The 139,941-nt window shown below is 49.2% G+C and overlaps 6 protein-coding genes, 1 non-coding gene and 1 pseudogene across 14 annotated transcripts in view; 5 read left to right on the plus strand and 3 right to left on the minus strand.

The window, feature by feature from the left end:
* The first annotated feature begins 4,441 nt into the window (after positions 1-4,441).
* On the plus strand, positions 4,442-4,901 carry LOC142831780 (large ribosomal subunit protein eL30 pseudogene; annotated as a pseudogene).
* An 18,666-nt stretch (positions 4,902-23,567) lies between these two features.
* Nags (N-acetylglutamate synthase) lies at positions 23,568-27,528 on the plus strand. The gene is made up of 7 exons (XM_075942172.1): positions 23,568-24,076; positions 24,568-24,842; positions 24,921-25,134; positions 25,407-25,587; positions 25,887-26,058; positions 26,157-26,339; positions 26,988-27,528. Exons 1-7 carry the CDS (start codon positions 23,672-23,674, stop codon positions 27,139-27,141), a joined length of 1,584 nt encoding a protein of 527 aa, XP_075798287.1. The 5' UTR covers positions 23,568-23,671; the 3' UTR covers positions 27,142-27,528.
* Positions 27,529-30,438: 2,910 nt separating this feature from the next.
* On the minus strand, positions 30,439-34,281 carry Tmem101 (transmembrane protein 101). Of its 2 annotated transcripts, none has more exons than XM_075990505.1 (4): positions 34,087-34,281; positions 33,586-33,766; positions 32,222-32,368; positions 30,439-31,469 (listed from the first exon to the last, which is right to left on the minus strand). In XM_075990505.1, exons 1-4 carry the CDS (start codon positions 34,221-34,223, stop codon positions 31,161-31,163), a joined length of 774 nt encoding a protein of 257 aa, XP_075846620.1. In that variant the 5' UTR covers positions 34,224-34,281; the 3' UTR covers positions 30,439-31,160. The 2 variants fall into 2 exon arrangements, with proteins under 2 accessions (XP_075846620.1, XP_075846621.1); XM_075990506.1 differs by having other exon boundaries at positions 34,023-34,270.
* Positions 34,282-43,757: 9,476 nt separating this feature from the next.
* Lsm12 (LSM12 homolog) lies at positions 43,758-68,160 on the minus strand. Its single transcript, XM_075990507.1, has 5 exons — positions 67,959-68,160; positions 65,687-65,820; positions 47,409-47,518; positions 45,673-45,799; positions 43,758-45,402 (listed from the first exon to the last, which is right to left on the minus strand). Exons 1-5 carry the CDS (start codon positions 68,080-68,082, stop codon positions 45,310-45,312), a joined length of 588 nt encoding a protein of 195 aa, XP_075846622.1. The 5' UTR covers positions 68,083-68,160; the 3' UTR covers positions 43,758-45,309.
* Positions 68,161-73,125: 4,965 nt separating this feature from the next.
* On the plus strand, positions 73,126-77,745 carry G6pc3 (glucose-6-phosphatase catalytic subunit 3). Its single transcript, XM_075990515.1, has 6 exons — positions 73,126-73,626; positions 75,590-75,696; positions 76,236-76,326; positions 76,523-76,641; positions 76,839-76,980; positions 77,170-77,745. The coding sequence occupies exons 1-6, from the start codon at positions 73,409-73,411 to the stop codon at positions 77,531-77,533; spliced, it is 1,041 nt and encodes a 346-aa protein (XP_075846630.1). The 5' UTR covers positions 73,126-73,408; the 3' UTR covers positions 77,534-77,745.
* Positions 77,746-79,440: 1,695 nt separating this feature from the next.
* On the minus strand, positions 79,441-115,594 carry Hdac5 (histone deacetylase 5). 7 transcript variants are annotated; one of them, XM_075990513.1, is made up of 28 exons: positions 115,440-115,594; positions 109,577-109,787; positions 102,922-102,996; positions 98,515-98,631; positions 91,808-92,067; positions 91,574-91,718; positions 91,375-91,489; positions 90,738-90,868; positions 90,429-90,575; positions 90,228-90,340; positions 89,767-89,898; positions 89,363-89,585; positions 86,983-87,200; positions 86,475-86,753; positions 85,631-85,796; positions 84,948-85,081; positions 84,511-84,631; positions 84,150-84,199; positions 83,888-83,995; positions 83,471-83,526; positions 83,265-83,352; positions 81,464-81,583; positions 81,106-81,203; positions 80,826-80,944; positions 80,302-80,435; positions 79,954-80,038; positions 79,653-79,818; positions 79,441-79,565 (listed from the first exon to the last, which is right to left on the minus strand). In XM_075990513.1, exons 5-28 carry the CDS (start codon positions 92,036-92,038, stop codon positions 79,526-79,528), a joined length of 3,219 nt encoding a protein of 1,072 aa, XP_075846628.1. In that variant the 5' UTR covers positions 92,039-92,067; positions 98,515-98,631; positions 102,922-102,996; positions 109,577-109,787; positions 115,440-115,594; the 3' UTR covers positions 79,441-79,525. The 7 variants fall into 7 exon arrangements, with proteins under 7 accessions (XP_075846628.1, XP_075846627.1, XP_075846629.1 ...); XM_075990512.1 differs by having other exon boundaries at positions 102,922-102,993; positions 115,440-115,577; XM_075990514.1 differs by having other exon boundaries at positions 102,922-103,210; positions 115,440-115,577.
* An 863-nt stretch (positions 115,595-116,457) lies between these two features.
* On the plus strand, positions 116,458-116,589 carry LOC142832061 (small nucleolar RNA SNORA33). The gene has a single exon (XR_012907152.1). It is a non-coding gene; the product is annotated as a small nucleolar RNA SNORA33 (small nucleolar RNA).
* A 17,442-nt stretch (positions 116,590-134,031) lies between these two features.
* Positions 134,032-139,941, plus strand: part of Hrob (homologous recombination factor with OB-fold) — a 16,698-nt gene continuing 10,788 nt past the window's right edge. Inside the window, exons 1-2 of the mRNA XM_075990561.1 lie at positions 134,032-134,231; positions 135,627-135,677. Of these exons, the coding sequence (XP_075846676.1) occupies positions 134,229-134,231; positions 135,627-135,677 (54 nt within the window). The 5' untranslated portion in view covers positions 134,032-134,228. The remainder of the gene's footprint in view (positions 134,232-135,626; positions 135,678-139,941) is intronic.

A 139,941-nucleotide genomic window follows, 5' to 3' on the forward strand; every position in this document is an offset into this window, starting at 1 on the left:
CAAATGCACCTGGGTATGGCCCAGAAATCATGCCCCAGGGCTATTTATCTTCAGGAAGTGAATGCACAATGTCCACACAAAAACCCAGGCCGGGCATAAGTGTCTCTGGTGGATCTGCTATAATTGCCGAAGCCCTTCGACAAGGGCTGAGAGAAGTACAATATAAAGCGGCCTAGTTAACTTTCTTCCTAATAAGAAATGAAGTATTGATACTCAGAATAAATTGGGTTGCTCTCAAAGGCTAATTAGGCCGCACGGACAGAGCCTGTCTCTGAAGGGTACATCCTGATATAATTCCCCTTAAATGACATTTGCCAAAAGATAAAACTGCGGTGACGAAGAACAGATCTGCGGTGGGAAGATGAGGCTATGTTTTGCCTCATGATGATCACGAGAATCCCTTCTCAGGGCTGAAGAGACGGCTCATCTGTTAAGAACTCCAGCTGCTCTTCCAAAGGATGCTGATTCGATTCCCAGCACCCACACGGTGGCTCACAACCATCCATAACTCCAGTTCCACGGCGTTTGATGTCCTCTTCTGACCTTCACAGGCACTGCACACACGTGAGGCACAGATAACAAGCACAATACCACCACACACATGATATTTAAAATGAAAATAATAAAATTATCTGGAAAGCCCTCAACACAGTATCTGAAAACGCATCATCTTTCCCAAGGCGCCTTTTAGATGGAGATCCAGCCTTAGTTTCCCGGCTGACACCCTCTACCAGTAAAAGAAACTCTCAAGGGGCACCTTGGGCGCTACTTAAAGATTTCGGTCTTCGCTGGGGTCTGAGTCTTCCCCAGAGTCACAACCTAGCTGGTGCTTCTGTGCAAACACAAGGGAAGCAGGGTGAGATCGCGGCCCCGATGCAGAGGTAGGAGGGACAGACAGCCGGACAAGACTGAACTGACTACAGGGTCCGCTGCGAATAAGGCTGGAGGGAGGGTGCGCCGAGCAGGTGAACTTGGAAAAACTTATCAAATGTTTAGGACCCACCCCAGCTTGGAGTTGAGCTTCAGAGGTGGGAAAAACCTGCTGTGCGGGGGTGAGGGGGGTGGGGGGGTGATGGGACTTAGCAGATAAAGAGCTTGTTCTCAAACCTGATAACCTGAGTTTGATCCTGGAATTCCATAAGGTGGAAGGAGAGAACCGACGCTACAGAGCTGTTCTCGGACCCCCGCGTGGATCCTGTGGCGTGTGCCCACCTGCATACACACATCAGACACACACAGTAAAAGCAGTTGTAGTAATAAAGAACCACCTCCGTCCCTGCCTCCAGCCCTCGCCAGCGCTCTGTGCCCTGAGGTCGTTGCTGTCCTCAGCCTCCATTTCGCTGTCTGTAATAGATGGCCGCAGTGCCCACATAGTTACGAGTTACTATTTAATCATGTGTAATGCCTGTCCGTGTGTCCCACTGTTCCAGACCATCCAAAGTGCTCTTAGCGTTACACGTTATTGTTCATGGTGAAGAGACCGGCAGGCTATGTCTAAACGTGAACTGTAAGTTTCTTTTGTTTTCTGTAAAGGCACCTGGGAATGGAAGTCAGGTCTGAGATGCTCAACCAGGAAGCAAGAGCCCTGCTATAGGCAGCCCTTTTGTTGGCTGATTTTTCAGTTTTATTATAAACAGTGCCTTTTACCAGAGCGTTTAATAGACGGTGTGACAGTTGCCAAGATGTGGGTGAGTCACTTTTTCCTTCTTTCATCTGCTAGGTTTTGATTTTGTTTCTTTGTTTTGTTTTTCAGGGTTTCTCTCTGTAACAGCTTTGACTGTTCTGAAACTCACTTTATAGACCAGGCTGGCCTCGAACTCATAGAGATCCACCTGCCTCTGCTTCTCAAGTGCTGGGATTAAAACCGCCCAACTAGTCTTTCTTTTTTCTACAGCATACACGTATTACTTTAATAATTAAAAATAAATGGAAACCAGGCATGATGGGACATACTTTTAATCCCAGCACTCAGGAGGCAGGGGCAAGTGGATCTCTATGAGTTCAAGGCCAGCCTGGTTTACACAAGGAGGTCCCCAGACCAGGCAAGGCTACATTAAAAAACTTTGTCTCATAAATAAATAAATAACATAAAATAAATGGGGCCTGGATATGTAGTTTAGTTAATGACTTGTTTGCCTAGCATGCTTGAAGTCCTGGGTTCCATCCCCAGTGCCACACAAACCAGTCACAGTGACACGTGTTTGTCGTCTCAGCTCTCAGGAAGAAGGATCGAAAGTTCAAAAATATCATCAGCTATGTATTGAGTTTGAGGATAGTCTGGGATACATGAGACCCTGAGATAGATAGATAGATAGATAGATAGATAGATAGATAGATAGATAGATAGATAGATAATAAACAGACAGACAGATAGCAGGACCAAGGTCCAAAGACCCTGTGGCATGAGTCCACACCTGGCTCACTTGACTGCCTTTGAACCTGCCCTTCAGTGCTGAGGGACTGGAGAGATGGCTCAGGACACCAGACGCATACATGATGCGCATACATACATGTAGGCAAAACATCTGTACACAAAAGATAAAATAAATAAATCTTGGTGGAGGGGGGCTGATTCGTGTTGAGACATTCCTGCAGCCTCTGAGCCCTCTCACCCCCAGAGCTCCCTGAGTCCACGGGGTGTCAGGAGATATTTTGCTGACCGCCTTGCTGAAGTCCAGACACAGGACTTTCCAGCACCGTGATCGCTGGCCAAATAATCCCATCAGCACAGAAAATGAGATCAAGCCAGAGTGATGTGTCTTTACCATCTCCGGTCATGCCTTCCCTTTTCACCTACCTCCGCGCCTGAGGGCTGTGCAAAGAACGTAGACTCTGCAGTGTCACTGTTCTGGGCCTGAACCCACACGCCTTTGCCCTTGTGAGACTTTGGACAAGTTGCTTGACTTCTCTGACTCTCATCGTTAAAAAGAAAAGAAGAAAAGAAAAAAGAAAGATAAAACTGGTGCCTTGGGTTTCATTTTGCTATTAAAACAGTTGGTTTATCTGTTTATCATCTCTCTTTCCTACCAAGCTGTGGTCTTCTTGGGAACCAGGCTGGAGGCTGGGGAACAGCTCAGTGGAAGGGTGGCCACTTAGCATGCGCAGGGCTCTAGGTTTGATCCTTAGCATCGCAAGAAACAGAGCATGGTGACACACAGAGGCAAGGGGATTGCAAGTCGGGACTACATATCGAGAGACTCCTATTTAAAAGGAAGGAAAGGAAAAGAAAGGCAAAAGTCTGTTTCTTATCTTGCCCCAGTGTTTGCATTTGAAGGGGACCCTCGCCCCCATGCACCCCATCTCCCCGCCTCTCCTCTCCACATTCTCACAGACTCCCTCCTTTGTCCTTCTCTTTCCTCCACACACCCCAGTCTGGGTGACAGGCCAATGCTCATCTCCACCCTGGGGTCACCCGTGTCCCCCATCTGTCATGTGGCGCGTGTGACCTTTGATGGAAGCAGACACAGGTGTGATGAAGTGGCTTGACTCATTTACTAGTCGCTCGTTAGCAGCTTCATTAGTCCTCAGGGCCCCGGAGAAAGCCATTAGTGTGCGTCAGCCTGTGCCATCCGTCAGAGAGGAGGGGGGTAAGTGACAGCCGGGAGAAGGGAAAACAAGAAAATGACCCAACTCCCGCCCTCCTGCCGCCTCCCAGGAAGAACGAGGCTGGGACAGCACCATGGAAACCACCGGCCAGGGGCCTCCCCGGGATACACGGCCTCTGGCAGGAGGCGGGAGCACTGACCCAGCTGGGGGACAGTATGTGTCCTGTTCCGATGCTTCCTCCTGTGACCTGGCACCTCCGACCCTTGGTGCCGCTCATCCAAGGACTCCCTAGGGCTATCCTGTCACCCCCTCAGCTGATTCTGTGGATCCCTGGGTCCTGCAGGCCAGTTCACAACCATCCCTGCCACCACCTCAGGGGTCATCGTCCGTGTCTCTGTGCCGGGCCTGGCTTATTCATGAAAAGCTCTGAAAACTGGAGCATCAGAGCTTAGAGCCCGAGGACATCCAAGCCACACAAGCAGTCAGGCAGTACATCTGTGCCCCAGAGGGGAAAATCCCTTATAGTTCACACTCGTATCCATTTTATATGTCTTAGCATGCGTATGTGTGTCACACATATGATGTGGCATGCATGGAGAAGTCAGAAGACAACTTACAGAAATCCGTTCTCCCCATCCACCATGTGAGGCCTGGGGACCAAACTCTGGTTGTCACTCTTGGCGGCAATCACCTTTACCCATTGAGCCATCTTGCCAGCCCCTCACGTTCATTTAAAAACTGGATCCCGCCGGGCGGAGCTGGGCGGTGGTGCGCACGCCTTTAATCCCAGCACTCGGGAGGCAGAGGCAGGTGGATCTCTGTGAGTTTGAGGCCAGCCTGGTCTACAAAGAGCTAGTTCCAGGACAGGAACCAAAAGCTACAGAGAGCTTTCTCGCTCCCCGGCCATCTTGGCGGCTGGTCTTGGTTGGGGGCCGTCCCGCACCTAAGGCAGGAAGATGGTGGCAGCAAAGAAGACAAAAAAGTCTCTGGAGTCGATCAACTCTCGGCTCCAGCTTGTTATGAAAAGTGGGAAGTACGTGCTGGGATACAAACAGACTCTGAAGATGATCAGACAGGGCAAAGCAAAATTGGTGATCCTCGCCAACAACTGCCCCGCCTTGAGGAAATCTGAAATAGAATACTATGCCATGTTGGCTAAAACTGGTGTCCATCACTACAGTGGCAATAACATTGAATGGGGCACAGCGTGTGGAAAATACTACAGAGTATGCACACTGGCCATCATTGACCCAGGTGATTCTGACATTATTAGAAGCATGCCAGAACAGACTGGTGAAAAGTAAAAAGTTTTCCTTCAATAAAACTTTACCAGAGCTCCTTTAAAAAAAAAAAAAGCTACAGAGAAACCCTGTCTCGAAAAATCAAAAAAGAACTGGATCCCCACAGCAGCACTGGCGGGTATCTGGGAATTACTACTATAGTGTCACCTCCTCCTGAACTCTGCCTGTGCTCCTCACCTTGGAACTCTCAAGACCCCACATAGGCAGAGCCCCAACACGACACTTTGCTTTGGACACTCCTGTATTTCATCCTTCCATGTTCAAGGCTCCAGGTTCCAGGCCAGAGAGGGACTCGCTAAACTGGGATGAGGGAAGATGTGAGCCATCTTCAATTCACAGGAGGGAACATTACAAACAAAAAGAGACAAGGGAACCTCTTTATCTCAGGTGACAGGAGTGTGACTTGCTGGGCCTGGAAGCTGGCAGAGCTGGCTCCGTGACCCTGAGGAGATGGTGTGGGCGGGTGTGCCGTCTGCCTCCTCCTGGCTGCCCTGTGTCTGTTCTTCCCAATTTACTTGGTTAGATAAACCTTGACTAGCTGACTCCTGCCCATCCCGATTCCTGGACAGATCCCATTCCCTGGCCTCCCTCGTGACTGCACACTGAGTTGTGGCCCGCGAATCACAAATGGAATGGTATTTATTTACTTGTTTGTTTATCAGACAGGATCTCATATCTCCATGCTAGCCTCAAACTCACCAAGCAACTAAAAATGACCCTGAACTTCTAATCTTCCTGCCTTAACCTCCCAAATTCTGGTATTACAGGCATGTACCATCACCCCCCAATTAGTTAGTGCCAGGGTTTGAACCCAGGGCCTGGTGCATGCTAGACAAGTATTCTTCCACCTGAGCTACACCCCCAGCCCAGGATCAATCTCTTCTATGAGGTGTTGTTAGAGGCACCACGAAGATACTCTCTGTCCTGTTCTTCTGCTCAGAAGGGTGGAGCTCGAGTCGCCATGTTGGACGGCTTGAGAAGGTGATGGCCATGCCTTTGAGGACCAGAATGAAAAGCATGAAGGACTTAGGTTTCTGAAAACTCGCTCCCATGCTAGCCCTAAGCCACCATCCTTTGGGCTTCTTCCCAGAGAGAAAGAAACATGGAAAGCTGTGTAGCAGTTAATCCTCCAGTGTGGTTCCCAGAGCAGCAGCGGCCTCTGGCACCTGGTTAGAAACACAGCTTCACAGGCCCATTTAGGATCTTCTAAAGCATGGAGAGACATGGACACATACATATACATACATGCATACATACATGTTCACACACACGCATGCACATGCGCACACAATACATATATATGTGCAAGCATCCATATGCATTCACATATACATGCATGCATATATACACGCATCCCACACACAGTACACATATACATACATGCATATATATACATTCATGCACACACATGTGCGCACACACAATTTCTATGTGTTGTATTCTCAGTCCCCCAGGGACTGGAGGTCAGGTGTACCCCTCAATGCCCAGTCACCTAAAAGTGATTCTGATGCATATTCAAATTTAAGAAGGCCGCTTGAGTAACTTTTGGGGTCTTTGGGGGTGAGGGGAGGGTACGTGTACAGTTATATGTGTACGTATGTGAAGACTAGCAGTCAATGTTGGGTATCGTTCCTCAGAAGTCATTCATCCTGTTAGGTTTTTTGTTTGTTTGTTTGGTTTGTTTCTTTGAGACAGAGTCTCTCTATGTAGCCCTGTCTGTCCTGGAACTCACTATGTAGATCAGGCTGGCCTCAAACTTACAGAAATCCTCCTGCCTCTGCTTCCCAAGTGCTAAGATTAAAGGCATGGGACATCATGCCTGGCATGATTTTTTTTTTTTTGATTTTTCGAGACAGGGTTTCTCTGTAGCTTTTGGTTCCTGTCCTGGAACTAGCTCTTATAGACCAGGCTGGCCTCGAACTCACAGAGATCCGCCTGCCTCAGCCTCCCGAGTGCTGGGATTAAAGGCATGCGCCACCACCGCCCGGCTGCCTGGCATGATTTTGTTTTGGTTTGGTTGATTGGTTTTGGTTTTTGGTTTTTGAGATAGGGTTTTTCTGTGTAGCCCTGACTATCCTGGAACTTACTATGTAGACCAGGCTGGCCTAGAACTCAGAGAGATCTACCTGCCTCTGCCTTCTGAGTCCTGGAACTAAAGGCAGCTGTCTCCACACCAGGTGCCCACAGAGACCAGAAGAGGGTGCCAGATCCTCCTTGAACTGGGGTCACTGGTGGCTGAGAGTCTCCTGACTTGCATGATGGGAACCTGCTCTCGGGTCCCCTGGAAGAGCAGCAAGAGCTCTTAACCACAGAGCCACCCTCCAGCCCCTCCTCATTTTTTCTATGACAGGGTCTCATGTAGCCCAAGCTGGCCTTAAGTGTCTTAAGTATCTGAGAATGACCTTGAACTCCTTGGCCTGGAGGCTCGCATGTAATCCCAACACGCATGAAGCTGATACACAGGGATAGCTGAGAACTCCAGATCAGTCTCGGCCGCCTAGGGAGTTCCATGTCAGATGAGCGAGACGGCTCAGCAGTTAAGAACATGTTAACAGCTCTCACAGAGGAGCCGAGTTTGGCTACCAGTCCCCATCCTTGCTGAAGTTGCTTGTCATCCTTTATTCTGTCACAGCAATGAGACAAGAAAGTAATATAGATAGAATCATGAGCATTTCTGTACCCGTAAGCTATCAGAACAGCACTAGCAGGGCCTGGAGAGACTGCCCTGCAGTCAGGATTGCATACTGCTCTTGCAGAAGACCCAAGTTCTGCACCCTGCACCCATGTTAGGTGGCTCACAACTCCCTGTGACTCCAGCTCTAGCGGATTTGATGCCTCTGGCCTCTGGAGGGCACCGGCACTCATATGCACACACCTGCCCCCATAATTAAAAATAGTAAAAGTAAACCTTAAAAACTTGTTTTCACGTGATAACATACACCTTGCACAGCCTGAGTTCCCAGAAGCAGGCCAGCCTGGTGGGGATGGGAATATGGTTGCTGGACAAGACCCAGGAACTCAGGAGGGGACAGAGGACAGACGAAGGAGGGCGTGGTGGAGCCGAGAGTTTAATGTGGCATAAAGTCATCCAAATGCGAACTCTATAAATGTTTAAAAACCATTTTCAGTGTTTTATTGAAGACTAGTGTACACCCATTAAAGCACAGGGACTGTAAATGTTTAGCTTGATGGATTTTCACAAACTGAGCACGGCCACAGAACCGACACCCGGCACAGGAAACAGTTCCCACCGCTGGCCCCTTATACATCCCTCCCTGCTTCTCCCTGCCTGGGAGACCAGTTAGCCCGTTCTCTAGTGTATCAAAAGAGTCACATGGCCAGCGTTTACAGACCCAGATAGCCTGGTGTGTGTGCACGCCATCTTTCCCGTTCCTCCACCTTATTTTTTGAGACAGGGTCTCTTTGGGTGACTGTGCGCATACATCTCTGTGTGCTGGCTTACAGGAAGGCTCATGTCACCCTGTGGAAGAGACAACCAGTTTTCCAAATAACTGTTCTGGTTTCCACTCCCAAGCTTACGGTTTACTGGTGTGTGTTGGGAGGGGGCACCTTTAATCCCAGCACTCAGGAAGTAGAGACAGTCAGATCAATGTAAATTAAAGGACAGCCTGGTCTACATAGTGAGTTCCATGCAAGGTAGGGCTACGTAGTGAGACTCTGTCTAAAAAAAAAAAACAATACTGCCGACGGGCTAGCAAGAAGGCTCAGCAGGTTAAAGGTGTTTGCCGTCAAACTTGGTGGCCCAAACTCAATACGTGGGACCCACATGATGAAAGGAGAGAAACAAGACACACACATGATGAAACGAGAGAAACCACACACACACACACACACACACACACGATGGAAGGAAAGGAATGAGACACATACACGCATACAAATGTAATTTTAAATTTTAATGAAACTGCCACTTCACAGACATTTCCTAAGCTATGAGCTCTTCCACGGGGGAATCCTCTGGAACTCCGTAGATCTAAGCACCTGGACCAACACCCTCAGCCATATCCATCATCCCTAACTGTGAATGGCAGGGAGCAAGCACCCTTTGGAGCAGAAGCCCATCTCTGAGAGTGCCAGGAAGCAAGAGAGCACACCACAGAGGAGCGAAGTGCAGGCTGAGCAGGATGAAACCACTTAGACACGAGTGTCAGGGAGGGCGCTCGAGACAAACCGTGCCAGAGCAGTGACAACCTGAGCTCTTTCAGGAAGGCAGGGGAAAACCGCAGGACAGCCAAGGCTATGGAGGAAGCAGGAGTCCAGGCAAGCAGAGGCAGGTCTGGGCATGTGACCAGATGGTGACTACACCAGGGCACAAGATGGGACAAAGACTTTCAAGTTAATGGAAGGTTAGCAAGGCCGTGTGCAGCACCGGGCCAAGCTGGCTGCGAGAGCCTGACGCCTTCCATCACGCCCTTTCCACGGGCTTCTCTGCTCAGTTCATCCGTATATCAGTCATACTGAGAAAGAGGAGGGTAGCCCCAAAACTGTAGCCTCCAATGGCAGGCATGGTGGGGTTAGTCACTGGAGTAGACAGGCATGAGAAGGAAGCAGAGAGTGTTCCCTCCCAGGGTCTCTCCTGTCCCGACCTCTGCTGGGGGCATGTTAGTGTGCTAGGCAGGTGTGACCCTGACTAAGCCTGAAAGGACTCTGGTCTCTGGGTAACTGGCCCCAGGAAAGCAGGGTTGAGGCCTGTCAGAGAACTGAGAGCAGGTAGACATAGCTAGACTGAAGCCTACAAGGAGAAAGTGTGCTGGCCGTCCCCAGCTACACGCACCTGGAATCATCCCCCACATAAGTCCCCTGTCCCCCTGTCTCCAACTCAGGCTCCACTCTCAGCCAAAGACTCACCACACACACACACACACACACACACACACACACACGCACGCACGCACGCACGCACACACACGCACACACACACATGCACCCACTGGCGTACTTGTGCCCTTGACCCCAGGACTCAGTCCCAAGCCACCCACCCCACCCAATAGCCAGGTCCAGCCACAGCTGCCACTGTCACCTGTCACACTCCCCCCTTCCTGGTCCCCTAGGGTCTGAGAGCCACAGGCAGGACCCGGTAGATCGGTCGTAGGTGTCAGCGCAAGCTGAGGGTCCGTGCGTGCGCAGCTGGTCTGTTTGCGCAACTAAGTGGCTTCTGTGTACCCAGCCGGGAGGCTTGCCCGAGCTTATCTCCTCAAACACCACAGGATCCGCCGGATCCACCAGCGAGGCTTCCATTAGACCAGGACATATATCTATCTGCCCATCGCTGATAAGGGCCTGAGGGGCAGCCACTCCCTCTTCCCTCCCCTCCCTGGATCCAAAAATTAACGGGGTCACTGACGGGGTTCCAGAGGGTGGGGAGGCAGACACGGACAGATGGATGGAGGGACATGATACTTTCCAACACCAGGGTCAGGACCTCTCCTCCTGTGCCCAGAAGCACTTGTCTATCCCCTGCCCCTTGGGTGGATACCTGGGGCTTCTCAGAAATTCCTAAATTCCATCAGCCAGCCACTGTCACTATTTTTTGTTTTGTTTTTGTTTTTTGAAACAGAGTTTCTCTGTGTAACTTTGGTGCCTGTCATCCTCCTGAATATTAACCTTCATCAGGCGATGAAAGGAGACAGAGACAGAGACCCACATTAGAGCACCGGACAGAAATCTCAAGGTCCAAATCAGGAGCAGAAGGAGACGAAGCACGAGCAAGGAACTCAGGACCGCGAGGGGTGCACCCACACACTGAGACAATGGGGGATGTTCTATCAGGAACTTATCAAGGCCAGTTGGCCTGGATCTGAAAAAGCCTGAGATAAAAACCGGACTCGCTGAACATAGCGGACAATGAGGACTACTGAGAACTCAAGAACAATCGCAGTGGGTTTTTGATCCTACTGCACGTACTGGCTTTGGGGGAGCCTAGGCAGTTTGGATGCTCACCTTATGAGACCTGGATAGAGGTGGGCGGTCCTTGGGCTTCCCACAGGTCAGGGAACCCTGATTGCTCTTTGAGCAGATGAGGGAGGGTGACTTGATTGGGGGAGGGGGAGGGAAATGGGAGGCAGTGGCGGGGAGGAGGCAGAAATCCTTTTTTTTTTAATATTTTTATTTATTTATTATGTATACAATATCCTGCCTGCCTGTATGCCTGAAGGCCAGAAGAGGGCACCAGACCCCATTACAGATGACTGTGAGTCCCCATGTGGTTGCTGGGAATTGAACTCAGGACCTTTGGAAGAGCAGGCAATGCTCTTAACCTCTGAGCCATCTCTCCAGCCCAGAAATCCTTAATAAATAAATAAATTTTAAAAAAAACTTTGGTGCCTATCCTGGAAAAAGCTCTTGTAGACCAGGCTGGCCTCAGAGCAGGACACAGGTGTGTCCGCCTGATTTTCCCTGTCCTAACCTGGCGAGGCCTGGGACCCACCACAGGGGCAAGCTGCCGACCCAGGAAGGTGAAAACCGCTCAGTTCACACAGCTGATCAGTGGCAGGTGGGCCATGAGACCCTCCCTCTCTTTACAGATCCTGCCCCTGCCTCGCCCTAAAATGCTGCCGAAGTAGTGCCAGCACCTGCCTTCACAGATGGGGAAACTGAGGCACAGATCCTTGGCTACCCCCACCCTCCCCCGCCAGGCTGCCTCTCAGCATCTTTCTGTGAGCTCCATCTGGGTGTCAGACACACCACCTCTCCTTACGCGCACAGATTACTGAAATCGATTCTAAGTCTAGACCAGGGCCTGCAGGCTGATTAAATCTCAATTTGCTCTTAATTAAATCCCGTCTGGTTGCAAGAGGGGTGGAACCCGCCCGCCAGGGCTTTGTTTGTTTCCTTTCTGAACGTGCAGACCATGGCTTCTGTCATGAGAAAGAGAAGGCCTTTCTCCATACAGAAACCATGAGCAAATGGAACCTGTAAGTGTGACTGCATTAAAGTGTAATCCTATGCCACGGGGCATGGAGGATTTCCCTTGTAAACCTGCCAACTGGGAGTCTGAGACGAGAGGATCCAAGTTCAAGGATCGGCCTGAACCACACAGCAAGCCCTAGGATTAGGCTGGGCTGCATATACTGGGACCCTGACTAAAACCCAGTATCCTCCCAGCCTGCTCCCATCCCAGCCCTGTCCTCTACCTGAGCCCTCTGGTGATATCTCCCGGCCACTTCCAGGAAGGACAAGAGCCCCAGGGACTCTTGTCTAACAGGAAAATGCCAGGCCCTAAGCCTAGGGATGTGGGGAGGCACAGAATGAGGGTTTGCTAGGATTTCATGACAGAGTGAAAGCACCCTATGACCCACAGAGAGAGGTGAGTACCAGGCCCCTCCCCTGAGATGTGTATCCAGGTATATGTTCAGGTGAGATAATGTGGGGGTACCTGAGAGGAATTGGTACCCATTCTTCCAATAGTTCCCCCAGGCCTGAGTTACCTGGAGGCCCCAGGCCTGCTCACCATGGTTCTTGATCTGGCGGTTTATCGGAGCTATTGTGTGTTTGTGTGTGTGATGTGTGTGTGTGTGTGTGTGTGTGTAGTATGTGGTATGTGTGTGGTGTGTGGTATGTATGTGTGTGTAGTATGTGGTATATATGGTGTGATGTATATATGCGTATGTGTGTGATGTGGTATGTGTACTTGTGTGTGTGTGATGTGTGTGTGCGTGTGTGTAGGGTGTGTGGTATGTGTGTGGTGTGTGGTATGTATGTGTGTGTAGGGTGTATGTGATGTGTGTGTGTAGGGTGTGTGGTATGCATGTGTGTGTAGTATGTGGTATATATGGTGTGATGTATATATGCGTATGTGTGTGATGTGGTATGTGTACTTGTGTGTGTGTGATGTGTGTGTGTGTAGGGCGTGTGGTATGTGTGTGGTGTGTGGTATGTATGTGTGTGTAGTATGTGGTATATATGGTGTGATGTGTGTGTGTTGTGGGGGGTTATGTTTGGGAGTATGAATTGTGTGGTATGTGTGTTTTATGTGTGTGTTGTGAGGGAGCTACGTGGGGTGTGTGGATGTATATGGTCTGTGTGTTGTGATGCGTATGTCTGTGTGTGGTATGTGGGTGTCTCACAACCTCTCTGATCCCCAAATCCTGCCTGCAGCACACTGATCTTTAGCAAGCTGTTTGCTCTCTCTCTGGCCCTTGGGTTCAGCGTCTGTAACTAGTGGAAGAACCGGGCTGCCTTGCAAGGGCTCTCAAAGAGTAAGATAAACAGACAAAAACAACAAAAGTCTAGTGAGGCTACATGGAACTGCCCCCTCAGGCACGTCGGTTCCCACCCTCACTCCCAGCCCTGAGGACTGCGCTCCGTCCTTCCTCACGCCTGATGCTCCCCCTTCTTGCTCGCCTCTGTACATTGTACATGCCCTACTGCATCCCATGTACATTCGTTACGTGTGAACATGAGAAGAGACCATAAATGTAATTGCTTTTCCGGTTCTAACTCTCATGAATTTTGCAGTCTGGGTGGTGGATAAATGCATTAGAATATATTCTGAAGTGGACGTGTTCAATCCAGTGTGACTGACATCCCACAGCTCACTCCCAAAGGGTCACTCTGACAGTAGAGAAGTTCATTGGGTTGTATAATCTTTGGGTCTGGTTACTTTTAGTATGTCATTTTTTTTCAACTTTTTTTTTTTTTTTGAGACAGGGTTTCTCTGTGTAACTCTGGCTGTTCTGGAACTCACTCTGTAGACCAGCCTAGCCCTGAACTCGGAGCTCTGCCTGCCTCTGCCTTCCAAGTGCGGGGATTAAAGGCGTGCACCTCCATCTCCCAGCAACCTCTGCCTGTTTTTTGATTGCCAGTTCTTCATGCATTCGCTGCAAACTCAGGATGTTTCAGTGTATCTTGCATTTAATCCCAACAGCAATCCTTCCAGGCCCAAATATTAGCTACATCCTTACTTACTCAAAATGGGGCTCAGAGAGGTGAAGCAACCAGCCCAGGATCCCAGAGCACAGAGAGGGCAATGCTAGCTCAGGCTAGTGTAACCCAGCCTTTTGAAGCCAGGCCACAAAAAGGAAGCCAGGCTGCAGTACATTCCCCAGCCCTTGCTGGTGCCCTTCCTCTGGAGGTCGGCACAGAAATGGGTGATTTGGTCCCAGCGCCAGTTTCCTAATCAGCTCTCCCACCTTCATCTCCCAGTTCCAGCCAGAGCCTTTGGAGGAGGGCTGGCCCACCTCCGCTCCTTTAATTACTCCTGGCTGTAATGAGTGCCTCTGAGCCCCTGAGACATCCTCTGAGCAGCACTTCAGCTCTCTCCAGCCCTCCCTCCCCTCCCCAGACTCCAGCCCCCATCCCTGTCCCTGTCCCCAAACTTGCTGCAGGTTTCTGCCACAGTGAGCAGCTGTGGGGGATGGGGCACTAAGAGGGAGGTGCTGCCGCTGAGACCACACCAGAGGGCTTGCCCAGACTGGGGAATGTATCCAAATCCAGAATGTATCCACCCTGGGGGTTGAGCAGGAAGCTCACAAGGACAGCTGCTCCTGCCTCACACTGACCAGACTTATATGAGACCAGCACAGAGATTCTGGTTTTTTTCCATACACTTAGCAGTCCCAGCAGAGGCTGCTGTGTCCCCATCCCTGCTCCCGATCCCGTTACAAGACAGTGTGTGCACCCAGAGCCCAACAAGCAAACAACTCAGTTGAATTTCTTTTTGTTTTAATTTTTATTCATCTATTCATTTTGCAACTGGGCCTCACTATGTAGCCCAGCTGGCCTATCAACTCATGATCCTCCTGCCTCAGCCTCCTGAGTCCTGAGACTAGTAATGAACAGAACCACCTATAATTTGAAATTCATTTTTATGCAGATGGGTGTTTTGCCTGCACGTATGTCTGTGTACCACGTGTGTGCTTGGTGCCTGCAGAGGTCAAAGGAGGCATCTGAGTCCCTGGAACGGGAGTTACGGATGTTTGTGAGTCCTCGGCAAGAGCAACAAGCCACAAGCACTCTTAAACCTCTGAGCTGCCTCTCCAGCCCCACTCCTACCCCGCCACCCCCACAACATCCCCTCACCCCTCCACTCCCATCCCCCAAAGCCTTCACTCCCCTGCACCACACACACTTGTAGTTTAAATGGAGAAAGTGGATCTGAGATGGTAACATCTTGGGGTGTGGGGAATGAGGGAGAACCTGTCCCAGCCTCCCCTATCCCATGCCACTGAAGTCCTTACCAGTGTGCACCTGGAAGCTTATACTAGCCGTCATGTGTGTTTGTGTGTACATGTGTGTACATGTGTGTGCATGTGTGTGCGTGTGTGTGTATGCATGAGAGAGAGAGTGAGAGAGAACACAACGTGTAGGAGTCAGTTTGCACCTTCCACTCTGGAGGTCCTGGAGGTCAATCTTAGGTCATCAGACTTGGCAGCAGGTGTCTGTACCCCCTGAGCCATCTCAGGACTCCCAGAAGTCAACTCCCAATCCTTCAAGTACTGGATGTACTGGATGCCAGGCGTGATGACCTGAGTTTGACCCCTGGGATCCACAAGGTGGAGTACAGAACAGACAAACAAAAGTTGTCACCTGACCTGTGGCATGCACATACGTGTGCAGAGACACACATGTGTGGGCAGAGATACACACATATGAGATAAATGTAACAAAATCTACTTTAACAGTGAAATGCAAAAATAAATCAAACCCTGGAAAAATAAGAGGAAAGAACTTCCAGCTGTTTTGGGAAGAGACCTTGACAAGCTTGAAAGCCTTGGCGCAACCACAGAGACAGTTAATGACCTGGTCCACGGAAGCATTTAGTGGAGGCAGAGCGGGGGCTCCAGAGCCAACCACTGCAGTCAGCCAGGCAAACTCTCAACGTCTTCTGATACAATTGCTCAATGCCCCTGAAAAAAAATGAAAATAATGTTTGTTTGTTTGTTTGCTTGTTTGGAGATAAGGTCTCATGTAGCCCAGGCTAGCCTCAAATGACTCTTTGCTTCTACTGTGTGAGTGCTGGGCATCATCTGGCAGCAAGCACCTTCACCCAGCAGGCCATCTCACCAGCTTGAGACCCTGTGGATTTTCTTGTGGTTGGTTAGTTGGTTGGCTAGTTGGTTGGTTGGTTGGTTGGCTGGTGGGTTGGTTGTTTGTGCTGATTTTAAAGAACTTCTGTTCTGACGTAAGAGCATTGTCATGAGTCTCATTTCAACCTGGGCTACTGAGCAAGACCTGTTTTGAATTTTAAGAAATTTTCAGAAATAAAAAAAAAAAGTAGAAGGAAATAAATCGAATACAATACACGGGTACATTTGTAGGCTGGGTAAACCAATTTTCAAGTTTTTCAGTGATTTCTTTTCCAAATTACTTTTATAACAACAACAACAACAACCAAAAAAAAGTATTTTATTTTAAAAAGTAAGTAACCCTGTCCTAACCACCAGAGCCCCTCTGTGGTACCCAGTGGCCTGCTTCAGTTCCGACACCATCTGCCCCCAAGCGCCAGCTTCCTAAACTCCTGAGGTGACTCCCCAAGTGCTTTCAAGTCTCCCCTTCCCCACAGTCCCCCAACCAGCCTCTGGCCATGGCAAACCACCCCACCCCACCCCGCGCAAGTCAGCACGCTCAGCTCCTCTCCCAGCTGAGAAATGGCACTCGGTACTCAGACGGAATAAGAAAACCAGGAGGGCTCGACCCTCTGATTGATAATTTAGGCAGGCGGTAATCTCGGACACGAAGGGCAGGGGTCCGGCCATGCCTGCTGCCCAGGCCTGGTCCCCGGTATGGATCGGTTCGCCGGCATAACGCTCTTGAGTACCACGACCTCGAACCGAGCCGCGAGTCGATGTCTCCCTCTGGTGGTCATGATTTATAAGTACATACAAACACTTTCGCGCGTTCCCAAGGGCACCCTTGGAAACTGAATTTTCACTTTAGAGACATGTTCATAAATCCTGGCAGTCCTCAGGCCTTCCCTACACCCGTTTATTTCCTACAGAAACTTCTGAAACATTCATCATTAATTGACCGTTTGTAATACTCAAACACAAAAGATAAACATGAACTCTGTCCACAGTAGATTACAGTGGTGAACAAGAGACATTGCCACAAAAATAAGGTGGACGGTGCCGACCAACATCTAAGGTTATCAGATTCCCTCTTCCATTTCCTCCTCCTTCTCTCTCCCCATCCTTCCCCTCCTTTTTCTCACCTCCTGCCCTTTCTTCTAGTCACCTAAAAGTCTCAAAACGAGAGGTCAGTACCACTTCTGATAAGGTATTTTGCTTTCCACAAATCCCGGGACAGTAGCGAAAGACAAAGCATATGGCGCCCCCTGCTGAAATGCGCTGGTAGAACACTTAGCACTGAAATTTACTAACAATAATTTTTAAGGATATGTGTGTGGTCTTGACTGTTGGGCCCAGATTACGACCCCCAGAGAGACCACCAGAGAGGCCCAGACTGTAATAACCAAGCTTTATTGTTGTTAATTAGTGTAACTCGAATTCGCACTTCGGAGCTCGTCCCAATACCCTCGTAAGCATCGAGAGTGGAGGAGCTGCCCTCCTTCTGAGGGGTTAAACTTTTAAAGTTAAAGCTTCAAGCAAGTCCTTCAGAGCTGTTTTCGGCTCAGGTGCTAACTTTTGACCTGTGCGCCTTAGCAAAAGACTCCCGGGAAAACACTGAACGAACTCCGGGGGACTCTTATCCTGCATGTAGACATTGTGACTGGTATATCTGTCCGAGGGTAAGCGAACTCTCCAATGTGGGTGGGGGGGCTGAAGTGTTTTATTGCGCTGCCTGGGGATGTAAGACCAGCGCCTCTAAATGGGGGACTAGCAGAGGAGACTTAAGTCTCTTTTTCTCGCACCACACCAGGAGAGTCTAAAATCAGCATCACCCTTACCGAGGAGGGAGAGGGGATAACTGGTTAACAGGCAAGACTTGGGACTACTACTGTATGTTCCAGGAGGACAAGACTTAGGGATCCTGTTCTCTCTGCGGGTTGTTACAACACCCCCCCACCCCGTGGCTATAGCATTAGGCCCCAATAAGGTAACTCACCCCAGCTCAGATAAGAAAAAGCCTCCCCCTCTTCCCAAGCCAACTATTAGTACAACTACCCGGGTAATTATCTCTAGCACCTCTGTTTTACTAGTGCTGAAGACACGCTAGGATGCTGGCCCCACACCTAGTAGATCCACAGAACTTTCAAACCTGTTTATAGTTTGGCTGGGGAGGCAAGCTACGAGGACCTGGATCAGTTAGTATGGGTCTCACATTGAGGAAGTTTTATGTGCACCACACGCATGCAGAAGCCTGCAAAGGAAGTGCTGTTAACTGTTGACTGATCTCTCCAGTCCTCAGAACTGAAATTCTTTTTTTAAGATTTATTTCTTGTGTATGCAACATTCTGCTTGCATGTATGCCTGCAGGCCAGGAGAGGGTAACAATATCTCACTATAGATGGTTGTGAGCCACCATGTGTTTGCTGGGAATTGAACTCAGGGCCTCTGGAAGAGCAGCCAGTGCTCTTAACCTCTGAGCCATCACTCCAGCCCCAGAATTGAAATTATTAAGTCCATAAACCCTTAGATTTTTCATTGGAATGTATTAGGCATTTTTGAGTATTTAGTATTTAACAAGACTATTTTACCTTTTATATCAGCCCCTGAGAAGCTTAAAAGGATGAAAACCTCAAAACAGCCTGGGGAGCCCAGCAGTGTTGGCACACACTTTTAATCACAGTACTTGTAAGGCAGAAGCAGGAAGAATTCTGTGAGTTTGAGGGCAGCCTGGTCTAAAAAACAGTCAAGGCTTCACAGAATAATCCTGTCTCAAACAAAACAAACAGGAAAAAGCCTGAGCTACATAGCAAGACCCTGTCTCAAAATTTTTTTAGTTTTTGGCTGAAGAGATGGCTCAGAGATTAAGAGCACTGGCTGTTCTTCCAGAGGTTCTGAGTTCAATTCCCAGCAACTGTAATGAGATCTGATGCCCTTTACTGGCCTGCAGTCAAGAATGCAGACAGAATACTGTATACCTAAATATATAAATAATTTTTTTTTTTGGTTTTTCGAGACAGGGTTTCTCTGTGGTTTTGGAGCCTGTCCTGGAAATAGCTCTTGTAGACCAGGCTGGCCTCGAACTCACAGAGATCCGCCTGCCTCTGCCTCCCGAGTGCTGGGATTAAAGGCGTGCGCCACCACCGCCCGGCATAAATAAATATTTTTAAAAATTAACTTTTTGTTGTTGTTTGGTTGATTGGCTTGGTTTGGTCTGGATTTTCAAGACAGGGTTTCTCTGTGTAGCAGCCCTGGAACTCACTCTGCAGATCAGGCTGGCCTTAAACTCAAGAGATTTTCTTCTGCCTTCTGAGTGCTAGAATCTAAGACAGGCACCACCCTGCCCAGCATTAATTTGTTTGTTTATGTACTTATGGTTTGAAGGAAAACTATACCTGGAAAAGCTAACTTGCATGTATTGGGTGTCTCAACACACAGAAAAGCATTGAATTTTTTCTATTTTGAAAATATCTCAGGGCGAGGTGATGGTGGCGCACACCTTTAATCCCAACATTCGGGAGGCAGAGGCAGGTGGATCTCTGTGAGTTTGAGGCCAGCCTGGTCTACAAGAGCTAGTTCCAGGACAGACTCCAAAGCTATAGAGAAACCTTGTCTCAAAAAAGAAAATAATAAATAAATAAATATTTGGAGAGCAACAGAGAAAGACATCAAGCATTAATGTCTGGCCTCCACAAATAAACACAGGCACACACACAATGTGCACACACACGGGCACACACACACAGACACACATACATATGCAATAAAATAAAACAATAATTTTGTAAAGCTAGAAATTATTTTTTGAGCCAGGTTCCCATGTCGGCTGACCTTGAAGTCATTATGTAGCTGAGGATGACCTTGTGCTTATGACCTTCCTCTCCTGTTTCTACTTCGCGAGTGCCCCAAAGCCACCTTGCTGGGGGGAAGCCTAAATCAGACCACCCAGAGGGAGAGAGATGAGACAGACAGAGATACAGAGGCTCAGGCCTCAGCACCCGTCCTTGCTAACCACAACAAGAAAATGTGAAGCAGAGCAGCCAGAGAGGCCTCACTGACAGAATCCTGTATCCCTCGCTGACTGCACCCTGTATCCCTCGCTGACTGCACCCTGTATCCCTCGCTGACTGCACCCTGTATCCCTCGCTGACTGCACCCTGTATCCCTCGCTGACTGCACCCTGTGTCCCTCGCTGACTGCACCCTGTATCCCTCGCTGACTGCACCCTGTATCCCTCCCTGACTGCACCCTGTATCCCTCACTGACAGAATCCTGTATCCCTCACTGACAGAATCCTGTATCCCTCGCTGACTGCACCCTGTATCCCTCGCTGACTGCACCCTGTATCCCTCGCTGACTACACCCTGTATCCCTCGCTGACTGCACCCTGTATCCCTCGCTGACTGCACCCTGTATCCCTCGCTGACTGAACCCTGTATCCCTCGCTGACTGCATCTATGAGCACAGCTTCCTTTAAGCCACTGGATTGGGTGAGAAACATGATGCAGTGATCTATAAGCGATGAAGGATTATTCAATCCTAAGGAAGGACAAAGCCAGACTTGGGAGGTCGTGCCTTTCATCCCAGCTCTTGGGAGGCAGAAGCAAGAGGATTGCTACCAGTTGGAGCCCACCCTGGGATGTGTTGTGAATTCCAGAACAGCACAGGTTAGAGTGGAGAGTGTCAAAGAGCAAAATGAAAGAAAGGAAAGGAGGGAAGGGATGACACTTGAGACTTCATCTCAAAAACAACCAAAGTAAAAGGAAGGGGGGTGTGGAGAAGAAGAGAAGCCCCCACTCTTAGGGCTGAGGACCTGTTGTGGGAGGCATCAGTATGGCTGGAAAGTCGGGTCACCGTCCCCATACGTTATGTTCATGTAGAGGCTGGCTTTCCTTAAGCCAGAAGCCATCTGACAGGTGGCCCCAGGTCCATCAGCCTGGTGTTAATCATTCACTAGGGGATACCTGGGTCCCATTGGCTGCCTGGGGACACAGCCCTCTGGGTGGAAGCCCAGGCAGTGTCTGTCTGTCCCACAGGCTCAGGGCCAATAGGACTGATGCTGGTGACACTGGACCGAACAAATGGGTGGGCGGACACTCAGGAGGCCCCGGTCCTAGGAGGGAGGCAGCAGCCCTCTCTCCGGGGAGCTCCAGTCTGAATAAGCTCCAGCAGGAATAAACTCAGAAGGAAGAGAAGGAAGAAAGCCTTGGAGGGAGGGAGGGACCAGAGGATGAGCGCTCAGGGGGCTTGGAGGAGAGCCAGTCGGGAGGGGAAACACGTGGAAGGCTGGGGCCTCTGAAGCCAGAGAGGAGTTTTAGGAGGAAAAGGATCACAGCTCAAGGGGTAGGTCCCCTTCCTTTGGGGACAGTGAGACGTTCACGTGGCAAGGGATGCAGGGGCCTGGCAGTACAGAGGGAAGAGGAAAAGGGCTCTGGAGGGTCTCGTGTGAATTGTGCGTGCCTCTGTGTGTGTGTGCTCGCGCGCGCGCTTGCGCAAGCGCCTGCCCACACATGTCCCCCACACAAACCTCCCTTCTCAGCCTTGCAGCACTGCCTGTCTAGCTTTCTAAGTAGGAGAATGGAAACACCAATGAGGAGGACTCAAAGGTCATAGCTCCTCCTACTCCAGACTCCCGGGCCAGGCACTGTGCGTGGGTGTGCTGAAGGGAGAATTTCCAGGAAGGGGTCGGTAACTCTGGAAATTTCTTTCTCATTTGAAGAGAGCCCAGAGCCTCTCCCATATTCTACCACATACTCCACCACAGAATGTCCCTCTCCCCGTCCACTGTACTACGTCTTCCAGGTGGCCTCCTGGGATCCTGGCCTGGGAAACAAAACCACGCTAAGAGCTAGGCGTGGTGACAACACACACCTGCACTCCCCATGCTCAGGATGCTGAGGGGACTTCCAAGCCAGTCTGGTGTACATAAAGCAAGTTGCTCTTTCCAAACAAGCCCAGAGAGAGACAACAAAAGTACCAGGGAAGGTATGATGCCCGGTGTCTGTGCTGTGTGACCTTGGCCAAGTCACCGTCCCTTTACAAGGTCAGAGTCCCATTTCCTCCTCAACAACAACAGGGGACTAGACTGGAGAGAGTGTCTGCCGCAGGACAGGCCTAACTGGGGTCACTCGGGGGTGCTTTCACATAACACGTGAAATCATGTTTCCTGGGACACAGGCACCCCTGCTCCTATCTAGTCTGTGTCCCAAGGTCCTAACGTGCAAATGGGATGGCAGACATACCACCCCTGGAGTCACCATGAAGGTAACAGAGTGGGTTTCACCGAGCCAGGCATTCTGCCTGGGAAGGTGTCACCTGGTACTAAAGTATTGTTAACTGCGTAGCAAGCTAACAGGCCATACTACTTCATCCAGAACGGAATGGGTTTTTGTTCTCACCTTATTCTTAGGCATTTTTTTTTCTGTTCCTGGCAAGGGACACTGGCCTCCAAGTCTCAATCCTCACACTCACAGATCTTAGCTTGAAACAGCCTAATGCGTTAAAATTAACAGAGGACCACATGGAGGCTATAATCGTATTCCTTGGATGGCTCCCAGTGGCCGGAGTTAACAAATCCTGGCCAACCTGATCATGAGTTCAGACAAGATTTTCTTTTTTTTTTTTTTTTTTTGAGACAGGATTTCTCCGTAGCTTTTGGTTCCTGTCCTGGAACTAGCTTTTCTAGACCAGGCTGGCCTCTGCCTCCCGAGTGCTGGGATTAAAGGCATGCGCCACCACCGCCCGGCAAGATTTTCATTTTAAGACAAGGTTTAGGCCGGGTGGTGGTGGCGCAAGCCTTTAATCCCAGCACTCGGGAGGCAGAAGTAGGTAGATCTCTCTGAGTTTCAGGCCAGCCTGGTCTACAGAGTGAGTTTCAGGACGGACAGAACTACACAGAGAAACCTTGTCTCAGAACACAAAAGCAAACAAAAACCAGGATTTCATTAGCACAGCTTGACCTTGATTGAACTGCCTGTGAAGTCAAGGATGACCTTGTCTCTGATCCTCCTCTGATTCCACTTTGGAAATGTTGGGGTTACAGGTATATGGCCATCATGCCAAGTTCTGTTTGTTTCGGTTTTGGGGGGTGGATAGGGGATTGCCTTTTTTTTTTCTTTGAGACAGGGGTTGTCTCTAGGTTATGTAGACCCCTGGCTGTTCTGAAACTCGCTCTGTAGACTTGGGTGACCTTGTGGATACAGGCCTGCCTCTGCCTCACTAGTCTAGTTTTTATATTTTGAGACAAGGCCCTGCTATAGAGCCTAGGTCCACCTGGAACTCGCAGCAATCCTCCTGCCCCAGCCCCCCAGGAACTGAGATTACAAACATGCCTCATCACCTTCCGCTTGACAACAGGACTTTGTTTGCATACCAGAGGCTACAGTGAGAACCACGACCTGTGTTCAATTTTCCCAGACTCCTCCTTCCAACTCATGACACCTGCCTGTACGACCCTGCAAATTCGCAAAGACACACCTGGGACACTTGAGCGCTTCCTGGAACCGGTATTGGCAGCAGATTAAAGAGCTCCGCCACTCTAAATCTGACCCTCGTGACCCTCGCTAATGGTACCAATCTCTTCCCCCCCCCCAGGGGCGGAGAATTCTAGAGGCCCCGCCTGCCGGGCTGTAAATTGCCCCGCCCAAATGCACCCAGAAGCCACTCGGGGCCTCCTATTCCGCCCGCCCCTGGTCTGATCCAGCCCAGTTCAGCCGCAAGTTAAGAAACCCCCAGTGCTGTGCGCTGCAGTCCGACCGCCACCTGTGGGTGGGGGGGCAAGTGGGTTTGGTTGTCGTCATGGCGACGGCGTGGGTGGCCACAGCCCTGAGGTCGACTGCTGCAGCCAGAAGGCTGCGCAGCCCGGGAGGTCCTGGGGGCTCACGGAGACTGAGCGGTAGCGCGCGGCGGCGTGGGGCGAAAAGCGCCAGCCCAGGACGCCGGCTCAGCACTGCCAGGGCTCGCACAGAGGACGCCGAGGGCGCAAAGGGTCGTGCCCAGTCTCCTGCCGTCGAAGAGCCGTCGTGGATACCAATTTCAGTTCCCCTCGAATCCCCTGCGCCTCCCGGCGGCAGATCACTGGTGCAGCGGGACATCCAGGCCTTCCTGAACCAGTGTGGAGCCAGCCCAGGGGAGGCACGCCACTGGCTCACGCAGTTCCAGACCAGCTACCACTCGAGGGACAAGCCCTTTGCCGTCATGGAGGTAAGCCGATCTCGGTGTTCGCCCAGTCACAGCAAGGAGATGAAAGTTGGTCGTCGTCGTCAGTTTCGACATGCCGAGCTGCGAACCCCGAGTGCAAGGGCACAGAGTTAGTGCTGGGTATAGAGGGAAACCGTGAGGCGCGGGAACTGCTCCTGGCGCTATTAGGAGAATGGGGAACCCAGTCCTCCCTCAGAGATGTCTGAGAAAGGCCCCTCACCACGGACGCAGTTAGGGGTTCAGTAGGCAGAGCTGTCGCATCACCCCTCCCCCCAAGATGTCCCAGAGTCCAAGGCCGCTGGGAGGAGCCGAGGGAGGAACACTAGTGCTAGATAAGGGGGTGGCCAAGACCCAGCGGGCAAAGGGCGGAGCAGTTGGCCAAAAGTGGGGCCTGAAGGCACCTGAGTAGAGTACTGTCACTGAGGGTCCCAAGGTCCGAGTAGAAACCAGCAGCTTAGAGCCAGTTTGTGTCCCTGAACGCCGCCCCTGTACAGGTGGATGAGGTGGTGTTCCAGTGCCCGCAGGCGGTGTCTAACCTGGCTTTCGCCCTGGCCTTCCTGCAACGCATGGACATGAAACCTCTGGTGGTCCTGGGGCTGCCAGCCCCCACGGCACCTTCGGGCTGTCTTTCCTTCTGGGAAGCTAAGGCACAGCTTGCTCAGAGCTGCAAGGTGCTGGTGGATGAGCTACGGCATAATGCTGCTACTGCTGTGCCCTTTTTTGGCGGTGGATCAGTGCTGAGCGCTGCGGAGCCAGCCCCCCATGCCAGGTTAGTGTTAACCCAGCCCATCCTGGCATCCTCAGAGTGGGCCACTCTGCTGGCTTGAGCACCACATCTGGCCCACAGCTACGGTGGCATCGTCTCGGTGGAGACAGACCTGTTGCAGTGGTGCCTGGAGTCCAACAGCATCCCAATCCTGTGCCCTATTGGGGAGACAGCTGCGCGCCGGTCAGTGCTGCTTGACTCACTGGAGGTGACGGCGTCCCTGGCCAAAGCCCTGCAGCCCACCAAAATCATCTTCCTCAATAATTCAGGAGGCCTGCGGGATACCAGTCAGAAGGTGTGCCCCTCTCCCGTGCCACCTTACGACACTATGCAAGACGGAGTCCTCAGCGTGACTCCACGGCAGGTCACAGTCACTCTCAAGTCAATAGAGTAGGAAGGGCTAACGGAAGAGGAGGAGAGGAGAGGTTGACCCTTAGTGGCCAGATCTGAGCCTTTCCAAGTAGAGGACTCTGGGAGGAAGTAAAGGTTAAACGGTCAAAGAGAGGTCCATAGGGCAGGGCCTACTATCTGCCGGAGGCTGGGGGCTCATCTTCTCCCCCGACTTAGATCCTGAGCAACGTGAACCTGCCCGCCGACCTTGATCTTGTTACCAACGCAGAGTGGCTGAGCGTCAAAGAACGGCAGCAGATTCGGCTCATCGTGGACGTGCTCAGCCGCCTGCCACACTACTCCTCCGCTGTCATCACTGCCGCCAGCACACTGCTCACAGAGCTCTTTAGTAACAAGGGTGAGGGATGTAAGAAGGTGGGCTGGGCTGAGTCCCAAGGGGTGAGCATCCACCAGGCCTGGTAGCCGGCCAGCAGAAGCGGCGACTTTCCCAAATGGGTTGAAAGCTGTGGGGAAAGGCTGTACCAATGGCTTCTCGATGCTGTGGAAACTTGAGGGGGCGTGTGGAGTGGGTATGGGGGGGGGCGGTGAGAGAACCCAGAGTAAGGACTGGAGGAAGGAACTTGAGAACTGGGAAGATGGGCTGAAAGCGTATCTAGCGGTGGACCTGACTCTGGCCCGACTCTCCAATCTTCCCAGGCTGTGGAACCCTGTTTAAGAACGCTGAGCGCACGCTGCGAGTGCGCAGCCTGGACAGCCTTGACCAGGGCCGTCTCGTGAACCTAGTCAACACCAGCTTCGGCAAGAAGCTCCGGGACGATTATCTGGAGTCGCTGCGCCCACGGCTACACTCGATCTATGTCTCTGAGGGGTGAGACTCTGGGCCCCAGAGGGCAGGGCCCAAAGTCCTAAGCAGGGCAGCTTCAGGCCAAGGGAAAGTCCCAGCCTGCCTCTCTCCCGCTGCGCCAGGTACAACGCAGCAGCCATTCTGACAGTGGAGCCTGTACTGGGGGGTACCCCTTATCTGGACAAATTCGTGGTGAGCTCCAGCCGCCAGGGCCAAGGTTCCGGCCAGATGCTGTGGGAGTGCCTTCGGAGGGACCTGCAGACGTTGTTCTGGCGCTCACGGGTCACCAACCCCATCAATCCCTGGTAGGCCTTGCCCTCCTCCTCCCAGAGCGCCCCCCCTCCCCGCCAGCCACGCCCCTGGCTTTACCAGCAGCGCAGCTGGACATCCATCCATCCATTCTTCATTCATTCATTCATTTCCTCCACTAGCTTCCCTTCTTCAGGGTAGTCTCCTCTGAGGTCAAGGTTACCTAGTGACATTCTTCAATCCCACTTTTCTGCTTTCTTTGAAGCAAGTGGCAATGAACCAGGATTCTGATCAATCCCAAACCCTCCCAGCTCTCTCAGGCTCAGCTGCCACGCTGGTCACTCCAGGCTCTCTCTTAGGAACGCCTTCCTCATTCATTCAGCAACTGCATCCTCAGCCCTCAGGCTCTGCTCTGTGGGCACTAGAAAGTAACAAAGTACCAGCTCCTTCGCTACAGTAGGCAGTGGTGTGAGCTGGGAAGGCTCTCGCTTCCCCCCTCCCGTCGGACTCTCACCTTCCTAGCTGTGAGATCCTAGCAAGTTACCTAACCTGGCAATGTGGGCTTCATCAGATGCTGTGTCACTGTTCTTAGGATAAAAAGAACAGACATCTGGTCCCAGTGGGATGTCACGTAGTAGATAAATATCCTGGAAACATTGAGTAAGCAAACCGTTGTCCTAAGAGGCTTCTGCCTCCACACCCAGGTACTTCAAGCACAGTGATGGCAGCTTCTCCAACAAGCAGTGGATCTTCTTCTGGTTTGGCTTGGCTGACATCCGGGATTCCTATGAACTGGTCAACCATGCCAAGGGGCTGCCGGACTCTTTCTGCAAGCCAGCTTCTGACCCAGGCAGCTGACCCGCCATCATGGGCCCTGTAAATCCTGGGAGAGCCAGGGTGGACCAAAAGACATTCCTGCTGGGGGTGACTCCAGCAGCGTAGGGGAGGAAGCTGCAGAGGCACTGGAACGGGACAAACACAGACTGAAGCGGACAAAGACCCAGCTCCAAAGCCACAACCAGATGACCCTCGATGTTCAGTCTCGGAAATGGGGCTGGGATCACCTTCCAAGGCTCTACTTAAGGTAACCATAAGGGCAGGCCAGTTTCTGTGGCCTCTATGTTGTCTTGAGGCTCCATCTTACACGGCATCTAAGCCTGCCTGATCTGCCACTCGGTTCACTTCCGTTGAGTCTTGCAATTCTTCAGGAGGCCTTGATTAAAATGCAAATGCTTGTCTGAGTCAGTCACCCTTGTCTCAAAAACAAAGCAACAAAACTTACAGTAAGGATTTCGGGGTAGGCGAGATCTTTTCTCGATGTTGAGGATGTCATGTAGGGCCTGGGACATTCTAGGCAAGTGGTCTACTACTAAGCTATACCCCCAGTTGATGTTTTAAGATTTCTTTTTAAAGATAGTGACCCTCTGGAACAGGTGCTTGAAAGCCAGGGACCAAAGGATACCTGGATGGAGCTGGAAGGCACCGAGGGTTAACGCTCCCATTGTCTCCTCACTTAGGGATCAGCAGCCCCTAGAGGGGTTCTCCCACTCCTAGGTCAGGAAACATTCTCCACAAACCAGTTACCTGTCACTGTGGGGGACGCCCCCCGCTCCCCACAGACCCTTTCACATAAAGGCGAAAATTCAAGCTAACAAAAATGACATATTTACCTTTAAGAACCCAGAGAAATCACAAGAAGGCCTTGGCTTAAAAGTCCAGAGTTAGCCATCCACCACAGGTCATCTGTCATCTTTATAAAACCAATACTCCTCGGCTGCGCAAGAAGCCAGAGGGGTTTTCTTTTTTTTTTTTTTTTTTTTTTTGGTTTTTCGAGACAGGGTTTCTCTGTGGCTTTGGAGCCTGTCCTGGAACTAGCTCTGTAGACCAGGCTGGTCTCGAACTCACAGAGATCCGCCTGCCTCTGCCTCCCGAGTGCTGGGATTAAAGGCGTGCGCCACCATCGCCCGAGGGTTTTCACTCAATGCTTTTGAAGATTTCTTTCAAACAATGTGTGTGTGTGTGTGTGTGTGTGTGTGTGTGTGTGTGTGTGTGTGTGTGTGTGTGTGTGTATTTCGTGCAGGTACCCACAGAGGCAAGAAGATATAAGATCTCCTAGAGCTGGAGTTACAGATGGTTGTGAGCCACGTGACATGGATGCTGGAAACCGAACTGATCCTCTGAAGGGGCAGCCAGTGCTGTCACTGAGGCCTAAACATTCTTAAAATTCATTTTTATAATGGGAGCTGGAGAAGTGGCCCAGTGGTTAAGAGCACTGGCTACTCTTCCATAGGACCCAGATTTTATTCCTAGCTTCAACATGGTGGTTCTCAATTATCCATAATTCCAGTCCCCTAGACTGACACCCTTTCCTGGCCCCCATGGACACCAGGCCTAAACACAGTGTAAAATGTACATGCAGGCAAAATACCCTTATATATTTAAAAAGTATTTTATTTATGTCTGTGTGTGTTTACACATGTACCTATGAAGGGCAAAGTATTAGATCTTTTAGAGCTGGAATTCCAGGCATTTATGAGTCATCTGCAGTCAGTGCTGGGATCTGAACTCTAGGCCTCATGTGAACAGCAAGTGTTCTTAACCACTGAGTCATCACTCCAGCCCACCCCTTCAGACACACACACTTCTTGAGGCAGTGTGTAGCCCTAGAGATTCACTTTGTAGCTACAGCTGGTGACCTTGAACTTTTACCTTCCTGCTTCACTTCCTGAAGTGCTGAGACCACAAGGATGTGCTTCTAGCCAGGATTTATTCCCACTGAATGGGAATTGAACCCAGGGACACCAACTGTGCTACCTCTAGCCCTTGTTCAACACTTCAACAATTTTGATAGACCAGGTGACTTTATAAGACCACCATGGTACACCAGGGACAGTGACTGGCCCAAGGCCCAAGAGCAGCCTGTCTTCCCTTAGACATTCTGTGTTCCAAGGACTCGTCTAGGTTTGGAAATTCCGCAGACATGACCAGTCATCTAACTCCAGCTGGATCTGCTGTGATTTGAGGCAAGCTGCCTACTTTCTCTGAATCTCCCATTTCCTCAAATGTAATATGACATTAATATGCTTTCTAGCTGCCCTAGCCAAAGAGTTCTTCAAAAGAGCTCCCCCAACAGGCAAAGAAGGGAAGACAGGCTATAAAAGGGATTGGGGAAATCAAAAGCGTAAAAAATGCTGGACACAGAGACATGCCTGTAACCTCGGCATCCAGGAAGTGGAGGCAGGAGGAACAGGAGCTTGAGACCAGGCTAGGTTACAGAGTGAGATGCTGTCTCAAAACCAAAATTAATGCTGGATGTGGTGACGCATGCCTCTAATCCTGGCACTCGGGAGGCAGAGGGAGGAGGATCTCGGTGAGTTTGAGGCCAGTTTACAGAGCAAGTTCCAGGGCAGCCAGGGCTACACAGAGAAATCCTGTCTCAACAATAACAGAGACAGCCTCTCTATGTAGCTCTGGCTGTCCTGGAACTCACTCTATAGACCAGGTTGGCCTCAAACTCAAGAGATCTGCCTGCCTCTACTTCCCAAGTGCTGGGAGTAAAGGTATACACAACCCCTAGAATGTTTTGTTTTGTTTATTTTTTTTTTAAAAAAAAAGAGCCCGGGTGGCGGCAGCACAAGCCCTTTAATCCCAGCACTCAGGAGGCAGAGGCAGGTGTACCTCTGTGAGTTCAAGGCCAGCCAGGTCTACAGAGCGAGTTCCAGGACAGCCAGGGCCATTACGTGGAGAAACCCTGTTTTTTTTTTTTAATATTTATTTATTTATTATGCATACAATGTTCTGTCTGTGTGTATGCCTGAAGGCCAGAAGAAGGCACCAGACCTCACTACAGATGGCTGTGAGCCACCATGTGGTTGCTGGGAATTGAACTCAGGACCTTTGGAAGAGCAGGCAATGCTCTTAACCACTGAGCCATCTCTCCAGCCCAGAAACCCTGTTTTGAAAAACAAAACAAAACAAAACAAACAAAAAGATAGTTGAAGAAATTTGGGAACTCTCAAAACTGGGGGTAGTGGGGGAATCCTAGGAGGACCAGAATGGGGCTTAACCCAAGATGATCTTTCAAGAAACCCCAAATCAATTCCAGTCAATGGTAAAGTGCCCCATGGGGAAAACAGAAGCCAAGGCAAAACGTTTGTATAAAATGTTTATTTTCGGAGGACCATGTGGTCTGGTGTTTAGGAGGGTGCTCCACCTACCCAACCAAGGAGCTGAGAGCGGATGCAGCAGCAGGCAGCCTGGTAGGCCTGCTCCACCCTGCACATCCCAGAGCACACCAGGGCCAGCTCCACAGTGGGGGTCAGAGAGCTGGGATTGCTTCTGCCCCAGCACACCCCCAAAGGGCCCATGTGACTTCTGTAGCACCAGTCACTCTGCCCCTCTTTGCAGGGCTCCCTCTACATGTGTGAAGACACACACATACACACCTAGTCTGAAAAGCACTGTTTAGTTTAGCTGCATCTGCCAGGTTCCAGAAGGAATTTTCACATTTGCTTACTTCCAGATATTCCTCTGTCCCCCACTGCTAGTACCTGCACCCCAGCTCTGCCTTACTCCTTTCTCAGGGACTCCTCCCTCCCAGGACACATAGGGGAGGGGCAGTTGACCTCAGCTCTTCCCTAAAACAGGTAAGAAGGAAATAACCCTATGAGGCATTAGCATGAGGGGTTCCATCTTCCCAAGGTCTGAGCCACAAACTTGGGGAAGAAACCTTAACTAATAAAAAAAAAAAATAAAAAACAAAAAAAGTTTAAAAAAAAAACAAGAGGCATAAATAAGCAGCAACTGGGCCAGCAAGGAGGAAGGTAAGGTGGCCCTCAGTGGCCCCCTGTGCCCAAATCAGCCTCTCCCTGTGGAAGTCAGCCATCAGTAGCCAAGATGACAGCAGCCCCGAAGATGCCCACACTCTCGCCGAGCAGCTTCATCTGGTTCCAGAACTCGACGCGCCGCGTGTTGTGCCAATAGGAGACGTTGCCATCAATGAGCAGCATGACCGGGGGCAACAACACAGCCAGGATCTGGGCAGCCAGGGTCACATAGTAACCTGACAGGAAAGCCAGGGCCAGGACCCCATAAAGCACGAAGAACATCTGGACCATCAGCTCCCCTCCTGGAAGATGGTTCAGGTATGCCAGCCGGTCTTCCTTGCTGTGCTGCAGCGAGTAGGCCTAGAGACAAGGCACCTTTAGAGACTGTACAGAAGGTGAGGGCCCCCCCGGAGGTGGTACCCACAAGTCGGCTCCTGTAAGTGAGCCTCGAAGTCCCCTCTCAGGATGGGGACCCTCTGAAAGTATGGCCTGTCTCCCCCTCTGACTATAGGGCCCCAGGAGGTAAGGCTGAGCTCTGTGCCCCTGGGAGCTTCTGAAAGAAGGAAGTGTGTCTCCACAGTCAGACGGAGACTCCCACTTTTGAATAGACACACCACGGAAGCCCACACAGAACCCCACACATGGAATATGACTCCTGGTTCCTATGATGAGGTCAAGTGCTTGAAGCCTATCTGTCTCCTATCATCTCCACTGGCCTTCCCAAGCACCAGGAAGGACTACCTGACTACCTATGAGACCCCATCAGCTCTAGGTGGCAGAGTTGCACCACACCTCTCTGTCCCCTCTCTCAGTCCTCTGGAGGCGAAGGCATTGAGAAAATGACACCATTTATCGGATTCTCAGGATTGGGACTGAATGGTCAATTCAACTCCTTATCTAGCTGGTGAAAATAATGTGGGAAGGAGGGACCCACAGCCAGGCATAAGGTTTTTGGAGGCCCTTGAGAACCAGAAGCTGTCAGGGGCAATCTCTAGGAGCCACCGGAAATTACCTGCAAGGCCTTGTTCTACCAAGTGCCAGGATTCTGCCAGGCATAAGCTTACGTTTCACTCCCCACACAGGTGCCTCCAATCGATAGAACCCCAACCTACCACACAAATGAGGTAGATGCCCAGGAACACCTGGCCAGTGGACTGCAGAGAACGGCTTCGGGGTTTCCGACGGTATAGCTCCCCAGCCCCACTGGCCAGCACCAGAAAGCCACCAATGATGGCAACTGTGCGTGAGTACATACGGACCTAAGGTCAGGAAAAAAGGGGCCCAGTCAAGAACTGCAATCATTACATTTCTCTTGGTTGTCAAGAACACAGAACTGCTCCCTTCCAGTCATCCCGTTCTATCTGATAAACCCTCTTACCTATTCCAAGTGTAGTGGACAGGTACTGCAGAGAGAAATTCTCTTTACAAGGCAGAAACTGAGGGCTGAGAGGAGATAAGAAAACTGTCCAGGGTCCTACAGAAAGTAAGTGGCAGAACCCAGATGCCACATGTTGCCACCTCCTCCACCCCTAGTCTCCACCCCAGAGTTCTTGCCTCTATGTAATATAAACTCTATACCAACTAAAACAAGAATTACTAGCCAGGCAGTGGTTGCGCACACCTTTAATACCAGCACTCCGGAGACAGAGGCAGACAGATCTCTGTGTGTGAGTTCAAGGCCAGACTGGTGGTCGACAGAGCAAGTGCCAGAACAGCCAGGGCTACTCAGAGAAACCCTGTCCTAAAAAGAGGCGAACAAACAAAACAGGCCCACTGTCCTATGCAAAGCGGCCCACACATCTGCCTCCTCTACTGGACTAACAATCCAGTCCTTGAAGGCAGTGGCTCCATACCACCTTACCTTCAGGCTCTCAGTGGCCAGTACTGCTTCTGCATTTGCAGACAAAAAAAATCTGCACTAGCCGGGCGGTGGTGGCGCACGCCTTTAATCCCAGCACTCGGGAGGCAGAGGCAGGCGGATCTCTGTGAGTTCGAGACCAGCCTGGTCTACAAGAGCTAGTTCCAGGACAGGCTCCAAAAACCACAGAGAAACCCTGTCTCAAAAAACCAAAAAAAAAAAAAAAAAAAAAAAAAAAAAAATCTGCACTAATATTAATTACATATAATAAAACCTAGTGAATAGGCTAGGTATTCTCTAAAGTCTTTTTTGCTTTATGAGTCTGGGATTAATAAAGTAGTGGCTTAAAGGATTCTGGGAAACAAGTAACTCCGGGTTACAGGTCCCACCGGTACATTGTGGCATGATTTCAGAGAGGTCCATTTCTGATCTCGGGGTGTCCACTGTCACACTCTACAAGGGAGGTCTGTGAGGTCTCTATGTGTCTGCCACTTCTGCACTCTAATAACAGCTACAAACCTAATGCCTCATACTTCAGGTTTAGAAGGACCACACGTGCCCCAGGACTCTGCAGCTCCTCCCCCATAGCTAAATCTCTTCTAGAATTTATGTGCTCACCTTTAGCCAGTCCCCGTAATGGACATAGCCCCCGATGTAAGCGGCATAGGTGCTGATGGCCAGCTGGAGCGCCGCACCCAACGCAAACCAGCGCCGCTTCACTCCAAAGGACATGAAGCTAGCACACAGCACAGCTGCTCCCATGTCGAAATACAGGTAAGGCACTGGGATGTCGGGCTTCCTGTGAACCGAAAGCAGGAGAAAGTAGGGAGCAATGAGGACAGAATGAATGGTAAATGTTTAAGTTCCCGCAAGCTTCGGGGCCCCCCAGAAACTGGAGACCCTCCTCACTGTTGCGGCTATATTACATTGCAGTTGGAAATATAGCCCTGGTTATGTTGTGGGACCAGAACATTTCCCAACCTGTCTGAATACCAATTCCACCCAGTCCAAATGTCCCAATTTCTGGGCCCCAGCTTCCCCCAACATCACCGCACCCCAGTTCCTGGGACAGGCCGTACCGCCCCCCACCGCATTCGACGGCTTCGTGGGCGCGCTCACCGGCGCGCCTCGGCCCTTTCAGCATACAACATGAGCTGGCTGAAGCAACCCCAAAAGGGGCAGCGCGTGAGCAGCACCGAACCCAGCTGCATGATCAGCTGCAGCATCCAGCGTCTCGAGCCAATCTTCGAAGCCATCTTGGGAAAGGGCAGTCCGCTACGGCCTCACCCGGGTCTGGGAGACTAGGACGGAGGCTAATACAAGTAACTTCCGGTCCCTTACTGTTTTTCTCTTCGTCGGGAAACAAAGCTCTCGCTCTTTAGTTCCGGATGGAAAATGTGTTCTAAAAGAAGGCGTTCAACCTTTCCGAACTCTGCCTATGGAGAGACCTCAAAGCTTCTCTTTGCACTTTCAAAATAGGATATTAGCAAAGAACATAGATAGGGTCAGAACACCAAAAGTTCTGGATCGCAGCTTGGAAGCAAACAAGTCTAAACGTAGCCAGACCCAGACACTAACCTGAAACCAATCCTGCCTCATCTAAACTGAGACTCATTTGTGAAACGTGAATAATGACTTTCTACCTCACTGTTGCTGAAGTTAAACTTAACAAAGGTGCTCCTAGCACATAAGAAGGCTATGATAAAAGGGTCCAATATATCAACACAGGACCGAGAGAATTCCTTGGATTTAGCTGAAGTGGTTTTTGTTGTTGTTGTTGTTGTTTGTTTTGTTTTGTTTTTTGGTGTTTTGAGACAGGGTTTCTCAGTGGTTTTGGAGCCTGTCCTGGAACTAGCTCTTGTAGACCAGGCTGGTCTCGAACTCACAGAGATCCGCCTGCCTCTGCCTCCCAAGTGCTGGGATTAAAGGCGTGCGCCACCACCACCCAGCTTTTAGCTGAAGTTTTAAAGAAAGGAGTCTTGATGTCTTTTGTCTCCTGAGAGAAGAGGGAAGCCTACACATTTACAACATCTTAATCAGTCCATTTTTTTCCAACTGCAATATTCCCGCTCTAGCCCCAACAGCCATCAGCTTAACTTCAGCATCCTTCAAGTGACCTCTACATCCCCATTACATAGTCTCCAAACATCCTCTGGAAGGAGGCTGAGAGCTGATTTTATTGTTCACATGATTTCCTATGTAGATCAGGAGATCCTCCTATCTGTCATCCTCCTGCCTGCATCTCAAGGGATAAAGATTGCAAACATGCCTCTTTAACCACTTCAGCAGAGACAATTACGTATTTGCATCTCTCTTATCAATAAACACACACACGATTATGAATTCCAGAGTGCAATGGTTGTAAGCATGTAGTTTCTGTTTATTTATAGTCTCAGGCCCAAACATACACTCAAGAACTATGTACTACACGGAGAGATAAATGAACATATGTCTTGCAGTTCGCAGTCAGTGTTCAGCAAATACCAACGAAAGAAGCAAAAGCTCTGGGCAGTACGTAGTTGCCACCACAAAGCTGCCCCCATCTGTGTTTTGAGGCACACATGCCACACACCCTTTAAGAGACTAATTCACCCTCTACTATTGAACTTAAAACCCTGAAAGCACTCTAGTGCCAATGGTCATTTATTTGGGATCTCATTTCAATTCCCTTGAAGGAACTCATGTCCTAACAGCATTTTTTTAAAGATTTATTTATTATATATACAGTATTCTCAGTATTCTGTCTGCATGTATGCCTGCAGGCCAGAAGAGGGCACCAGATCCCATTATAGATGGTTGTGAGCCACCATGTGGTTACTGGGAACTCAGGACCTTTGGAAAAGCAGCCAGTGCTCTTAACAACTGAGCCATCTCTCCAGCCCCCTCCTAACAGCATTTCTGACCATAAGGATAAAAATCTTTCAATTATTTGGTGAGTGAAAGATGGACAATAAAGGCTTTTCTTTTCTTTTTTTTTTCTTCCTTTAAGTCAGGATTTTACTCCGTAGCCTGGCTGGCCTGGAATTTGCTATGAAGACCAGGCTGGCTTCAAACTCAGAGAGATCTGCCTTTGCCTCCTGGTGCTAGAATTAAAATTACCATGGCTATCTCACACTTCCTCTTCTCCTCTATTTATTTATGGACTTTTTGAGACACAGTTTCTCCATGTAACAGTCCTAGTTGTCCTGGAACTCAGTTATAAAGTTATTGACCAGGCTGACCTCGAACTCACAAAATCTGCCTGCCTCTGCCTCTCGAGTCCTGGGATTAAAGGCGTGCGCCACCAACACCCAGCTACATTACTTTATTTTTCTTTTTTTTTTTAAACAAAGACTAGGTAAAAATCAAAATTTAAGGACATGTTATGTATATGCATGTATATATATATATATATATATGCACACACACACACAAAGGAATGAGGAATGCAAAGTATGGGATTCTGTGGATACAAATCAGGCATGGATAATAAGGGCAATGAAAAAAGGTCCAGGTTAAGGTTACTTTGTGCACCTCTACCCAAGTGGCAGTCACGACTCGCTTTCCTCACCATAACATAAGCCCACGGGACAGAACCACTTCCCAAGTCTCTTCAGCCACTGCTGACTCCATGTGGGTGCTGAGGATTGAACTCAGGACCTCTGGAAGAGCAGCCAGTGCTCTTAACCACTGAGCTCTCTCTCCAGTCCCCTTTTTAGTTTTTCAAGACAGGGTTTTTTTTTTTTTGTAAACCTGGCCATGCTGGAATTTGCTCTTTGGATCAGGCTGGCCTCAAACTTAAGAGATTCACTTGCCTGTTAACCAGTACGCTGGAATTAAAAGTGTGCACCACCACTGCCCAGATATTTTTTTTTTTTGAGACAGGGTCTCACTGTGTAACTTGGCTTATCTGGAACTCAATATGTAAACTAAGCTGACATTAAACTCAATAGAGTTCCACTTGCCTCTCCCTCCCAAATGCTGGAGTTAAAGGCATTCACTTGATCAAACCTGGCAGAAATGGGATTATGTTCACAGAATAATTCTAGAAGCCCACACTGGTCCTGCGTCCACAGGCAGAGGCCCGCGTTCCCATCTTAACCCTAGCAATCAATTTCATCAGAGTTCCTGTGTAGTTTCCATGGAAATGACCACCAGAGTCCTGTTTGAATGCTTGGTCCAGAGTATGGCACTATTCGGTGTGTCTTCCTGGAGGAAGTGACTCTGTCGGGGTGGGTTTCGAGGTCTCCAATGCTCAAGCAAGGCCTAGTATCACTTTCCCTTCTGCAGCCTGCAGATGAAAATGTGGAATTCTCAGCTCCTTCACCACCACGTCTACCTGCATGCCACCAGGACAAAACAGACCAAACCTCTACAGCTGTCCTTTATAAGAGTTGCTATGGTCAGGGTGTCTCTTCACAGCAGTAAAACCCTTACTAGGACAGTCCCCTTCAGCAGAAGTCATCATGTGTAAGGGGGAAGCCTGGTATCCAGGACACCTTCTCCTTCTATAGACTAAGGCCTAGTCTTTAGGGTTGGAGCAGGTGTTAGCATCGTGCCAGGTCAGGCAAGAGGCTAGATGGACAGCAAGTGTCCTGACAAGGAGCTTGGATATCGGCCCACTTCCTTCTAGCCCTGTCCTGACAGGTAAGCCCCACAGACATCTAAAGAATTTTCTTAATCTCCCTTGAACTTCCACAAACCTCACCAGAGGCTCCTTAGCTCTTCCCTGGTTCCACCAAGCCCCTGGAAAAACTTGCATTTGGCCATAACCACACAGAGGTCAGTAAAGTGCCTATGAAGGCCAACAGTGGCTGTTTTATCCAGCAGAGCCATGCCCTCAAGAGCCATACAGGTCCAGTGCACGTCAAGTTGCCTGGGCCAGCCAAGTGCAAGCTTCAAGTGATTTCACCTCAAGTGACTCAGCTTCCCAAAGGCCCACCACAGATAACATAGAAAAGCTGACTAGTAGAAGCCATGTGTCGGCCACATTATATTCAAGGTGCTATAACCCGCTAACCACAATAGAAAAGCTATTGCCTACGAGGCCACAAAGGCCTTCCTTGGTTTCCAGTGTGCTGTTGTTGCTCTCAGCCAGACAGAGGACTTTTCAGTCCTGAAGTGATGGCCAGGGTAGTTCCTGCTGCAGTGAGTTCCAAGAACTGGTATAGGTAGAAGAGGCCTGAGCCTGCTGCTGCCCAATTCAGGCAGCTGGTTGTGGCACAGGCCAAGCTGTCTCAGGATCCCCCAGTGCTATTAGGTGCAAAGGTTCAAGGTGGTGAGCAGGTTGTGGAAAAGGTCTGGAGAGAGAGCCCAGAGCAGCTGAAAAGTCTGAAGGCAGGTGGGCCAGTCGGTTGTGGAAAGGTCCAGCAGCTCCAGGAGGGGCGGGTCCTCCAGAATTTCATTAGCCAGATTCCAGAGGACACTGAAAAAGCAGCAGCACCTACAGTCCCCAGGGGCAGTGGAGATGCCAAGTGGTAAATGGCTGAAGTTACTTTGGCTCAGCTCCAGGAACCAGATTCACAATGAGGGAGGTGGAGCAGGTGGAAGCTCCCATAGTCTGCTAGACTGCTGTCACATTGCACAGAAAGGCTAATCCCGCCAGCATGGTATGGTGGTCACTGTGAGCAAAGAGCAGCTGCACCTGGCCCGTCCTTGTTCACTGAGAGATTCATCTGAAGATGGCACTGGGGAACAGATGATGCTGAGACCCTCACGTTTCAATTCCTCCTGGAAGTGTGGTAATGTCAGGGAAGAAAAACAACCATCTAAGGACCCCTCACCATTTTCTGGGTCTCCAACATGGGCTCAATAATACCCATGTGCCATCCTCAATAGTTTTAACTTACTCAGATTGATGGCAAGATTCATTTTAAGCTTGGCATAGTGACTCATGCCTACAATCCCACCACTTGGGAGCTTGAGGCAGAAGAATCTCCATGAGTTTAAGGTCAGTCTAGGTTATAGAGAGTGGCTCTTTCACAAAACAAGAGCTGGAGATGTAGCTCAGTTGGTAGAGTGACTGTCTCTCAGGCACAAGCCGAGTTCAAACCCAATACTGCATAAATTGGACATGACGGTGTAAGCCTGTAATCCCAACCCTTGAGAGGTAGAAGCAGGAGCTCAGAAGGTCAAGATTATTTTGCTACGCGTTTGGAGTTCAAGGCCAGCTGAGCTACAGGAAACCCTGCCTTTCAAAAATCAATCTCAGAGTCTGGTGGTGCACACCTTTAATCCCAGCACTTGGAAGATAGAGGCAGGTAGATTTCTGTGAGCTCAATGCCAGCCTGGTTACGGAGCATGTTCCAGAACATCCAGGGCTATTACACAGAGAAACACTGTCTCAAAAAAAAAAAAACACACAAAACAAAACAAAGGCCAAAGGTGGACATGGTGATTCACAGTTGTTTCCCACTACTAGGGAGGCTGAAGTAGCAGGGTTATCCTGAGTTTGAGGTCCTAATGAGTTCCAGGCTGGCCAAGGCTATAATGTAAGAGATGATCTTAAAAAACAAAAACAAGAGGCTGGAGAGATGGCTCAGAGGTTAGGAGCAACTGGCTACTCTTCCAGAGGTCCTGAATTCAATTCCCAGCAATTACATGGTGGCTCACAACTATCTGTAATGAGATATGGCGCCCTCTTCTGGCGTGAAAGCATACACTACAGAACACTGGATGCAGAATAAACAACAAAAAACCAAAGGCTAGATGTGGCATTCTTCTAATTCCAGCACTAGTGAGACTGAGACAGAGGCAGGACATCTGTGAGTCTGAGACTAGCCACGGCTACATGAAGATATATATATATACACAAATACACACACATACATACACACACACACAATCTCCAAACTGCTCATAAATGTCGACTGTAAGACTGATAACAGCAAACGCGAAGCACACCACTGACTCAGTAATGGGCTCTGTGGCTAGGGAAGGAGGGCAGCTGGCAAGTTCGACAATCAAGTAGGCTGCATCCTCAGAAATGACTCTGGAAAATGGATCTGTACGACAAAAGATCTAGTAAGTCTTAGTATTTTGAGGCGACAAGTGAAAAAACACTTTCTTTTTTAATGTTGCTGTATAAACCACCATGTAAGGCTTCGTTAAGAGTATAGTTTACAACACACTCAGCAGCCTACATATTCCTTCATCTGTAAGGCACTTCATGTTATTATTGATCATTACACGAAATTCCCAAAGTTTAGGCAGCACTCAGGATTTGATTTCAACTTCCATATTCTCTCTGGTTTTTCTTTGTAGCTCTGGCTGTCCTGAAACTCGTTCTATAGACCAGACAAGTCTCACACTCCTCTAATGTTGGGATTAAAGGCTGTGCCTCCACCACCTGGCTGATTTCAAGTTTCTTTGGGGTGAGGACACACTGATGCCAGTGCCCTTGAGCAGATTAGAGAAGGTGCACCTATCAGGTAACTGTAACCACCCTTCAGGTGACCAATTCCTACACTTGCTCCCGCCTCTGTGCCAGCCCTCACTCCATCCAACTAGCTCTCTGCATTACACACCACCATCCTCGGCACACAGATGAAATGGACAGTGATCCCTATATATTTTTTCTTTAAAAACAAGACCTCACGATGTAGCCCTGGCTGGCCTCAGACTCAGATATCCTCCTGCCTCTACCTCCCTAGTGCTGGAAGTATAGGAGTGTACTGCCACAGTATCCTCAATGCCATTTCTTCCTTACCAAGGAAGTTGTATACCAAGGAAGACAATGGACTAGTTGTGTACAAATGAAATGCCAGCATGTGGCATGGGCATGCATGCCCAGCACTGTGAGTCAGAGGACAGCTTCATGGAGCTGTTTCTCTTTCCACCTTTGCATGGGTTCCAGGGCTCAAACTTTGAGATGTTAGATTTGCATGCAACAAGCACTTTATCTGCAGAGCATTTTGCCAACCCCAAGAACAGATTTTGATACATGCATTCTTAGCTTCAACAGTATTAGGGAGAGGATTGGTCAGATGGCTAAGCAGGTGAAGGCTCTTGCCACTAAGCCCGACAACCTGAATTTGATCCTTGGTACACACTTGTTCCCTAACCTCCACATCTGCACAATGGCAGGTTCACACCTACAACCACAAATATAAATTTTAACAGATTATTTTAAAGTGTTATGGAGCAGTCAGCAATATGGCTCAGAACATAACCCAATGACCTGAGTTCTAGTCCCAAGATCCACGTTATGGAAAGAGAACCAATTCTTTTTTATTGTTAGTTTTTGTTTTTTCCAGACAAGGTTTCTCTGTGTAATTCTGGAGCCTGTCCTAGCATTCACTCTGTAGACCAGGCTGGCCTCAACCTCACAAAGATCCGCCTGCCTCTGTCTCCCAGGTGCTGGGATTAAAGATGTGTGCCAACACCACCTGGCTGAGAACCAATTCTTACAAACTGTCCTCTAATCTCCATATTTGCCAAAACACACAGAGAAGGAAGCAGCGTACACCAGCACACATGCACACAACACATACACAAAATGAAAACAAGATTTCTAAGTGTCAATGAGGGACTGGCAAGATGGCTAAGTGGTTAAGGACACTTGCTCCCTTCTCTTTCAAGGTCTAAGTTGGTTCTCAGAACCCACAGAGTGGCTCACCGTAACACTTATGATTCCCCTCCAGCTCCAGGGGATCTGCCACCATCTTCAGGCCTCTTTGGGAAGAAACTAACGCACTCTCAAAAATCTTAAAAGTTAAAACATCAAGGAGACTTTGTCCTCGATCATAGGTCCCAAGGGTGGTGCCACTGAACTAAGATCAATGTTGTGGAGCAAGTTCCCAAACATTAACCAATCAGACGCCTGGACTCAAACAGCACAGATTTAGTATCAACCCCCATAGTATGGCTGTCCAATACTGGCCACTAAATAGCAGTGATACCAACATGTGTGGAATGGGAGACAATGAGATACTGGTGCCAAGGTCCATGTGGGGAGGAAAGAAATGTCCCAAGGGGGCTGGAGAGATGGCTCAGGTTAAGAGCATTGTCTGCTCTTCCAAAGGTCCTGAGTTCAATTCCCAGCAACCACATGGTGGCTTACAACCATCTGTAATGAGGTCTGGTGCCCTCTTCTGACCTACAGTCATATACACAGACAGAATATTGTATACATAATAAATAAATAAATAGAAAAGTCCCAAGGCCAAGGAGACATGATGAAGCTGCCTGTACACACTTCATCAAAGATCACATTCTTAGATAGGTCAGCATCTTTTCAACCTACAAGGCTTCCATCTCCTCTGGAATCCTTCCCTAACCAGGGTTTTGGGATTGCTCAGGTCTGCCATCACAGGCAGTAGGGGCACTGTACACAAGTCACTGACCTAGACGAAAAACAATCATTTTTCAGCTAATAACCAAATTCTTTGCACAGGGCCTTCATAAAGAACTCCATGAGGGACTGAGGGCAGGCGTCGTCTGCCAACACATCACTTAGTAACCTCAGTTCAAATGCCCTTCACAGAGTAGGAGACGGGTTACCAGTTACAAGTGCTCACTTCAAAAAGGTGGACTCAGGCAGAGGCCATGTAGCTACTGAAGGAGAAAGATGCCAGAAACTTACTGGTAAGCCACAGCCTTGTGGGTGATACACAGATTGAAAGAAATGGGTTAAGAGCTAGCTAGGAATACACATAAACCATTAGCCAAACAGTGTTTTAATCAATATAGGTTTTGTGATTATTCGGGTCTGAGCAGCCAGGAAACGAAAGTACAGTCTCCGTTTACAGGTATCTTTTTCACTACCCTCCCATTTTTTTGTAATAGGGTCTCACCATATATCCCAGGCTGGCCCTGAACTCAAGATCTTGTCTCAGCCTGTCAAGTGTTGGGTTAGGGGCACATCACCATACTGGATTCTGAATGGAAGTCATTTAAACATTCCAGGACTATCTGATGCTTCTTCTATGCGTCTGACACTTAAAATACCCTACTAACTATGCCAATTCTAGATGGGTATTTTCCATGTTCAAAATTGGGGAAATAGTTCTGAGCAGATGATAGGCCTCTCCAATTAAAAAGGAACAAAAGGCTAGGCAGTGGTGAGGCACACCTTTAATCCCAACACTGGAGGCAGAAGCAGGCGGATATCAGGGAGTCTGAGGCCAGTCCGATCTACAGAGTTCCAGGACAGCCAGAACGAAAGAGTGAAACCGTTATGAAAAACTACAACTTAAAAAAAAAAAAGGAACAAGAGAAAAGAGTAAGGAACAAGAAAAAAGAGTTAAGGACTTGAACTCAACAGCAACAAGGTCTCTTCTCTAAGGTCTACAATTCTGTGTGAATTAAATCAAAGGTTGTTCTTTGAATTTGGCGATCAGCAAGTGATGAATGGGTTTTCTTTTCAGCTGCTCTATCAAGCCACTTATAATGAATGACTGCTCTATAACACTCTCTCTCTCTCTCTCTCTCTCTCTCTCTCTCTCTCTCTCTCTCTCTCTCGGTTCCTCCCCTTTTAAAACGTGTGTGTGCTCATGGGTTTGCCCACCACAGAATGCATATGGAGGCCAGAAGACATGGAGTCGGTCTCCTTCCCTTTTTCTGTGGGTTCCGGGAATCCAACCTGGCTCACCAGGCTTGTGCACCAAGTGCCCTTACCTGTTAAGCCACCTCCCCAGTCTGGACCCCTCCTATAGCACACTGTACTTGCACTGTAATTCTGCAGGAGTTCTCAGTGGTAAGAGTGGGTAAAGAGAAAAGCAGCCATCTAAAGAGAGGCTGAACTCAGCAGGCATACTCTTCTACATTTCAGACCCTTCATTTGGGGGCACTAAAGTACGCACAAACATGAGTAATGGTTAAAAAAATTTGGGTTTTATTGTTTTTGCTAAACAATACTAAAAAAAAAAAAAACAAGGTTTTTTTTTTCCATTTTGAAGGCAGGGCTTGAATTATTTAATTTTGATCCATTTATTTAATTAAAAAAAAAAGGGAAAAGAGATCATGGCCAAAAAAAAATTAGCCCCACCCTACCCCCAAAGCTCTAGCCAGTCACATGAGCATCACCCATGTCCCACTCAGTGCCTGATATTCAGGTGGTAGCACTCTGCCCCATGAGACTACCCTGGAGGTGCAGGGACATCAAGTACCAGTTTTGGCTCTCAGCAGGTTAGTCAAACCAGGCAAACTGGTGGGCTAAAGTCCAGAAATTCTTTCAAGGTTTTCTGCTCATTGGCTAAGCACATACAAACTGTCATTAGCTTGTAAGATTTCAGGGGGTAGGAGGGGGCCGAAGAGCAGGAGGATGGTAGAAGAGAAACTAGAGATTATTCAAGCTTTTCCTGGGCTAGAGGCTCTGGACATAGACTTAAGAAAGGTTGGGGTAGATCGAGTCCAGGTTTCACAGAAGAGAAAATCAGCCCGGAGGAGAAGAGCTGAGATGTGCCATGCAAGCCAGTTCTTCCCGCAGAGGCACAGGGGAGGGGCGCTGACTCCCAAGTGGAGACTGCTGAGAGTTCGTCTAGTACCATGAAGACAAAGGCAGAGGGAGTCCTGAGGTTGGGACCAAATGTGAGACAGGTACATACAGTTAAAGACCAGAAAGCCATCAGGACCCTCAAGGCCAATCCCATCTGCACACTGGCTCTGCAGGGCTGCAGGAAGTCCTCGCTGTGAACTAAGTCAAGTTAATCGGCGGGCTCTGAGTGGTAGAAAGGACAACACATTTTTGTTTTCAGAGGGATGAGGTGGGAAGAGTGGCCATGATCTAGTAAAAAGAGACCTGCAAGAAGCAGAAAATACTTAGAGAACATTTTAATATATATTTCCATATATATATTTAAAGTTAAGAAAAATAAAACTAATTCAAGCCATGCCCTGTGCAAAAAAAAAAGGGAAAAAAAAAAAGTCAAGAAAAAAATGAAAAATTTCAAGTGAGACCTCTGTTTTCTGCTCCGGTCTCAACTTCAGAATCACAGTCAGCTTGTTACTTTTATTTTGGAAGAAAAGATGTAAAAGTTTCTTTCAATCATTCAGAAGGCAAGTATATCCACTTATAAAACCAGAATGGCAGAAACAGACTAGGAAAGGAAAGTCACAGGTGAAGGACAGAGTGGAAAGGAATTTGCAAAAATAAAACTAACAAGATGACTGTTCCAGAAGGGGCTGTGAAAAGGACATGGTGGGCCGAAGTCTGTTAGTCAAGTAATGATTCAACTTTTAAATTATTCTCTTGTTCTTTTTTTGTTGGGTGTTTGTTCAAGTCTAGGTTTTCTGAAACACTGACTCTTTAGTAAGAGTCAGCAGGAAATATAGGATCCCTTCCCTCCCCCGGCCTGCCTCCGCTGAAGCCACCACCACCATCTCTGTGGCTGGATGCTGGAAGAGTCCTCCATGTCTGTGGACTCAGGATGACAGGGCAGCCTCCTTCTGTGGTTGTTGGGCTTGTGAACGCTGCAGTATCTTTTGGCTTTCCACATCTCTAAAATGTTTTTCAACCTGCAAGAAATCGAGCACCCAAGTCAGAAATAGAGATAGGGCAAGGTCTCCTTCTTATACGATCTAAGCCAGCTTAATATGCCCAGGCCTGACTCCATGGACCATGCAGTCAGCTTTGGCCTTGCTATTATCTACCAGCCTCCTCACCTACAAGGTAGGCTGGCAGGAGCCTCTAATTTCACCACATTGTGGCAGCTGAGCCCTGCTCTGATGAGGGAGGACAAAGGCCAAGGAAGCTCCTCTCCAAAGTTTCACAGCTCCTTTACTTACTATTTTTCGTACATGGCTCAGTGCACTCCCCTCTTTGCCTTTACAATTTTCCACTTGATATGGGGGTGTAATAACAACTTCTTCCATGACTACGATGTTTTTTTCTTGCCATTTACAGTCTTTAATGCTGGAAGGAGAAGAATATAGGTGAATGTGACATCCTGCGGACATCCCATACCTCCCACCTAGTGAAGAAGTAACTTTAGAGCCAGGCATGGTAGCGCACACCTTTAATCCCAGCACTCAGGAAGTAGAGGCAGGCAGATCTCTGAGTTCGAGGTCAGCCCAGTTTATAGAGCAAGTTCCAGGATAGCCAGGGCTACCCTGTCTTAAAAAAAAAAAAAGCCAAACCAAACCAAAACAAAAAACCTTCTTCCAGTAGGCTGACCCCAAGTCCACAGCTCACTAGTCAGCCAGAAAGAGGAGCTAACAAACATCCTCCAGTCATCACTGGACAGGAAAGCAATGACACTAATGCACTATTTCGTAGGGAGAGTCAAGAACTGTTAGTCTCGGGCTGGAGAGATGGCTCAGTGGTTAAAGAGCACCGCTTGCTCTCCCAAAGGTCCTGAGTTCAAGTCCCAGCAACCACATGGTAGCTCGCAACCATCTGTAATGAGATCTGTGCCCGCTTCTGGCTTGCAGTCAGAGTACTGAGAATACTGTATACATAATAAATAAATAAATATCAAAAAAAAAAAACAAGTTAGTCTCAACCATCAGGGGCCTGGAGAACCATAAAACATTTGGTGGCTGCTTCAGAAGTTCAAGCCAAATTACAAAAGAAAAATCAGACCTGACTTAGTGGCCTGGAACAGAGGCTTGGCAACTGCTTTCTATCCAGGGTCAGATCACGAACAGCTATGGAACTCTGCCAACACATGACACATATACAAGGGGCAGACCTACCCACTCCTGGCCTAGGGAGAAATACTATTTCTAGAAATACAGTGATCTGTACTTTGCCTCCACCCAGCCCCTGCCCTCAACCATGCAAACTGTGTTCCAACTGGCCCCACTCAATTACCAGACAGGCAGACACCTGTCAGACCAGGAAACTCCATCTGAGTTCCCACATGGGGAATCCCAGGGCAGCTGATACTAAGAGAGTTCCTTCTCATACCTGGAAATGTGCAGACACCCGGCCCCAGACAGCTCTGCTGCCAGCTGCCATCTGTGCACCAGACCCTGGGTGGCTAAACAGGGTAACAGAAGGCAGCAGGGGGGTTGAGGTGGGTGTCAAAAGTTCCAGGTTTTCAGCAGTTAGGGAAGCTAGTAGAGAGTCTGACTTCTGCTGTGACAATATGTGTTTCAGGAGGAGGTAAGCAGGTGGCCTTCTGTTCTTCCTAACTCCCCGTGTTTGTCCCAAGGCACAACTAGGCAAAGTAATAAGACTTCCCTTCTTCCCTTAATAAAACCACAAGCTTTTAGAGGAAGGGACTGCAATAACAACAACAAACAAGAAGCTAATCATGAGCTCTAAATTAGGGGCTACTATCACTAGAGACCCTTACAAGACAATCCAATCCCAAACAAACTTTTATAGACCCACTGAAGTGATTCAGTTGTGATCACACTATTCCACGTGCAAAGGAATTCCAAACACCACATCTCCGGATGCCAGTGTACTGCATCCCTGGTACATTTTCAGGAAGATGACCACCCAGAAGCCTTTCATCAGACAAACAGCCAGTATCAGCTCTAGGAAAAGGAACCCCTATGCTCCCACAACTCACGTCTTGTGAATGGTCTGGAAGAGCTGCTGGCCCTCCAGGGAGACGCCAGCGCTGATTGCATAGGCCTGGCTCAGCTTCTCCTCCTTCTCCGTCCGTGCTTTGCTGGCAAGCTAGGGTGAGGGAGAGGAAAAAAGACTCAGAAAAGCATTCACCTTCATTCTTCCCAACTCAGGGAAGCAAGTCAGAAAAGATTGCTCTGGAGTCAGTTCGATTAGGAATCCAATTAAGCAAACAAACAAAAACACCAAATATAGAATTAAATAGTTATTATTTGCAATTCCTGGCAAACAACCTCTTTTCTGTTTTTCCTGAGGGCCTCCAATGTGCCAGACATGCACCGTGCTACCTAAGAGATTCAGCCTGAAGGAAACATGAAAACATATCACAAACCTGCAAACAGAAGATAACAAGTCCAGCGAAATGGTGACATGCAGTATTCAGGGGTAGGGAACAGCTGTGGGAAATGGTGCTTGGAGATAAACCAATGCACACACTTCTACTTAGAGAAAGCATACACTCACCCACTGCTGTGCCTCAGATGTAGAGACGAATGTGCACTTTCACAGACCAAGGCTGAGGCACAGCTCTTGGCAACAAGGTTCAGCCTGGCTAGCATCATAGGTTCACCTAACAGCCAAGCCTAAAGTAAACTTAATCTATCGTCATCTGAGCCGAGGGCAGCTCTGCCCCACTCCACCCTGCAAAAAAGGAGTGGTCTGAATTTTGCCTCTTGCCTGCTCCTTCACTGCTCCCTGGTGGATCAATCACAAACTGATCAAAGAAAATTCTGGTAAAATCTGATAGTCTATTAAAATGTTAGGAATCCTTCTGGCAAGGGTGGGTACCCTGTCAGCCTATGTTGTCCCACCTTACACTATTGCTTGCTAGAAAAATTTTGAGTGTGAGACAAAACAAATGTGTATACAAAGTGGTTAAGAAAAACAGGCAGATAGATAATGCACCTGAAAAGAGAATGGTCTAAAGATCTTCCGGTTCCATAAACACAAACAGTTCGTACATAGAACATAAACATAATGAAGCTGCAGCACACTAAATACACACAGTAATAATACTTAGGGGACACACAGTGGCTAGCCCACACATGCTGTCATTTTAGCCTCTCCAGATAAAAGTAGAAAGCATGACAAGCCTCTCCTCTGATTTGAAGCTAGAGCTCACCTGGTCTTCAGATATGGACATATACAAAGACAACTGCAGTGTATTACTAATCTTGCAGGCCTGGCTGCTATTCTGGCCCCATCAGGCTACAGCTTCACAGAGGAATCAATGCACTCTGAGCAAGGCAATCCCATCTGAAGTGAGAAAGTCTCGGCACTTGGAAACACTGAGTTTCTATGGAAAGAGAACGGCTGGTGTGTATTTTAAGCAACAAGCAACACTTTTTCAGGAACCAAGAAAACCCTGGTAACCAACCATGAGGGGTTTCCTTGAGTCTATTTTTCCAAACAATGTCTCAGAAAATGAAGTCTCCAAGGAAAGAAGAATAAACCAGAGAACAGTGGCACCACTGGGAGTTGCTGGTGGCCAGGCAAGAGCTCCTTCACTGAGCTATGCTTCACCTCCTGGACAATGGACAACTACTCTACCCTATAGTACCTGCAATTAAGCTTTAGATACCAGTCATCAGTTTATATGTTGTATTTTCATGGCAATCTGAAAGAGAATTTGCCTTCACCAGAAAGCAGTAAAATGGACTCAGTTTCTCCCACAATGTCCCAAACAAGGCTGAAGCTGCAGCTTTCTTGGTACAGTGCTTGCCAAGCAAATAAGAAGCAGTGGGTTTGATCCCAGCACTGCAGACACCAGGAAGTGGTGACAAAGGCCTGTAATGATACGAGAATTAGAAGCTCAAGATCATTCTCAGCCATATAGCAAGTTCCAGGGTACCCTGGGGTATGTATGTGAGATCCTCTCTCAAAAAGACCCAACCAACCTAGGCATGGTGGTACACGCCTTCAGTCCCAGCACTAGGGAGGCAGAGGCAGGCAGATCTCTGTGAATTTGAGGCCAGCCTGGTCTATAAAAGTTCCAGGACAACCAGGCTATACAGAGAATCCCTGCCTAGAAAAAATAATAATATCCAAACCAAAATAAATTGCTCGTTTCCTGGGCTAGAGAGATGGCTCAGCAGTTCCAGGACAGCCAGAGCTACAAAGAGAAACCCTGTCTGGGGGGAGGGTGGGAAGGGCAGGAGAATGTTCCCACAAAAACAATCAATATGTGTCTCCTTGCCTCAAAACTGTGAGTCGGAAAAGGAAAGGCCTTGATCTTGCTTTTTATCAGGAATAAACTCTCACAGAACATGGACCAGTCTTCTGTAAAGCAAATAACCATCACTCTCACCTTTACTGTTTACAGCAATCTGCATATGCCTATGCTATTGTCAACTGCCAATATGCTCCAGTTATTCCAAATTAGCAAGCTGAAGGTTCTTTAAAAATATATATATTTTTTAAAACTATTATTTATTTATTATGTGTACAGCATTCCTTCCATGTGTGCCCGCATGCCTGAAGGGGGCACCAGGTCTCATTATAGATGGCTGCGAGCCACCATGTGATTGCTGGGAATTGAACTCAGGACCTCTGGAAGAGCAGCTAGTGCTCTTAACCACTGAGCCATTTCTCCAGCCCCAGTTAATGAATTTTTAAATGTACTAAAACCTTATCAAGCCCAAGAGAGGTACTTGGTGCCTTTGCCACTGGGGATAACTCATTAGTTCTCTCTGGTCTTCAGTCAAGAACCTTCAATTTGGGGCTGGAGAAATGGTTCAGAGGTTGGGAGCACTGGCTTCCAGAGGTCCATTAACTACCATCACCTATCTACCCTAGCTTAGTATCTATGCTAGCTGCTGGCTTTGCTACCAATCAAAACAAGCACTAACCAGTCAGCACCTCAAAAAATAAGCACTCAAGTGTAAGAGCGCACTACATTCAGGCAAATCCACAAGTACAAGTCACTAATAGAAGGGCGCTTAACTGAAATGATGGACCTGACAACCTGCACGAGCTCGCCCCCCTTTTACTGTGTATTATTCCCACTGAAACAAGTTAACTTCTACAAACCAGAGCTTCCTTCTGAGGCCACTTTATAAATACCATCTAGATGTGGGCAAAGAAAGAAAACCACATGAATGTGATAACCAAACAAAGCACATCGAGAGTAAGTGGCTCTGAGCTGGCAAGATAGTTCAGTGGGTAAAAGTGCTTGCTGCCAACCTCAGTGACTTGAGTTCAATCCCTAGAACGCACAAGGTGGAAGGAGAACCAGCTCCTGCAAACTGCCCTCTGACTTTCACTTGCATGCACATGTGCACCCACATACATACAAAACATGTAAAAATTAAAATATTTATATTGGGGGCGGGAGAGATGGCTCAGAGGTTAAGAGCATTGCCTGCTCTTCCAAAGGTCCTGAGTTCAATTCCCGGCAACCACATGGTGGCTCACAACCATCTGGAATGAGGTCTGGTGCCTTCTTCTGGCCTGCAGACATACACACAGACAGAATATTGTATACATAATAAATGAATAAATATTAAAAAAAAAGATAAAATATTTATATTAAGTATCTCCTAGCCAAGTGATTTAATGAATATGAGAACACACAGCCCCTTGTGTACTCAGTGACATGTAGGGAAAAGAAGACGCTAAGAAAACCCAAGCAATATATACTTCATTTTGTTGCCAGCTGAGCCATCTTATTTCCATACACCAAAGAAAGCACAGGTGCTGAGGGTTCTCCAGAGGGATTCCTACTGCACACATTGAACAGACTGCGACAGCTGACAGGACAAGCAGAGTCCAGGGACCTACTGACTTCACCATGCCACTCTCAGCTTGCCTTCCCTCTGTGTTTGGGTCTGTATTTGCAGCTGCCCTTGCAGAGGGGTTAGGAAGCAATGCAGCTGTTGTCTGAAACGGCTGGTGCTGCCTGCAAGCCTGGTGGGGACAAAGTGCAGACCAGAGTAGCTAAAAACGATCATCCTAAGAAATCTTACTTCTGGCTCTTTCAGAGCTGAAGCATGCTCTTAAGACCCCCTTCCCCCTTTAAATTTAACTGGGTTTGTTTTGTTTTCTTCAAGACAGGGTTTCTCTGTGTAACAGAGCCTTGGCTATCCTGGAACTTGTCTTGTAGACCAAGTTGGCCTTGAACTCACAGAAATCTGCCTGCTTCTGCCTTCTGAGTGCTGGGATTAAAGGCATGTGCCACTGCCTGGCTAAATTTAACTGATTTTTTTATGTGTATGGGTGTTTTGCCTGCATGTAGGTGTGTACACAAGAAACATGCCTTGTGCTCAGGGACCAGAAAGGGGTGTCAGATCCCCTGAGATTGGAGTTACAGACAACTTGAACTGTCATATAGGTACTGGGAACTGAACCTAGGTCCTCTAGAAGAGCAGTAATGGTTGACCACTGAGCCATCTCTCCAACCCCTTGGAAGCCTTTATGATGCAGGGTTTCAGTACACGTAACTCAGGCTGGCCAAGAACTTGCAAGCCTCCTTCTTGATTCTGAGTGATAGGATTACAGACTTGTGCTACTAAACTCACTGGAAAATTCTTATTCTTCGCTAGCACCAAGCAAGCTCTCAAAAAGATGCCTTCCAAATGTCAATATTTCCACATCTGTTTCCTAGCTCAAAGTTCCACAGATACTACTCTGGGCCAGGTGCATATACCTGTGTACCCCCAGTTTCATGGGAGGAAGGCTAAAGTGGTATCCCTTGAGCCTAGGAGTTCAAGGCCAGGTTGGCCAACGTGGCAACTATTTAAAGCGTGTGCAAACAATCAAGAGGGAGGGAGGGAATAAAGAAAGGAGAGGAGAAAAAGATCGTCATTCAACCCTGGACAGCTGGAAACAAAAATAAAGTTCCCTAATGTGAAGTTGTGTCCTAGAATACATAATGCTGAATCAAATGGGAATGGTAGAGCCAAAAATGTCTGGCAGTGAAAACTAAAATTCTAAGATCTAATTCTGAATGAAAATTTATGCCAGGCTATGCACCAAGACAAAATTAAACACTTAATACTCAAATAACCCTATGAAATAGGGACTAAAACTAATGCTATTTGATAGACGAAGAAGCTAAGGTACAGGTGACAAGAAAATTGCCCCAAATTACCAAGTCCTAAGTGGTAGGGTCTAGATTTGAACCTGGGCAGGCTTGTTCTAGAACGTTCCATTTTTACCAGTGCTGGAGATGAACTCAGGGCTTCACACATGCTGGTAAAGTGTTTTACCAATGACAAACTCCCAGCCCCCGAGCAAGTGCTCTTGACCACTGTACTCTAGCTCCCGGTGTCACCAGCAAGAGTGAACTCTAGAGCTGGTGAGACAGGGCTCAGTGGGTACAAGCACTTGTTTGTCATCTTTCTGGTCGATCTCTGTAAAAGAGAGCAACTCCCTTAAGTTGTCCTCTAACTTCCATGTAAGCACTGTGTGCCATGGGAGTGCTCCAAATACACACAATCAAATAGACACAAATTTAAAGAGGAAATATGAAATCTAGACTAAATTTTAAAACAGAAAAAGGAAAAAAAAAAGAGTTGTCTAACCATGCTTGCAACCCCAACACTTAGGAACCTAAACCAGCTTGGCTACAGAGTAAGGTCCTTCCTGTCTAAAAAACAAACAAAAGAGAGTGAAATCCAAGGCTGGCTAGAGTTGCAATCTCTAGAATCAACATGGTGGAGCAGAAAACTGACTCCTTTCACCTCCACACATGCACATACAACTCTGAAAATAAACTCTTAAAATGCAAAGTTTTAAGTCTAAATTACTGTTGAAAATAGTTACAAATTTGAATACATAGATATCTAGGTACCAGCAGGATGCTAGGAGAGTTAGAGTGCTTGCTGTGAGAACCTGGTGACCTGAGCTTGATCCCTGGAATCTGAGACGGAGGGAACTACCACAAAGCTGTATTCTGAGCTCCACAATCACATACACAAAACATCACATACGGTCTACAAGAGCTAGTTCCAGGACAGGCTCCAAAGCCACAGAGAAACCCTGTCTCGAAAAACCAAAAAAAAAACAAAAAACAAAAAAACAAAACATCACGTACACATTAATAAAAATACAATATTCCAGCCAGGCGGTGGTGGTGCACACCTTTAATTCCAGCACTTGGGAAGCAAAGGCAGGCAAATCTCTGGGTCTGAGGCCAGCCTGGTCTACAGAGTGAGTTCTAGGACAATCAGGGCTGTTACACAGAGAATCCCTGTCTCAAAAAGACAAACAAACAAACAACAACAACAAAATATAACCCTCTGAGCTGAACTACAGGCAACTAACAGATTCCAAGGAGGGACAGGAAAACTGCCTTCAGTTTATAGCAAACGATAAACTCACCAGGCTCGAGCAACAGTACCAAATCCTTGACTGCCAAGTGTCTTAGTTAAAATCAAAGGGTCATAAAGCCACACGACTGCAGGAAACACACCTATGTGTGCATTAGTGAGTGTGTTCTGGGGGGCTTCGATAACAGAACAAGAAGAAGGTAGAAGATTGGGGTGAGAACAGAATACTGTATACATAAATGAAAATGTCAAAGAACAAATTAATAAAATAAAGAATTTTACAGAGACCAACATCATGATGTCAAGAAAAGCCCTTATAGGGGGCTGGAGAGATGGCTCAGCAGTTAAGAGCATTGCCTGCTCTTCCAAAGATCCTGAGTTCAATTCCCAGCAACCACATGGTGGCTCACAACCATCTGTAATGAGGTCTGATGCCCTCTTCTGGCCTTCAGGCATACATGCAGACAGAATATTGTATACACAATAAATAAATAAATAAATATTAAAAAAAAAAAGAAAGAAAGAGCCGGGCGGTGGTGGCACACGCCTTTAATCCCAGCACTCGGGAGGCAGAGGCAGGCGGATCTCTGTGAGTTTGAGACCAGCCTGGTCTACAAGAGCTAGTTCCAGGACAGGCTCCAAAACCACAGAGAAACCCTGTCTCGAAAAACCAAAAAAAAGAAAAGTCCTATAGCTGGGCAGTAATGGCGCATGGAAAATCCCAGCATTCGGGAGGCAGAGGCAGGCGGATCTCTGGTCTACAAGAGCTAGTTCCAGGACAGGCTCTAAAACAACAGCAAAACCCTTTCTTAAAAAAAAAAAAAAGGCCTATAAACATAGCAATCTACTTACAAAAGGTAATGAATAAAAGGGGGAGATGTTCTTGTGAGATCTAGTTGCCTCCACACCCCTCTTTTCTGCAGCCCAGGAGGACTGCCATGACTCCCAAGCCAGTCAAGACCTTGCTGAAAACCCTGAGTAAGGCTGCTGACAACACTCTTGCCTCTGTTCAACCCGTTCCCTCTGCAATGCACTCAATAACCTTTAAGTAAACAAAATGTATGTGATCTCCTTCAGCATTCAAAGAATACAGATTCTATGATAGAAAGCCATTTATTTTGGCTGATAAGAATAGGTATATCTGCTGGGCAGTGATGGTGCAGGCCTTTAATCCCAGCACTTAGGAAGCAGAGGCAGGCGAATCTCAGTGAGTTCAAGACCAGCCTGGTCCATAGAGTTAGTTGACACAGAGAAACCCTGTCTCAGAAAGAAAAAAAAAAAAAAGATGTCACTCAAACCACCATTTCTTGAAGTTCCAGGACTAGAGCAAGGCAAGTCCAAGGGAAGCCTTGTGAACTTAACACTAAGATACAGTAAATGTTTCACTGTAATGAAAAACACTACAAATCCAAGTTGCTGGGATACTGTAAAATCCACAGACTGCAATCACAGTAAAAGTAACCAGATTTCAGTCATTCAATACATATTACAGGCAGAATTTTATCTTTAACTAGTTTAAAACAAAACATCATGTTGGCAAAGCCAACTGCTTTTATCATATGCAATCATATCATAAAATATTGTTCACAGCAGCTCCTGAGCACTGACAACAATTTCAGAGTCCTAAGATTCTGAAACCATGGTTTGTTGTCAAGAACCTACCATGTCTGTCAGAGAGAAACCCAACTGAATGTAAGCTGAAACTGACCTCAACAATCTCTCCAAGAATGTCTGCTCAAACGCAACCATCGCTCAATGAGGCCATTAAAGTTCGGTGAGGAAGTCAGAGCAGTAGGTGAGCTCTAAAGCGCCAGACAGATAGTAGATATTATTTTAACATCATGAGCAGAGAAGGCAGCTTGAGGGTTGTTTCAAAAAAGCTATAAAAGGGCTGGAGAGGTGGCTCAGTGGTTAAGAGCATTGCCTCGTCTTCCAAAGGTCCTGAGTTCAATTTCTAGCCACCACATGGTGGCTCACAACCATCTGTAATGAGGTCTGGTGCCCTCTTCAGGCATGCACGCAGACAGAATATTGTATGCATAATAAATAAATAAACAAATAAATATTTTTAAAAAAGCTATAAAATCCAATCTTTCCTTTAGCCGATGATCTCACTGCCTCTTCTCCCCCCCCTTATAAATTTTACTGTACACTGAGGTATACAATATGTTATAAACACAGATAGTAAGGGATGACTATAGTGGCTGAGTTCACATATCAGAACAGACTTGGCAGTGCACAGCTATGATCCCGTCCTTTAGACAGTTGAAGTAGGACAATTATAAGTTCCAAGCCAGTGTTTGTGCTCTCTCCCAAAGAAAATAGACACTGGCTTTTAACAGTCTCTTCTCTAATACCTCTAGTTTAGCTCAGTGACAGAAAAGACAGGTAAGCTGAGCAATGTCATTTGCTAAGGTCACGTATGGGAAGCCTCCACTAAGAAGCTCACTATGCCAAGGGTCGATGAACTACAACTAGGAGCCAAATCCAGCCAACTACCCACTTGAGATAAGTTCTACTGGAGAACAATAAGAACCATCTGACTATATACAATCTACAAAGGGAACAAACACTATCTAGTGTTTAATACAGGAAGATCCACAAAGCTTAGAAGAGTGACTGCCCAACCCTTTATAGGAAAACGATTGTTGCCCCCTTTCTTAGGTGTTATTCTCAAGCTCATTCTTGTTACCCTGAATCTCACCAAGTTAATGTACCTAAGAGGGACAGTATGCTTATCATGCACAAAGACCTGGATTCAATTTCCAGAATACCCCTCGAAAATGCTGCAGTCCCTCAATACTCCCAACAAATGTGAGATTCCTCAGAGCAAGGGAAAGGGCTTAATCATCCTGACATTTCCCAGTACCTGGGAAGAAGGGAAAATAAGAGAAAGGTGGACAAAACCAATCAAAAAGCTAACAGGTCCCAGCAGTTAAATGAGTGATCACTCAACTCCTTAAAAGTCCTTCCAGGGCAGGGTACACACATCTAGTTCCACCCAGGAGGCTGAGGCAGCAGGACAGGAAGCTGGAGCTCTAAGAGACTCATGTCCCCACCTAAAAAGAGGAAAGCAAGTCTTCGCAAGTTCCAAATTCTATCACACCATACTTTTGGTATAGTGTGTGGATCCTTTTACTTTCCGTCTCCAGGGAAATTTCTGGCATTTCCCTAAGCTAGTCTAGAAATTCCAGTGCTAGTAGAATGAACTCTATCACTTGTTCTTTGCCATAAACTAAGCCAACTAGAGTATCTTCTCAACACTGGAAGCACAGCACCACTGGACCCACCATAAAATCCATACTCTTGAGCTGGGCAGTGGTGGCACACACCTTGGATACCAGCACTTGGGAGGCAGAGGCAGGCGGATCTCTGTGAGTTTGAGACCAGCGTGGTCTACAAGAGCTAGTTCCAGAACAGGCTCCAAAGCTACAGAGAAACACTGTCTCGAAAAACAAAACAAAAACAAAAAATCCATACTCTTAACAATATTTATGACCTAACTCTCTGTCCATCACAGGGGCAAACAACTGTCCTTTCCTGTGAAAAAGGTGTCTTCATCACACCCTATGATCCTGAGAAAGCCCTTTGGTAATTAATGGCCTAAGGAGGGCCATGGAGTTAGCTGGCTGACAAGTACTGTGGGCCAAGCTGAGTCACAAGCTCTAGTCTGGAGCAATGGCTCCTCTACCACACACCCCCCCCCCTTTTTTTTTTAAAGGATCAGAGTGATCCTAAAGTGTGAATGACATGAAACTGACCTTCAAAATATTAGGGGTTCTTTGTTTTTCAAGACAAGGTTTCTCTGTATAACAGCCCTGGCTGTCCTGGAACTCACTCTGTAGACCAGGCTGCCTCGAACTCACAGAAATCGCCTGCTTTAATCCCATATGTTGGGATTAAAGGCATGTGGCACCATGGCCCAGCTAAACCAGTGGTTCTTAAATGGCAGACGATCACTACCTGTTTGACACTTAACATGTCCCTTGCCTTCAGCAGTACAGAACTCTTCCTCTCCACTTCCCCAACTGCATCTCAAGACATATCCGCGACAAAGACTGTCTGCCCAGAACCAGGCACACATCTTATTGTTAGACTCACAACTAGGACTGCAACCTTGACTAATACTTCCCACATATACCAAACACACATACTGAAAGAGAGAGAGAGAGAAAGAGAGAGTGTGTGTTTGCCTGCATGGTATGTGTAAGGCCCATGGATTTGATCCCAAACAGTGGAATTTCAAAACAAAACAAAAGACCTCATAACTAAAACAGACGGTGACCAGGGATACTTCTGACTCTACTTGGTATTAAAAGCATACCTTAACACATTAGTGTCAAGATATAGTAAAGGGGCAGGGACTGAAAAGATGGCTCAATTAAGAGTACTGGCTGCTCTTCCAAAGGACCCAGGTTCAATCAATTCCCAGCAATCACATGGCAGCTCACTCCTGTCTGTATCTCCAATTCCAGGGCTTCTAACACCCTCATATAGACACACATGCAGGCAAAAACACCTATGCACATGAAATAAAAAAAAAACTAATAAAAAGGGATATAATAAAGGGAATTGCTAATGGGCTAGGTTCACAATAGGTCACAACTATCAACTACCCAGGAATTTACTCAAACTTGGGAGTTTAACCAACAAATCACCAGAAAATTATAGTTATATTGACTCTCAGCTGTAAAGCTGATAAAAATTCAAATAAAAATGAAGTAAATTTGTCCTCCACTGTGACAACATACTTAAAAGTAGTTTCTTTTTAAAAAGAAATCTTTCTTTTCCATATTCTCAGCTGTATCACTACCACCAGACCTAAAGCCAGATTCCATTTTGATTCATTCAGCTGGGTGGTGGTGGCGCACGCCTTTAATCCCAGCACTTGGAGGCAGAGACAGGTGGATCTCTGTGAGTTTGAAGTCAGCCTGGTGCCAAAGCTACAGAGAAACCCTATCTCAAAAAACAATTTTGATTCATTCAACATCATCACCAGGGACTGATAGGCAAACTGAATCTCTTCTCTTCTGTTTCTATTGGGTCACTCACTGATTATTAGTCATGAACATGGCTCAGAAATAGATCTGAAAAGGCTGACAGACCAGTCAGGGGTTTGGGAAGGGAGGTAAATGTTTAACTTCTCTATCACCCATGTGTTTCCATTTCCCATTTGCTTCTTTTTCCTACATCTGTAACATCTGCAGAAAGCATTTTCTAACACACCAAAATATTAAGGGATTTACACTGCATATAATGCACTGGATGCATTAATTTCCCAGACATGTTCAATCATATAGTCTATCAGCTGCCTATGTCCCAGGACAGTTAGGAAATGGACCCTACACACAGGGAGATGATGTCATAATGCAATGGCAAAAGGTTGGCCACCTGACATAAACACACGTGCTGGCCTTTTGGAGCATAGCTGCCTAGGTTCTGTGGCGCTCACTTTGACCTCCAGTACTCAGGTAAATGTATGATGAACTATGTAGAGGGAAAACATTGTCCTAGAAATCCCTGGTAGTTCTAGTCACCTAAGAAAAAAAAAATCTCCATCCTTTATAAGGTATTTGTGGTAGCAAGCACAAACTCTATACTCTTCAAATCTTGAACTGGCAAATTCCAAGTATCTAACTGAATAACAATAACATCATTGCTCTTAGTCGTTTTCCCTTCTACACATTGTTCCTTTTCCTTGGTCCCAAAAATCTAAGGAGCATCAATTTGGGAAAACAAAACCTGGCACTGTGGTGCTTACCTGTAATCTCATCACTCAAGAGGCTGAGCCAGAAAGATTAGGAATTCCAGGCCAGATCATTTTAGGCTACACAGGAACTGTACCAAGACAGTGGTAGATGAGGAGACTAGAAATACAGCATGCACAAAACTCGAGATCTGGTTCTCCAGCACCCCTAAATCAGGCATGGTGGCACATACCTGAAATGCTAGCACTTGGAAGAAAGGGACAGGAGGACCAGAAGTTTGAGAGTCACAGTCACCCTCAACTATATAGACTGTTGGAGGCCAGTCTGGATTACATGAAATCCTGCCTTAAAAAAAAAAACAAAAAAGAAAAAACAGAAACAAGGTGGTGGTGGCATATACCTTTAATCCCAGCACTCAGGCAGTAGAGGCAGGCAGATCTCTGAGTTCGAGGTCAGCCTGGTCTACAGAACAGCCAGTACAAAGAGAAATCCTGCCTCAATTAAAAAAGAGAGGAAAAAAAAGAGAGAGAGAAAGCCGGGCAGTGGTGGCGCACGCCTTTAATCCCAGCACTTGGGAGGCAGGCGGATCTCTGAGTTTGAGGCCAGCCTGGTCTACAAGAGCTAGTTCCAGGACAGGAACCAAAAGCTACGGAGAAACCCTGTCTTGAAAAATCCAAAAAAAAAAAAAAAGAGAGAGAGAGAGAGAGAGAGAGAGAGAAATAATGAATTACAATGGATAATCTGGACCTCACTTACAATTAGCTTTTACTTCAAAGATTCTATCAGGAAAATTCTGAACACTCTAACAGGATACAATGTTACCACAGAAAAGAAAAAAAATTACATTCAAAGAAGTCACTCAGCAGTTCAGCACTTGCCCAGCAAAACCCCATCCAGCCCCTAACTCCCAAGCACAGCCAAGACTACTACAATTCTACTGTCATCTCAAAGCTTCCTCTTCTACCATACTGCTAGGGCTAGACTTAAGACTTGTTAGTCTAAACTGGGCGGTGGTGGCGCACGCCTTTAATCCCAGCACTCGGGAGGCAGAGGCAGGCGGATCTCTGTGAGTTCGAGACCAGCCTGGTCTACAAGAGATAGTTCCAGGACAGGCTCCAAAACCACAGAGAAACCCTGTCTCGAAAAACCAAAAAAAAAAAAAAAAAAAAAAAAAAGACTTGTTAGTCTAGTGACTTGCTAATTTGAAGCAAATTGGCTCATTCCCAGAAGTCACTAATTTATACCTTCTCTAGTTGAGCTTATTATTAAGTATTTCCCTTAAAAGTCATTACATCAGCAAGATGAGCCAGCATACCAGAGGGTCTCCCACTGAAGTCGTTAAGTGCAGAACAGCACTCTGCTTCCCAGACCGTAAGTTCCTGACACCCTGCACTGCATCAGTTTTCTTCCAGGCTTCTCAGAGAACATTAGCTCCCTTAATACGCTGAAACAACCCTCTGACATCAGGAAACTCCCAGCCCGTGTTCCTAGAAATGGGACAAATTTGGGGCCAGAGATATGGCTCAGTAGCTATGGCACTGACTGTTCTTCCAGATGACCTGAGTTTAATTCCCAACACCCACACGGCAGCTCACAATTGTCTGTAACTCCATTTCCTGGGGATCTGACACCTTCACACCAATGTACATAAAATAATTAAAAAAAAAAAAAAAGGAAACGTGACAAATTTGGGGAGGAGGTAGTGGAGATCAAAATCAGTGCATTGCTGAGTGTGACAACGCACACCCAACTTGGGAGACAGATGTAAGAGGAGCTCTATGAATTCAAAGTTTGGTCTACATAGTGAGCTCCAGGCCAGATAGGCAATAGAGTGAGACCCGTCAAAAAATAAAACAAAAAACAGCTGTGCCTTGTGCAAGCTAGGCAAGCATTATACCACTAAGTTACATGCTCAGACCAAGAAATTTTTATGTCCATGTCACTGAAGCAACATGTAACAGCCACTCAGACGGTTTTCAGTACAGTCCAGCAGGCAGTCTGAGTGAGTCTCCAAGGAGGAATGGCAAAGCATCCTGCTAAGTCAATTCGAAAGAAAAGCAGACTGTTAATTCATGAACACCTTTGCAAATGAAGAATGAAATGAGTCCAGAGACAACTAAACCCCTCAACTTCATTTCAGTTCTTGGCTTCTCTTTCCGGCAATCTTTTCTAGATTAGGCAAGTGGGCTGTACAGGTCTAAGAAAAACAGAGTTCTGGTGTTCCCCAAGCTAGTACTTCTTGCTGCTTTTTTATAAAAGTGGGGGTAAACAACCAGTTTATAACAACGCTGGTAAATAAGACCAACCAGCAAAGCTTAGTGGTGGTGCAGGCCTACGATCTCAGCACTCAGGAGGTGGAGGCTCAGAAGTTCAAGGTCATTCTGAGCTAGAGTGAGTTTGAGGACAATCTGGGATTCATAAAATCTCTTATCAAAAGATCAAAATAAATTAAAAAATAAAAAAAAGTCAACAACACTGAATAGCAGAAATCCAAACATTAAAAGCAAAGCTAATCCACACACTAACCTAAGCAAGAGTTGTGATATGAGGTTAAACACCAAAGGACGGAGTAATGGTTGGTGCATGTGTGCTTATGTGCGCAGACTTCTCAGGAGTTCACACACAACGGTAATAACGATACCAAACACATCCTACCCCTCTAACTGGTGATACTTGGTCACAAGGACAGGAATCTTTTATCTTCTTATTCTTTAGTGTCCTCTTCCCAATAATCATTACTATTCCCTAAGGTTTAAGGGAGAGACTTTACATAAATACACAAGGTAACAGCTGCAGTTCTAACACCCTGGGAATAAATCACTTCATTCAAATCTTTTAAATTTTCATGAGCTGTAACAGAAGGCCACCCAAAGAGCTCCAATATTCTAGTAGGAGGTATCAGACTAAGTCAAGGTTTTAAACATCTACAAGCTTCAAAAACTGGGACAGCCAGAATGTAACTACCCTCAAGATGAAACCTAAGACCTTTCCAACCTGCCCTTAGTCAAGAGCTAAGAAAGAAAGAAAAAAAAAAGAAAAAAAGTGTCATTTCCATGGAGTCTAACAAGGGAGCTCCGGATCTCATGTAACTAACACTCACTGCCCTCTCTACTGTGCAGCTGTCTGTGGTTTCCTTGCTTTGCTGAACTGCAGCAAACACCCCATTCCCCAGAGAGGCAGGAGAAGACACATTATTACAAGACTCCTCTACAGGGAAAAACTTCCACAACAAGCAAATCCCAGACAGCCACTACTAAAGTGAAGTCCTAACTCACTGCTGACAAGTTGTTCATGAAGCACCTACTCTGTGCAATGCACTCAATGACTCACTGGTGCACCTAAGGGTGCAGCTCAACAGCAGAGTGTTTGCCTGACTAAAGTGAACCTACCTACCAAGTATGACAAGGAAAGATGAAATGTATAACTACAGTTACAAAAAGGCTATATATAAGCAACTTTGGGGCAGTTTACCCAAGACACATCACTTTGTACCTGTTGTCCAACTGTAAAATAAAAGCACCCCCTTTACTCTCAAAAAAATGCCTGAGGGCTGGAGAGATGGCTCAGCCGTTAAAGGCTGGGCTCACAACCATAAATATAAAAAAATACCTGAGTTGTGCTAAAAGCTATTGGGTGGGAAGCTATTCCCAAGAAGAAATAGTGGAGACAGATTACTTTAGGCCAATTGATCAGACTTCTTGAGAGAGGTGCTGTTTTATTCAGTCCTGATAGCTAAGTCTTCAGCTATTCTGAAAGAGCATTCTATGTAAAGGAGACGGGACAGGGAAGCTTTGGCAAGGCAGGCAGGGTAGGTGGTTGATCAGTTGATTGTTTGATTAACTGAAGAGTAAAAAGATGTGGTTGGGGTTGCCATAAATCAACAGGGACAAGCAAGATTAAAACATCCTAAACATCTGAGGTGTCAGACCTCAAAATTAAATATGAAGACAAAAAAAAAAGATCAATGCAGTCACTGTTTTTCAAAGTTTTTTTTGTTGGTGGTGTGTTTTTTGTTTTTAGTTTTTCAAGACATGGTTTCTCTGTGTAGTCCTGGGTGTCCTGGAACTCGCTCTATAGACTAGGCTGGCCTCAAACTCAGATTCACCTGCCTCTGTCTCCTAAGTGCTGGAATTAAAGGTGTGCACCATTACATCTGGGTTATGGCTTTCAAATTTTTAAGTCATGTATCTCTTAGAAGTATGAAACACTCCTAACTCTTGACCCATTCTGTACAATACTCACACTACATAACTCCAGGTCAATGGGCACCACCCCTGTGAACTCCACGGCCACCAAAAATTAACACACAGACTCTAGGTTTACAAAAGGGGTGAAGAGCCGGGTGGTGGCGGTACACACTTTAAATCCCAGTACTTAAGAGGCAGAGACAGGCGAATCTCTATGAGTTCAAAGGCCAGCCTGGTTTACAGAGAAACCCTGTCCGTCCCCCCCCCAAAAAAAGGAATGGTGGGGGTGAGAGGGAAAAAGGGTTGGGAGATGGGTCAGTTAAAGTGCTTGCCACACAAACAGGAGGCCATGACATGATTTCAATTCCTAGGACCCAAGTAAAAGGCTGACTGTGGTAGCTTTGGACTCTCTGCTATGAGGAGAGACAAAAGGAACTCTGGAGTTCTTTGGCCAGCCAGTATGGCTGAATCAGGTTCAATTAGACCTTGTTTCAAAAAAAACAAAAAGTAAGTGAAAGAGGAAGAAATCCCACGTCAGCCTCTATTCACAAGTCCTCTTTATAAAGGGCAAACACAAGCTCTCAACTCTGAATATAAAGATTAGGCTGGCAGGGGCTGGAGAGATGCTTTAGTAGTTAAGAGCATTTGATGCTCTTTCAGAGGACCTGAGCACCCTATCAGATGGCTCACAGCTGCAGTCACTAGCTCTAGGGAATCCGACGCCCTCTTCTGGCCTCCTCAGGCACTTGAACACATACAAGGGATAGACTGGGCATGATGGCGCACACCTTTAACACAAACACTTGAGAGGTAGAGGCAAGTGGATCTCCATGGGTGCAGGGCCAACCTGGTCTATATTAGCAAGGTCCAAGCCAACCAGCGATACATAATGAGACCCTGTCCCAAAAAATGAACAAATCAATAAATGAATCAATTATTATTATTATTTGTATACGGTTCCAATTTAGAACTTGCTATGTCAATCAGACTGGCCCTAACAATCCTCTTGCTTCTGTCTCCTACATACAAGGACTACAACCATGCCCAAATTTCAAGATATGAGTATTTTTTCCCCTTTGTGACAAGATCTCATGTTGTATTCCAGGCTGGTCACAAACTCATTCAGTAGCTGAGGATGACCTTCAACTTCTGAACCACTTCTGTCTACCTCCCAAGTGCTGAGGTTGCAGGCATGCACCACCAAAGATATTTCTTTAGGTGCAACAAAGATATTAGAAAATAACAAGAGCAATTACATAAACAAACTTTAGAAAAGATATCAAGCCAGGTTTAGTGGTGCTCACTCATAATTTTAGCACTTAAGAGGTGTAGTCAAGCTGGGCGGTAGTGGCACAAGCCTTTAATCCCAGCACTTGGGAGGCGGAGGCAGATGGATCTCAGTGAGTTTGAGGCCAGCCTGGTCTACAGAGCAACTTCCAGGGCAGCCAGGACTGTTACACAGGAGAAACCCTGTCTTGGAAAAAAAAAAAAAAGAGTCTACATAACAAGTTCAAGGTCAGCCTAGGCTAAGTGAGACCCTGTCTCTAAACCAAAGAAAGGCCAGGCAGATGGTGGTGCACGCCTTTAATCCCAGCACTGGGGAGGCAGAAGCAGGCGGATCTTTGCGAGTTCAAGGCCAGTCTGGTCTACAAGAGTGAGTTCCAAGACTGGTTCCATAACTTCTGAGAAATCCTGTCTCAAAAAAAAACAAAGAAAGGTGGGAAAAGAAGCTCAGCTTGTGGAGTGCTTGCCTAGCATCAGGAGGACCTGTGTTTGATCCCTATCATCACAGAAACAATATTTGTGGTAAGGCATGCCTATAATCCCAACATTTAGGAGGCAGTGTCAGGAAAATCTTAAATTCAAAGTCATCCTCAGCTATATATTAATAAGTTCAAGGTTAGCACAGGATGCATGAGAACCTGTCTCAAGAGGGAAAAAAAAAGCAGTCCCTGCCCCACCCAAAGAAAAAAACACAATAAGCAACATATATCATAAGAAATCGATGAGACCCTTTCCCAACAGTTTAGACAGCTAGAATCACCCTTGAATTCTTACCTTACTAACATTGAGCGAAGCTAGGGGAGGAGGGGTTTCTGTTCGATCATTAATTATTTCCACTTCTGAAACATATTGTAAGTTTATAAGCAAGATGTCTGCGTGGTTGGGCTTTCCACTGGAAGAGGGACATTCTGGTGAGAAAATAAAGTTAAGGGAAATAGGACAAAGGCGCATCACACAAGAAGTACAGAAAAAACTACAGGTGGGCTGGAGAGATGGCTCAGTGGTTAAGAGCATTGCCTGCTCTTCCAAAGGTCCTGAGTTCAATTCCCAGCAACCACATGGTGGCTCACAACCATCTGTAAAGAGGTCTGGCGCCCTCTTCTGGCCTTCAGGCATACAGGCAGAATATTGTATACACAATAAATAAATATTTAAAAGAAAAAACTACAGGCTTAGAAAAAAGACAAGCAAGCCCCACAGAAGTCCTTCTTACACTCTTCAAAAAAAAAAAAAAATAGCCGGGCGGTGGTGGCGCACGCCTTTAATCCCAGCACTCGGGAGGCAGAGGCAGGCGGATCTCTGTGAGTTCGAGACCAGCCTGGTCTACAAGAGCTAGTTCCAGGACAGGCTCTAAAAACACAGAGAAACTCTGTCTCGAAAAACCACAAAATAAATAAATAAACAAACAAATAAATAAATAAAAAATAAATCCCACATTACCTTGCTTTTGCCTAAATGCATAACCAAAATATCTAAAGCTTTTCAAAGTCATCTAAACCAGAAAATGAAAGCCTCAAGGATTTCTGCCACTTTCTCTTTTACGGAGAGAAATGTAGTTTTAACGCCACAGGCGCTGTTTGTCTTGAACTCGGGAGCAGCACTGGAGTCAGTGCTTTCAGGTGGGGTCAATGCTTGTGCGGCTCCCTGTCTACAGTGGGCAGCTCACTCGCTTAGATTCACGTTCTTTCTTTTCTCAGTTTCTTCTCCCCACTTGTAATTTCCCATTTGTCGGAGGCAAGAGCTACACCACTGGGAAGGAAACTATCCCAAATGACACCTAGTTCATTCATCCATCCATCCATTCATTTTCCCACCATTTACTGAGATCCTTCGGTGTGCCAGGCAAAAGTAGAGTCTTCCTTCTAAGACCCTCCAACTAAGCCACTAAAGGAAGACAGTTTAGGCCAAGGATAATCTCTTGTTTTTAAAAATAACACAAGATAAAGGGGCTGTTCTTGTAATTAGTTTGTTATAATTAAAAATCTTGCTGAGCTGGAAATCGACAACTCAGGATTAAATTAAAGGCAGCAGACTCTGTACAAAATTTCTTTTTAAAGACAGAGGCTACTTTCCCCTAAAAATAAATAAATGATAACGCAAGTAAGCCCACCTGTAGCTCAAATAAAGAGGGAAGTATGGTACATTTATTCCAACCAGAAAATGTTCTGTTTTTCAACACTGAGTTTGCTGGAGTAACTCAGAAATCATTTCCACCCCAAGGGAACAAAGCCACCTCTTCCATTAGGTTAACACTGATACTTTAAAAAAGAAGGACGTTACTGTGGAAAACTGAGGACGTCCATGAATTGAACTGAACCGAAGCCCACAATGTCATACATAAACCCCTGAAAAACGTGGCAAGTCCTCTCGGGACCAGGCTTCCAGTTCCAACACCCCCTGAACAGCAATTTTCAAACGACTGAGAACCTCAAAATCAGCACACACACACACACACCCCACACACAACGATACCAAGCATACACGACTCTAGCAAAATTAACCACCAATTCGAATACAAAATCTATCCTGCACTTCCTATCCCCAAATTGGAACGGGCCATTTGGTCACCATCCCACCGCCCTTTCTTGAACCCAATCTCATCAGCCCACTCCTCAAGTCCATACCCTTGTCCTACTACCAGTTCCTGACCCTAGACACCCCTCCCCAGAGCATTTTCCACTCCCCAACTCCATCCGGGCTCCAATCCCCAGCCCCCTCCCCACCAGTACCCCATCCCTTATTCACTGAGTCCCCTTAACACACCGTTCCCTCTCGAAAAGCCACCCGCGTGTCAAGCCCCGCTCCACCCACCAACCCTCGGCTGGGGCCCGGCTCTCGCAAGGGGTGGGAGACAAGGGTCCCCCAAGTGGACCGAAAGGCCCGCGGGAGGGGGAGGGGAACGCAGGGCCGTGCGCATGCGCCCAGGGCGACGCGGTAGCCGGTCGCCCCTAGGCCGGGAGGGCCCTAGCTGCCGCCGCCGTCCCCCGCCCCCCACCACCGCACCTACACGCTGGCCCGGCCTTGGGGTCCACGCAGAGAAGGATACTTAGAGCCAGCATTTTGGACTGGTAGTCGAAGGCTACCACCTCGCCCTGCAACCGCTGCTCCTGGCACGTCCGGCACGACACCTGGCTCCCAACGCTGAAATACTCGCCCGGAGGAGCCGCCATCTTGGAAGAGCAGCCGCGGCCCGCGGCGGCGGCGGCAGCAGCGGGCGAAAGCCGGGCCCCCAGCAAGCGCCGCGCCGCGACGCACGGGGCGTGCTGACGTCAGGCGCCGGGGCGTGGTCTGGTGCTGGGTGGGGTGGGAGCCTAGGTGGAAGAGGGAACAGGAAATAAAGGAAAATGTAAGTACCGTGAAAATGGTTTTGTGGCCGCCCGTGTGCTTGCAGGGTTCTTTTGAATGTTAAGAAAATAAATAGACGTAAAGGATAAATAACCTACGTGGAATGAAATTGAAAAAAGGGAGACACCTGGAGTCTTTGCTAAGCCCATACCTTGCACGAAAAACGTTTAATGAATGAACTCTATAAGATACTGTCTTCACTTGCATACAAAGAACTAGTAGCTCACTGGACTTAACAGGAGTCACTCAAAATGATTATAACTAATTACATAGTAATTGTTCAAAAACATTAGCTGTAAAGTTAGGCAAACTAGAATCTGAGGCCATTTACCAAATAATATGACCTTAAACGAATTATCAAACTTGATTATGTTTCTTCAGTGGGATCTAATACTACTTCTGGAGCTTCCATCAGCCCCTCAAGGCAGGAACAATATCCTCATTTTACGGGTGAAGAAAGGAAGTCTTAAACTTGTTAAGAGTCGTACAACTGACAAAGCATGGTTTTGAGTCCAACAAAGATGCTCTTGACTACTGGCCTATATTAGGTAATAGCACTTGCCTCATAAGGCAGCTAGGAGGCTTAAGTGAGATAATGCATACGTGCATGACATATAGGATCTAAAAAATATGTTACCCATTAGCACCTGTCACTTTGGACCCCAGAGCGCTTCTGATTTTTGATTTGTTGGTTGGTTTAGTTTTTTGTTTTTGTTTTTGGAGACAGGGATTCTTTGTAGCTTTGGAGCCTGTCCTGGAACTAGCTCTTTTTTTTTTTTTTTTACAGGGTTTCTCTGTAGCTTTGGAGCCTGTCCTGGAACTAGCTCTTGTAGACCAGGCTGGCCCCGAACTCACAGAGATCCACCTGCCTCTGCCTCCCAAATGCTAGGATTAAAGGCATGTGCCACCACAGCCCAGCCCCCAGAGCATGTCTGTCTCCCTGCTTGCCCTCTATCCCAGAAAGCCAGGAAAAACGGAGGAACAGCTCTGGAAAGTTGCTGTCATAGAGCACAAATCCACTCTTAAGGCCTTGGGTTCAAATCTCAGAATCACTAAAATCCAGGAAAAATAAAAAGAGCGGGAAAGTGGGGAACAAGGAATAGTCATAATGACAAAGGGCTTTGGGAGGGGGCTTCCCCCCAATAATATCTATTTTACATACTTTACTAACCTTATGGAAAGAGCTGTGCAGATGCACTTTTAAATTTCTTACCACCAACTGCCATCCTTCATTTGCCCAACCCATAATATAAAAACATGAGAAACAGGTTGACCTTTCTCTAATTTAGGCGGAGGCAGAGGGCCAGCTTTGGCACGACTAGTGAGCCTGAACAAAGTTCAAAAGTGTTTCCTTGTGTTCCAACAGGCAAAACTTCCTTGTGTTGGAGGCATTGGTACAATCATTACAATAGGAATAAAAATTCTCCTCTGTGCTTATATTTTTTATCAGAGGAGTGCCGTGTCTTTCTGCTCTGGCCATAACAAGTCACATGTAAGTCCACTTGTCCAGGGGAGAAGGAGGGAATGCTGGGGTTGGACCCTTGCTCCACCACTAAACTGCATCCTCAGCCCTGACATTGTAATTATCTGTGCCTTTCCCTCAGTGCATGCCTGAAACTCTAAAACTAGGAACAGCTAAATAGAGTGTTTTCTATTCATACATACAGATGGCAAAGTTTATGTTAGGCCCAGGAAAAGCTTAACAACTTCTAATTAAAATAGAATAATTTTCACACTATATCGTAATAAAAAGTCTCATGGGTGCGGTCTCTATTGCTTTCAGGGCTTACACCATTCGCTTGAAGGAAGCTTTTCTATAGCATCTCTGAATCACACCACTCACTGGGTCATCATTAAATAAAATAAAAGTTACTTGAACATGACTACTTTGATACCAAAAGAGTTGATCTTTTTTTTTTTTTGAGACAGGGTTTTGCTGTAGTTTTGGAGCCTGTCCTGGAACTAGCTCTTGTAGACCAGGCTGGCTTTGAACTCACAGAGATCTGCCTGCCTCTGCCAAATTCTGGGATTAAAGGCGTGCACCACCATGGCCCGGTTGATCTCATTCTCAAGATGTCGACTTGACTCATGGATTTAGACAAAGGGATGATCCAAATCCCAGGCTAGATGGAGCAAGATAGATTCAGATTGCATGACATTACTCAGAACTGCACATGATTTAAATCATTTTTAAAATATTTACTAAGTTTATTTATTGTATTTTACCTTATTTACTTATTTGGGGTTTTCTCTGTTTAACGGCTGTCCTGGAACTAGCTCTGTAGACCAGGCTAGTCTCAAACTCAAAGAGCTCCATCTGTCTCTGCCTCCCGAGTACAGGGATTAAAGGCATGCGCTACCAGCCTGCACTATTTTATTTTTATTTTTTATTTTTTTATTTTTATTTATTTATTTATTTATTTATTTGGTCTTTCGAGACAGGGTTTCTCTGTGGTTTTGGAGCCTGTCCTGGAACTAGCTCTTGTAGACCAGGCTGGTCTCGAACTCACAGAGATCCGCCTGCCTCTGCCTCCCGAGTGCTGGGATTAAAGGCGTGCGCCACCACCGCCCGGCACTATTTTATTTTTATGAGTAAGTAATTTGCCTGCACATATATGTATGTATGCCACATGCCCTGTGGAGGTCAGAGATGGTATCAGATTCCCCTGTGGAGTTACAGATAGCTGTGAACAGATGTGGATGCTGGGAAATGAACCTAGGACCTCAGCAAGAGCAGTTTTAACTACTGAGCCATCTCTCCAGCCCCCACAATTTAAATCTTCCAGAGGACCTAAGTTCAATTCCCAGCACCCTCATGGTGAGTGGAAAGGTTTTAGTGGAAGAAAAGAACCAACTCTTTGTCCTCCACACATATACAAACAATAATAATCAAAAAAATTAATAATTTTTTTAAAAAATTGTAAAGTATGGCTTGAGAATATAGTTCAGTGGTTGAAGACTTGACTCTAGTGTGCCAACCTGTTGGTTGGATCCCTAGCAACTCAGAGTAAACAATTGCAAATCAAGGTGTTGATGTGGATCGTGAAGTCGTTAGAGAATGGAGCCAGAGCAGAATCTCAAAGCCTACTTAAGAAGCAGGTAGTAGATTGGGCGGTGATAGGGCACACCTTTAATCCCAGCACTTGGGAGGCAAAAGTGCACAGATCTCTGTGAGTTCGAGATCAGCTTGGTCTACAGAGCAAGCTCCAGGATTGGCTCCATAGCTCCTGGGAAACCCTATCTTGAAAGAAAAAAAAAGTGGGTAGTGGTGACCCATGCCTATAATTGCAGCAATTTTAAGGAATTGGGAGTTCAAGGCCAGCCTAGGCCTGCTTTGACTCAAAAATAAACTCAAACTTAACTCCAGTAGAGGCAGATTCAGGTCTACATACTCAAGATCTACATAGTGAGTTCTAGGACAGACAAGGCTCTGTATCAGAAATAAACTCAGTATGAAATTTTGGCTTTTTGAAGCAAGAACACTTTCAAGGGCATGAACTGACTGAGATTTACATCCACCTTCCCTCCACAACACTGTCTTAATTTTTTTTTTGGTTTTTCGAGACAGGGTTTCTCTGTAGCTTTGGAGCCTGTCCTGGAACTCCCTTTGTAGACCAGGCTGGCCTCGAACTCACAGAGATCCTCCTGCCTCTGCCTCCCAAGTGCTGGGATTAAAGGCGTGCGCCACCACCGCCCGGCAATTTTTTTTTTCTTTTTGGTTCTCTCGAGCCAGGTGGTGGTGGTGCACACCTTTAATCCCAGTACTCAGGATGCAGAGGCAGGCGCATCTCTGTGAGTTCGAGGCCAGGCTAGTCTACAAGAGCTAGTTCCAGGACAGGCTCCAAAAGCTACGGAGAACCCTTTTTTTTTTTTTTTTTTTTTTTGGTTTTTCAAGACAGAGTTTCTCTGTGTAACAGCCCTAGCTGTCCTGGAACTAGCTCAGTAGACCTACCTGGCTGGCCTTGAGCTGAGAGAGACTCACCTGGGGTGCTAGAATTTAAGGCATGTTCCCCGCCCACCGTCTTAATTTTATATCCTTATTTTCAACCACTCTTCAGAAAACTTCAAGAACAAAGTAGCTTGAGGCACTAAAAACAAAGAGTACCCGGGCGTGGTGGTGCACACCTTTAGTCCCAGCACTCCGGAGGCAGAGGCAGGCAGAACTCTGTGAGTTCGAGGCCAGCCTACAAAGTGAGTCCAGGATAGCCAAGGTTACAAGAGACACCCTGCCTTGAAAAAAAAAAAAGAAAGAAAGAAAAGAAAATCAAGGAGGTGCATCAATAAGCTACCTCTAAGCAAACTTCCCTTAGAAGAGTTGTGATCTGTGTTCCTCAACATTATCTCAAAAACTGTAGGATTGTGCCCTTCCTCTTCCCATTACGATCTCTTGGTTTATCTGCCCTGCGAGGGTTTTGAATGGTAGGAGGGTGGTAGAGGTGAGGACAAGGCAAGTTTCTTGCACATAACATACACATGCTAAGCTTTGGGTTCCTGAAGAAAGACGTCTCAAAATCAAGATGAAGATGAAGTAGGGTGGGAGAATCCTGAACTAGAGACAGAGTAGATAGAGGGTGTGTGAAACCAAGGAGTTCCAATTTGATTCCCTTCTCTCTAAATGATGTAGAATTGAGAGACGTGGGTAATGATGTTGGAGAAGAGACGTCAGATTCCGAAGGTACCCTAACCCTGGAGATTAGACAACCGCCTTCTCAACAGCAGAACAAGGAACCGGGACACACCGCTGGTCCTCAGGTTCATCTGTTCCCTGACCCGGAACAGCAGCGGATTTCTTCGCTACGCCGGCAGCCCACGTGCTAGCAACCGCGACCACGTGGGGCCCCCCCGAGGAAACGCCTTCGCAAAGGTTTGTCCCCTCCGCTGTCCAGTAGAGAGGAAGGCCGGGATAGAGCGCCGTAGGAAACTGTTCGGGCCACCAACCCAACTGGCGTGTGCCCGAGGCTGCGGGGGAACGGGGCGGGACGGGGAGGGGGCGGGGCTTGGTTTAGACCCCTGGTGGGGAGGGCGGTCCCGGGGTCCCGGGGCTAGAAAACCGGGGCGATCTAGAGGGCTAGAAGGTAGCGGCTTGGTTTTGCCTGGGCTCCTCCGTTTGCTCCCTACAACGAACCCAGCCTGACGGGCCCCTGATTCACCATGGAGTCCACGCTGACCGCAGGCATCGCGATGGCTGAAGCGCTGCAGAACCGGCTCCCCGGGCTAGAGAATATGTGGCTCTGGATCACCTTTCTGGGAGATCCCAAGAACCTCTTTACGTTTTTCTTCCCCGCGGCCTACTACGCCTCTCGCCGACTGGGCATCTCCGTGCTCTGGATCACCTTCATTACTGAGTGGCTCAACCTCGTCTTCAAGTGGTAAAACGAGATGCTTAGGGCATCCTGGTCCCCTACCCCTTTGAGGCCCTAATCTCCCTCTAGTAGGTACCTCAAAGCCAATGCCACCCTTATCCCTTAGGGCCTAGTTTTCACCTTGACTTTCGTTAGATCTTGACCGCAGACCTCACCACACTTTACTGTCGGCGATCAGAGAAATGACTTAAGGGGCGTGTTCAACTGCAAATACAGCCTCCGCCTCGGACCTTCGGATTGCGAAACTCCAAATTTAGTTGTAGTTGAAATTTACATTGTAGCAATTATTAACAGAAATTTGGGTAGCCTAAAGTCTTCTTTCTTAGCTGCCGTTTCATTCATCGGCTCATTTGCTTGACGTTGTGCTAGGCACCAGCTGCTTTGTAAATTAAGATGCGGTCCCTGGTTCGGGCTCAAGAGCATAGGCAATGCTTGAAGACTTACGAGAAATACAAAATCTCAGACTCCAGGCCAGATCTGCATTTTAACAAGGCCCCCTGGTTATAGTGTACAGTGAAGTTTAAGAGGTACCAAACTTTACGGACTTAAAGGAAGTCTTGCCCCTCCCTTCAGGGAACAGCTCTTTCTCCAGCGGTTACTAATATAGCTTTCTCATTCTAAGCCCGATAGTCCTGGACCTCCTGCAGCGCTTGGGGTTTATCTGTGCCAACTTGTTGGTTTGTTTTGTCTTTGGAGTATGGAAGGGAATTACTGGACACGCAGCTCCACCTCAGCTGCTGATGCCCTGTCCCAGCCTTGAAGTAGGAAGGGGGGCTTATTGGGAGACACTGAATGGGCTAGAATGACACACTGGAAAGCAGACCAGGAGTCCCTCCTCCCTCCCGCCCTATCCAAATGGGCTTCATCCTTACTTGTAACCCTAAAAGAAATTGTATAATCATTTCCTTCTGGTCTAACGGTCCCATCCTAGACTTTTTGCTCTCCCCTCCCTTGGAGTCTGTGTAAGCCCCCTGCTTAATATCTGAGTATGAAAGCCCTAATTCTCCTCCTCTTCCAATGAAACAAAGTTGCACTGTCTAACCCAGAATGGTGGTCTCCCCAGTGCTGGGATGACAGGTGTACACTAGCATGCCTGACCCCATATTCATTTTATTTTATTTATTATTTATTATTTATTTTTTGGTTTTTCGAGACAGGGTTTCTCTGTGGTTTTGGAGCCTGTCCTGGAACTAGCTCTTGTAGACCAGGCTGGTCTCGAACTCACAGAGATCCGCCTGCCTCTGCCTCCCGAGTGCTGGGATTAAAGGCGTGCGCCACCACCGCCCGGCTCCTATATTCATTTTATAGCTTTGTGGTCAACACTTGCTGTGTTTGAGGCTCAGTTGTTGGTGGGAAAAGGAAAGTCTCTTCTGAACAACTCCCCGTCCCCGTCCCCGTCCCCGTCCCCGCAGCATCTTGCTTCCTGCTCTTGCCCTTTTTCTCTTTCTGGCCACAGCAGCATTGTCTATGTTGGGTGCTCCAGAGGCCAGACAAGCACCTGCTAGGCCAAGGGAGTTGGATTGTAGTGGGGGGGAGGGGGGTTCATCCGTAGTTTTTCTTAGACTCCTCTGTACAGTCCCTCCTCCCAGTTTCACACTCGAGATGCTCACCTATGTAATTCAGGAGTGGGTAATTCAGGCTGGAACCAGGGACCTGAGAAGGGGACAGGGAAGGTGGCCAGGAAGGCCGGGTCCTAAGAAGAGCTGATCATGCAGTGGGAGGGATAAGAGTGGGTCACATGTCTCAGAACACATGTACACACACACAGTCTCTCTACAACCGCTGGCCTCCATATCCCTTTAAGAGGAAAATATGCGCTTCTCTGTTCTAAAGTAGAAAGTCATGGTAAGATAATAGCTAGAATCAGTGCCCTTTTGAGTGCACCCAGCAGGGCCTCCTGATTCCTGCTGCCCCCTGGATCCCTCTAACACTGTGTGCATGTCATATGGTCTCATATCTTGTCTTCTAGGGTTCTGTTTGGAGATAGGCCCTTTTGGTGGGTGCATGAGTCTGGGTACTCCAGCCAGACTCCAATCCAGGTTCACCAATTCCCATCTTCTTGTGAGACCGGCCCAGGTGAGAAAAGTTCCAACCTCCTCCCATTCCTGGCATGGTTAAGGTGTAGATAAATTTAGCCAGGCGGTGGTGGCACACACCTTTAATCCCAGCACTGGGAGGCAGAGGCAGGTGGATCTTTAGTTCAAGGTCAACCTAGCAGGATAGCTAGGGCGGGCTGTTCACAAAAGAAATCCTGTCTTGAAAAACCAAAAAGTTAAAAAAAAAAAATAAGGTTTGAACAAACATTTCCATATACTTCAGCTAGGGTGGTCCAAACAGGCCTAGTCTCTCAGTTATTGGTCCAGAAAACAAATTCCAGGGAAGACCAGGTTGAGTGGCATGCCTCATGCTGGCTCTTCACCTCCTAGTAAAGCCAGGGCCGCAGCAAGTCAGCAGCCCAGAACAGTGACTTTGAAAGAAAGGTCTTGGGGGAGTGATAGGCTGGTACTGGGCAAGCGATCTTCACGTCCAGGGGAGGCAGACATGTTGAGGGATCACCAGGGGCACCTGGGTTGCACCTTTATTTTTTCACCGTGAACTTCTGGATCTCCCGGCAGGCAGCCCTTCTGGCCATTGCATGATCACGGGAGCAGCTCTCTGGCCCATAATGACAGCCATTTCTTCTCAGGTGGCCTCCCGGTCCCGCAGGTATGATCACGGTATTGCCCACCAGTAGGCGCATCCTCGACCTCAAAGGCTCCACAGCGTATTAGTTGGGAATTAGCTGAATTAGAGCTGTGGTGACTCAGGGGGTCGGTTCAAACTCTGACGTATTTGGATGCGGAAGGAAAGCAAATCATGCTCGTTCTCCAGCCCTTGAGCAGCCTGTCTCTCTTCTTCGTAGCCCCTGGGTAAGGGTGATTCCTGGCCTGGCTTACTGCACCTTCCTGTTGGCTGTCGGCCTCTCTCGGGTCTTCCTCTTAGCACATTTCCCTCACCAGGTGTTGGGCGGCCTGATAAGTGGTGAGCAACCCGGGCAGCAGGGTGGGCCAAGGGGGGATGTCTTTGGCGGTGGGAGAAGTAGTTTAGGAACTTCCCAGCTTCTGTAGAGCCAACCTCGAGGTCCCCGACTTTGTCTTAGTTTTCCTCCCAAAATGAACTGCAGGTGAGGGGGAAGATCCTTTCCTCTAACATCTGGAAACTGTTTTGCATCCCTTTAGGTGCTGTCCTTGGCTGGCTGATGACCCCCCGGGTGCCCATGGAACGGGAACTTAGCTTCTATGGGTTGACCGCTCTGACCCTCATGCTAGGGGCTAGCCTCATGTACTGGACTCTCTTTACACTGGGCCTGGATCTCTCCTGGTAAGTCCTGCTGGGCGCTGTATCTAGATATGTGGGTCTCTGGTTCACGGTGGCTATCAAGGACACACAAACTGTTCCTAGACAGATGTGGAGTGAATACATGAGAGTAGGGCCCCCAAGGGAGGATGGCTGTGAGCTAGTGGTCTCTGGATTCCAGGCTCTTCTGGCAAAGACTCTTCTTCCCCACAGGTCCATCAACCTGGCTTCCAAGTGGTGTGAGCGACCCGAGTGGGTGCGTTTGGACAGCCGGCCCTTTGCATCACTGAGCCGTGACTCGGGAGCTGCCCTGGGGATGGGTATTGCCCTACACTCTCCCTGTTATGCCCAGATACGGCGGGTACACCTAGGAAATGGCCAGAAGATAGCCTGCTTTATGCTGGCCATTGGGCTACTGGTCATTCTGGAATGGCTGGGCCACCCACCTCAGATCAGCCTCTTCTACATCTTCAACTTCCTCAAACATACCCTCTGGCCCTGCCTGGTCTTGGCCCTTGTGCCCTGGCTAGTGCACACATTCAGTGCCCAGGGATCGCCACCCATTCACTCCTCTTGATGTTATTTACCTCCCTTGCCATTCTCTTGCCCCAAAGACAACACTCGTAGTTTCCCTGGGCTCAAAAGCAGGCCCAGCTCACACTGATGCATTTCTGTCTCGTGTTATGCAGTTTTAGCCCCTTTTAAAGAAGGACCTCTGTTTCCCAATGAGGCTGTCTCCTGCCTTCCCGCAGGGTCCCCACAAAAAACAAAAAAAAAAAGAAAGAGAAACCAGCAGGCTTGGTGGGGATGCGGAGCTGGGTTCCTGACACAGGCGGGAGCTCAGGAAGGTTCTAATAAAGCTCTTGAAACGTCTGGATTCCTTCCTAGCCCATGCTCATGTCTCCACTGATTTTTGCCTGCATCCCTACCAATGGAGCCTCCACCCCATACAAAGACAAAAGTGAAACGGGGTTGAAAACTCAGCTGAGACCTCCTCTCTCCTCCCTGCCAAGGCCACAGCAGAGCTCTCTCGAGATAGGGTGGCAACAGTGGATACCCCCCAGGAGAACAGAGATCTCCCACCCTACTCCCCTGCTTCTCAGATTCAATTCTAGTCCAAGGCTGAAGAAAAAAGACAGCATTTTGGTTAGGACAGGAATGAGAACTTTACTCTATCTGGGAACCCAGAGAACAGACATTATTCCCAGAAGGCACTGCCACAAACAAGTTTATTTACACAAGGAGACAGTGTGACAGGATACAAAATACTTAACGAGAATCCATTCATTCACGACAGAGCAGGAATGGGTTTACATGAGAGTAAGACCAGCCCATAGGGAAAGTGAGAGGCCCGGAGCCCTGGGCTCAGTGCAAGGAGGATTTAGACAGCACACAAACACACAGCTAGTTTTAGTAACTCCCCAGCTCCCTCAACCCTGCTCAGGCCCCCATCAGGATAATATGTAAACATACTGCTGGGTCCTGGGGATGGAAGGAGATAGAGAGAATGTGGTATAGGGGAGGAAGAGTTGGCCCCCGAGGAGCCACTGCCCATCTTTGGTTTCCTACAAGCTAGACCACATTCACTGGAAGCCTGTGCGCTCCAGCCTCTGGACACAGGGTTACTGGAAAAGAAGATGGACAGCCCAAAACTCCCTCCTGCTGAGAGCCCTTCCCCACCCCCATACCCTGGGCTTCTGGACAGGGTTCTAGCCCTGTCTATCCTAGAACCACCTCTTTCACCATCCCCAGGCTTCAAAGCAAAAAGGCTCTGGAAGAGATCCGAGTCTTGATTGCTTGCACTTCCACTTCCGGGTGATGGCTGAGCAAATCTGGTCCAGAACATCAGAAGGGCTTGCGTGAACTTGAAGCCCCCACACAGAGTCCAGCTTTTCCCCTCTCTACGCAGGGAGGTCAACAGGATAAAGTGGAGATCCTGCCTGTGTACACAGGTCCTCCTGGCTCCTCCTAACCCAGCCGCAGCTCCCCCTGTACCCTCTGGGTTCCTGGAAGTAGGAAGCAAGAAATTTGGCCGCAAATCTAAGACCCACATCCTGGGCACACGTCTGCAGTGCTGAGGCCAGAGAAGAGAGGGGTCTGCAGAATGCTGAGGACAGAAAGGAAGGGGAGTATAGGGTGGAAGTCTACCCCACTCCACTCCGTGTCTTAACTAGTAGTGGATCCTCCTGAGGACAGAGAGGGGCAGAGGTGAAATTAAGGCGTTTCCCAAAAGCCAGCTGAAGCCAAGGCACCAACTTACTGTTCCCATCTCGGTAGCTCCAGAATTGGAGGTACTATCTGGGAGTACTGTCCAAGGTAGGAGAGAGTACAGAGAACTGGGGCGAGATGACAACAGGGGAGACATGGATGCTGCACCCATCCCCCTACAGAAGGAAGGGATTGCTAAAGCTGGGGCCTGGGCCATGTGGCGGGAGGGCTGGAGCAGCTTGGGGGAGCAAGGCTGAGAGACCCACACAGCACACGTTGTTGAATGTGTGACTTTTTGTTTTTAATAGAAAAAATAAACAAAATCACAATGATGAAGCCCAGAGGAATGGGGGCCAGGGTGTCACAGGGTAGGCTCCTGCTCCATGGGCTCCTCTGCTGGCCTGCGGGGACAAGCACATGAATGCCACTGAGTAGAGAGCACTCACTACCTTAGGCCGGGACAGGGGAATGCCAGGTGAGAAGCCTACCTGGGGCTATGCTCTTGAGTAGCAACGGCCTGGGCCTGCTCAGCCCCCACGGAAAGCAGGGCCATGGCGCTCACAGTCTCGGCCTCCTCCGTCTCACCTGTCTGAGCCTCCCGCAGAGAGCAACCCAGACCAGTGGCGAACCTCTGTACACAGCTCCAGTGTTTGCCTGTGGAGAGGGACAGACAGGTTCAGGGAGAGCAGACAGGTCCATATGTACCTGCTAGCCCTGGTACCCCACTGCCCATATGCCTCGTCTGCCGAGCAGGTTGAAGTATGAGCCCCTCTGCCTGTCCCCACGCACTCTGGATCTCGATGACTTTCTCTAGTGTGGCAACTGCATTGACGCTGGGTTTCTGCTGCAAGACTGCTTCATCCAAGGGCTGTAGCTGCAGAGAGAAGGAGAGTGGACTCAGAGTGGGATAAAGAGCAATGCCTAGCTCTCCAGCTGACCCTATCCAGCCCAGAAATTCCTGTGCTGGCAAGCACTGGCTTTTGGGAGGAAGCCTTGATCAGAAAGTCTTCCTTGGCCAAATATTCTCAGACCTAGGCAAACCTCAAGGAGCCTTTGAGGCCACTGGACCCAGCGAAGTGGATATCCCTGCTGACCCATCAGCCCCACCTGCTGTCCACCTCTCTGTCCCCCGTTCACCTCCACGCTGAGCAGAGCCGAGACACAGGCCTCAGAGGCATCACAGATGGCGGTCAAGTCGTGGCCTCCCTCCAGGGCCAGCACCACCCGGCCCCCTGCCAGTGTCATGAGCTGCCTGGTCAAATGGCCAAAACCTTTGCATGGGAGTAAAGAGAAAAAGCTGAATGGTAAATTGTATCAAAGAGACAGAAGGAGAAAAAAAAAAAACAAGAAATGAAACATATCGTACAAAATATGACAGCAGACTTAAGCCCCAATACAGCTACAATGAAGTAAAGTGTCAGCGAACTTAGTGGAGGACAGGCTAAGATGAGATGCATTTCCGGTAGGTAGGTCAAGGCCAGCGAGCTCCAGTGGAAGATACTTGTTTGCTACTCCACCTCTACCTGCCGGTCCCCATGGCAGGATTGGCAGAAGGGTGGGCAGAGCTAGCAAGTCTTAGACTTGCTCCCTGCAGTGCCAACTTATTCCCTGTCCCCTGTGCCTCAGTGTTCCACACCCTCCCAGACCCCTAGTAGGCTCACATCTGGCGGTGACAGAATAGCCACCCAGTGGAGACAGATGTCCTTCAACAGCATCAAACCCAGCGGAGACTAGGACGACGTCAGGTGAGAACTCGTGGGCAATGGGCATCACCACTGTCCTGTAAAGGGATGGCCCAAGCTAATGCCAACAGAGGCCAGGCTGAGCCTTGCCACGCTCTGTTCTCCATTGAGGCCATACCCCTCCACCACCCCAACTGAGTGCCTGCTACCCCTGCCAGCTCCGGGTCCCACCCCTCCTCTGGCCCTTCTCAGTCCCCACCTGAAGGCTGTCAGGTATTCCACATCTCCAATGGGGGGATCCACACCTCCTGTCCATGCCACATTAACATTGTACCCCACGCCTGGCCCTCCACCAACCTGGCATAAGGTAAGAGAAGTTACTGTCACCGCCCTGGATCCCAAGCACTGCCCCGTCCCCTGCCTCCAACATCTCACTCCATTGACCTGTTTTACCCAGCTGGCAATCAGACCTGTGTGGTCCTCCCCCTGGGAGCCCTCAAATGCCACATGGACCAGCATCATGAATGGGCCTCTGTGGCTTCCTGCCAAGTCCCATCCTGCCAGGTCCCAGTGTGCTACCTCTGGGAAGGGCTGACATGAAGGCCCAGAAGTTGTACCTCTTCAGGAGCCCCAGAGCCCGGGAAGAAGTTCCCATTGTCATAGCGATGCAGCGAGATGTAGAGCACAGAGGGGTCATCGTAGAATGCTTGCTGGGTGCCATTGCCATGGTGAATGTCCTGATGAGGATAAGTGGAGGGTGCTTTGGGTACCAGTCTAAGCTCTAATCCAAAGGCTAACATGCCACCTGTTCCCCGCCCACCCTACCATTAGCTCTGCAGATGAGCCCACCAATGGCTCCGGGGCCGTGACACTGAATCCAGGCTCTACAGCCATGGATGGATATGGTTTGTCTCCCTGCAGAACCCATTTCACTGAAGTGCAAGGGAAACCCAGGCAAGTAAGAAATTTAACACAGGCAAATAAATTCTGAAGAAGGATCCAACATTTACATGAATTTGTTTTTTTGTTTTTTTTTGTTTTTGTTTTTGTTTTTTGTTTTTTCGAGACAGGGTTTCTCTGTGGTTTTGGAGCCTGTCCTGGAACTAGCTCTTGTAGACCAGGCTGGTCTCGAACTCACAGAGATCCGCCTGTCTCTGCCTCCCAAGTGCTGGGATTAAAGGCGTGCGCCACCACCGCCTGGCTTGAATTTGTTTTATTTTGAGACAGGGTTTCGCTAGGTAGTCCAGGCTGGCCTTGAACGCTCAATCCTGAGTGCTGGGATTATAGTTGTGCACCACGGCTGCATACATATTTTTTTTAAATATTTATTTATTTAGTATAAAATATTCTGTCTGTGTGTATGCCCACAGGCCAGAAGAGGGCACCAGACCCCATTACAGATGGTTGTGAGCCATCATGTGGTTGCTGGGAATTGAACTCAGGACCTTTGGAAGAGCAGGCAATGCTCTTAACCTCTGAGCCATCTCTCCAGCGCCCCTGCATACATATTTTTTTTTTTTTTTTGTTTTTCGAGACAGGGTTTCTCTGTGGTTTTTGGAGCCTGTCCTGGAACTAGCTCTTGTAGACCAGGCTGGTCTCGAACTCACAGAGATCCGCCTGCCTCTGCCTCCTGAGTGCTGGGATTAAAGGCGTGCGCCACCACCACCCGGCCTGCATACATATTTTTAAACCAAAACTGGATTTCAAAAATTCTGCCCTTGCTGGTCAATGACCAGTGAGTCCTCAGGCACAGTGAGTGGTGTGTTCACTTTCCCTATCATGACAGAAGGCTGAGGAACACCCACAGCCTCAGGAGCAGAGGTGGGGCATCTTTGCTAAGTAACCCAAACAGTGTCCTCACTTAGAGAAGTAGAGGAATACTTTGCACTGCTAGAGGTGGCTGTGAGCAGCACAGTGTCATGTTCCCAATGGTAAGGGCAAGGAGAAAAAGATTCTGGTAGTAGTGGTCACACCCGGTCCCTATCGCTCAGGGGAGGAAATCATCTGGATGTTGTAGGCTGCTAGGGGGAAGATGCGGTGAATGAGGCTAAAAACACACTGGGGTGTCCCAGGGAGGAACCATCCCACTGAATGAAAGGACCCGCCTGATGAGCTGGGTGGTGGTGGCACTCAGGAGGCAGAGGCAGGCAGATCTTTGTGAGTTTGAGGCCAACCTGGTCTACAGAGCTAATTCCAGGACAGCTAGAACTATTACATAGAAAAACCTTGCCTCCAAAACCAAAACCAAACCAAACCAAAACAAAAAAGGACCTGTCTGATGATGAAGCAGGAAGGATATAAACTGAACATGTGAAGCCAAGGAGTGAGTCCTAGTGCCACCCAGAGGTGGAGGCACTTCTGAAGGCCTTCCCTGGCAGCTCTACCCATCCCTGCCCAGCATCCCAGCCCACTGCCTACCCAGTCCACGATGAGCACCTTGCCCACATTCAGCTTCTGCTGCAGGAGTTTAGCTGTGATGGCTACGGAGTTGAAGAAGCAGAATCCCCTGTGTGGGGAGGAGGAGAGGGCAGGGAGGTCAGCTTGAGTGACATGAGGTTTGCTTCAAGTAAAAGATAGGAAGAGCTGATGGCAGAGGGCCAGGGTCAGGTCAGAGTGGTACTCACATGGCTGTGGACTCCTCAGCATGATGTCCTGGGGGCCGGATGATGGCAAATCCATTCTGAAGTACAAGCAGAAGGATAACTGTCAGGAAAGCCATGTCAGGGACAGGGTAGATACAGGAGAGAAGCACAAGCCAAGTAGGAATGGGAACACAGAAATGCACTTTTATGAACGCCAACTGCAGGACCCCCAGCAAACAGCTGTCTCTCCCCTGCAGATACACACAAGAGCCTCAGGCTTCAGTGCCTACTTGGTCCCCCATGACCCTCAAACTATGGCTGTCCCCATCCTAGCACTCAAGACTTCAAAGTGGCAAAGGACAATGGTCTTGATGAGTGGAAGTCACTGCTGCCCCTGCACACCTGCTCCTAAAGACACAGGAAGCAGCCAGGAGCGCAGAGGCCACAGTATAACCTTACCTTGAGCTCTCCTGCAGCCACCTTGAAGGCCAGCTCTACCAGGCAGCCCACTGCCATCCGCACAGCACTGGAGGAGTGCATCTCATTCCACACAGTGTCGCTGTCCACCTGCAGGGGCAGGAGATCGGGCTTCAGTGTGCCCTCTGCAGGGGGAGGGGAGGAATGGGAGTGGGCACCAGAGAGCAGGCGAGCAGCCACGGGGGCAGGGAGGAAGGGGCCAAGTTAGGAGAGCCACTTGCCCACTCCCACATACCCAACTCACCCCAATGCCCCCACAAGGCAGCATGGCATACATCTTCTGGCTGATGGGGCCTGCAGAGAAGAGGGACAGAGATGCTCTGATAGGTGTCCCACTTGCCAGTTGGCATGGGCCATGTAGTCCATGCCAGCTGAGACCTCTATCTTCTGCTATGGTAGGGACATGGCAGGTTGGGAAGAAACACAGACCACCATCAAGTCCACCTTTAAGCCTGATACCCTACAGTATGTTCAATCTGCGTGTAGGCTGATGGCACCCTCTTGGGGATGTGACCCACTAGGACTGCTGGCTACTCTGCCTCGGTGGTCTTTATGACAGCCCCTTCACACTCAGGACACACGTGGGACCATGCCCGGCAACTCACCAAGCAGTTTCTTGCTGTCCAGCTTCTGCCGGTTGAGGGGGCTGGTCCCATAGAGCAGGGTGTGGTACTCAGAATGTACTGTCTGGATTTCATCTAGCGTGGCTTTACGACCCCGGATCCGCTGCCAGAGGAGGTCAAGAGAGGCCAGAGAGCGTTGACAAGGCTCAACTCTCTTGACAACTACAGCCCAATGCTCACAGAGCCAACCTCCAGAACTAAAGGATTTGGAGTAACTACGCCTTGGCCCTTGAGAGACCCCACTCCAGGACTCTTTCCCAGGTTAGCTGGGGACCATGAGGGAAGCAGATCACAAGGGATGGAACTGGGGAGGTCTCAGAGCTGACTGGAGGGCTAGGGTGTGGGTGAGGCTTTGTTAGGAGGGGAGTGAAGGCATCACTCAGATGGAAGTCCCAGCTGAAGGCAGGGGGCTCCCTCACCTCACACTTGCTGAGCAGGCCAGTTTCCTGCAGCCGGGACCAGATGCTCTGGATGCGGCCGGCATGCTCCGGGTGTACATGTGTGTTTCCGCACGTGCACTGGTGCTTCAGCATGAACGTGTCATAGACCACACCTGGGCCACAGACCCTTGTGTCAGCCAGAACTGTTCTGAACCCTGCTGCACCCCGGTCCTAATGACTATCTATGGCTACCCTAGCTATCCGCCAACATTCACATACAACCCTTTCTTCTCTCTTCAAACCCAGCCTGGCTGAAGCTGGTCCCACTCTCTGTCCTCTGCAACCCCCTTACCATCCCCATAGTACAGTCCTCCTTCTCCCCATCACATCTGCCCATGCACTGGGCCCCCTGGTGAGGAACCAAGCATGTGGCAGCCTCATGGGTAAAAGCCTTCTGGGTCTACTGGGGCCTCACTGTCAATCCCACAGGGAGGAAGAAGGCCAGGAGGCACAGAGAAGATACTGCCCCCCAGAGAGTAGGAGCAAGGCTGCCTCTCCTCCTTGGAGAGAAGCTGCTGCTGCTCCCACGAACAGCTGTAGGGCACAGGAAGAGATGAAGACCCGTTTCCCCTCCATGCAGTGTGTATGCAGGACACCACATGCTACATATCCAAGCCCCTGGTGCATGGTGGATGGATGGAATGGACAGTGGTAGGGCTTACCTGTGGTGAAGAGGTGCTTAGTGGGCTGGTCTGGGGGGCTCTTCATGCTCCCAGGAGCAGCAGGTGAGGACTGGGTGCGGCCCAGCGCCTGATGAGGCACAGTGGCCAGGCTGAGGGGTGCCTGGTACACCTGCAGGGGCTGTAGCTGCTGGGCATCTGTGAACAACTGCAAAGGAGTAAGACAGCTGGGTAAGGCTCAGTCTGAATGGCACTGAGTACAGGGTCCTTTCAGCCTCCAGAGGGCCCCCAAGTCTCTTCCTTCCCCCACCTCCTCCCACTTGCTCCCTCCAGGGACAGGAGACACTCCAGCCTTGCCATCTCCCGGCAAGATGGGGAAGATGGGGCATGTGATGAGTCACTCCAGTTAGTAGCATTGAGGTAAGAGGCTGAGAAGGACGGGGGTGGGTGGGTGGGTGGGAGGGAGCAGGATGAGTCAGGCCTAAGGGCTTGGGGCTGTGTCCGCAATGAATGGAGCGCACTAGGCTCAAGGCACACTGTAGTAACAGTGGGGGCGTGTGTGTACACACGCACGCATGCACGCAGAGACCAACGCACAACCAGCCGACGCAGGCACAAAAGCAGATACACACAGGCCCTGTGCACGCAGAAGCGCACTCGCACAGTTAAGAGACAAGGGCAGTCACAAAGGGAGAAGAATGCCAGGCAGGCACAGCTCAGGGACCATACAGGATCCCCCTCCTACTTCCCCCAGTCTCTCCTCCCCTTCTTGTTCTTTAGAAAGCTGCTCAAGAACTAGCAACCGCACCACTGGGGACTGACAATCAAGAGAGCAAATCAGGGGATGGGGAAGGACAGTCAGTGGAGACCAATGTGTGGGAGGTACCTTTTTGTAACCAGCATTGGATTCCTCTAAGTCGGGTCCCTCATCAGGACCACTCTCGTCTTCCTCATCCTTGACCTGAATGCAGTCTTCATCTTCCTCCTCTTCATCCTCCTCCTCGTCTAGGTCTTCCTGGGTGCTCTCGCTCTCTGTGGAGCCTTCCCGGGGCATAGTCAGGGCCCCCTCCCCCAGCAAGGCCTCTTGCTGCTCTGTCAGCTCCTCCTCTGTCTCCTCGGGGTGGGTGGTGGGCTGCCTTGGCAGCTCCCCCGTCTTGGTAAGGATCTGGGAGAAGAAAGCACATTGTCTGGGGATGGGAACCTTTAGCCTTTCTCTCCCTGTCCCAGCCAGGCACCTGTCCACGGGACTCAATGGGAATTGGAAACAGCGAAGGTGGCTTCCTCCAAGCACTCAGCTCCCCAGGTTCAGCCCCCCCTCCCCCCCTCCCTCCCTGTGTGTCTCGCCAGCCTAGGTCACTTCCGGGTAGCCCAGGACATTGCCTGTTTGCATGTACCTTGCCCAGCTGCATCTGCTGCTGCTGCTGCTTCTGCTTCTCTAGGAACTGCTGGTGCTGCTGCTGCATAACCAGCTGCTGCAGGGCCTGGGGACTCTGCGGCAGCGGAGAGGACTGAGTGCGGCTCAGAGGTCGGTGCCTCGGGATCTTGCCCACTGTCCTCATGCTGCTGGCCACGCGCTCGCCCGTCACCAATGGGGACTGCCCATGGAGTGGCACTATGGAGGTGGAGAAGGTAAGTAAGTACTATTTGGAGGAGTGGGGGACCCTGTCCCAGAGGCTGAGCCCCATTCTCTCTCCTCCCTATACCTTAACAGTGAGTTCTGAGCCACGGGCACAGCAAGCCCTCCTAGGGTCACTTTTCTGTCCCTCTGATTTGTCTGAGTGTGCACAAGTAGTCCTGGGCCCACCACACGCTGGTACAATGACCAGTTCTCTCCATCTGCGACAAGATCCCCCTGTCGGTAGACCTTGTAGATGCTGCCAGGCTGAGAAGTTCTGGGCCAAGGCCATGTGTCTTTCTAGCAGAGCCCCTAAGAATGTTGGCAAGTACTAAGGGCCAACTGTCTAATGCCGTCCAATGTCACTGCTATGGGCAATAAGTAAGCCCTTGAAACACAGCCTAAATTGACATGCACTACCAGAATGAAACATATATGGGATTCCAAGGCTTACATGAAACAAAAGCTCAAATGATAATAATATCCTAGATAGAAGTTAAATATATAAGCCAGGCAATGGTAGCACATGCCTTTAATCCCAGCACTTGGGAGGCAGAAGTCTCTAAGACTTCAAGGACAGCCTGATCTACAGAATGAGTTCCAGGACAACCAAGGCTACACAGAGGAACCCTGTCTCAGGAAAAAAGGAAAAAAATATGTATTATTAGGTTAATTCCACCCATTTCTTTTTTTTTCTTTTTTTTTTTTTTTGGTTTTTTCGAGACAGGGTTTCTCTGTGGTTTTGGTTCCTGTCCTGGAACTAACTCTTGTAGACCAGGCTGGTCTCGAACTCACAGAGATCCACCTGCCTCTGCCTCCCAAGTGCTGGGATTAAAGGCGTGCGCCACCACCGCCCGGCCCCACCCATTTCTTTAAGAAAAAAATATGTTAGGCTTGGAGGCACCCATCTTTAATCACAGCAAAGTACATTAGATCATTGAGTTAGAGGTTAGCCTGGTCTACACAGCGAGTTAGAGGTTAGCCTGGTCTACACAGCGAGTTAGAGGTTAGCCTGGTCTACACAGCGAGTTAGAGGTTAGCCTGGTCTACACAGTGAGTTAGAGGTTAGCCTGGTCTACACAGTGAGTTAGAGGTTAGCCTGGTCTACACAGCGAGTTAGAGGTTAGCCTGGTCTACACAGCGAGTTTGAAGCCAGCCAGAGCTACATAGTAAGACGATGTCTCCAAAAAAATAAATAAAAAGTAAAATAGTGTTTGCGTGCTGTTTCTGTGTGCACATGTGCATGTGTGTGTGTGCAGCATGTAGAAGCCAGAGGACAGTCTAGGGTGTCAGTCCCTGCCTAACACAGCGTTCTTACTATTTACTGCTATGTACACCAAGCCAGCTGGCCTGCGAATTCCCAGGAATTCCCCTGTCTCCGCCTCCATCTCACGTGGGAGTGCTCGAAATACAACCTTGTACTAACTACCGTGTCTGGCTGTGCATGCAAACTGGGGATCTGAACTCAAGTCCTCACACCGGCATGGCTATCCCTTGACCCAGTGAGCCACCTTCTCAGTCCTCTTTAAAGTGTTAAATGTGGGGAAAGTTGTTTTTTTTTAAATATTTATTTATTTATTATGTATACAATATTCTGTCTATGTGTATGTCTGCAGGCCAGAAGAGGGCACCAGACCCCATTACAGATGGTTGTGAGCCACCATGTGGTTGCTGGAATTGAACTCAGGACCTTTGGAAGAGCAGGCAATGATCTTAATCTCTGAGCCATCTCTCCAGCCCTGTGGGGAAAGTTTTAAATCAAGTGTATGGTTAGTAGCTTGGTATGATATGTCATGTCTGTAATCCTAGGACTCTAGATGCAGAGGAAAGAGGACTGTCAGAAGTTTGAGGTCAACCTGGGCTACATAGTTACACAGTGAACCCACCTAACTGAATAAACTCAGTGTGGTCTGCGTTATTCCTGCTGGCCAGCTCTGCTATGGAATATGAATTTGGTAACAGTGGCAGGTTCAGTCAAGTGCCTGGCATACCAAACACTGGTACGTGATGTTTTCAGAGCATGGGAGAAATCAATGATGTTGCTAATGATTGTGGCAAGGCTAAAGAGTACCCCTGGCTCTTTTGTCTACGAGATAGGTCTGACTTGAGCTACCGTGAGAGTCAAACACCCCTTCTCAGGCACACAGTTATCTACTCACCAGCTATAAGCGTGCTCTGCTGCCGGGCCTGTTCCAGCAGCAGAACGTGCTGCAGCAGGGAAGCATGCCCGTGAGGGCTTGTGTCGCCCTCCAATGTCACGCCCAGCAGGCAGCCAGGGATGGACGATGTGCTCATGAACTTGCCAGTCAGCGTGCCACCCTGCCTCAGGGACTGAAGGGCCTGCCTCTCAGCCTCCTGCTGTGTCGACAGCTTCGGGGAGGCCTGGTGAAGTTGGAGGGTGATGGTAGATAAGACACAGACTGATACTGCCCCTGTCTTGCCAACTCAGACCAGCATCCCTCTTGTACCCTCTGCCCACCCACCAGATCAGGTCATGCCAGCTCAGCTCTCATAGGGCCTTGGGGAAGGTAAGTCCGAGCTAGGATATGTGCCCTGTACTTACGGTGAGGTGCGAGTTGGTGACGGTGACTGTGGCTTGCAGCCCTAGGGAGATGTTGGGCAGAGAAGGAGACGTGTAGAGGCTGAACTGGTTTGGGGAGCTGTCCAGAGGGAGGGCCCGGTGCTGGGGGAGCATCTGGGGAGCAGTCAGGAGAGACAGACATGAAAGCAGGCAAAGGAGAGACAGCCAAGAGGGGAGACCTGGACAAAGGCCAAGGGCTCTGAATGGTCTCTCACTCCCCCAACCCTGAGCCCCAAGTGGAGGTAACAGAGAGATCAGATCCCTTCAGGGGCCTGCGGGACAAATCTCTTTTCAAGGCAACATATCCAGGCAAGACCCTCCAAATGTACATAGAGGCATCTAGGCTGAACACTCAGCTAGGCCAGAAGGAGCAAACTCCTCCTTCCAAAAGAAAGAGCACCTCTGTGCCCCCTACCCCGTCCCAGCTTCAGTCAGTCCTGTACCTCAGTGGGGATGTTGGGGACTGAGCCAGTAAAGCCGTTCTCAGCGATGGTGCTGTGGGAACTGTTGGGAGAGCTGGGGCCAGAGCCGGGCGCACTGTTACACACGGACGACACTACAGGAGAAGTGGCTGTCACCTGGGCCTGCTCTGAGCCACCCCTCCTCCCAGACCTTCACAATTAGGACAGGAGAGGAGGCCTTACCCCCAGGCCCCGTGCCTGTGATTTCAACTGCTCTCTTCTTAAAGGTACTAATAACAGTGCCGTCCTTCCGACGCAGGAGGGGACTGCTTCTCCTCTCCGCCACCTTCTGTTTTAGCCTCGAACGTACTTTTAAGTTGGGTTCAGAGGCTGGAGAGAAAGTGGCTGGACTCAGATCGATCTACACACCAACCTGAAGCCCAGCCCACCCGTGGAGGGGGGAGGGGGACAACTCAAAGCGACAGCACTGCCCTTGGCATAAGCCCACCTCCACCCCAGAAGCCATATTCCTGGAAGCCAGGACTCACCCACCTGTTTTGCGGAGGGGGAAGTCATCACGGCTGTCATAGGGCCCAAGCAAAGGCAGTTTGTAGGAGGGAGGCGTCCCAGGAGGGCCGCTCTGGGGAGGGGAACTCTGGTCCAAAGAAGCATGGTGGGCTCCCCTGGGGGTGGGGTGGAAGCAGAATCTGGGTTACCACTTACCCACTTGACCTGCCACCGAAAGCAAGTTGTTTGATTTGCAAGATTTTGTTTTGTTTGTTTTTATATATGTTTTGAAAGAGGGTCTCATACAGCCCAGGCTGGTCTCAGACTTGCTATGTAGCTGAAGACAAATTTGAACCCCTAGTCTTTCTTCCTCCACATCCTGAGTGCTACATCTATAGGCATATGCTACCACACACAGCGTAGGAAAGGAGAGTTATGGAAAGGCCACATGGGGGATGGTTACTTCCACCCCTCTCCCTCATGGAACTAGGGGTCTACATTACAGAGGGAAAAAAACATGAATCCTGGGAAAGGGAGGAGAGAAACAGGATGGAGAGCTCCCTAGTAGGACAGACTGCAAAACTCGAGAATGGTTGCAAAACAGGGAGCCCCAAGCCAACCTATAACCAGGCAGCCCCTGAGCAGGGCCCCTCTGCCAACCCTTGCCCCCCAGAGCCATTACCAGCATTTGGGGTGCTGTGGGAGGGAATGGTTGAGGCTGCCTGGCGTGGGCTCCTTTGACTTCGACAAGAGGAATTCCTGGAGCCTCAGCTTGACCTCGGTGCTGGCGATGGCACCTATGGGACAGGGCACAGCTGAGCTGGGTGCCTGGAGCTGGGGCCACGGCGTGGTAGGGCCTAGGAACTGCCCACTGGTCTTACTCTCTTTGCTCTTCTCCTTGTTGCGTAGGATAAGCAGCTGCTGCTCCAGCCGCTGTTTCTCCAGCTCCTCTTGCCGCTGCTGCTCCCGCTGCCGCTGCTGCTCCAGCTCTTGTTGCCTCTTAGCTGCCAGCATCTCCTGCTGCTGCTGCGGGGGGTGCAGGAGGGCAGAGGCGGTGGTGAGCCAGGCCCAGGCAGGGCTGCCACTCTGGTGGGCCCCGAGCCCCCCTTGCTCACCTTGAGATGCTTTTGCAGCTGGACTTCATGCTGCCTCGTCAGGTGGTCGTGCTGCTTCTGAAACTCGGCGAACAAGAGCTGCTTCTGAAGCTGCTGCTGCTGCTTGAGCACCAGGAGCTCCTGCTGCAGTTGCTGCTCCCGTAGCGCAGGGTCCATGGGGCCTGCCAGAGTCCCCCGAAGCTCCACAGGGCTAGGGCTACCTCCACCTCCACCCCCCATGGAGCTGGGCATGGCTCCTGGCAGCACCGGCTTCACCTCCACTGTGGGCACAAGACACACAGGTGGTGAGTGAGTCCAGCCCCAGACTGCCCTTGGCCCTGACAGCCTGGCCCACGGCCCAAGAGACTACCAGACAGGTCCACTAGACCTTAATGACATAAATCTCTCCTCCCATGGATGCTGCCGTCCACTTTCTTTAAATGAGGCTGAAGTCATGAACTTCGATAAGAAACTATGTATGCAACAGGGCTGCAGAAAGGGGCGGCATGGCATGCATAAGGCCGTGGGTTCGAGGAAAAAACTGTATCTATGCATGAGTGTGAAGAGGAGCAGCCAGAGAGAGTCAGAACTCAACACCTGATATGGTCACTGACAGCTAATACTAGACATCTTCTATGCACAGCTCATTTACACTGCAGTGATATATGAGTTCAATTCTGTTATTAGTATCCCTTTCACAGATAAGGAAACTGAGGCAGAGAGAGAGAGTGCTGAGTAACTTGACCAAACATAGTCAGGTGACTGAGGAACCAGGCTATGAATGTAAATCTTACGCTTTCACTCGCTGTCCCTGTCCCTTGCCTTCTCCCCACCTAAGCCTATACATGAAGAGAAACCGAGGCAGGGATAGGGCCTGTGAAGACCTTCCAGGTAGCTTGTTCTCTGTGAGTCTCTCAGTCTAATCCCAGCTGGGGCAGATGAGGCGGATGAGGGGGAGCAAGCATGGTGTGGGGTGGGGCAGGGTGGGAACAGGAGGCCTTAGGGAAAAGGGGGTGCAGGATAGCACCAGGCCAGGGACAGGAGAGGGCTGGGAGTCAGCCTGGCTTCCTCTGCTGGATTATCTCCTTTCAACACTTTTATTGTAATTACCGCTATATATAGCGGGAGCCAAACAGCAGCTGTGTTGGGGGGAGGGGGATGAGAGAATGGGAGAGCAGGGAGGAGGTGGGAGGAGGAGACAGGAAAGGAAAGGGAATCAGACAGGAAGAGTGATGGCAGGGGGAGGGCTGGAGCTGTGGCAAGGACCTCAGTCTCCAGCCAGGGGAGGAACCCCTGGGAAGGGCATAGAGGGAGAGGGATCCACCGGGTGGTTCTAAGGTCCGCATGGACAATGGGCCACTGGACGGGAAAAGTTCCAACCGGCTTATGGGAAGGTTGGGTCTTGACCTCTTGATCCCTGTACACTGTCCTCTGGTCACTGAATGTCATTCCGCATCATTGCCCAATGGTTGCCAGGGCGACCGGGCAAACACCACACCAGCAGGGAGCCCCAAACCCAACCCACACCCCACAAAGCCGCTTGCAGCTAACCGGAAGGGGAAGGCAGGATACCGCTGCCTGGGAAGAAGGAAGCGAGAAAGGCGACACCAGATCATCTCCTTTGCTCTCCACTTCTCCAAAGAAAAATCCTATGTTCCTCACACCAGCCCAGGGAGGCACATGGGGCCAGGAAGACACTTGCCCAGCCAAGGGGCCCACTGTATCCCAGGCAGAGAGGACACAACCCTGATATCCTGATGGTTGCCAGTGTTCAGGATTCTTCCCAACCCCAATCCCCTACACCTGACCCTACATCAAGAGTGACGGGGATGTAGTGGTAGGGACTAAAAAGAGCCCCCCCCACACACATATCCTCAGGAAACAAAGCACTGGAGGGCATCACCAGGCCTGGGGCAAGCCATATATGATCCTTAAGCCTATTTCGCCTGGGAGACCCACTAGAGGTGGGAGGTGGGGGTGGGAGGGAGAGCCTCAGCAGGATGTCTCTCAGTACCCTGTCTTCCCCCAACATAAGCTGAGCACATTCCTCTGTGGTTTCTCTGTCAGCCACACTGACGACTCTGTGGCCACCAGGCCAGAGCCACATCTGCAGGAGTGGCCAGATGAGGCCATAAAGGGTGGAGTCACACACACAGACAAACACAACCCCCCACCCCTCGTGGCACGCTCTCTCACTTTCCCTCCTATTCCATGCCCTGGACCAGCACCCTGATGAAAGATGCCCGAAAACTCCCAGGGCCTTTCTGGAGAGGACCATCTCTACATCAGGGTGAAAAAGCAGGGTAGCAGCAAGGGAGCTGGTGGCCAGCTTCTAGTCTACCCAGCCCCCACCACCCCCAAGCATTCAGCAAAGCCCTAAACTGGCTGGAGGGTTATCAGTTCCAAGCCTGACACTGATCACCCCACCAAGATGTAGACTGGCTTCAACCAGTCCCTTTGCCGTACTATGGCTATTGGAGGTAGATGCCAGCCCATTGGCCCAGGGGGGATCCTCCCGCTGCTAGCACTGCTGAGATGCCTGGCTGTGTGCTGCAGTGGGCACCAGGGCCCCGCTGGTCTGCAGGTGAGGTGACAGGATAGCCAGAGGGTTTTCCTACATCGGTGGTATGCAAGGAGGAATCAGAAGAACACCTATCTGTAGCATGCAACAAACCAGGCTCTGCCAGGCAGCAACCCGGCTCCTTTCAGGATGGAAGCCAGGGAAGCAAGAGAATGGGGTCCCCAAAATATAGTCTGCCTGGCACAGAACCTTGAGCTTGGCTGACCAGGCATCTCCTTAAGGATCTGTGCCCTCTGCCAGCTTGGCAAGAACAGAGCAGGTGACAGCAGCTGCCATTCAAGTCAAGCACTTGGAACGGGAAGTGGGTGTGTCAGGACAGGAAGAGGCTCTTGGTTGCCTCCTGGTGGACCTAGGAAGGTTGGAGAACTTTGGGAAGGAGGAAACGGTGGGCAGAGAGGTGTGTTCAGATGACAGTGTGAGTGTGAGAGCTCAGGCTAGCAGAGCCCCCTGATAGGCCAAGATCACAGGGGACAGAAAACCCTGGGTCCTTATTTCACCTACCCCACCCCCACCCCAGGCCTCATGCTGTCCTGCAGAGAGCAGAACAGTGTCAATGCCAGGAGCTTCCTGTGGAGAGAGGTGCCAGGGCTCCAGGGACAGGCACTGACCACCTACGCTAAGGACTCAAACCCTTGCTTCCTGCAGGGAGTGGCGGCCTTAGGGTCAGTGCCATCCGTGTCCAGCCGTCAGTGTGGCCCTGCTCATATTAAGCTCAGGCTCAGAAGGCAGAGACCTGCCTAGCTCATGGGTATAATTGGGCAGAGCTGACACCTACTGGAATTCCCTTCTCATCCAGTCGGCCTCTTCTGCCACTAGCAGAATGAATCCCACTAGCTCAGGAGGTTCTATACCATACGAGATGCCCAGGCCCCTCAGAAGGCGGGACTAATGGGGCAACTCTGTGCCCACTGCCAGCCTGGCCTCAGGGGTGAACCGGAGGCTGCGCACTGTAATCGTAGATATGCAGGAGGCTGAGGCCAAGGGACTGTGAGGCAAAAGCCAGACTGAGTAGCTCAGTGAGATCCTGCCTCAAAAACAAAATAATAATAACCACAGCCAGCCATGGGGGCTCGTGCCAGCATTCAGAAAGCCAAGGCAGGAGGATTCCAGAGAGTTCTAGTTCAGCCCGAACTCCAGAGTAAAACCCTATCTATCTCAACTAACAACAACAAAAACCATAAAATTTAAAGTAAAAACAGCAAATCCCAGGCAAAGGGGTGTGGCCTCTAGGCAGATAAGAGGTTTGGCCCACAAAAACAGGTTTTGGCAGTACCTTTGGGAATTAGGGCTCAAAGCAACAGATCTAGCTACCCTAGGACAAAGGAAAGGGCCTGCTCCTGCTTAGAACACTCTGCAAGCCATGCTCCACCCTCCCTTGAAGACATCACAAGTCAGACAAACCCTGACCAGCAGGGAATGGGTGCCTTCTATTCCACTGGGGGGGGGGGGATGACGGACGGACAGATGGACGGACCCTGGAGCAGCCCAAGATTCAGATCTACCAAGAAGACTCAAGAGAGGAGCCAGTTAGGAAGGAGGGAATCTTGTCTTACAAGGGAGCAGCATTAAGCTAAGTGACACTCAGGATTGACACAAGGCCTATAGAGACCATTCCTGATTCTGGAGTCACTTTGCCTGGAGGGGTCGTTTGAGACCATCTGTTTTCAGCCCTCAGCGACAGGCTTTGGGAGCCAAGCTTCACAGAGAGATGGCAGTGCAGAAGACCCCACAGGCTAAGCAGCAGCAGAACAGGGGTCCAAACCCAGGTGGCCTGGCTCCCAGTGTGAGCAGGATGTTCCAAAGCACAAGCGTGTGCTCAGCCTGGCTCCAGTGTGGGGCGTCATTCCAGACAGCACAGGCAGAAAGCCCACCCAAGAAGACGGCGCGCCCCACCAGTATACAGGTAGCCACCTTTGCCAGCAATCGGCAGCTTCTTCAAATGCCTAATTACTTTGTCTACCCCTTGGAGAATGGAAAAAGGGCTCTTGTCCCTGCCTTGGCTTTGAGAGAATTTGGAAGGAGGCAGGGAACACACTTCGCACTCCTCTGCCCATGACGCCGATGACCCCTCCCCACCAGGGACGGTTTCCCATGATCTATTTCTGTGCTCTTACGTGACTAGGGAGGCCAACTGAGGCTCAACAGGTTCTACCACAATTTAGACAGCATTTCCACATGTGCAGGCCGGGTATGACTCTCACCTAGCAATTTACACAACTCGTCGAGCAACGCAAGCGAACACCATCATGTGATGGTTAAGAGTGAGGGCTTTGGAAGAGGTGGCCCAGGCTCAAGGCTGTGCCACTTGTTAGTCAAGGCTCCAGGCGCCTCCCCATGCTTCCTGCAAGCATCTGCAAAATGGCAGCAGAGCACCTACCTCCCAGGCTGCCAAGCCTGAGAGAATGCTGGGGAGCTTGGCACAAGGCCTCGGAAGATCTCAGAAGAACTAGTCAGGGCTATTATTATTAATGACTCCTGGCATGTGCGTGTGTGTGTGTGTGTGTGTGCGTGTGTGTGCGTGCGTGTGTGTGTGTGTGTGTGTGTGCACGTGTATGTGTGGTTCCTCACTCTGGCAATCCAGCAAAGCCTATAGACTACTACTCAGAGTGTTTCTATGGGCTCAGAATGGACCAGGGTGATAAAGTGCTTGCCTAATATATGAGGCTCTGTATATGATCACCAGCACCAAGATAGTAATCATCATCATCACAAATAAGTTTCTAAAGTTCACAAAATAGCCGGGTGTGGGAGTATATGCCTAATCCTAATACTCAGGGTAGGAGTGGGGCCATCCTGAGCTATATTGCCAGACTGCGTCTCAAAAGATCAAAAATGTCTCTGTGAGTTCAAAGCCAGTCTTGTCTACACAGGAAGTTCTAGGACAAACAGAACTACATAGTCAGACCCTGTCTAGGAAATAAAATGGTAAAAAAACAAAAAACAAAACAAAAACCAGTAAATATGATCGCATATACCAACACTCAGAAGGTAGAGGTAGGAGAATCCCTGAGCAACAAGGTAAGTTCAAGGTCAACCTGGACTACATACATAGACATTCTGTTTGTCTCTCTTTGTGTTTCTCTCTCTCTCTGTTTCTCTCTCTGTTTCTCTCTCTCTCTGTTTCTCTCTCTGTTTCTCTCTCTCTCTCTCTCTCTCTCTCTCTCTCTCTCTCTCTCTCTCTCCCTCACACACACACACACACACAGAGGAGTGGAGAAATGGCTCAGTTAGGATCACTAGCTGCTTTTCTAGAGAACCCAGGTTCAATTCCTGGCACTCACACAACGGTTCCTAACCACCTGTAATTCCAGTCCTGGGAGATCCAGTGCCCTCTTCTGACCTCCTCAGGCACCAGACATGCACATGGTACACAGGCATACAAAGCAAGCAAAACAATTATACACATAGGTAAATTTTTTTTTTTTTGGTTTTTCGAGACAGGGTTTCTCTGTGGCCTTGGAGCCTGTCCTGGAACTCGCTCTGTAGACCAGGCTGGTCTCGAACTCACAGAGATCCGCCTGCCTCTGCCTCCCGAGTGCTGGGATTAAAGGCGTGCGCCACCATCGCCCGGCCACATAGGTAAATTAAAATAAATAAATAATGTGTTTTGTTTTGATTTTTTCAACAACAAAAAAAAGCACACAAAATAAAATGTAAGGCCAACTTCACAGATCACTTAGGCTGTATGAATACTAGGCTCAGACTCCGGCCACAGTAAGGCCTTATAGCTCTCATCCAGGTTGTCTGAAGGGTTACTCTGTGGTCCTGTCCCCTCAGAGCCCTTCCTACAAACCAGCAGCTAGGTGCCACTGAAAGAGACGAGGTTCTGGGAGCTGTGTCCTCTCAACTCTAAGCATTTCAGGGCCATTTCCTTGGCTTCGCTGCCTGCTTTTTGCAGCTCAGAACTCAGCAGGTGGAATCCCATCCATCCCCTCCAAAAAACATCACCTGGAACAATGAACACAAACTCTGGATCAAGCTTTCAAACCCCCACACTCTGAAGCAGCCTGAAATCCTCCCATCCTTGACCTTACTGTGTCCCACTATGTGACACCTCTTCCCAAGGCTATTCTCTGTCCTCCTGGGGCAAGGTGCTAGGAGACCCTCAGCCCTTCCTCCAGCAAGGCAGAAGCAACACGAAACTGACCTCAGAGACCCTCAGAATGTCAGTAAGGAAAAGGCCCAGGAGCTCGGCAACTCAACGCCCCCAGCTGCAGGAGGAGGAAAGTGAGGCCACAGAGGGAACAGGCTTGTCCAAGGTCACCTGAAAAGGAGGCAGAGGAGCCAGCGCTTAATCTAGACTCTCCTGGCTCTCTCTGCCCCGCTCCCTACAAAGCAAAAAGGGGAAAGCCTGGAGGCTGGTGCCAAATTTAGTGAGAGATTCAACAAGGAGCCCTAAGGATCAAGCAATCCAGACGAAGGTTACCAGAGCCCAAAGGTAGAAGAGAGAAGAGGACAAATGGAGGGGAAGCTGGAGGCAGGCTGAGACTCTGAATGACCTTATAGGGATGCGGAATCCAGGTGGAGGACACAAGGTATCCCTGGAGTCAGCGCTGATCTTAGGAGACTATCTAGAAAAGAAGATTCCCACCTCCCCACCATCCCCAAAAAGATCTGGGCACAAAAGCTGCAGGCGATTAAAAGGCACAGTAACCATGCAAAACCTGCAGCTGTTGCTGGGACTGTTGACTCCTACCTGGAGGAAATGGTGGAGGTAGGGGCCCCAGGGCAGGCCTGCCTCCATTCTCCGTGCACAACCCAGGCTTGAGCGTCCAGCAAGGCACCCTGTCCACCTGGCTGCTTGCCATCATCCCCCGACCCTGCTCAAGTTCAGACACCTGCTCTTGGCATCTCAAAACATCCTCTGTCCAGACTGCCAGGCTGCTGGGAATTGTATTTGCCTGTCTAGGGTAACAGCCAGCCTCCCCCTGCATATGCCTTTCTCCCACCAAGGTCTGCCACTGAACATGAGAGACAGCTCAGACTCCAACCCGCTCTACATCAGAACCACCAGAGGAGGAGTTTAAATGCTGCCTCCTGAGCTGTGCACAGACTCAGAACCTGCATCCGAACACATCCCCTTGGTGATTCTGTTGCAATTCAAAGATCCACTGTCTCACAGCTTTCCTGGACTGCCTGCGCTCTCTCCTATTGACAGTCTGACAGCTGTTACAGCTGTGTGCGGACACGGTTAATTTGATTTCCTGTCTGGCAGCTGTGCAGAGGGGAAGGGACAGCTGAGGGTCTCAAAAACAAGATGAGGTAGGAGGACATAGGGGCAGGAGAAGGCTGTCTGTACGGGTGGGTGTTTTACTCTGTTCCCAAGCCCTCATCTTCCTTTGAGTCAAAGTGCCTGCAGGGAGAGAGATAATTGGCTAAGTGGTTCCAAGCATTTATAGGGAGGAAAAAAAAAACAACTACTCTTAGACAGCCCAGGAGTGGAGCCAGAATGGGCCCATTCTCTAGGAGCACAATCTTTGGAGGCACACAGACAGGCCTACCACATAAGATTGTCAAGGTTGTATACTGCAGATGGGCACCCAATTGAAGGGACGAACTGGAGTTAAACCTAGTCCATGCTCTGGTTGCTAAGTCATAGAGGCACTAGGTAGAAGGACACACCCACCCAGACAAAGGACCATTCTTGAGAGAAACGTGAGTAAAAGTTTTTGTATGGATTTACAATGGCCCCACACAGACAGACCTGAATTCAAATCTTAATGCCTAATGCCTACTTATTCTGTGATCTTGGGCAAGTTCTTTGACTTCTCTAGTCCTTCTCAATTATGGAATGTGGGTTATTAATGTCCTTCTTAAAAGAGACCAGCGAGGAAAGTCCCGAGTATCCTCATCACCTCGTGTGTTACAATATTAGTTCCATTCAAGTCCTGCCCTTCCTACCTTCCTGGCATCCCCACACCTACACATTCCTGACACACAGCCATGCTCGGAATGGCCTCAAGAGCCTAAATAAGAACAGCCAGGGAAAGCCCCAGTTTCCCATGGGACTTCCCAACATCCAGAGCATTCCTTCCTTCCCGGCACACGCCAGATCCATACCTTCCTCAGGGGGCAGAGAAGTTCCCTCTTCTGCCATTCCTTCTCATAGTGTCCAGGACTCAGCTCAACCAGAAAGAAACGGGAAAATCAGAGCCCAACTCTGGGTCATTGGGAATCCCACAGTGGAGCTAAAGGCCACGTGGAGGTGCCCACTGTGCACGGGGCAGTGACAGGGTAGCTAGATAGAGCCACCTGTCTGTCAAGAGAGGCCGCCAGTCACCAGCAGTGGAAGCAGAAACTGTCTCCTTGTCCCTTCCTTAAGCAGGAAGAGCAGAGTGCGTCTGTCCCTCTTGAACTGATTTACCCTTAGGTGCCCACCGTAGCTGTCTCTATTCAGCCACCAGGTCAAGACCCAGAATAGCGCCCGGGCATCCTGCCAAAAGGTTGGGCCTCCGCCCCCTCATGCAACACTCATTCATCTAGGTGCCACCCACTGTGCTGGGTGCTGGGTGTTGGCAGCCAACAAGACAGCACAGGGAGCAAAAGCTGCCCCCAAATAAGAATTCCCAGGACTTGCTGCTACAAGGGTCAGAGAGGCAGCAACTTGGAAGAGTTACTTCTCCAGTTCCTTGGGCTGGGGAAACCAGAAACACCATCCAAGAAAGCACCCTTGGAAACCAGCTTTTTTCAGTCTTAGGTTTTTGCATCTTGTCTGGAGGCTGCTCAAGAAATCGGAAGAAGAGCGTGTACGAAGGGACAAGGGACAGGAGGGAAACACCAGGCTTCTGGGCCCTCATGGCCATGTTTATCTAGGGTGGATTTTTTTTCTTAACCCAAAGGTTAAAGTGTTTCTATTTGAAATGTCTATTTACATTCCAGAGTCCAAAAAAAAAGGCAGCCAAGCTCCAGGCCTATATCTGTCCCCAGCAGCGTCACAGACACAGCATCAGAGCTGCTCAGGGGAACATTCTCAGCCCTCTCCCTGAGCTGCCTGGGTGACTCACACCTCCCTCCTGCCAGCAGGGGCTGTGCCATGGCTCAGAAGGCAGGTTGGGGATCTGGAGAGAGGGATTGGCTGGGGTATACTCAGGGACAGAAAGAACATGGCCCTAAACTTTCAGGATTTCTGGGGTCCAATTTCAAAGAAGACAAGTAAATAAGAGGAAACTTGGGGTCATCTGGTGGCTCAATGCAGAACGAGTGGACAACTAGTGGCCACCCTAGGTGATGCTCTACAGACATTCCTTCACCTCCCAGGAGCCCACTTAACACCCACAGGCCCAGGTTTGGACGCTGAGGACAGGGGCTGTAGCTCAATTAGCCCTGGGCAAGAACCAGCCTTTGGAGCTCCATCCCAGAGACCTGGTGGGCACAATGCTGGGCTGGTCTCCACAACTATGCCCTAGAAGAGGGGACTAAGTGGACATCCTCATCCATGTCCAGGCAGACAGCAAATCATGTCCCTAGGAGTCTCCGAATCTTCTCAAAACACCCTTCTGACATTTCCCAAACCTACTGCAACCTTATCCCTGGACAGCTGAGAGCCAATCATCCAAATCACAGGTACCCAGAGAGGCACACAGCTCCCACCTTCTAACTGGACCCTTCAGATCCACACCCACATATGCAGAGTCAAGGGCTCTAACACACAGACACATATATTCTCTCTCTCTCACAAGTACCAAGCCAGTCACTGCCAGGAGGGGCCAAGCAGGCATGGGTCCAACAGGCCCCTCCCTGGAGGAAGCATCTTGTGGTGCCAGCCTGGTAGGGAGGCTGTACCAGAAGGGCCTGATGCTGCCAACAGGTTCCTGGGAGTGAAAGAAGGAGTGGCCAGCTCTGGGGTGACTCCACCTCCCACCAAGGATCAAAAAAGTTTCCCCAGAGAAGGTGGCAGGACTAGGAATCCCCAAGCTTACGTTAGGGCATCTTCAAGCACACCTGAGTCAAAGTACCACTTTTCTGTCATCAGGAATTGGACGAGACAGCAGGGAGCTAGGAACTACGGCAGCCACAATCCTTCAACATCCCAACTGCTAGTCTCTGCTCTATCCTATCCCATTGAGCCTCCTCCTTAAAGGTCCAATCGCAGAAGTCTCCTGACCAAAAACTTGCCAAAGTCACTGTACCCTGACCAGGTCAAACCAAGCCACAAAAGCCAGGACATTTCTGATTCTTATAGGTACCCCAGGTGCATGCTTCTTCTGCTCAATTGTGGGGAGCAGAGAGCCTGAACACAGGTCACTGACCCACTTCCTCCCCTCTGACCATAGTGCCAACTAGGCCAGAATCCTCTAGGAAGCCCCAGCCCCTCACAGCTGAGCTGATCCTGCTGGAGGCGAAGGCACCAGAGGGATGCAGCAGAGGGTGGCTAGGAGGCAGGGTGAAAAGGAGGGAAGAGAGACTGCCCTAGAAGCACAGCTCTTCCAATCCATGGAACTCTCAAGAAAGTCTGAAGCAAGACCCCAGTGGGGCAAGGCTCACGGTAAGATGCTCAATCCAGGTAGCAGGATGCCCGAGATCTGAGGGCAGGTGGGGACACAGAGCCACTTACCTGCCACAGGGATGCTGTGCAGAGGAGTCCGTGGCAGGATTTCCAAGGATGGTTCCCGGCCTGACATGCCATCTGCTGAGAAACAGGACTCGGTCTCATAGATGGTTTGCAGCATCTCCACGAGCCCCTGTGCCTTGGGCACCAGCAGCATGCCAGGGAGGGGCCGCCCGAGGCGGAAGCCGGTGAGGGGAAGGTGGTCAGTCGGGCCAGCTGGCTGCTCAAGGACTCCCTCAGGCCACTGCCGCTGGGACCCACAAGGCAAGGAGGCGCCTCATCCGGCCTGGGCGCTCTGGAGGCAGCGGAGGCAGGGAGGCTAATGAGGCTGTAGGCGGGCTCTCTACTACAGGAGCATGGACCAAGGCCCGTCCAAAGGTTCCAGGAGTTGGGCTATGGCTGGGTGCTCAGGGGACAGGAAGGGGAGCTCAGTGGGCAGGCAGGCTCTCTGTGTTCCCTCCCAGCGCCACCGGTGACAGCTCTGGGCCTGGCTCCCTGCTCCTCCTCCCCGAATGAGCCGCCGGCAGCTGGCAGGAGACTGAAATAGCAGTTGGGGGAGGGCCCTGTCTATAAATAGGTGGAGCATGCTCAGGGAGCCGCCGGCTGGCTGCCAGGAGCCCAGGCCTGGCGGAGGCCCCATGGGGGGAGGCGCGTTCCACCCCAGGAGGAAGCGCCAGTCAAGGGGGAGGGGGGACTGGGGTGGCCTGCACTCAGGGCCAAGGCCACAGACCTGGGTGGCCAGTGGCTGGACTAGTGAAGGGTGCAGGCAGGGGACCCAGCATCTGGGATCAGCTCTGGTTACTGCTGTGGGCAAACAATGGATCGGACACCAAGAAGCCAGCCTGGATCTGCCACTGTCCCCCTTTCCGTGCAGAGCAAGGAAAGGAATCAAAAAGACTAGGGAGAGGTGACAGACAACCAGCCACCTGGACTAACCTCACACCTCCTCCTAACAGCCTGTGGAGTTTGTTTAACTGCTGCCTTCCCACAGAGCTGGGAGATGCCTCCCTACACTCTTACTATCAGGGGGACCCTAAATAGCAGGAGGGTGGCAGCTCTCTCCCACCCATTCTAGAGTGCCAACCTCTGGCAGTCGGGCTTTCCGGGCTTTCTTTCAGAGAGCCAGAGCCGAGAGACTCTCTGGGCAGGCCTTGTCCAGCCCAGGCAGGGGGCTGGACAGCACCTGCCCATTCTCAGCTCAATCAATGTTTTTCTGGCAAGGTACCCAGTGCCCGTGCTGAGGGCATCACAAACACCATCGCCTTCATGCTAACAGTGACCTCCAGAAAGAGGCCAAGATGGGGGAAACTGAGGTACAGCAAGATAAAAGTCACTCCGGTCATAGAGATGCTCCCATGAGAGGGATGGAGTTCTGAGGTTCTGACCACCATACCTGACAGGCAAAGACATACACAGTCTGCCCCAGGGACAAGGATCTCCAGAGCCCAAATAGAAAGCCTTGGGGTTGGAGGCCTTCCAGTTAGTCATAAAACTATTAGCATCCTGGCCTGGTGGAGTAGCCTCAGCTCTCTGGGCCTTCGTGGGCCATGGGGCCACTGTGCCACCAAAGTTGGTGCCACCTGCCAGCACTCCCCACTGCTGACCTGCCCCTTCTCCCCAGGTTGTGCCTCCTACCAACTTGGCCCCCTGACCTCACAGGAGCCTTTTAATAGACTGGTTATTCCTGGGTCTATATCCTCCTCCCCTTGTCTGACGTCACAGTTGCTATTTTGGACCCCTCCTGGCCCCTCCTTGCCCCCCACTCCAGGCACGGAGCCAGGGACACCTGTCCTCTCTCTGGACTGGATGACCTCACCCTACTGTCAGAAGCCTGGGAGAAGCTGTCTAACCAAGGACAGGACACGGTGGCTGTGGCTCCCAAGCTTCTGCCAGGATAGCAAGGGCCTCCTCCCTCAGGTAGGAAAACCATAGATGAGGATGGTAGAGGCAAGCTTTCCTGAACATGGTGAGAGGCAGATGCTGATGGGGACAGGGGTTTGATTCCCAGAGGGAGACCAGGAACCAAACTGGGAGGGGTCTGATGCTACAGCCAGGGCAGATTCTAGAAGAAAAGGTAGCAGAGCTGAGCAACCCAGGCGCTTGGCGCTGGAAGACATCACCTGTGGACCACCCTTTCCCCAACTGCATCCTGGCCCACTAGGTCCTCTTGAGAACAGGAGGGAAGACCAGGGTGCCCTCCAAGAGAGCCACAGGCAGCAGACACAAGGGAGCCCTGAAAGCCAGGGGCAGCAGCCCCTCCCAGCCAGCACTCCACCCACCCACGCTGGGAACAACCAGAAGGGCTGGCTAGCCCTGTCCTGGCTCACTCTACCTGCCCCAGGCACAGGAGAGAGGCAGGGAGTCCTGCTCAAGGGAGGTCAGCAGCCATGACAACCTGAGAGCAAGGCCCTCAGACTCTAGATTAGCCTGATGTCAAAACGGACTCCCTTTCTTCTTCCTTCCTTTTTTTTTTTTTTTTAAATTTTGAGGCAGGGTCTCATTCAGTAGCCGAGACTAGCCTCAAACTCACAGCGATCCTCCTGACTCAGCCTTAACCCCTGCTGGGACTACAGGTTTAAGCTATCAAACTTGGTAACAAGGATTTTCTTTTTTACCAAGTGTGGGCTCAGGGACAACAGTCAGCCCCACCATAACTTCTACTAGGAAGAGAAATGTCTTCAATGCAGTTCCCAAAATCCCCCAAGGAAACATGAGAGACAGGTCTAGCGGGAGGGAAGACAGGCATCTTTCTTCTTCCAAGATGGAGACAATGTAACAAAGTCTTCCTAATAGTTAACCTCAACCTTCACCGCTACAATGCCCCTCTTTCTGCTTGCGTCTCCATTCCTATCTCCAACTCCGAAGTCCTAGCCCACAAATCTCACCGAGTACTCAACTAAAGACATGGTTCATGAAACACATCCATAGCCAGCAGTAGCAAGTTCAAGCCCAGTTTGGGCTACAGAACCAGCTCTATCCTCCCCAGCAGCACTACCTCCACCTCCTCCCTCTAAGGCTACAATATGGCCTCCAATTCCTTTAAAGCTGGGGCAGACAGGAGAGCCCAATGCTACTTCCTTGAGCTCTTCCAGCCCTCACTTCCTTGGCCCAAAAGCTGGCATGGAGCCCTGATTGAATAGGCAGAGAAGTACTGCTTCGTGCAGTCAAAAAAGCCTAAGGCTGGCCCTGAGACCCTGGCCTGTGAGATGCCTCGGAAACATCAACCCTGCCTACTACCCTCTAGTTTTATCCTTTGAGCACAGTCATGCTGGGACCCATCATTATGGCCCAGGAACTACCATGAGCCAGGTCCATGGTTAGGTACTGGTGGAATCTTCTCATTTAAAACCAACTACAAGAAAAATGTGGATATATCTCCTTTGGCATCTACCTCCCCTCTGGGTTGACCCTGACTCCTCTCAACATCCAGTCCTAAGCCTTCAATTCCTCTGGGATGATGAAGCAAGGCAGAGAAAAAAAGAACAGATTCCAACCTGTTAAGGCACCTCAGTAGAGAAGGAAACCAAGGGTCTTTTCCCCAGACCCCTGCCCAGGCCAGCACTGACCCACTTTCTCCTCCTGGCTGGCTGGCTGCCCTCCCAGGGGCTCAGAAGCAGAGCCTGAGGCAGGGAGACAGGACGCCAAGGTTCCTGGCTCCACCCCACTCCCATGCCCCAGTTTCTCTGGTCACCCCAAAGGGAGGGGGCAGCCGCCCTCCCTCCTGGGAAAGGGAAGGAGAGAAAGTGTAGAGGGTGCGAGGAGGTGCTGGGCAGACAGGTGTTATCGTGAGGCTCATCTCCTCCCACGCTGGGCATCGGGAACCTGGATGCCTCCTCCAGGGCCCCACCAACAAACACCCAGACAGGATCACATGGCAGGCCACATTCTTGTCCCTCTATGAGCAATGGCACCAAGAACAGGGTATGGCCAGGGCAGTCGAGGTCCTAGGTCCCAGGGAGGCTCCTTCAAGCCAGTGAGGCCAGATCAGACTGCTACAGATTCGATCGGTCTTTAACCCCATGGAGGAGAATGTATAGACAGCACTGGGTCCAGAAAAATAAAGAATGCCTGACCACAAAAAAAAGGGGCGGGGGGAGGAAAGCTGGGCGGTGATGGCATACGCCTTTAATCCCTGCACTCAAAGCAGAGGCAGGAGATCTCTGTGAGTTCAAGACTAGTCTGATCTACAGAGTGAGTTTTGGGACAGCCAGGACTACACAGAGCTACACAGAGAAACACTGCCTCAAAAAAAAAAAAAAAAGCACCCTCTTCTGCCGAAAGAGAAAGGTAGAAAGTAGACAGGAGCAGAGCGGCCTCTTCTGGGAAGCAGAATCCTCAGATGAACAGAGAGGTAGATGAGGTCAAGCGTTGGCATGCAGCCCAGCCCAGAAGTATACAAATTGAGTGCCCACTGCCTGAAGTGGTGGGCCCAGAAGCAGATCACTTAATCTCCACCTGCTACCCCTCAGCAGGAACTTGCATGCTGACTTACAGGCTGGGATGACAGGGATGGACTTATTTCCTGGCTTCTTGCTCTGTTCCACCAGTCCAGCCTCGTTGGTGATGCCAACCAAGGACTTGTCAAACCAAAAGTTCTTATGGTGAGAGAAAGCAGAGGACAGAGAGAAAGCGAACTGCTGTACCCTACCCTGCGTCTGACTGCCCTAGGGAGACGAGAGCAAGTGGGGCCAGGATGTGGAGGCGATGGGTGTCCTAGGGCTTCAAATCTTTCTTTGGGGGGGAGGGGGCTTCTGCAAGATGTCCACAGGGAACTGGACGCCTAGGGGCTCTGGTAGGGGCTCTGGTTACAAATTGGGGTTTCACTTTATTTCTGTGGAATTCCGAGGCATGTATTCTCAGCTTCTGCCAGCCTCTGGGCATCAACAGCCCCAATCCAGATGCCAGCTGAACTCAGAGAATAGATGCTGAGCCCCTCAAAGAGGAAAAGCTGTGTACAGACTGGCTGTCTCCATGGCGGAGGGCAGCTGGAGCCCACTAGAGTAGCCAGCCCCGGAACCGTAGGAAAAACTATGGGAAGGGCCACAGCAGTTCACTTCTTGCCGTAAGCGAAGACCCCTGTTTTGATGCCTCTCACCGGTCCTAAAAAGAAGTTCTATACTCTGTGTCCCCCCCCCCCATACATGGAAAAGACAGCATCTCCCCCTGCTGGGGGCAGCTGGAAAGCCAACCAGGAGGCAGGTCACCAAGGATGCCTATCCTGCCAGAGCTCAGAAGATGCCAAGCTGGTGCACGCCTGCCAGCTCTGGGAGGATGGCAGGAGGAGAACCTGGACCATTGGTGTCTAGAATACAGCCTAGTAAATCTCTCACCCTGAGTGGATTATGATAACCTTCCACTGCTAGAGAACAAAACCCTACTTAATGCTAAGAAATGTCCTTCCCAAGCCACCAACAGATGTCCCCGGGGAGCTTCTGTGCCCCTGGTCAAGGGTCAGCTCCCAACCCCCATGTGAAGCAGATATGAAAGTGGCTCAGAGAAAGGAAGCAAGCAGCATTATTGCCAGTCACGCCTGACGTGCAAAGAGCAGAACTGAGGGACCGGTGAACAGTCATCGGGCCTCTTCCATCCCTCTCACCATCCAGCCTAAGAGGATGAGACAGGAAGCCAGAGCTCTAGAGCCTGCCTGGTGCAACCCTTAGGGGCTGAACAAAGGCAAGAACAGGTCGACCCCAGGAGGAACCACAAACACAGAAAGAAGGTGGCGAGGGAACGAAGCTGGGGGTGGGATTCCTCCCTTCTTCTTGCAGTTCAGTTTTTATCCAATGCCTTCAACTTCCCTTTCTCTTAAGAGGGAAAATATTCATCTATCCATGCTTGCAGAAAACGATGCAGGGACAGGGTGTGCTGGGAAGGACTGAAGTTGGACAGGATAGATGCAGGACTTGTCACACTGCAGGACGAGATAGCTGAGGACAAAAGGCAGCTACTACTCTGACCACACTAACCTGTAACCTCCTGGGAAACTCTGGAGGGTCCAGCTCGAGACTTCTGGATCTATCCTCAGGGGCACATATCCGGACACACCCAAACAGAAAGCTACCTAGAGTCCCACCCACAGACTATTCCTGGCAGCACTGAGCAGGGTCCCAACAGAGAGGAACGGGAGCCATGACCCCAGCTTAGGAATCTACCAAGAGGAAGAGGGTGATCTATTTTGCACTCAGCAGAAGGCCAAGACTTCCCCACAATGTATACCCAAGCCTAAGGCATAAGGCCCTGAGAGGCTCCACCAGAAAAAAGGTATGGAACAAGAGACACTCCAGCAAGGGAAAAAGCCACCACCACAAGAAGTAGCACAAACATTCAGCTGCATCCAGGGAAATGCTTCTAACACTGTCCCAGGCTACCCGGAGAGATTCACACCACCAGCTCAGGTACCCAAAGCTCTCATGTTGAAGGCAGGCATGGGGGCAGAGGGAGACCCAGGCCCTTCCAGAGCCCAGAGCCATTGATTCCCAGGTCTGCCTCACAGTTGGCCTCTGGCCTTTTTTTTTTTTTTTTGGTGGGTTCTCTACTCTTTACCCCTTCAATCCTTAACAGCTCAGACACTGGCAGTCAGCTGGCCTGGGCAGGAAACCCACACAGCCCATTGTATCCAAAACTGCCCCAGGAGGCTCCTCTCCAACCTCACAGCTCTTACCCGACTTGTTGGGAGAGTTCATGCCGGCTCTGGGCCTGCAGGAAGCTGGCGTTGGGGGCTGGGACGGGAGGGGGTGGAGCTGCGGTGATGTCAAGAGAGACAGACGATAACAGACAGACGGATGGGACAGGAGCCCGGGGCCGCAATGCCTCTAATGCCCATCCAAGGCCATCCTTCGGGGTGAGGCAGTCAGGCACTCAGAACGGCATCCCTGGGGAGAGACGGAGCAGGGTTAGCGGTCCCTAACTCGGGACTCTGAGAGCCAAGGGAGACCTTGGAGCAGTCAGCTTGTACCTGGGAAGAGAGGGAGGGCCACCTGACCAGGGCACACAGGAAAAACAGAACTGGACTGGACTCTTATTTCTTCTCTTCCTAACTGATACCCAAGGGACAGGAAATGGCCACATCAATCTCTGCAGGCATTGCCAGGTGTGGAGCCCTTACAGACTACGGAAGGTGCCTAAGTCACCAACAATGTATAGGAAGATTCTGGCCACAATTTGTGGCAACGGAAAAGACTAAGCTGACCTGGGATCCCTCACAGAAGTTCAGGGAGAGAGCTACTGGGTACCTTGGCACACGCCTAGGGAGGATCAGAAGTTCAAGGTCAAACTTGACTACATAAACTTAATGCTAGCCAGGGCTACTGGAGATCCTGCCTCCAAAAAAACACCAGGCAAGGCCAGTGAGCAGGCTCAGCAGGTAAAGGTGCTTGCTGCCAAGCCTGATGACCAGAGTTCAGTCCTACCCACATGGTAGAAGGAAAGAATCAACTCATAAAAGTTGTCCTCTGACCTCCATGTATTCATTGTGCCATCTACGCACCCACACATATACATCTACACATACCAATAAATGTAATTAAAAAATATTAATAAGCGGGGCGGGGGGTGTACACCTTTAATCCCAGCAGAGGCAGGTGGATCTCTGAGTTTGCTGCCAGCCTGGTCTACAGAGCTAGTTCACAAAGAAACCCTGTTTCAAGACAAAAACAACAACAATAATAATAATAGTAATAATAAAATGTTTAAAATTCAGCTGGGTGGTAGTGGTGCATGCCATTAATCCCAGCACTCGGGAGGGAGAGGCAGGCAGATCTCTGTGAGTTCGAGGCCAGTCTGGTCTACAGAACTAGTTCTAAGACAGCCAAGGCTACACAAAGAAACCCTTTCTTCAAAAACAAACAAACAATTTTTTAAGTTCAGGAAGGAACTGTCACCCAGACCAGCAGTTCTGGGACCCTCAGGCCAGGCATCTTCTCCATGTGTTCAAAGCCTTTGCCACCCATCTCTGGAGATGAAACATACTTTCTTGTCTTCCCAACACCACAATGAGTCAGGGCACAAGAGTGTGTTTTATGAACTGGGAAAGTCAAACAGGCCCAGCACTCGCTGTAGATGTGCTGAAGTTTCTGGGCCCCAACCCAGGGCTTTGTGTGTTGCTTGGGTTGTGCTCTATGGAAGCAACCATGAAATCCAGCCCGTGTACTGCCTGTCAAGCAATGACCTGACATGTACTGACTCTCCCAAAAAAAAGGACACCTTTTCCCAGTTTAGACAAAGGCACCAAAAGGCCCAGAGTAACCAAAGTCAATGGAGTAATGGAACCATGGTCATGCCAGAGTCCACACCCTAGCCCCATAGTTAATCTTCAAGCCTTAGACACTAGGCAGCACCCACCTGGACCAATCCCTAAACAGCCCTCGATGCACCCAGACATGATCTCATTCATTTGCTTCCAAAAGAAGCCAGGCTCTCCAATGCCCTATGAGAGCAAGTGTCAGGAAGCGACCAGAGCTGCCAATCTTAAAGCCCTAACTCTGCTCCCCAACCCCAAGCAGGCAATCAGCTCTATCTCCCAGATAGCTGCTCCTCCTGCCAGTATGAAATCTCTATAAACCCTCCATCCTCATCAAAGATTCCCAAGGGTGAGGTCCAGTTGGAGCCTAGGAGCCCCCAACCTTCCTTGGCAGGGTCAAAAGAATGCAGGCAAAGACGCAGGGCTCCTGGACCTACTGCTCCCTGCTGTTTGGGACTCTGTGGCTACAGAAAGGTATATTCAGATCAGGATTCAGGACTGAAAGATGGAAGCTGAAGACAGAAGAACCTGCACAGGTCTGGGACCAAGTTCAGGAATGCAGCAGGTGGGGCTGCTGGTGCCCTGGCAGGGCCCGCGTGGGCAGGCCAGCTCAGCCGGAGCCCACACCAGGGCTGGCGCCCAGTCCTGCTCACACCCTTTCCCGTGGGTTGAGGAGCACAGGTTCAGAAATTCCCACGGCTGGCAGCAGCCTAAGTAGCACAGCCCATCTATTTAGTGAGAGAAACCTCCAAGGCAGGACACTCGAGAGGAATAGCTAGCTCCCAAGGGCCCCATAACTGGTGACGCTCAGCCCTTAACCCCCTCATCCTCACCTAGCACCACTGTGGAAGGAGACAGCCCCTTGGACTCACACAGTGGGCTCAGGGTGGACTTATGTTCCATCGCTCCTCACAGCATGGAACCCAGGGGCCCTATCCACCTGCAAAGGGCATCTCCCCACTTCACAGGTCTGCCAAGTGAACAAGAACCACCAGCATGACTTCTTGGGAAACAAAGAAGCCTTCACAGCCCATTAGGATGGGGCAAGGGAAGAGCGGACAGCCTGAGCCCTTCGCGCCTCTTCAGCAGAGACGTGGCCCACTACTGTCACAAAAAGTTCTCTGTAGGTAGCTGGGGGCCGGGAGCTCTGTGCCTGATGAACTACCCCCCACAGGGACAACAACCCGGTGTACACCTCCAGCACCCCCAAGACCCTGCTCCCCTCTCAACTCTGTCCTTTTTCCTGACTAGTCCAGGGTCTGAACCTACCTTGTACTCCATCCAGAGTACTGGGGCAAGGAAGAGTGCAGGGAAGGGCAGAACCTCCACCTACAGGCTCTGCTCAGGTGAAGAAGGCAGAAACCCTAGGGAGGCAACCCCACTTCAGTCACTAGCAATAAAAACTCCAGCGGAAGGTGGGAGGTCGTGCACACAGGAAAAGGTGACCAGAGCCGTGCAATGTCCAAGGGCCACAAGTTCACTACAGCTTCCTACAGAGATCCTGTCCCTCAGACAGCTCCTTCCAAATTCCCCTCCACAATCACCATGCCTCCCACTCCCCACGCGCCAACTCTCAGCCTGAGAGAGGCTTGAACTCCCAGCCCAGGGCCACTCTCAGGTCAGGGGCCACACCCTATGTCATAGAGAACAGGGCCCAGCAGTTTGAAACACAGCCTCTGCATCGATGAGACAGGCTTCACTTATCCCAACCCTCACTGCCTGGCAAAGCTCAAAGCCCAGACGTATCCCACCCAAAGGCACCAGCGGTTTCTCATCTCAGCTCCTCCGACTCCAGCCATGGTAGACAACTACTCCCAGCCTCCTCCTGGAGCTTCCACTGCCCTGGGCCTCCCACCCCCCCAAGCTGAGCCAACAGAAGTCCAGGAGGATGGAAGCCATGCAGGCCCCAAACTAGGGAAAGGAGGAAGGCAACAAGGGAGGGAAAAAAGGCACCAGGCTGACAAATTCATTTTTGCAATCGGCCCATTTCTGTTTGTCTGCTCAGACGCAGCTCCAGGCATCTGCACAAGCCAGATGGAGGAGGCTGCTATTTCTAGAAAAAAAAAAAAAAAGAGGGGGAAGGGAGGAGGTGGAGACAGAGGGCATTAGACAGGGTCTGTTTGCCCTAAAACCTCAGACAGAATGATGATACTCCCCCCACCCCAGCACTACCAGACAGGGCTCCCATTCAAGAAAGGGCTGAGGCTGGGGCTGGGGTGAGGTGGGCAGGGGGAGAAGAAAGGAAGAGAAAGTTTAATTAGCCAAAGTCAGCTACAATAGGCCCCTCACGGGCTGCATCAGGTTTTCATTCATGAGCAAGCAACACGCTCCAAAGTGCCAAAAATTGCCGCCCCCCCTACTGTCTTTCTCACACCACCCCCCAACAGGAGTGAGTCCTCTAGCAGGCTGGCTGAGCCTGATGCTGTGTTCCAGACATCCCTCCTCAAAGGGATGTGAGTAGGAAGACTTCGTTATTAAAGAGCAGCTGGTACTTCAGCACCAACTGCATGACCCCCAGCTACTGAGGCTGCGCCCCCTCCTCTGCCATACGGAAACAAGGGCACCCCATCCCCAAGCCCCCACATCTAAGCGCACCGCTATCACCCCTAAGAAAAAAATAATAAAAGCAAAGCTCTTATCTCTGCTGCGACTTGGGGTGGGAGGTGCATGTGACACCGTTACCCCCACTCCAGATTTCATGTTCCTTGGAGGACAACACTGAGGAAGAGGAGGGACTGGCCCAGACCAGTCATTTTCTACGTGCCGCCCCCTGCCTGGAACGTGCATCTGGGACCTCTCTGGCCCCCAGTGTGTCAAGAGATGCTAGGAGCCTACTCCTTTAATTCAGCTATTCTCATCTTTGACAAGACCTAGTCCAGATCCAAGTCTAAGTGGAAGGAGGGCGAGAGAAGGTTTAAGAAAGAAGGGGGAAGCAAACCAAGTTCTCCCCAAGCTTTGTTGTTCAAGGAGGGAAAGGAAAGGAAAGGAAAGGAAAGGGAAGATTGGAAGGAAAAAGCAGGCAGCCCCCAACATGGCTCATCCACAGACCCCTCTCAACACCCTGCATGGGCTCCTGGCTCCCAGTGTTATTGGGCTTCAGAAACTGAGGTGCCTCCCTGCCTACAACCTTAGCACCAAAGTGGAGAGCCAACAGGACCCAAAGTCCTCTCAATCTCCCACCCCCTGCCTTCTTTTGTTCCTAGGATCTGGCTCTATCTTCCCCTCCCATTGAACCCTAAACCCCTCTCTTCATTCCTGTCCCCAAGATCCAAAGCTAATTCCAGGTCCCAGAAGCATAGTGGTCACTGTCAGCGCGCTGAGTCCCTTCCGCACACCCCAAAAGCAACTGCAGCCTCTACCCTTCCTCTTCAGGAACAAAGCGCATCTTAGAAGGGCCAAACGCAGGGACATCAAGTGGTCACCTTCTCCCCAAAATGAAGCACACCCTACTCCCCGCCCCCAGCTTCTAGATCAATTACTTATCACCCAGCCAGTTCTCATCTTCCTGAGGGCCTCAGGGATGGGTGGGGTGGGGAAGCCGACTCCCCCAAGTTAACAAGGCACTATCAGAACCCCTGCCCCATGAGAAACAAACCCAAGATGAAAACTGGGTGGGGGGGAGGGATCTACCCTAGCCAAGGAAGATCACCAATTCATCTCCCAGCTTTTTCCTGAGCTCAAGGGTGTCAGACAGAAGAGGGTGGTAATAAACGCAGTAACGCCTCACAGGCGAGGGGGTGAGATTAATGGCACAGAGAAGTAAGGTGGCCCCCGCAGTCCCCTTTCACCTGCATGGACGTCAAGGGCATAAAATCAAGCGTAGATTCTTAGCCACTTGGAGAAGCACGGTGGGTGGGCTGCGCCCCTCACCGCAAAGTAACAAGAAAGGGGTGTCCAGTGAAAAGAGGGTTTGCCCAGAATCCAGGTGCAAGGCTCAAATCGCTGTTGCAACGGATTATGAACTGCCAGGGAGGAGACAAATCAGACATCCTCGGCTGGTCTGCGGGCCATTTAGGGGCGCGGGGTGCGGGAAGATCGGCCCCTCCCTTACCTGCAGAGAAGGAGCCCTGCAAGGGAGGGGTGGGGAGGGGCGCGCGCGGCGAGTCAGAGGCGACGCTCCCCAGCCCCACGACACCCCCTGGGGGTGCGGGCTGGTTCGGCGCGCGCGCCTGGAGGAAGGACAGGGGAGCAGGGAGCCCGCGGGCAGCGACGGCGGGAGGACCGAGCGCAGCTGGGCGTCCCGGGGCCACGGGAGGTAAGGTCCCGGCGGATGCGGCGTGCTCACCCGCTGCGGCTCGAGCTCCGGCTTCGCGGGCGGCGGCGGCAGCAGCGGCGGCAGCAGCAGCGGCAGCGCCTCCTCGACGGCTCCTCCATCTTTGCGGCGGCTCCTCCGGCTCCGCTCGCCGCCGCCACCAACAACAACATTCAGAGACGTCACTCCCGTCACGTGATCCGACCCCGAGCTAAAAATAGACCCAGACCCCCCCCCTCGGGCTTCAGCCACGAACCCCTCCCCTCCTAGTTGGCCCTCCCCCCAGATGGGAGGGGCCAATAGCGCCACCGTGACAGCTCCTTAAAGGGACGGTACTCAACCCAAGGTTAGGCTGGGGCGGAGGTGGCCGAGAAGGGGCCCGACCTCTGCGCCAAGTCATGAAATGAGTGTAACCCGGATCCCGGCTGCTGCAGGACCTGGATGTCTGGATCTATGATTTTGTTCTCTGCGCTTTGTCGACTTCCTTTACAAACAGTGGATGGTGCAATCTTTGCTCGCCTGAGCTGTTCCCTAACACGCCCTTCCCCTGCTAGGGGGAGGGTATGGAGTAGGACGGGGGGGGGGGGGGCGGGGGGGGAATCCTAGGGGCTGCCTGGGAAGTGGAAGACCCTGCAGGGGCAGCGAGGCTGGAAGCTTAGCTTGAACAGATCTCTAGCCCACCATGCCTAAACCGCAGCAACACTGCATCTTGGTGTAAAAACTCCTTGGAGAAAGCCAGCATTGGTTGTTAACTGTCCCTGGCCTTCAAAGGAGCAAACCAAGAACCTAAAAGACTGCTGGTCTCCAACTTTGGTGCCATCCTCACTACATGTCAATAGGACATGGCTGTGCTTTTAAACCTACATAGTTTTTTCAATGACCTAGCAATTCCCCTAGCAAAAATGTATTGTCAGGAAATATTGCATAGAAAGAGATTGTTTATAATAATGTGAACTGTTAGAAACAATCTAAATATCAGGTAGGTATCTGGAAATAAGCTAAGAGACGTCCATTCAGCGAGCTATCATCCAGATGCTAAAAATTATATGTAAAGCCAGCAATTAATCTGCTTATCTGAACATGTTTCTGCAAAAATTTAGAAAGAGCTGGCAATAGCGTTGTCAAGTAATGAGCCTTAAAGGACATGTGACTGTCCTTAAGATCCCTAAAAACAGCCACGATATTGCAAAAAAAAAATATTATATAGATCTACAGCCTGGAGCATAGCTTAGAAGTAGAACATGTGGTTAGCATATGAGGCCTGTGTTCAATACACAGCTCCCAAAACAAGACAACATGGTTGGTTACACTGACATGCTCACTTTACACACACACACACACACACACACACACACACACACTTTTATTTTATTTTGCCTTTCCAGACAGGGTTTCTCTGTGTAAAAGTCCTGGCCATCCTGGAATTTTCTCTGTAGACCAGGCTGGCCTCAAAGTCGTAGAGATTCACCTGCCACTGCCTCTTGAGTGCTAGGATTAAAGACGTTTGCCATTACTGCCCGACTTCACACACACACACACACACACACACACACACACACACACACACATTCTAAAGCAGAGGGTGTGGGTAAATGCCTATAGTCTCTGCACTTGCGAGGTAGAGGCAAGAGGATCTCTGCAAGTTCAAGGCCAGCTTGGTCTACTTAGCAAGTTCCAGGACAAACAGAGTTTCTTAGAGAGAACTTATCTCAAAAAAGCCAAATGAGAGAGAGATAAAGATACCAAGACCGTTCTCCACTATAGTGAATTTGAATTCAGTACCAGCCTGAGCTTCACGAGATCCTATTTCAAAAATAAAAAGTTATATGGGGGATGGATCAAAGCAAGACCCCACAAGAATATTGATTTGTTTCAATAGTACCAGTAGTATATGCAAAAGCAAACTAAATTCATGGATCTGAGTCGATATGCATATAAAACCTTAGGAAATTTCAACCAAACATTTACTTTCTTTGTGGTCTTTTTCTGAACCCCTGAAATCTGAAACCACCATGTATTAAAGTAAAAGACATGCATAAAAAAAAACTTGTAATAGCTGGGTAGTGGTGGCACATGCTTTAATCCCAGCACTCGGGAGGTAGAGGCAGGTGAATCTCTGTGAGTTCGAAACCAGCCTGGTCTATAAAGAGAATTCCAGGACAGCCAGGGATACACAGAGAAACCCTATTTTGAAGAACAAAAACAAAAAACCCTGTAATAAATGGTAAAGGGTTTTCTTATAAAGTATGTCATGAATGCCCCATGCCCATATATCTCTATCCCCACACTTCGTTCTTAGCCAAAGGGCACCTTACCTGAAATGCCATAGCTGCCTCCTGGCAACGACTACCCTCCCTGCGTCCCTCTTGCCTCATCCAAAGTGACAATTTAGAATGCAAATCTACTGAAGAGCAGTTTTGAAAACAATTCTGATTTTGTCATTTAAACTTGTCACCAGTCCAGGAATGTGTACAACAACTCGCCAGAGAAACTTGCTCATAGATGTTCATTCTTGGGCACCCCCACCCCCAGAGCTTGTTGTTCAGAGCGGGAAAGAGGCCCAGAAATCTTCATTTTTAATACAAACCCAGGAGATTTTGCCGCAGCTGGTCCTCTCCTGGATCTTGGAAAAATACCAGCCCAAAGCTTGAGCAGGACATGATCCCTGCCTCCCCAGCCTCCCGCCTAAGCTTAACTTTCCCTAGTCTAGCTCTGCATCGTTCTCTCCAGTTCTTGAAGAATGTGCCCCTTGCTCTTCCCGGCCTTTACACAAACTTTTTTTTCCCCCTTCCATTTTTGATTTCTGGAATGCCCCTCCTCCCTTCTCTTTGCCTCTAATGCATCTGCCAGAATTTAATTAAATATTACTTCCCGAAAGAGGCCATTGTCTGTCTTTTAATTAAACTAGATCCCCTCATTTTATATGCTTGCTTTCACCGACTCTGATAATAATTTATAACCATGTAGCATTATCTTTAGCGTTATTGGTATAAGTTCTTTGTGGGGCAGGTGCTAAGTATGAAACCAGGGCCTTACACATACTAAGCACAAGCTCTGCTACTGAGCTCCCCCCTCCACGCACTAAGGAAACGAGGGTCTTGAACACAGAATCTGCACATCTCCAATGCTGTTGGAGAGACTTGATGAACTCTGTTGACTGATATGGATGAGTGTTAAGAAAGTAAACTAGGTAGTGTCCTCAGACTGGACCGTGGACTCTGAGCAGAAAGGCCACTCCAGTGTAGACATCCCACACGGCTTTAAGTCAGGGGTCTTCCAGTCTTCTTCCTGTAAACCAAACCCATTGCGCTGGCTAATATTATATCAACTTGACCACAAGCTAGAGTCATTGGAAAGGAAGAAGCCTCAACCGAGAATATGCCACCATAATATCAGCTGCAGGCAAGCCTGTAACACATGTTCTTAATCAGTGACCAGGCGGAAGGCCCAGACCCTTGTAGATGGTGCCACTTCAGGCCTGGTCGTCTTGGTTTCTATAAGAAAACTGACTAAGCATGAGTTCAATTCCCAGCAACCACATGGTGGCTCACAACCATCTGTAACGAGAGCTGCTGTCCTCTTCTGGTCTGCAGACACACACAGACAGAATATTGTATACATAATAAATAAATAAATATTTTTAAAAAAATTTTTAAAAGAAAACTGACTAAGTCATGAAGAGCAAGCCAGCACTTCTCTCAAGGCCTCTTTGGATCATCAGCTCCTGCCTTCAGGTTCCTGCCCTGTTTGAGTTCCTCCTGACTTCCTTCAATGAAGGAACAATGATGTGGAAGCATAAATCAAATAAAAAGCCCTTTCCTCCTCAAGTCGCTTAATGTGTGGTGCTTCATCATAACAATAGTGATCCACAACCACAGTGGCTTTGATCCCAGCACTTGGGAGGCAGAGACAGGCGGATCTCTGTGAGTTCGAGGCCAGCCTGGTCTACAAGAGCTAGTTCCAAGACAGGCTCCAAAGCTACAGAGAAACCCTGTCTCAAAAAACCACAAAGAAGAAGAGGAAGAAGAGGAGGAGGAGGAGGAGGAGGAGGAGGAGGAGGAGGAGGAGGAGGAGGAGGAGGAAGAAGAAGAAGAAGAAGAAGAAGAAGAAGAAGAAGAAGAAGAAGAAGAAGAAGAAGAAGAAGAAGTTGTTGTTTCATGGCAGTGGGTTGGAATTCTCAGTTGCTTATGTCTTGAGTCTCTAAGTTGTTTGTGGGCTGTTTGGAGAAAGGGAGATGACAAGACCCTACATCCTTTTGCCTTTCTAGCATCTAGGCTCTCACCTCACACAATCCTGGGTACCAAGTACAGTCTGAGGCCCTTGTATGACAGAAGACGGCCAATAACTATCTCAAGGGACAGCTTAGCCAGTCACATCTCATTCTATCCGTGAAAGAACCATAACGAGAAGAGGTTAAAAATAGCTGCCAAAAGTTCAGAGAAGCAATGCTGGGATTCAAACCCAGATCTCTATTCTCCACACACAGGGAGCCAAGATTGGTGGAAAGCAGGGCTCTGAAGCTCAAAACTCCAGGCCTCTCCTTTGAAGCTCTCTTAGATCATCGCTTCTGGCTCTCAGCAGCCAAATGCCCCAGAAGTCACAAGAATTTGCCATATGGGAGGTCGAGGGGTAAGCTCAGTGGCAGAACGAGTTTATTTTATACAAGGCCCTGGGTTCAATCTTCAAGGCCCAGGCTCAAAAAAAAAAAAAAGTATAGCAAGCATGATGGTGTGTGTCTGTAATCCTAACACTTGAGAGGTGATGACAGAAGGGGCAGAAGTTCAAAGTCAGTCTCTCCCACAGCAGGCTCAAGGCTGCCTGTGCTAGAGGAAACTATCTTAGAAGAATTCAAGATGGGTTTGGCTGCACACACCTTCAATCCCAGCACTTTGGAGGCAGAGGCTAGTGGAGCTCTGTGAATTAGAGGCCAGCCTGATCTATATAGTGAGAGCCCACTAAAGTAAATAAAATCATAAAAGTTTTTTAATAAAAAAAGAATTAATCATACTGAAGATAAGTCTTCAGCTCTCCCCTTCTCAAGTGAGTCAATGCTGAGTAACTCAGCATCCGTTCTATGCATGCTCCTTTCTGGGGAGACAGAAATGCTTCTTTTCTGGGTCTTACAGAAAACAGATCTGTCTGCTGTGGTAACTACCACTAGGGTAGGCAGGAACTCTTGCCCACCCTGTTCATAGAAACTGGAGTTGAGAGAACTTCTCTTTAGCCACTCCCTCAGTTTCTCCAGGTAGAGTGAGCCTGCAAACGGAACCCAGTAGCTGACTGGGAAACTTCCGACTGTGGGAACCAATGGTGAATTTGGCTTCTTGGTAGAAGGAAGTATGTCTCAGTGGAGAGCCACACACGTAATGTAGAGCCCAACAACTGGTGGCACATCTGGACTTTGGACAGGGGCTGGGAGAGGGATGGGGAGCAGTTAAGTGTCACTGCTAGGGGCTTGCCGGTTGCTACCCTCCTATCTGAAATCAAGAAAATGTTCTGGCCATGTCTTGGGGCAGGAGGTAAAGCAATCTTCCTCCATGATCGAAGGCTAGTAGCACCCACAATCTCAGTACCCCTCAGGTGCCCTGAGTCTGTGTCCTGTAGGGTTGCTATGACCTGGAAACAAACAGGGTACCCAGCTTTTATGTGCCTTCATTTTTAAACTATCACGTAGAATTTTTCGTAGGTTAAAAAAAATCTTTAGCCGGGCGATGGTGGGGCACGCCTTTAATCCCAGCACTCGGGAGGCAGAGGCAGGCGGATCTCTGTGAGTTCGAGACCAGCCTGGTCTACAGAGCTAGTTCCAGGACAGGTTCCAAAGCCACAGAGAAACCCTGTCTTGAAAAACCAAAAAAAAAAAAAAAAAACTTTAGATCCACGCTCAGGATTCCAGAGGGCAGAGAGTTCTAGCCCATGGTTCTGGTCCCTGGTGGGACCATATTTGAGTGGTCCCCTGTGCCTCCAAAGAAGACCTGTATTCTGAGTGACTTCAGTAGGAACAGTCTGGTTCTGCTCAACACGGTCGCAGGCAGAAACTAATACAGAATGAGGAAGGACTGAGCTGGTTAACCCAAGCAATGGTCACTTATCAGATATTTATCAAAGACAATCCAGAGCTTTTATCAACTGCCCAAAGCGTCTTGCACACAAAGGCATCCTGTACATATTCCATTCCGCAAGACTTCATCGAGAATATTGAAAAGTCCCAAAGCCAGTGTGATGCTAAACACTATGGGGGTCTATAGAGAAGTCCAGAAGACTTGACAGGCCAGCAGGTAAAGGAGCCCAAAGCCTTTGAATCACAGTGAGTGAGATAAAACGGCAAACGTAACTTCCCCTCAGGGTCTTGGTCTCCTTATCTGAAAAACAGGACTTTTGACTTCTGTTCTCTGAGGTTTCTTTCAGTCCTGACACTCAGTAAGTACAAAATTAGATATGTTGGCAGATACAACAATGTCCAGCACAGTTATAAGCTTTGAAATTTATGGCATACCTTCATCTCAGGTTGCTCAAGGCCAGCCTTGCCTCAGGACTATTTACAATAAGCTCTGGAGCTGGAGGAAAGTTTATGTCAGGGGCCAGGATGTGGCTCAGTTAGTGACGTGCTTGCCTAACGAGCACAGAGTCCTGGGTCTGATCCTCAGCGAAGGAGGTGGAAGCCGGGGCAGCAGAAATTCAAGGTCGTTCTCTTGGCTACTATTGAGTTTGGGAGCCTGGGCTCTATGAGACCCTACTTCAGAAGGAAAGGAGAGACGTGGTATTATTCCTGACTAACAGCTGCAGGGTACACTAAAACTGTTCCTAAGAAGCCTAGGTTTGGCATAGGTTTGGTCACTGTGTGACCTTACACAAGTCCTTTAAGATCTCTGAGTGCTCTCTCCCTCCCCTCTTGGTTTCTTTCTTGGGGACCTGAGTGTTGTGTAACAGTTTCCTCTGAGATCAAAACATTCTATGCTGCACTAGAGAACTCTCTGAAACTGACCAGATTCAGTAGGCCCCTCCCTGCCAGTCAGCAGAACCGAGCAGCAAAGAAGACTCTCAGCGGAGAAGAGCTGCCTGGGGGAGGTTTAGAGCAACTGAGGCACCTGGGAAGGACTTTTGCCAGCCTGTTAAACGCCTACCAGCCACACTGTGAGCTCCGCCTTTCCCACCTTGGGAACTGTCGCCCATGCTGGGGGTGGGCTTTGGTGATGCAGCTGTCTTTGAGCCATTTCTGCCCCTCACCCACATTCTTTTAAGTAGCCCCAATACAACTTGTTGGCTCACCAAGTTTTTTGTTTTGTTTTTGTTTCTTGAGATAGGCTCTTAGGGTGTCTGTGGTTTTTGTTTGTTTTTGTTTTCCAAGACAGGGTTTCTCTGTAGCTTTAGAGCCTGTCCTGGAACTAGCTCTTGTAGACCAGGCTATCCTCGAACTCACAGAGATCCACTTGCCTCTGCCTCCCAGAGATAGGGTCTCTTTGTATAGCCTTTCTGTCCTGGAACTCACTCTGTAGACCTGTAGACCAGGCTGGCCTCGAATTTACAGAGATCTGCACGTCTCTGTCTCCATAGTGCTGGGATTAAAGACGTGCACCACCAATGGGGTATGAATGGGACCATCTGGTTGCCTATCTATCTATCCATCCATCCATTTGATGAAAAAGTTAGACTAGAGCGTGGGGGGGGATGCCTATGACGTATGCGGAAATGCAGGTTATGTATTTGCCACAGTGTGTGTTTGGTGATCAGAAGACAATTTCTGGGAACTGGGTTTTGCCTTTCATCCTGTTTTTGCATCAGGATCTCTCTCGTTTCTGACACTTTGCCCTGTATTCCAGGCTAGTTAGCCCATGAGCTTCCTGATGACTTCCCTGACTGTTCCTCCCATTTGCTAGAGATATATCTCAGTTATTCTAGGATGACTTGAACTTCTGATCCTCTGACCTCCACTTGATGGGTGCTGGGATTCCAGAAATGCATCACTCTTCACTATGTCCAGTTTCTATGGTACTAAAATGGAACCCAAGGGCTTTCCCTTTCCTCCTCATCCCTGGGGCCTTCACCACAGAATGAAGCCCAGCATCTTACACGCGGTCACACTTGACCTTGCAATGCTTGGAGAATGGTAAGAGACAAGAGCCTTAGGTAAATTACTACCCTGCTGGGCCTCAGTCTTTGTCTATAAAAAGGCATAGTTCCTAGGGCTATAGAGATGATTCAGAGGTTAAGAGCGCTGGCTGCTGTCCTTAGTTCAATCCCCAGCAACCACATGGTGGCTCACAACCATCAATAATGAGATTTGATACACTCTTCTGATGAGTAGACATACATTGTATATATAATAAATAAATCTTTTTTTTCCCCTTTTTTTTCTTTTGGATTTTTCGGGACAGGGTTTCTCCGTAGCTTTTGGTTCCTGTCCTGGAACTAGCTCTTGTAGACCAGGCTGGCCTTGAACTCACAGAGATCCGCCTGCCTCTGCCTCCCGAGTGCTGGGATTAAAGGCGTGCGCCACCACCGCCTGGCTATTTTTTTGGTTTTTTGAGACAGGTTTTCTCTGTAGCTTTGGAGCCTGTCCTGGAACTAGCTCTTGTAGACCAGGCTGGCCTCAAACTCACAAAGATCTGTCTGCCTCTGCCTCCTGAGTGCTGGGATTAAAGGCCTGCGCCACCACCACCCGGCTTTTTTTTCCCCATGGTTTCTCTGTGTAGCCCTGACTGTCCTGGAACTAACTCTGTAGACTAGACTGGCTTCGAACTCACAGAGATCTACCTGCCTCTTCCTCCCAATCGCTGGGATTAAAGGCCACCACCGCCCAGCTAAGCAAAAAAATCTTTAAAAGGGAGGGGGTAATGAGGGCGGCATAGTCTCAGCTGAGGCAGGAGAATCATGAGTTTGAGGCCAGCCTGGACGAAAGAGTGAGACTCAGATATAAGGCAGGGAGGAGGGGCGGGGCGTGGTGGTTGGACCGATGACATTGGTGTCTGAGGATGTCCCTTCCAGCTAGCTCTAGTCTGGAGTTGTAATTGAAAGCAATCAGACAACAACAACAAAACAGGAAGCACGACTTGACTAGTGGTGTGGGCGCTGAGTCACTCCTTGCTGACAGCGGTACCTATCCTTTGACACCTGTGTACCTCCCCAGGCCTCCTGATCTGCAGACTGGGGGCAGGCCGCTGTTGCTACACTAGGTAATGACACTGCCTAGGGAAAGCCAGTACCCCGAGCCCTACAAGTATTGTTTAAAAATAAAGATTACTCCAGGCACAACTGCCACCCATAGGTCATAGCATCTCAAAAACATGATTTTTAAATGTATGTCCGGAAACAGGGCAAAGAAGGGCTGATAAAGTCTGCAGCACATGTTGATGGAGACCCTTTCTCAGCTGTCCACCACTGGACAGGGACTAAAAGAAGAGCAGGTGATTAGAAGTCTGCAGCATGGGCTGGACCCTGGGATGAGGCTTCAGCATCCAGCACTCTGGGAGGCACCTGGAGTGAACTACAGGGAGCCCGCTTACGCCTCCAGCAGCAAGAAGAGCAGAATCCTGCTGGCTGGGAAGAAAGCCTGTTTTCCTACACCCCCCCTGCTGGTGCCTGGAGCTGGGACCAAGAAGTTCCTGGAGTGTTCAGGGTCCCCCCTAACTGCGTTGGAGTCCAAGTCACATGAGTGAGACATTGCCAGTATGAGCTGTTGTCAGAAGTGTCCCTCACGATGTCTGTCGTTTCTTACGGAGTATCTTCTCTGTGCGGCGTATGCCCCAAGGACACTGGGAGAGGGCAGAGGGTGTAAAAGCACCTTTTCTTGAGCAACTTCTCATCCTATGGAAACAAGATGACATGTCCCCTGTATTACAGGTCACCTGACTATAGAAGTTCAAGCAAATCGCTTTTCCTCTCCTTTTTCCCTCAATGATTAGATTTTCTCAATGATTTTGGAATTTTGATGTCAAAAAACAATGGAGAATTGGACCCAATAGACTGAACATCCTACATGGAGATGTATGGACTATTTTGTGTGTGTATGTGTGTGAGGGGAGACATGGTCTCTAGGTGTAGTCCTGGCTGTCCTAGACCTTGATACGTAGACCAGGCTGGTCTCAAACTCACAGAGATCCTCCTGTCTCTGCCTCCCAAATGCTGGGATTAAAATGTGTCCTGAGCGAGGTGGTGGTGGTGTATGCCTGTAATCCCAGCACTTGGGAAGCAGAGGCAGGCGGATCTCTGTGAGTTTGAGGTCAGCCTGGTCTACAAAGCAAGTTCCAGGACAGTTAGAGCTGTTACACAGAGAAACCCTATCATAAAACACCAAAAATAGATAGATAGATAGATAGATAGATAGATAGATAGATAGATAGATAGATAGAAGTGTGTCCCACCATGCCAAGTCTATGGGGAATAGGGACTTTTGAGTCACAAAAATTGGCCCTAAGTCAGATGGGGTGGTCCATGAATAGAATCTTAGAACTTGGGGATCTGAGGCAGGAGGATGGTAAAAGCAAGGCTAGCTTGGGTTATTCTTTGAAATGCTACCTCAGAAATAGTCAAGCAAACAAACATTGCCTGAAGCTTTCTCTCATTCTGCACCCCTTTCCGTGAATATCTACTGAGATGTTTGTTTGTTCTTTGTTTTTCAAGACAAGGTTTCTCTGTGTGCAGCCCTGGCTGTCCTGGAACTCCCTTTTGTAGACCAGGCTGGCCTTGAGCCCACAGAGATCCTCCTGCCTCTGCCTCCCAAATGGTGAGTTAAATGTGGAGATTTTTTTTTTCAATCTGGAGGTTGAATCCGGGGCCTTCTACAGGTTAGTCAGCTGCTTGACTTCTGAGCCATATCCCCAGATCTTCTTACTAGAGATAGGGCCTTGCTAAACTACCCAGTTTAGCCTTAAATTACAATCTTTTGAGGCTGGAGAGATTGCCCAATGGGTTAGAACATGGGCTGCTCCTCCAAGGGACCCAGGTTTGAGCCCCAGCACCCATTTGACAGCTCATGCCATCTATAGCATCTGTGACTCTAATCCTAGGGGACTCAATGCCCTCTTCTGACTTCCCTGGGTACCATGCACAAACATAGTACACAGATATATGCAGGCAAAGCACCCATACAAATAAAACAAAAATAATTTAAAGAGTTTATTTAAAACAAAAACAAGGGAAGTAGAAAAAGGCAAGATCTCCTGAGTAAATTGGGAGCATGGGGACCTTGGGAGAGGGTTGAAGGGGAGGGGAGTGGCAGGGAGGGGAGCAGAGAAAAATGTAGAGCTCAATAAAAATCGATTTAAAAAAAAACATACACAGCCGGGCGGTGGTGGCGCACGCCTTTAATCCCAGCACTTGGGAGGCAGAGGCAGGCGAATCTCTGTGAGTTCGAGACCAGCCTGGTCTACAAGAGCTAGTTCCAGGACAGGCTCCAAAACCACAGAGAAACCCTGTCTCGAAAAACCAAAAAAAAAAAAAAAAAAAAAAATACACAAAAAATAAAAGTTTAAAAAGATGAAAACAAAACCAAGGCTAAAAACAACAAAACCTTATGCTCTTCTTGCCTCTGTTTCCCAAGGAGCTGGCACTACAGGCGCACACTACCATGCCCAATTTTAAGATTTTGTAGTTCGACATGGTGAGAAAAGCTTTTACTCCCAGCCTTTGGGAGACAGTGGCAGGCGGATCTCTGTGAGTTCGAGGCCAGCCTGTTCTACAAAGCAAGTTTCAAGATAGCCAGGGCTGTTACAAAGAGAAACCCTGCCTTGAACCCCATCCCCTCCCCTCAAAGAAAAGGAAAAGAAAAAGAAAGGAAAGTTTTACCAGTCCCAGTGAAGATGATTTATTAGGTAAAGATACCCCCCCACCAAGTCTGATGACCTCGGGACCCACACAATGAAAGCAGAAAACTAACTCTTCAATTTGAACTACATGTGCACTGTGGCACAAGCAGACACACACAAAATGATTTAAATTACAAAAATAAAATAAAATAAAAAATTAGCCTGTGGTGGTGGCTCAAGCCTTTAATCCCAGCCCCTGGGAGGCAGAGGCAGATGAATCTTTGAGTTCGAGACCAGCCTGGTCTACAGGAGTTCTAGGACAGCCAGAGCTACGCAGAAAAACCCTGTCTCCAAAAAATAAAAACCATAATAATAACTACGCCCATCCTGAAGAGCTGTTGGAAAGATTAACACAATGGTACAGGTTATCTGTTGTTCTTTCTCTCTATGGTTGGACATAGGTATGCTCAGGGTCCTGTTGCCTAAGGATGAAGGAACATGTTCCAGATTCCTTGAATGGAGGACTTTTGTCTGGGGAGTCCCACGTCCTTGTGAATGGAACAGATATGGTGATCTTGGCTCCTGAGGGGAGCCCCTTCAGTCTTGGGGAAGACTTTTTGCGGTCCTGGGCTCTTCTTTGAATAGCCATTCACCGATGACTCAACTATCTCGGAACTCCATCTCCGTATCTGGAAGGTGGAGCACAAGCCGTCTATCTTCTAGAGTTGCCAGCAAAATAATCAGATCTGTGGCAGAGCCTTTCAAAGGAAACATCTGCTTTCTACCCAGTGGCTGCCGGTTCCCAGCACTCATGTTGGGTGGCTCACAACTGCCTGTAACTCCAGCTCCAAGGGAGCCACTGCCCCTGGCCTCCAAGGAGACCTGTGCCCATACCCTCACACAGACACATATACATGCACATAATTAAAAAAAAACTCACTCAGTTATGAAAAATAAATTAAAAATTAAACTTTATGTATAATGTACATAACATGAAATTTACCATTTTAAGTGTACAAATTATAGTTTTGAGTGAGTCCACCGAATTGCACAACCATTGCCACAATCCAATTTTAGAACATTTTCATTGCCACCAAAAATGGCCCTTACAGTTAATTCTCATTACCTCCCCCACAGATGACTTTTCAAATGCTTAATAGGTTGATTATTTTTTTTTCTGTAAAAAGTCGTGAACTCGGCAGGCAGTAGTGGCGCACGCCTTTAATCCCAGCAGTCGGGAGGCAGAGGCAGGTGGATCTCTGTGAGTTCAAGGCCAGCCTAGCCTAGTTCCAGGCAGGCTCCAAAGAGAAACCCTGTCTCAGAAAAACCAAAAAAAAAGAAAAGAAAAGAAAAAGAAAAAGTCATGAACTCTTATTGTAAAAAACTCCTGGGGAAGGGGAGGGACCAAGAAGGTACAAAGGGAAATAAAACCACTCCTAAACCCATAACCCAAAGGAATAATTGTTAGCAATTAGTTACTTTTCTAATCTTTTCTGTACTCATTTTTTAAAAAATAAAATTGCGTTGCACTGCATGTATTTGTTCTGTTTTTAAATTTATTTTTATTTTATCTGTGTGTTTGGTCTTCTGGTGCCCATGAAGGTCAGCTGATTGCATAGAACTGGAATTACAGATAATTGTGAGCTACTCTGTGGGTGCTGAGAACTGAGCCCCAGTCCTCAGGAGGTGCTCCTTTTTTTTTTTTTTTTTTACGAGACAGGGTTTCTCTGTAGTTTTTGGTTCCTGTCCTGGAACTAGCTCTTGTAGACCAGGCTGGCCTCGAACTCACAGAGATCCGCCTGCCTCTGCCTCCCGAGTGCTGGGATTAAAGGCATGTGCCACCACTGCCCAGCGAGGTGCTCCTTTTTTGTTTGTTTGTTTGTTGTTGTTTTTTGAGACAGGGTTTCTCTGTGTAGCTTTGGCTGTCCTGGAACTCACTCTGTAGACCAGGCTGACCTTGAACTCACAGAGATCTGCCTGCCTCTGCCTCCCGAGTGCTGGGATTAAAAGTGTGCACCACCACCACTGGTGCAGCAGGTGCTCTTAACCACCAAGCTGTTTCTCTAGGCCTAGCTCCTCCTCTCTTTGTTTTTGTTTTTGTTTTTAAACCACGGAGCTTCAGGCCCCTGCTCATTTCTAGTGGGTTTTGGTTTAGTGATGGGGATGTATTCCTGGGCCTCATGTGTCAGACAAACATCCTATCACTGACTGCTCTTTCAAAGCTGACTCAGTAAGAGTCATAGGACCCAGTAGTCCCAGAGACCTCAGGTAAAGTCCAGTCCAAGAAGGGAAGGACGAAGGTTGCAGGGAAAGGGATGCGCAGAGGAGAGAGGCCACTAGGTCCCATAGATGGTCAGGCAATAGGGAGACACTATGTGGGACTTCCCCGGGGGAAATAGAGGAACAAAGCTAGTTCTGTCCCTGTACCTTACTCCTCACCAGCCACAGGGGCTCCAGGCAGCTCCTTCCCTCCAGCCATGTTTGTCTCCATGATCCTCCTAAGCAAGCTAGATGCCGTCCCCGGGATCAGCCAGCTGCAACACCGCAAACCCTGGCTCACCTGCACACCCCTGACTGGGTTGGCTTCAAGGCCAAAGGGAACCTTCCCACCCCTAGCATCCAGTTTCCCTTCCTGCCCCCGCCCTAGAAGGACCCACTGAATTCAGTCTGGGGAGGTAGGTGTTGGATGGGTCTCAGAGGATTGAGCTAGATGCGGCTGTCCTCGAAAAGAGAGAGACGCTGTGATGACTCACATGCCACCCGAAGGGAGAGGGAAAGAGGGGCCAGGGGATGAATGGATTGCAAGTCGAAGGGAGGAGCGGAGGAGAAGCGCTCCGGTGCCTCGATTGGCCCGCGTCAATTTCTTCCCAACATCTGCAGTGCGTGGGGCTGAGTGATCCACCCAGGGTGGGGGTAGGGCTGCAAGGCTGGCTGACGTTCGCTTCCCGCCTGCTGGGCTGGCTGCAAGCGGTTCATGAATGACTCACAGCGTCGTCAGGCTGATTCACTGCTCCGCTGGGGACTTGAAGAGGGGGGGCTGCAGCCCTCTCTGTACGTCTTACACACGCGCGCTCACACGCATATGTGCGCAGGTAGGGCTCCGGCAGGGCTTCTTATGTGCTGAGGTCAGGACTCCATCCTGATAAAGGGAAGATGATCTGCATCAGCTGGGGCATTGGAGAAGAAGCGCGGGATTTCGGTCTACTAATATCCCTGTGGCTATTTCCATGAAAACAGCAAAAATTAAATACCATTACCTCTTCAGTTCCTTAATCAAGCTAGTCACATTTCATGTGCTCAATAGCCATGAGGGGACGGCGGCGACTCCGATGGACAGTGAGTTTATACAGGGTCCATTTCCATCAGCATCAAAAGCTCTATGGCACAGCTGGTTTATATACAGAGAGAGCACGCACACTAACTGAATCCACCATCTTCTCACACAGCCACACAGACAGAGAGCAGCCCTTCCCCCGGCTCCCATATGTGGCCCATAACACACATCGACTTCCACACACACACTTAACATGCAACACCCACCCACCGAGACAACACAAAACTCTGTATGTACACACTGCCTCTCCAGTCTGTCACTGTCCCTAACAAGGCATATACGCATGCATCAAACTGGCTCACGTACGACTGTTCATATGATACAAACATGAATTAGGGTGAAATGCATTTGCAAATGTGCCGAAACAGATGCAAACCCAAGCCATGTGGTTCCCATAACAATCCCCATACAAGTTTGCAAACTCCAGGAGGGGGGAAGGGACTCCATATTTGCCTAGGCCTTGCCAACATGCCAGGCATGAAGTTAGCCACTTCAATGCAGTTCCACTTAATCTCCCAGAAACCCTGCAAAGATGCGGAATTCTGATTTCAAGGATGATGCAACAAAGGTTCTGGGAGGTAAAGGAACTTACTCAAGATCACGTGCCACTTAGCATGACACTCAAACACATTTTTCTAACTCCATAGCAAATGCAGCAAGCTGTCTTCAAGCCCCACTCCGTACCGTGTGAGTGTGTGTGTGTGTGTTTATATGTATGCTTTTTCTTTGTAATTAAGTGAAACTCCTTCACCACCTCCTTCTAGTTATCCATAGAAGTAGGCCTGGATCTGCTCACTTTTCTGGCAAAGCATTTCATTATTCAACAAATGCTTGTACGGTGTCTTCTACTCATTCACAAAAGATGAACAAGCTGCAAAAGTCAGGCATAGTGGCACACACACATAACCTGAGCACTTGGAGAGGCTGAGGCAGGTGGATTGCTGCAAATTCTTTTTTTTTTAAGATTTATTTATTTATTTATTATGTATACAACATTCTGCCTCCGTGTATGCCCACACGCCAGAGGAGGGCGCCAGATCTCATTACAGATGGTTGTGACCCACCATGTGGTTGCTGGGAATTGAACTCTGGAAGAGTAGCCAGTGCTCTTAACTGCTGAGCCATCTCTCCAGCCCGGATTGCTGCAAATTCAAGACCAGCCTAGGCCAGATTTGAGGACCCTGCTTCAACTTTCCCCTCTCTTAAAAAGAAAGCAACAAGACCTGACCAAAACAAGCACACAATTTGTCAAGGAGTGGAAGAGACCCCAAAGAGACTACAGGACACACAGTAGACATCAGTTACAACGGAAGTAGGTCTTGAATACAGGGAGCTGAGGACAAGAAAAATGTGTCTCTCTCTGAGCAGTTAAAAATGGCTTCCATGCATTTAATCCCAGCACTCAGGAGGCAGAGAAACCTTGTCTCAAAGGAAAATAAAATCGCTTCCTTGAAGCTAGGTGGTGGTGGCGCACACCTTTAATCCCAGCACTCAGGAGGCAGAGGCAGGTGGATCTCTGTGAGTTTGAGGCTAGCCTGGTCTACAGAACAAGTTCCAGAGCAATCAAGGCTACACAGAGAATCCCTGTCTCGTGGGGGCGGGGGCTTCTTGGAGGAGGCAGCATCCTGAAGAATGAGTGTGATCTAGCAGGGTGGGTGCTGATTGGTGGAAACAGGAAAAGATAGGAAGCAGGTTCCAGATCACTGAGACCTTGAGAACCTTATGAGCCATTCTCCAGTAAAAGGAGAGGGATTAACAATTTGGGGTCTTGTATAAGCTAAGCAAATGCTCAACACTGAGCTATATGCCTGGCCCTAAAGAATTTCTTTAGCAGAAAAATCTGGGTGCTTTTTGTATGTTAAAGCTAGACCTGAGTGCTGGGAGTGTAGTTCAGTGGTAGAACACCGTACTAGCACGTGCAAAAACCTGGGTTCCATCCAGGTATCTGACTAAAGAGATGGATTCTTCCTCAGAACAAAGCACATATGTCCGGGCACATGATGTTTTACACATACTTATAGAGGATTGTCTTCCCTGAAGCCTCGGGTTAGAAACTCAGTTCCCTGGAATTCTAAGAAGCAAAATGACACAGCAGTTAAGCTGAAGTATCACGACCTTGGTCATGGGCTCTCAAATCCACCTCCTCTAGCTATGTGAGGTGGGCCAAGACTTTGATCGGAAAACGGTACCTGGAACACACACAGTTGTTCAAAATCCACAAATTTTGGCGGTTATCATTTTGTTTGTTTGTTTTGTTTGCTTGTTTGTTTGTTTTTTGTTTTTTCTTCTGTAGTTTTGGAGCCTGTTCTGGAACTCGTTCTGTAGACCAGGCTGGCCTCGAACTCACAGAGATCTGTCCACCTCTGCCTCCCAAGTGTTGGTGGCGCCAGGCAAGTTTTACACCATTTTCAAACCCAGCTATTAAAGAGTTTAACATATACTACAAGGTGGCACACCTTCAAGCCCAGCTTGGCACACTTGCTTCTCTCTCTTCCCTGCCTCCTCTACTCCCTGCATCCATCCCTTCCTTGACAAGGTCTTATAACTAAGGCTTGCCAAGAACACTCACTTTTCACTCAACCTCCTGAATGCTGGAATTACATGCATGTAAGTCCATGCCCAACTAATGCTCCTTTTCAAAAAGAAAGAAGATGATGTAGGCCTACTTACCATGAAGACCCTGCTTTTTCTCTTAGTTGAGATGGCACTGTTAGGAAAAGGAAGACATTGGATATGGAGGTACTCTGGAGGGGAGACAGGAAGGATCCTTGCCAGCTGCAGAATCACAACGCACAACCTCCTTACTATAACTTGCTAGCCCCTCCCAAAGATGTTCCATCAAAGCTGGAGTGTGGCTCTGTAGTAAAGAGTTTACCTAGCAACGGTGAAGCCCTGGGTTCCATCCCCAGCACCACGAAAAACCAGCAGTGCCTGTAATCCCAACTCTTCAGAGGTAGATGAAGAACAATCAGGAATTAAGGTTATTTTTAGCTACAAAGTGAGTTTGAGCTCCTAGGCTGCACCGTCAGCTGGGTTCTGATTCTGCTTCTCTCAAATCACCAGTCACTAGTGCGCTCAACATAAAAGAAGTGGGAAAGAAGCTCAATTGTCCAAACCGGTGGTGGTGGCGGCACACTCCTTTTATCCCAGCACTCGGGAGGAGGCAGAGGCAGGCCGATCTTTGTGAGTTCGAGGCCAACTTGGTCTACAGAGCGAGTTCCAGGACAGCCAGAGCTACACAGAGAAACAGAGAAACCCTGTCTTGAAGAGAGAGAGAGAGAGAGAGAGAGAGAGAGAGAGAGAGAGAGAGAGAGAGAGAGAGAGAGAGAGAGAGAGAGAGATGTCCAAGAGTTCCCAACTTTGTTTTCACTTCAACGCGGCAGCCGGCTGGACTCGAGAGACCGCTTGGGGGCGACCGAGAACTCATAGTTTTCCCTTTAAGGCAGAGGCGGAAGACCAGAGAGAGAAGGCCTTTGTGTCGGCCGGATTAAAAAAAAAAATAGAGCCTCCCCTTTAAGAGGGCGGAGCCACTGTTCTGGCGGCGGCTTCGAAAACCAGCCTGGGCGCACACCCTTAGTCTCTTGGCTTTCCTCAGCTTCCGCTGTGGTCGTAAAGACGCTTCTCTCAGACCTGCTTCGGGAGTACGGTCGGCCACAGTGCCCCACTTGCATCTGTTTCCAGCTGGAGGTGAACCCCTTGAGTCTGACACGGCCCGGCCAATCCACCCGCCCGAGCTGAGCCGTCGTTATGGTAATGCTGAGCCCACACAGCCTCCGGGAGCGGGGGAGGGGGTCCCAGCTGCAGGGAAGCCAGACTCCGGGTTTGGGCTCCGTCCTCGGTGAATCTGCTCGGATGGGGTCTGTCCTGGAGGGGCTGGGTGTAGTCTGCAGACCTGGGCCCTTAGGAAGGGCACGCACGCGCTGGAGACCTTGTGAAAGGACCCTCCCCCGACAGACAGACAGACCTACAGACACTCGCTCCCACCTCCTTCCTTCCCCTCTAATTCCTTTCTGTCTTTGGAGAAATAGTGTCCCCAAGCGTCAGTGCCTTTTGGAATCGTCCACCCAATCCTCGTGACCCTTGAACATCTCCCCCTGCTCCCCTCTCCGTCCCACCAAACCCCTGGCTGTGGGTTTGACACTGGTCTGAACCTGCTGGATAGAAAGAAGAAACCGTAGACTGGGCATCCACCCTCGTGGGAACTTAGCTTTTGGGCTTTGGACTTCTGTAGGAATTAACCACTGCCTGGATTCTTAGACACAAGAGCTCAGTGCCAGGATCTATGGTACTTTCTTGTGTTGGACAAACCTTTGGGTGGGATGTTGTTGCAAAATCCTCAGGCCTGCCTTCCTGAGGTGGTGCTGGCACTGTAATCCCAGCCCTTATGAAAAGATCAAGTTCAAGGTCAGGATCTGGGGAGGTGGCTAAACTGGTAAAGGTGATTGATGGACTGAGTTCCATCCCTAGATCCACAGGGAGGGAGGAACGGACTCCCTCCAATTGCCTTCTTCTGATCAATACACCCACACAGTGGTGTCCCCCCCACACCAAATAAGTATTTTTATTTTTTATTTAGTTATTTTGGTTTTTTGAGACAGGGTTTCTGTGTAAGAGCCTGTCCTGGAACTAGCTCTTGTAGACCAGGCTGGTCTCGAACTCACAGAGATCTGCCTGCCTCTGCCTCCCAAGTGCTGGGATTAAAGGCATGCACCACCGCCACGCCGCCTGGCTAAATAGGTATTTTTTTTTATAAGAGTTGAATATTACCTTTGTCAACATAATGGATTTAAGGCCAGCTTGGGCTACTTGAGACCCACTGTCTCAACAATAAAAACTGTCAATCACTTGGGCACAGTGCTGACCCTGAAGATCTGCCTTTGCTTCCCTTGGCAGTCCTCTCTCTTTTCCCATTCCCCCTTTCTAGGAGTAATTCAGATAGATGATTATATTTTTTTACACTAAAGTATTTTTAAGTCTTTACCCAAATCGAATTTCTTCTCTCTTTCCTCCTCCAGTACTAGACAAACAAAAAGCAGAAAAACAATACCCTTGCTTGTCTTGTTAGAGCTGGGGGAAAGATAATGAATTCAGTATGTTCTTGCACTGTTTCTCCTCCAGCCTCAATTGCTTTGTTTTCCTTTTCAGACCTGTAGTTTTCAGAAGCTGTTTGCTGTGGAGGAGGAGTTTGAAGACGAGGTAGGAAAATGTTGCTGATCAGAGAGGTTGCAAAGAGGCCCTACGATGGAAACCCACGCTCAGAACATTTGGAGCAATCCCATCGGCGGATATGTCTCTTTTATATCTATGAGAAGCTGGGGATGTAAATAAATATGAGCAACCATCTAATTGGCACTATATGCTTGTAGTTCTAGTATTCAGGAAGCTGACACATGAAGGCCAGCCTGGGCTGCATAGAGAGACTGTCCAAGCAACAACAGCATATTTAACTTGTTTTTTTGTTTGTTTTGTATTTGGAAACAGGGTTTCTCTATGTAGTTCTAGCTCTCCTAGAGCTTGCTGTGTAGACCAGGCTGGCCTCAACTCACAGAGATCACCTGCCTCTGTCTCCCAAGTGCTGGGATTAAAGCCTGGGCCACCACTGCCCAGTTATATTTTACTGTCTTAAAGACAAAACAAGCCAGGAGTGGTGTTACACACCTTAATCCTAGCACTTGAACCAGAGGCAGGCAGATCTCTGTGAGTTCGAGGCCAACCTGGTCTACATGGTGAGTTCCAGGACAGGCAGGGCCCTGTAGAGAGACCCTGTCTCAAAAAAATAAACAAAACAAAGGGGCTGGAAGTAGGTACAGGTGCTGCTCATCTTGAAGCCCTGACCTCAATCCCTAAGCTCTGAATAAAACCAGTGAACATATAATTCTAGCATTTAAGAGGTCGAGACAACAGAATCGGAAGTTCAAGTTGAATTCTCTCCTGCACAGAGAATTCAAAGCTCTCCTGGGTCACATGAGATCCTGTCTCAAAAAAAGAAAACAAAAAACAAATTAGCTCCCTAATTGCAGCCATCATGTTTTTAATTATAAGGGCCTTCCTGGGAGCTGTCTCGAGGGTGATTTCATTCCCTCTCAGAATAGCGTACCTGAGGTGGGAAGGGTTCGTGAAGCGCCAGAGTGGGGGAGGAGACAACACAACCACATGGCTCGATACCCGAGGCAGCAACTGGCATGTGAACCCTGGCAGATTGTTTCCTAGCCGTCTCAGAAGATAAGAAATTGAAGGAGAAGGGCTGGAGAGATGGCTCAGTGGTTAAGAGCACTGTCTGCTCTTCCAGAGGTCCTGAGTTCAATCCCCAGCAACCACATGGTGGCTCCAAACCATCTGTAATGAGATCTGGCGCCCTCCTCTGGTGTGTGGGTATACATGGAGGCAGAAAGTTGTATACAAAATAAATAAATAAATCTTAAAAAAAAAAGAAATTGAAGGAGATACAAAGTCAGCATTGGACTCCCTCATCACTGTGTGAGCTGTACCCCGTGCCAATTAAATGAGAATTCTGGCAGGGGGATTTCAGTAAGTTGCTTGCTGGCCATGTGAACCACGGCAAATCCCTTTGTTCTCTGGCCTTCACGGGCCATTTCCAACAGGAACCTTTGCTTTTCTTTCATGGTGCTATTAATCAAACCACATCCCTAACCCTTCCAGAAGAGCTGTTTCTGGGTTTGTTGTTTGTTTGTAGACAGGGTCTCTTTGTGTAGTAAAGGCTTACCTTGAATTTGAAACCATCTTGCCTCAACCTCCCGAGTGCTGGGTTCACAGGCATGTCACACTGTGCTTGATAACAGGTATTTAGTCTTTCTAACTCCTCATGCTCAGAACCAGTGGGTATAGTCCCATCTAGGATGAGGACGTGGATATTTCCATCTTGATTTACCTGCCCCTGCTTCCTGAGTGCATGCTAGGGTTCAAAGTTCACGCTTCACACGCAGCAGGAGCCACCTTTGCTTCTCAGTTCCTCTCCTAACGTAGGGAATAAGGGTTCAGGTGGGTTCTTGCCATAGCTCTTGACTAGTCCAAGTTTCAAGTTCTTCTTTTACTTTCTTTTTTTTTTAAATTGTATATATGTATTATGTGCTTTAAAGGGAGACTGCTCGTTTGTTTCTCAACTGCCAAGACCCAAATAATCACACAGAAACTATATTAATTATAATACTGTTTAGACAAAGCTTAGGCATATTCCTACCTAGCTCTTATATCTTAAATTAATCCATTTCTATTAATCTGTGCATCACCACGAGGCTGTGGCTTACCAGATAAGGTTCTGTTCTGGTGTCTTTCTCCTTTGGCAGCTACCTAGTGTCTCTTTGACTTCACCTACTCTCTTTTTCTATCTCTGGATTTCCTGCCTGGCTTTTCTCTGCCAAGTCACTGGCTGAAACAGCTTTATTCATCAACCAATGAAAGCAACACATATACCAGAAGGACATCCCACATCATCGTGCGTGCGTGTGTGTGTGTGTGTGTGTGTGTGTGTGTGTGTATCTGTGTGTGTATAGTACTTGTTCATGTAGATGCCCATGGAAGCCAGAAGAGGGCATTGGATCCTCTGGAGCTGTAACAGATACTTGAGTCCCTGGACCTGAGTGCTGAGATCTGAACTCAGGTTCTCTAAAAGACTAGTGAGTACTCTTAACCACTGACCCATCTCTCCAGCCGCAACAAGTCTCAGGTTCGGCATCCATAAGATGAGGATTATTCATAGGATAATCACAGTACCTCTGAATATAGGGCCATTGTAAGAATTCCCTGAGAGTAAGTAAGTTGTAAGTAGCAAGTAGTAAGATACTTGTCTGGCACCTGACATCCGAGTATTTGTTGATGTTTTTGTTTTTGTTTTTGTTTTTTTTGAGACAGGGTCTCACTGTGTGGCCCTGTCTACATTAGAACTTGCTCTGTAGATCAGGCTGGCCTCAAACTCAGAGATCCACCTGCCTCTGCCTTCTGAGTGCTGGGATTAAAGGTGTGCACCACCACTGCCCACTTCTGCTTTGTTTTTAATGACAGTCTCAGCTTGGTCTGACCAGAATTGCTGTGGCTGAGGATGACCCTGAGCTCCTGATCCTCCTGCCTCCTGTCTCCACTGCTGCAATTGCTGTGTACCATCGCACCCAACTTTGTAGATTTTTGCCCAGTACTACCGGCTTTGTCAAGATGTGTCCCTGTCTTTTCTTTTCTTTTTTTTTTTTTAATAGGCCAGAAGAGGGCACCAGACCTCATTACAGATGGTTGTGAGCCATCATGTGGTTGCCGGGAATTGAACTCAGGACCTTTGGAAGAGCAGGCAATGCTTTTAACCACTGAGCCATCTCTCCAGCCCGTGTCCCTGTCTTTAACTTTTGGTTTTGGAGATGTGTCATTAAAGGCTGAAAGGGAACTGTGAAAGTGACCCTTTAGCAGGTTCAGGGAAATAATGGAATTAGATTCTGACTGTTCATTTTTGTTCCTTGGAAATGACAGACCAGTCCCTTTCTCGTTCAGTGTCACAGCTTAGTGTCAATTCTGTGGGAGGAGAGGGGACCATTAATCCTCAAGGTGATGAGGATCCTGCCATTCTGATTGTTGTTGTTACTGTGGTCCTGAGACGGTGTGGCTGGAGTGTGGCACTCTTGATGAACATCTAAACAGGAAGAACGTCGCGCTAACCCAGACAGCGAAGCAGCAGCAGGGGTGGGGGTGGATAGCACCTTCCTGTCACTTAATCCGCAGTTCTGACTCAGAGCACCCTCGGAACAGGTCTGCTGCTCTCGAAGGTGTCAATCTCACCTTGCTTCCCAAATGCAATCCATACTTAATATAACTTGCCTGAGAAGCTATATTTAACTTCTATTTGGCTGGATCCAGGGGCTCTCTGTCATACCGAAGACTGTGGGTGTGGGTGTTCTTGGTGGAGGCAGGGTGCACTAAGGACAGGCTGCAGGGCCAACAGGTTAGTTCCCTGAACACTAGCCCTTCTCCTTCAGATGGGTATGTGACCTTGTGAGGTACCTTCGACTTCTTGGTGCCCTGGAATGGTTTTCCTGTTGCTTTTCCAGTAAGCCTCCTCCCTGAGACTGAAGAGAAATACCTGAAGATATAACCTTAGAGTGCTCTGACAGAAGCCTGGTGGCCCACTGGTTCACAGGAGGATCATAAGTAGTGAAAAGTGCCATCATTGCCTTTCACATCTTGGTTGTGTGTGTATCTGCATACATACATACTATATGCTTAAACAGTAAAAGTAGAACTTATTTTTATTTATTTTTTTGAAGCAGTTTTAAATTCCTAGATGCAAAGACCCTGCACTCGTTCTAGCACTGGCCTTGAAATACCTTCTTGTGGGAGGTGGAGACAGAGTTCAGGAGTTCAAGGTCATTCTCCTCTTCAAGGTCTGCCAGAACTGTCTGAGCTACTGACTCAAAAACAAACAAAACCCTGATGCGAAAGATCTGCTTTCTCTGTTTCTTTG

Source organism: Microtus pennsylvanicus, chromosome 11 (genome assembly GCF_037038515.1).
Source record: "Microtus pennsylvanicus isolate mMicPen1 chromosome 11, mMicPen1.hap1, whole genome shotgun sequence".
NCBI lineage: Eukaryota > Metazoa > Chordata > Mammalia > Rodentia > Cricetidae > Microtus > Microtus pennsylvanicus.

What these genes read in the sequence shown, in the direction of transcription:
- Tmem101 (XM_075990505.1), bottom strand. Translation starts at nt 34,223, where the DNA reads ATGGCTTCGAAGATTGGCTCGAGACGCTGGATGCTGCAGCTGATCATG. An exon ending in GAAAGGGCCGAGGCGCGCCG is followed by an intron (nt 33,767 to 34,086) that starts GTGAGCGCGCCC and finishes TTCGGTTCACAG; the next exon opens with GAAGCCCGACATCCCAGTGC. An exon ending in GCATCTACCTCATTTGTGTG is followed by an intron (nt 31,470 to 32,221) that starts GTAGGTTGGGGT and finishes CCTTGTCTCTAG; the next exon opens with GCCTACTCGCTGCAGCACAG.
- G6pc3 (XM_075990515.1), top strand. Translation starts at nt 73,409, where the DNA reads ATGGAGTCCACGCTGACCGCAGGCATCGCGATGGCTGAAGCGCTGCAG. An exon ending in TTCTTGTGAGACCGGCCCAG is followed by an intron (nt 75,697 to 76,235) that starts GTGAGAAAAGTT and finishes ATCTCCCGGCAG; the next exon opens with GCAGCCCTTCTGGCCATTGC. An exon ending in GTTGGGCGGCCTGATAAGTG is followed by an intron (nt 76,642 to 76,838) that starts GTGAGCAACCCG and finishes GCATCCCTTTAG; the next exon opens with GTGCTGTCCTTGGCTGGCTG.
- Nags (XM_075942172.1), top strand. Translation starts at nt 23,672, where the DNA reads ATGGCGACGGCGTGGGTGGCCACAGCCCTGAGGTCGACTGCTGCAGCC. An exon ending in TCGATCTATGTCTCTGAGGG is followed by an intron (nt 26,059 to 26,156) that starts GTGAGACTCTGG and finishes CCGCTGCGCCAG; the next exon opens with GTACAACGCAGCAGCCATTC. An exon ending in ACCAACCCCATCAATCCCTG is followed by an intron (nt 26,340 to 26,987) that starts GTAGGCCTTGCC and finishes CTCCACACCCAG; the next exon opens with GTACTTCAAGCACAGTGATG.
- Lsm12 (XM_075990507.1), bottom strand. Translation starts at nt 68,082, where the DNA reads ATGGCGGCTCCTCCGGGCGAGTATTTCAGCGTTGGGAGCCAGGTGTCG. An exon ending in CTTCGCTCAATGTTAGTAAG is followed by an intron (nt 47,519 to 65,686) that starts GTAAGAATTCAA and finishes CCCTCACCCTAG; the next exon opens with CTTGCCAGCAAAGCACGGAC. An exon ending in TGAGCCATGTACGAAAAATA is followed by an intron (nt 45,403 to 45,672) that starts GTAAGTAAAGGA and finishes GATTTCTTGCAG; the next exon opens with GTTGAAAAACATTTTAGAGA.
- Hdac5 (XM_075990508.1), bottom strand. Translation starts at nt 103,072, where the DNA reads ATGCTGCTGGTGCCCAAGGCACAGGGGCTCGTGGAGATGCTGCAAACC. An exon ending in CTTCCCCCTCCGCAAAACAG is followed by an intron (nt 90,576 to 90,737) that starts GTGGGTGAGTCC and finishes CTTTCTCTCCAG; the next exon opens with CCTCTGAACCCAACTTAAAA. An exon ending in TCCCCAACATCCCCACTGAG is followed by an intron (nt 89,899 to 90,227) that starts GTACAGGACTGA and finishes ACTGCTCCCCAG; the next exon opens with ATGCTCCCCCAGCACCGGGC.